Source organism: Python bivittatus, unplaced genomic scaffold, assembly GCF_059951505.1.
Source record: "Python bivittatus isolate LINGU-HERP-01145 unplaced genomic scaffold, Pbiv_v1 ctg000210_np1212, whole genome shotgun sequence".
Taxonomy (NCBI): domain Eukaryota; kingdom Metazoa; phylum Chordata; class Lepidosauria; order Squamata; family Pythonidae; genus Python; species Python bivittatus.
In genome coordinates, this window is record NW_028277053.1 from 10,948,534 (window position 1) to 11,073,205 (window position 124,672).

A 124,672-nucleotide genomic window follows, 5' to 3' on the forward strand; every position below is an offset into this window, starting at 1 on the left:
TGTTTTCTTTATTCCCCCTCAGTTTTAGTTAAAAATGTATGGCTAAGTTGTATCAGTGCATAGGTTGCTTTATTGAATAACATATAAAACAAAATTTAAAAGGCATACCTTGTGAGTCTTCCCTCAAAATTGGGTCAAAATTACTATTTTTTTTTAAAAAAATGCAAAAATACACAAGGGTTAGATCCAAACTAACAGTGCAATCCCAAGCAATTTTGTTCAGAAATGTTCACTTAATCCAGTCAGATCTGTCATGTGGGAAGCACAGTTAACATTTTTAGCTTTTAAGGAAGTTTTAAGGAAGTTAGTTTCTGTTAAAATCAGTGGGACCTTATTTTTTACAGAATTCAACAGCAGCTACATAGTACTAATGTCTTCTGGATCCAACTCTTGATTTCCTGGATGATACAAAAGTGGTCTAGCTTTTCAAAGTGTTTTTATAACCAATAGTTTAAATGCCATTCTGAATGAATTGCCAATTCATAGCCCTGTAGCGTCTCAGTCCACAGGCCAGATCACCACAAAAATGTTTGAATTAAATATTGCAGCTGAACGATCCTAACATTACGAGCAGATTTTGAAACTGAGGAGTGGGTAAAGCTGCCCAGGAAATCTCATTCATATACAACTGGCCCCACAAGCTGTTAATTATATCCTCCATTAATCTAACCCAGTTGAATAAATACCACATTTTCCCTTTTAAAAAATCGTACACTCAATCGCTATCTCTTATTTTAAAAGCCCCAAAGTAAGTTCCTTCTGGGGAATGATCCAGCAAGGAAGGGTAGGAGACCTGGATGCTTACAATTTCGCCAGACTTCAATTTAAAAAACCCTCCGACATTTACCGAGAAAAAATGAAATTCAGAATCGCCTGACCAATTCTTGGTACTTCCACCTTTCATCAGAATGACGGAGTTTCGCCTTTTAACATCTGTTTTGATCACATACACCATCAGCTGCAGCGTTTGGCCAGTTAGGTTTCCCAACGTCTCATGGTGCCTGAAGCACACGTTGGCATATAGGTAGTAAAAGCCATCATGATTGGCTATTAGTTTGCCATCACTGAAGGTCATATTCAGAACGTTGGCCCAGCCTTTGTCATGATGCCAACACGTAAGGTTCACTTTTCCGGTGCCTAAGAAGAAAAGAGAAGAAATAAAGAAAATATTTGCTTCCTCTTTAGGGATGAATAGCAAACAGAAGCATGGGAATATCTTGGCAGCCCTAAGTTGGAGCAAGTTTTGGAAATGATATCGGCCATCTTTTGATCGTTCTCTTTACCAAAAACATAAGCAAGGGATGGAAGAAAGTTGAGTGCCAGCTCTTAGCTCAGCCAAAACTTAGTTTGGCTGTGGATCACTTTATACCATTTCCAATAACCTGCATGGCCCCAGATCAGACATCAGCTGGGCATTTGGGAACAGAGTTCCCCAACTCTGTACCTGCAGTCATCTTTGGAAATCGTCAGGGAAAATATCATTAAATTGGAGAGGGCAAGAGAGGGCATGCAGGCAAGCAAAAACGGCCTCAACCCTTGATCATCCCCCTTGGCAGCTATCAGGTTCCCTCCCCATTATCACCAACTTTCTACACTTAAAAAACAGGTTTAATTAAAAATAAAATAAAATCAAAAGCTGGTATGTTGCAAAGCCAAGGGCCAACTTCCAGCTCCATTTTTTCCAAGAATGACTCTGAGCCCCAAAGGAAGGATGGCTGTGACCCAGAGCTTAATATAAAAGTGTGTCTACCTGTCCGGAAAAAGGACGAAGATAGGAAAAAGACTAAAAACTATGACAGGGAGCTTTCTAGTAAATTGAGGTTTCATAATTGGTTGTATCCCCAAAGCAGCCACTAACTGAAGGGGACTGCCCCATAGCAGTCAAAACCTGTTCTCGAGACCCTAAAGCTCAATTTCAGCCATCGTGCCACCTTCCCCCAAGAGAATGCACCTTTCCCCACTCTGTCTTCCAGATGCTGGGAAGCCAAGCTGGAACTCTGCTGCTCCCTTTCACAAGGTCAGAAAAGCCAGTCTGGGATCAGGATGCACAGCTCTTGCTGAGTTTTTGGGTGGGTTGGTGGGGGGGAGGTATTCAAGGACAAGGCTGAACTAAGCTGTCAAACTAGAAGCTTCCCAAATATAAAAGTTGCAATTGCTGACTTATTTATACCTTGGCTCAGATTCAGCACAGTAGTTCCTATCACTAGCTTACTTTACACCTCCAGTTGTATAGGCAAAGTACAACTTAGGGTTGATTCCCTCCTTTTCTCTTCCATCTGCTCAGTTCACCAGTCCAGAAACAAAGGCCTCCTAGAGGCCTTCAGTGGCAGAAGATAATTGTGATCCTTCAATTTAGAGAGCAAGCTCTAATGGTATGTGGAAATGACGTATTGGACTACCTTAGTTTAATGATACTTAAGATTTGTTGTTTATCCATCTGTATTTCAGTATCTGTGCCTGATTTTCTCTATAGCGCTTATTCCTAATATTGTTTTAAAATATGTAATAAGTATAATTTTTTAAAAATGTAATAATTATAATTTTAAAAAATATATATAATTGCCCAATTTGGACATCATAGTCAATGAAAGTAAAACAGCAAAATGTCTCGCTTCTAACTCTAAGCTGTATGGCAGTGTTGTCCAAACTTGGCCACTTTAAGATGAGTGGACTTCAACTCCCAGAATTCCCCAGCCAGCCATGCTGGCTGGGGAATTCTGGGAGTTGAAGTCCACTCATCTTAAAGTGGCCAAGTTTGGACAACACTGCTGTATGGTAAAGCGGTAAATGTTTAAAAATGAACTTACCAGCTGGAATATTGTGGCCATCAATTATAAGATGTGCAAATGGAGCTTTCTCAGGTTTGGTTTTCTTGGGTGAATCTGACGATGATGCTCCCATTGTTGCTATCGGAAAAACATCATGTTAAAATCAGCACTGAAATCTTCCCTGAGCTAAAGATTCCTAGCCAGAAAGTAGCACTTACATTTCTCCAATCTTGACTGGTCCTTTCCAACACTCAGTCGCTGGACCTCCTAAAAGGGGGAAAAAAATGCTCTTAGTACTAAGGAGTGTGATTGTAGGTAAACCTGATGCATGATCTACTCCAGGATAGATAAGATCTGCTTTCTAGATGGTTTGGGCTACAATTCCCATAATGCCTTAGGTGGAATTGCTGGGCATTGAAATCCTTAACATCTGGAAAGACAACGTTGCTTATGCCTCTTCAGTGGCTCTATTTAATGGCAAATGTTACCAAGTTCATGCCAAGCTGCAAATCACATTCAGTCACTGGTAAGTCTGGATTTTTAAATCCCAAGGTTTTATGCTCCCACAGTACTTCACATGTGCTTTGTAGTTACGAGCAGCTATGAGGACAAAAGTGCTTATGAGGAGCCTTACGTCAGAATCATCTGCCCCACTTCCCTCAACTTGTAGTGCAACCAGAAACCCACATGACTTTGCCTACACTGAGTTTAGAAGTTGTATTTCACAGGGCACAGAACTACGCAGCATCAAATTTTGCATCACGGTTTAGCAGAGATCTACACATTATGTCCAACAATCCCACTGAAATTTCATCCATGTGCCCAGTGACTTCCTCTTCTAGTTTCAAAACATTATAAGCCCACAGCTGTGGTGACATCATCATACTGAACAGGATCTGCATTTAGCCTTAGGTCCAAACACGCATCACCATCATCATGTTCTCCATGACTTCTGAAGCAGGGAAGATTCTCATTCTCATGGAAGATCCCTCAGGATCTAGAATGTAATTAATGAGGGACAGCAATTTCTGGAAGAGTACTTCTAAGAAAAAGAGGTCTATAACCCAAAGCATGAAAGAAGGAGTGACAATTTTGGGAGTGAGATTAAAGACACAATCTTTCTATGCCCTTCACCTTGTAATCTTCCAAATATATGTGGGTGTGCAGTTTTCAGTCCCTCATTGTCTAAGCACAACCCAGAGAGAATGCTGGGAAACACTGATGAGATTAATGCTAAGAAAAAGATCAAAATCATTATCTTGCAGGAAATCGACTGGTTTCTAGCTCTGCCAGTCAGGAAGGAAACTGAAAAGAAAGCATAAAGCTTTGAGAACATTCACTATCAAGCCACGGAAAATGGTCCAGTGAATTGAAAGCAACTACTAAAATAAATGTTGGCATTATAGCTAACGATGAAAAAATGACCACAAAATAAGCTTTATCAAGGTGCCTGCAAAATTCCAATCATAAAAAACTTCCAGTATTGAGATTCATTAATTCACAACACCTCACTGCAATTTTACTTTTGGGCTTAAGGTTTTTTTCTCTTTCCTTTTTAAGAGTAGGTCCAGAGGCAAAAAAGGATGGTTCTCCTCCATCTTACATAATGATGTAAAAGAGGTTATTCCTTTCAGCAGATATTTCTTAGTACTGCATAACAAGTTGCAGCTGTCAACACTCCTTTTTCTAAGCAATCAAGAATATTGGATTTCTAATCCCCTTCTTGGGATCTTGTCACCCTAGAGACAAACATGCAAAGGAAGGCATGTATGGCTTAAAACGCTGAGATGAGCTTCTTGTGAACCAGCTAAAAAGGTGGTTTGCACAAACTTCCACATACGCTTTTTGAAAGGGTATCTGAGGAGGCCCCTTGGGGAAACCTTTCAGAGCTACCCAGAGAGCATATTGATGCAACACAGTGCAGAATGAACCGCAATATCTCCTCATGTCCAGCAGCAATATGTGCATACAGTTGTATAGGTTGATAGCCCATGTTTCACAGTCCACAATGGGTGGACTGCAGGAAAATATTTCTGTCAGGATATGGCTACAATGTGCAATGACACCAACAAGAGCACCATGCAGCTCAATCTGTGACAGCTCTTCCATGTTCTATCAATATCTGGAAGAAACATTTGAGCTGCCCTGAAGACTCTTTGCAGTGTAGATGTTAGCCCTAATCCTAAACTACAAGGAGGTCATAGCTGAGGTGTCTTTACTGACTTCATGTCCTCTGACTATCCCAAAGGCCCTCAGGTTCTCATTGCTCTGTTGTTGTGGTTTTCAAATAAGGACATTTTCAGCTATCCCATTCTTTATCTACTGTCCTCCAAGGGGAGACTGAGGCAACTGGGTAGCTGTGAAGGAATGGTTGGATGAAGGCCGCGCTCGAGGAGATAAGCATTCCCTTAGCCCTCAATAGGAGCATGGGAAGTTTAAGAAGATGAGACTGGCACCACCCTAAGGAATTCACGGTGTTTTGGCTTGCTGGCTTGGGAAGTTTAGATTGAGTCTGGAGAGATTCTGTCTTGAAGTGGAAGCTAATAAATGCAACAGAACTGTATCTGCGCTGCCTCGGGGAGTTCTTTGGGCTGAACCTGAAGTAGCCTTGCCGAAATGACTGAGTGATTTTCAAGTATCCAAGCAGGTGTCATGCAGGGAAAGGTCAAAATGTGTTCTCTAGCACCTCACAGTGCAAGACAGTAAGCATGGGCTAAATTATAGGAGAATCCATATCTCACGTCCTATCAAAGTATCCACCTTATCTGCAATGGCAATTAGAACTCGTAACGCCAGTTACTAGAAATCTTAATTTTCCTTACAACAAGGAGATCACCTCTTTCCTTTCAAATCACCAAGTTTTAGATGTATCAAGGGTATTGGTGAAATGTCTATCTGTAGCTTAGTTTACAATTGACTGGCGCCTTCTTCACAGTTTTGATTGGTTTGGGCTTTCATGTAATCTTTATGTATGCACTGTTAACTGTTGTATATGTTTTAATGTTTGTTAGTTTGGTCTTGGATTGTAAATATATAAATAAATAAAAGCTGCATGTAAGGAATAACTTCCCAATATTATTACTGGGAACCTGATAGTGGAAAAATTACCAAGGGTTCCCCTTCACTGGATGGGTTCATCAAGGAGAGGCCAGACAAGGATGCTTTAATTTGGATTGCTGCACTGAGCAGGGCTGGATTTGATGGCCTTAACAGCTCCTTTCCCTAATTCTATCATTCCAAGATCTATTTGATGATATTTTTGCTTCATCTCCAGAAAGGGAGAGAGAGAAAAAGATAACTGGAGGTCACAAATGGGCCTTGGTGTCACACACTGACTTCATACCCTCAGTTAAGCCACAGATAAAGCCTACAAGACCAGAGATTCGCGGTCAGATTCTATAAGTACCACTAAAATCCCAACGTCAAGCATCCTTCTACAGCATGCGTAAATGTTTCTTTATGAAAAGCCATGCTGGAGGTACAACGGGTGAAATGTTTTGTTGCCAAACACAAGGACAAGTCTAAACCTGACCGAGCTCCCCTGAGCTGACAGCTCCTGGGATCGCTGCCAAGGCGAGGGTGAGTGGAAAGTGCTCCATCAACTGACCAACGTATCCGACACTCTCTTCTGCCAAAGTGATGGCAGACTACTCTGAGATGAATGTGGTTTGCAAAAGGCCTTCTAAGGTCTTGCACAAAAAGTCATCAAACCAGCAAAGGAAGAAAAACATAATTTGTTGACATTGTTTGAATAAATTTGAAGAGCTGGGGATTTTACGCACATTTGCCAAGAACTAAGAAGGAAAACTGTCACCGTAGCCTTCAGGTTTCAGTGGAAATAAGGCCCACTGACGTGAGCAGAGAACTAAACAGCCTGCCTGTGTGGTTGTTGGTCTATGCGTCACTGTAATTGGTACAAGCCAGGTGGCTCCACAAATCCATTTAAGAACTGGAAGAGACCCCCCTCCCAACTCGCTTTGAATTTGCTCTCCTTCAGAGGACTGCATAGAGGCCAGAACATCTTCCATTAGCTGTCTTCCAGTTCTACTGCTCCACTGAATTGCTTTTCTTTTCTTCGCCTCATGCTCGCTGAGAATTCTTCTCCCAATCTGTTTCCCTTGTAGCTGAAATTGACTAACCATAATTCCCATCCTATGGCTTCTAAGTTCGATTAAGGCAGTGTTGTCCAAATTTGGCCACTTTAAGATGAGTGGACTCCCAGAATTCTGGGAGTTGAAGTCCATTCATCTTAAAGTGGCCAAGTTTGGACAACACTGGATTAAGGGAACTGTCTATCTATCAACGACAGGTATCAACGTTGCTGCAAATAAGACCAACTCCCTATCTGCATTCAGTGGCTTTTAAACAGGGCACCCCCAAAAGGTTTGGGTTGCAAAGGCCACAGCGTAGCACAGCACAGACACAGTTTCCAGTTATGCAGGAATATCTGTGCTTGGAAAACAGCCACACCCTGCCAGTAGACCAGGCACTCACAAAACCAAGAGTATTTTTTTAAGACAGAAAGGCTGACATGGCCTATCACCAAGGTAACTGTGGCTAAATGTGCTTCTCTCCTCTCACTTATAAAGCCCCCACCCCACCCCCAGCATAGTTTATTAGATCCATTTGGGGGAAAGAGACTATGTTTCAATCACAGAAATCCAATTTTACCCTGTGTGGATCCACAAATAAATAAAATTCTACACGGCAGAAAGCTCTACTAAACATTCTTTCTTCAGCAAAATCCTGGCAGGATTTAAAAAAACAACTCTGAACTAGGGCAATTAAAACCTCTTGCCAGATTTTTTATTACCAGAACTGTGAGGATGTGAGAATCCCTCCACGGCAATAAAAAAGGAAATGAACCAAGAGATTTCCACACAAGGGTCTAGTACCCTGCCAAGCTTTAGGCACCCTTAGATCAGATCATAATTAGATTTAAATAGAGCTAAACAGGCAGTGATGCGTAAGAGAGCAAACCCTCTAAAGACTCCGGAATAGTTAGCTGAGTTAATGTCATAATGCCTGCCCAATATTTGGTGAGGTTTCATGTGAATTCAGCCTACTGTGGCCAATTTTTCAGGATCTGCTGTGATCAAGGACAGCCAATGTTGAAAAAGGCTAAATGGGCTTGTACTAGTCATGGTTGGCTCCCCAATAAATAATGATTCAGAAGACTATTATTTAAAGAACCAGCCATAAAATCCTCTCTTATGAATGAACAGACCTAACCCTTCAGAGGCAGTTAAAAGGAAATTAAAGAAGTCTCTGCCTTATCTACTTTGGGAATATATTGCCTTTGGAAGGAAAAATATATTGCCACAGGAAGGTTGCCACACTTCCTGTGACCCCATCTCTTTCTTCTCAAGAAACCTCATTAGAGACCCTGTGAGAATCGTGCTCGAAACAGGATGCTTTTGGTTAGAGGCAGATGCCAAGTTCTCTTCTGCCAATCTGGTAGCAAATTTTTCTAAAATGAATGTGGTTTGTGACTCTAAAGTATCAGACTTTCGGTTTGAGGCAGGTACCTAAGAGCTGAGAGGACTTCTTCTGAACACACGCAGAGAACATCTTCTTTTAAGCGATCCTGCCTTGAAATCTTCCCAACTGTATGATGCTTTTGTTGCAATGGTGCTTTCAAGGAAAATATGAAATGCCATGAAGATGCCACGAAGTTCCTTATCCAATGGATGGAGATTGAAGCAGTCTGCATATTGGCTGGCAAAACATAGTTTAGTAGTAGAACCACTATACAGCAGACACTACATGGGCTTCCAATAGATTTCCAAGTTCAATTCCAGGTACTGATTTTAACTTACAAAGGATATCTACAAGAATCTTTTGGTCAACCTGTTCATTTTGCTTGCAAGAGGATGCTCTGAGTATACTCACTAAAAGATAATGGGGGCAGAGGCACAAAAGCAGTGCTTCTCCATTGTTTCCTCAACAGAGTAAGCTTCCCCACCCAATACTCACCTAGCCTCTACTTTGGTTGTCACCACAAAAAACTGTTTAAAAGATTTGGAGATTAAGATCTGTGCTTTGTCTGCCATCTGTATGGCAGTGTGTGTGTTATCTTAATTTTGTATCTTTTTAATGAGTGTTCCAATGTGATTATATGCAAAGATCTAGCTCCCTTCAGAAGTCCATGATCTTGGGAAAGGTGGAAGGAAAGAGAAGAAGAGGACGACCAGCAGCAAATCGGATGGACTCAGTTATAGTAGTGATGGGTGCAGAGTTTGGGGACCTAAAGCACCAAGATCATGCTGGAGAAAGTCTATCTATGTGGTCACTAAGGCTTGAGAACAATTCAGTGGCACATAATCCATCAATCAATGATGTGGTTTTATGGTTTTCCTGCTTTATGGCTCAAGTTTGTGAACTGCCTGGAGATGGACAGTTATGGTGGTATACAAGGAATGGAAAATAAATCTAAAAAATAAGCCTGACAGACAAGCTTATATCCCTAAACAGCCTATTGTCTTATAAATACAGAAGAACAGCTAATGAATGGGTAGATAGTTCCAAAATTGTTCATAAAGAATATTAGAACTGAAGTTCAATGGACACACGAGAGAGTCAAGTGTTCTATTTCTTTCTGAATATTCAATATTCATAGTTTTCCAATATTCTGGAAAACAACTTGTAGAAAACACTGATTAGGGGACAGGGAGCTGAAATCAAACAGAAGCATGATCAATATATTCCTAGATTTTTTTTCATCTCCATAGTGATAATGATTCTGTATTAAGCCCAATGAAAGTATATATGAGCAACAGTTTGGAGCATTAGGTTTGGGATGAGAAAATGTGGGTTTAAATCCTTGTAGAGATATGAAGTTCTCTTGAGCATCATTTGGACAGAACCCTAAATCAGAATGGAGATGGGAGATCTGCAACCAACATGGTATGCATGATCCATGCCAGTGACCTCCTGTCCCCTCTTTACACCCCAACCAAATTTGAAAAAAAGTTTGGGAAAGAAGCCCTTGAAGGTCTTCATTGAATTTCAAGCCAAATTTCAACACAACTGGAACAGGTTGTAGCTGGGAAAGGAAGGGTAAGCGTTCTTCACCCAATGCATATTGAAACCCAAACCAGGGAGGGTTGTAATCCAGAGCAGGTCCCTAGGGCAATTTTCCATTTTAAATCAAAGCACCAACATTAAGCCCATTATATTCAAGATTCCTTAATCCATATCAGGGTGCTTCGATTCAGAATCACAAAATAACATTCCAACTTTCAAGTTCTTTAGAACTGATCATCAAGCAAGATGATAAATGGAATTTGAGTGACACATTGATTGATATATTGACTAATTGAGCTTTCATTATGGCTTTTTATGCCAACAGCATCCTTGGGAAGATGGTGCTAGGAATGTCGGGGGGGGGGGGTTTGTTAAAAAACCAAGATGGTATCTGCAACCTTGTGACCAAAGCATGTATTTTATTTGTATTAATGCATGTAAAAAAGGGAAGGGCTTCAATCACACAGTCATGACCACCAAGTTCACTTTTTTTTTTTTACCTCGCCTGACTGGTGGTGCAATTATCTCACCTGAACATCTGATACAAATCCATTTGCACATCTGCCCCTTCCACATTCCAACACATGAAATACATACCATTTTTAAATTTCTTTCTTCCTCCCCTTTTTCCCCCACTTTATTTACCACAGTGCTTCAAAGAAGGGGTGAGAGTTGAAAAATAATTAGCAAACCATAAACCACGGATCCAAAACACATCACTCCAAAGCGTTCATCATAAAATTAGCACTGCAGTACTTTAAAACCAACTAATATAGAACAATGTTCCAAGTTCCTACTACTTGATATGCACAGAGATCTACATCTATTTACTTAAGTTATGTGAAGTCATATTTACTTAAGTCACATGAAAAATGTAAGCCTACTTTAGATCTTAAATCTATATTAGCTGTTCATAATTTTAGTGCAAAATGTACTTTCTCCTTGCTGTTAATACTAACTCATAACTTGTGTAGGATGCTTTTGTCAGTCCTTTACAACAACCAACACTCTATGGCTTCATCCTTATTTTGAGGAGAGAATAGAGTATATTCTCCATTGATTCGCTCAGTTCACGAGACTCCACTCAAAAGAAGGAAATCCTTTATACTTTATTTCCAATGTGAGGCTTTTGTGTGATGGTAACTGCATAAAGGGTCTGGGGTAACGCTGAAACTTTCACAAAATTCCAAGCTTGATGCACCCCTGGAGTAGACTGACCTTTTGCATTACTCTCTGAAAAGCCTGCTTCATCCTTCGACATGATTCAGACAATAGCCTTGTCTCTTGGTTGGCCAAGGTGGTTTCTTGCAGATCTACATTCCCCTGAAGTCTCAAGAAGGACCTTAAACAGTGGGTATCCTCTTCAGAAATTCTGTGAGGGTCCATCTGGAATAAATTATTCAAAAACAGCTAACTCCTTTCAAGTCATACATGTTTAACCCCAAAGCCACAGAGAAACACTAGCCCAGGAAAAACAAAACCCCAAATCTCCCTTTAGGAAAGATCAGAGCTTTTAATGGTGAATAGGTCTAGCAGCAGCTATTAACAGTGTTGTCTTCAAATTGTCTCTTTCTCACATCTAAAGAAAGAGGAACCCTGGAAGTGATTTAGACCAGAACCACATTTCTAACATATCAATTGTTCCAGATAACTAGGATTGGAAAGAGCATTGCACCATCCTATGTGAAATCAACTAATGTGCTTCTTTTGCACTTACTATGCAGATCAGACTCAACCACACTAGTATTATTTACATTTGAGGAAAACACCATGTGAAGGAACAAGGGCAGGGAGGAATTGTAAGTTTGATTTTGCTGGTAAATCTCTCATAAGACATAGACACAGAAGTAGGTGTGGTGCAAAGCTTTAGGTAAATGGCTTTATTGATGGACTGATTGCATCTACACTTTGCATGAAGCTCTCAGAGATGGAGGGAGGGAGGAAGGAATGAGGGGGAAGAGGAAGGGAGATTGTCCCCACCTTCAGGCTTGCATTCCAAAATGACAGGAGAATGAGACAGTGGATGAGAAAGAAAAAGGAATCAATGGTGGAGAGGCCAAAAGATAGGAGGACTATAGATTAGAGATTGTGGTTTGCAGTGGCCAAATAAAGCCATACATTACAAACGGTTGTTAGAAAAATAAAGGTTAAGGAAATGGAAAACCAACTAGTGACTGGGCAGGGAGGATTTCAATAGGGACTAAAAACCATGAGATCCATAACAGTTTCTACCACAATAAACTGGTACTTCTAAGGCCATATAAATATGATTAACACATAAATAAATAAAGACATCCCCAGACCCTTTCTCGGTTTTACTTCAACATGCTTACCCCTCTGTAAATTGTATTCCCATCCCCTTGGAAAGAAAGAAAGAAAGAAAGAAAGAAAGAAAGAAAGAAAGAAAGAAAGAAAGAAAGAAAGAAAGAAAGAAAGAAAGAAAGAAAGAAAGAAAGAAAGAAAGACAGACAGACAGACACTATTGGAGTTGATGCCAGTGGAGGGAAAGAAGAAATAAAAAAAGTAAAGAAATTTTGAGCAAGGCTCAGCCAGGGCAAAGTGTGTCATGCAGTAATCTTCTTGGGAAATCCTTTCAACTCATCAGCAATGTATCTCCAGTTCTGTGGCTGAGCAGAATTCCAATCCACACCATCAGCCAGAAGCAAAGCCCAGTTCCAAACTGACAGGAGAAAAATTGGAGAAGGAAAAAGGAGGCCTACAGATGAGTAGACCTTCCACTCCCTGCTTATCAGGAGAGATTTTTCTCCAGCCAGACAAGTTTTCTTTCTCCAGAAGGTAAGTGATGCACTTGATCACAACCACAGCTTTCGATTGAAGAAGTTTATTACCGGGCTCCCTCCTGCAGAGGTAAAGTTATCGGATGGGTAGGTTATCTGATGCCTATTTAAGAAGTATTACGGGTTGCCACCCTAACAAAGAAGACCAGGAAACGATCTGGGATATATAGGTATGCTTCCGAGCGCATAAATTCTCTGAAATGCAGACAAACCAAAGGAAACTGGAAAGACACTGGGAAGCTTATCCAACATTTCGAAAGAGAAGAACTGAATGTGGCTGATTTTTAAGTCCAGTAAGAAATATCTGGCTTGTTCACATGCAGAACACACAACTTTCCAAGAAGTGAGCCGGCTGTGGTAAAACCAAAGCCCACAAGTATACTTGCTTTTGTCTAGACAGTTTATCAGTGAGTGAACTTGAATCCAGCAAAAAGTTGAATTAAAAACTGAAGAGCTTGTTTGCTGGATGTGCATCTTCCCAGGGGATTGTCCATTTAAATACTGCTCGTATGCAAAGAACCCAGGAGATAGCAGCACCTGGGTGAACCTGGCTGATCTCAGAAAGGCAACCAAGGTCAGGCTTGGTTTGTACTCGGGTGGAAGACAACCAGGAAATCAGAGGACTTTGAGCTAAACTGGGAAGTTGAAAAAATATCCTGGAAGAAGACAATAGCAAGCCACTTTTATGTTGCTCCCAAGAAAACATGTCCATATAGTCACTAGCAGTTAAATTCATCTTGAAGGAGAGTTACATTTTTAAAAAACATACAATTTACAATTGGCCAACTATAATCCTAAATTAGTGGCTAGTTTTGCTTCCATAAGTTGACACACTGGGCTATGCACAGTTCAAAAATAATTCAGAGGAAGTTCTTCAGAACCTCTGGGAGCTATTCATTAAGCAGCACAACTTTTTCAGGCTTCTGCAGGAGCCTGGGAAAAAAAGTCTATTTTAATGAATAGCAAAGAGGTGCTGTGCTCGGGAAAGATCCAAAGCACATTATTTAAATCTTTTTTCAAAGGATGCACAGCCCTATTAACTTATGCACTATGTTAAAATGTACTGATCTATGTTATTTTGTTATATATATTCCAGTTTTCTGTCCATTAGGACAGTCAAGGTGCGTAATAACAATAGAAAATAAAATAGTCGGGTAAAAAGGTCTTCCATCCTTTCTAAAAGCACAAGGAATGCTACTCCTCCCAAAGTTTGAGCTCAACCCCTTTCAACCTGCCTGATCAACAGACCTTGGAAAGATCCTAAGCTATTTAAGAGTTCAAAGGTTAAACCCAAAACCTTAGATTGTATCTGGAGATCAATTAGCATTCACTGCAGATCTTTTAACATGGGCATGATATGCTTGCTGCTACCTATTGCAACTAACATCCATAGAAGGTTCCAGATACTCTTCAAGGGCATCCCCATGTACAGTGTCAGGATGCAGTCAAGCTTTAGATAACTATTAGCAGCCCAACTGGCTAAGGAACTATTACAGCTGAGACATGAGGTACTATTTTTCTTGCTAGTGGAAATTCAAAGACACTGAGGGGTCAAGGCAGAGTTCCAGAATGAGGGACTATTCAGAACCCCAGAGCCTCACTTTCTACTTACCAACAGCTCCTCCATCTCGCCTGGTTTAATTTCAGCCACTTCTTGAACTGAGGCAATGGACAAGAAGTACATTTCCTTGCTAGATTGATTAACTGATTATGTGCCATCAAGTCAGTGTCAACTCTTAGTGACCACACATATAGATTTTCTCCATGATGATCTGTCCCTGACCTGGTCCTTCAGGGCTTCCAATAGTGCCATCACCACTGTATCTGAGTCCATCCACCTTGCTGCTTGTGGTCCTCTACTTCTCTTTCCTTCTACCTTTCCCAACATTAGAGCCTTGCTAGACTTGCCCCAACAGTTACCTTAGGAAGCAGGTGACTCAGAAACTGCCTTATAATGAGTGAGATTTGTCCATCTTGTCCAGCAGTAGGCAAAGTTTGAGAGGTGGGGGACAGAAGGTCAACCTCTGGATCCTCCAATGAGCCTCAGGGAATCAACCAGTGATGTCAGGATGTCACAGGAAGTGATACCCACATGACTGACATGTTGGACTAGGAATGGGGAGACCCAGTTCAGGTCCACCCTCAGCCACAGAAGCTCACTGGGTGACTTTGGGCCAATCATTCTTTCCCAGCCCACCCTACCTTACAGGTGTTGTTGTGGAGAAAAGTTGGGAGGAAGGAATGCCACACACACCACCTTTTGCTCTTGGAAGAAAGCCAACAAATAAATAAAAGTTAACCCTTCTTGTTGATTTGTTTGTTTCATGGTTTTGAGTGTAGAAGGAAAGTGGAAACCCTTGGGGAGACAAGCCTCTCCCATCTCTATCTTTAAAATTACCTCAACCACCCAAATAACCATTTGGGGGCATGGTGGGCCCATTCCCACCCTTAATCTTGAATACAAAGCCAGACCCATTGAGCCAAATGTTAGTGCTCAATGGGGCTGCCCAATTTCCATCCTTGGTTTGGGTTAATAAAAGAGAAGAAATGTACAGTGACCCAACTGGGATCACCACCCCCATGGAAAGAGCTGGAGATCAGCTTACTCAGATTGTTTTCCTGTCCACCTGTTCACCCCCATGTGAGTTTCTAGATCAACCCGGTTTTGTAGAGCCATGACATCCCTCTGCAGTTTAGCCCCAAACAAAGCCATGGCTGTTAAGTGTGCCCTCCCTTAACTCCCTTCCCATGGACTGGTTTGGCTATTCCTATGAACTGCTTAAACCTTTCCTGACCCCCTTAATGCCCTGCTCCCTGGCCCAAGATCTACTAAAATGATTCCCCAAAATCTTATTTTTTCCCTAGACAGGGAGGAATTGAAGCTAGGACCATGCAAACCATGTGCACCCTCCCATTCAGACCAACTCTCCTTTGTCTCAGGCTGGACTTGCTTAGATAGTGCCCTTCAAACATGCTTTATCTTGGCAACTATACCCCTCAATTAGTCTTCCCCTCTTTGATGATCACCAGAAGTTGACTTCAACTCCAATAATCAACCTTTGTCTCTGCTTCTTTGGCTTGACTTCGGAAAGTGAAAAGATGCGCTTGGATCCAGCTTTATTGCATCAACCAGATGCACGTTCCAACTAATTGTTCTGCATCTTTTTCAGTTCCTTGTTTTGATTATACGGGGCAACCAGGGCTGTACAAAATACTCTGTGTTTAGCCACGCCGCAAATATACAGAACGGAACTATGCTCGCTTTTTGCTGCTAGGAAAGTAAAGAAAGAAGATTGAAAGAAGAACAATCTACAATATAAGGCAATGCAAAATGAAATGAATTCTGTTCTTCCAGCGGGAAAACGCAAGAGCAATTTGAAGTATGCAGTGCTTATGCATACGAACAGCATTTAAAAAATGCATTTTTTCCCAGATTGATTTAACTCAGAAATAGTCACCTTGGTAGAATCCGCACAGGCTTCTGTGCTATTTATCATGCTGAGGGGGAAAGCCTGACCCTTTCATTTCATCTGGAACATTCACACAGGCATGTCTTTAACACATGAATGCCTGCATGACCAAGAAACTTTATTTTCTTTTTCAAAAATATCTGAACAAGAGAAACCTAATCTCAGCACTGCTTTCTGCTGGGGTGGGGGGAGGAAATAACAGCGAACATCAACTTTCAACTTCCTTTTAAGGTTTGGGGCTTTTGTTTAAAGCAGAGCCAAAACAGCAAGAAAGCCAATGCACAGGGTAATTTCCAAGAAAAAAGCAAAGTCTTTTTTCAACCCAAAATATAAACCACACTGGAGATTCCTCCCCCCAATTCTCCACCCCTAGCAATTCAAATCTAGTGTATACTGTATATTGCGCTGCCCACAATAAAACCATCTTCGTTCGCTAGAATGAGGCCTGCTTTTCCCAAAATGAAAGATTAAGACATTTCTCGCATCCCTTGACACACAGAAGCAACAATATTTATCTCTTTGCCAAATTTTTGGAGAGAAACACTTTGAACAGATGCCAGTCCTAACAAGTCAGTGATTTCCCCAAGTGAGTGTATCTCGATCTGAGGACGTCTCCCCCAAATCACATCTTCCATTCCTCAGTACACAAACTCCAACGCGCTGGACTCAAGCATAAATTTGTCAATTTCTCAGAGTGGGGATGGGGGAGCAGGCTGCCAAACTCTTTACACAGCCATGGAAATACAAAGCAACACGAATGGAGTTTCAGTCATTTGGGGAACAGCGTGGGGAGCGTGCGAATAATTGCCAGGTATCTCAACTACAATGGACAAGCTTGATCAAATTAGCGATTGACACAGTTGGCTCAGCAGCCCAGCCCAGAATGGGATCCTGCCTGGGGGGGGGGGAGAATGTCCCCCTCTTTAGAATCCCAGGGGGATGTGGTTTTGCTCCCCAAAAACCCACAGCACTGGCTTGCCATCCAGAACCTGAGTTTAGTACGCATCATTTCAGAACCAGCTATTTTTGCTTCCCAAAACCACCATAAAGTTACCCACGGTTCCATCAAACTCTCTCCACCTTGACATCCCTTAAAATCCATACCTTTCAATTGCATTGCTCAATCCAAACTATGCTGAACTTTCTAATCAAGTTATAAAACTGATCTATCTTAAAAAAGAGAGGAAAGAGAGGGGAAACACCCTTCACCTTCTTAAGTCCGTGTGGCTAAAATCCGTCCTCCTTTACCTTGTTTTCAAGTGGAGTAGAAAAAATTTACACCTTGGGACCGGATGCCTCCTGTCAACATCAGCATTCACCTGGCCAGGAAGATCACAAGAAAATCCACCATCTAATCACCCCATTGCCACATGCACACCTCGGTTACTTGGACAGAGTGCCCATTTCATTTCACAAATGCCTATAACGAGATTCCAACTTTTCTTTTCCTTTTCTTCCTAACCTGTGGGCGGGGGTGGGGGGGTGCGGGGGCACAGTTTACTAAACTTAGCTGTCTCTGGAGTGAGTTGAGTTCAAGTGGCATCCAAAAGAAAGCAGACATAGTGAGGGAACCGTGCCAGGGGGTGCCAATCCACCTTTTCCAGCCAGGGGTAACTCTCTCCCCAGCTGCCACTGGCTCCTCGCTGATCTCTAACGGGCACGCCCCGGTCTTGCAGACCAAGCACGGCCCAGCAGTCAGTCCAGGCGCTCTGCATCCCTGACCCTAATGAAGGTCGCCTTGGCTCGTGTGTTTGGAGCAAGTGCGGAATCCTGAAGGACTCGGGAAACAAAAGCCATCTCCCGCAGCCAGCGGGCCGCCAATCTGGCTCCAGCAGAGGCGAAGTGTGCAAGCAGAGGCGGGCTTCCGCGCCCGAGTGATGATCTCTGATTTAATCTGCCCCGATTTAAAAAGAACGGGGGGGGGGGACCTGCCAGAGGAGATCCACTTAGGGAAACGTAAAGGAATGGCGACCCTCGACCGAGCGCAGCACCAGGGAGCCCCCTGGGCAACCTGACCCCAGACTTTCGGGGTCAGCCGGGCCAGCCACCCGGCCCGGCCCCTCACCTGTGCTTTGAAGTAGAGGAACAAGGCCACGCTGCAGATCACCTGGCCGAGGCCCAGCAGGACCAGCGCGGCTAGGAGGGCTCTCGAGGCGGACGGGGAGTGGGGCGGAGTGGCCGTGCCGCCGGGCGCCTGCAGCAGCGGCGGCGCTGGCGGGGCGCACTCGTGCCCGGCGGCGCCGGCGCCCAGCTCCTCGGCGCCGCGCAAGTACTTGGAGTAGTCTCGGCTGGCGCGCCGCATCTCCGAGCGCTCCCGCGGACCTGCGCTCCCGAGGCTGAGCGGCCGAGGCGCTCTGGCCGGGCATATATCAACTCGGCCGGGCGCCGCGGCCAATGGGGTCCGTCCCCGGGCGACTCCGCCTTCTTCGAGCGCCAGGCGCCGCCCGCGGGCTGCGATCCCGAGCGCCAAGGCGAGGGAAGCGCGCCCCTGCGCCAGCTGCGCCAGCTGCGCCAGCTGCGCCGCCGCTTAGGAACCGGCCGGCGGAGAAAGGTGCCGCCGGGCGCGTTCGCCCAGCGCTCAAGCAGATCGGGGAGAGCCCTGGCAGCATCTGCGGGGAAGATGCCGGCTCGCTTGGTTGCAAGTTGGGGGGTCGCGAGAACCCAGCCGCTTTGGATAGGTTTTGGATGCCCAATGCGTGTCGTGTGAACGCCTGACTGGTGGCCCGTCTTTCAAAGGAGGTCTGCGTTTAATCAGGCTGAAAGTTATTTTTTTTAATAGAAAACAGAACCCTTCACGCTTTGTGACAATCTTGGAAAGACACAGGTAGCTTTTTCTCACTCTAACCTACCTCGTGAGGTGATTGTGCAGATGGAGGCTTTGCGCTCTGGAGAGGAAAGGCAAGAGAGAGCTTTAAATGTAATTCTACTCCTGCCAGGATACAACGGATGGTGCTCGGGGAGGAGCAAAATATTTCCCCTTTCTCTTCCCTTTCGTCTCTTGCTCCAGATACAAGACAATCGCGTCCTGACCGCTGTCCACCAAGTTTGCCTTTTGCCCAAATTTAAAGTGCAGCCAGGTTAACTTTGCAAAGGAAAAACTCCAGAGGCTCTAGTCACAAGGAAACTTCTTCAGATTAGTTGGGAGAGGAAAGAAAATGGGTCTGATTTTGGAGCCTCATCTGCCCCACTATCACTAGTGTACTAGTGCACCACTAGTGCACCACTAGTACACCACTATCACTAGTGTACTAGTGATCGAGAATCTTCAGAGCTGAAAAACTGGCTTCATCTTTTTTGTTACCGACCATATTTTTGTTACATATGTGGAATGTAAATGTTCCAACCAATGTAACTCTCAAGAAGTTTTTTCCACCTGATGTTACAGTCCAGAGCACTGAAAAAGTCTATCAAGTTCCATGAAGCATAGTGATAATCGACGTGCCTTTTTAAATAAGTTTATCACATAGATCTGGTGCTTAAGGGAGAAAGATGGTTGACTGGGCTGCATAATGTAGGAACACCGTCTTTGACTGAATCTAACATTCTGGATTCCCAGGATTGAAAGTCTATCCTTTCACAACTGGGTCAATGGAATGGGGTGAAAATAACATCACTTTCAAACAAAAGTGTTGTTGATTCCCCTCCGAATCATTCATGAGGACATCCAGTCAGTATCACAAGCTATTTCTAACTTTCCGTTGCTTTTTCACCACTTAATCCATTTCCTTTTGACATGCACAAAGCTTTAGGGGGAAAAGACAGAATAGGTGCGCACTGTAATTTGCTGCAGTGCCCTCTGTCTGAAAGCTCCTGAACTGACAGTATTATAATCCAAACCCAAGGGCTGGAGTTCATGATTCTGGGAGAATAAGAAGAGGGCTGAAAACTGCTGGAACTTCTAAAAAGTAGTAGTGTGGGTGATGGCAGCCGCAAACAGTTCTGGGCTGCTGAATCCCAGACTCCCACTTGAAGGCAGCAAATGGGATTTTCTGTGTCTTTTTGCTGCCACCTATTGATTGTCTAGAGCACTGTTGTCCAAACTTGGCCACTTTAAGATGAGTGGACTTCAACTCCCAGAATGGCTGTGCCCCATGCTGGTTGGGGAATTCTGGGAGTTGAAGTCCACTCATCTTAAAGTGGCCAAGTTTGGACAACACTGCTCTAGAGCTTTGCAGCCCAGGTATGATAGCCCTAAGCACCCAACTGATGGCATCTTCCTGACTTGGAAGATCTCAAAAAAGATGTGACACTCCATTATCTTAGCTTTCTCTTGTAATGCTGACTAGGAATTTGGGAAGTTCTAGTGTGACCTGTCTGTAGGATCCTAGATTGGGGAAAGATGCAAAATATGCTGGGATGATGCCTTTGTTATATCACAAGGATGAGCAGTACAACGCTCACAGCTCTGGCTAAATAACAGAGCTTTCATTTCATTTGTAGTGGAAGGTACACCATACTTTTGATTCGCTGAGGAATCATTTCTGTCTTGTCTCCCTCACAAGATGGAAGTTCTCTGTGTTAGGGAAGATGATGATTACGATAGAGGAGTTTATCTGGCATGTGCGGTTGGAACATAGAACACAAAAGCATGATCCAAGGAACACTTGAGACTGGACATGGCACACGCCAAATGGAATATCTTTGGAATAAATTAATTTAGATAAACCACAATGGGCCCTCAGTTAATTGCATGATCGAATGTGTAGGGGGTTGGTCCCGATGAAGAAATCAACTGCAATGAAACTGAAAAAGGATATTGCTAAATACATGGTTGGATATAACTCAATAAATGAAAGATAACTGTTAGAATGAATGGATATCTTGTGAACATCAGCATTTTATAACGATGCCGCTACTGCAGAAGCAACAAAGGAAGACATTGAGGAATTCTAACACAAATTGCAAGAGGTGTCAGATGCAACATCAAGGAAGGATACCTACTGGCTGTTTCTTCAGAAACCAGGTTGAGGTTTAAGACCGGGCTACCAATAAGGCTGTCTCCTCCAGAAGAAATTTACCTAACCTGTCTGATCCACTCATGAAGGGGTGTTCTGGCTAAGACTTCCTCCTCGGGTGGTGGTGGGGCAGAGACCTAGAAATATGCCCTTTCAATAGCCACCCTATCTCTGTGGAATACGCTGTCTCCTGAAATCCATCTGGTCTTCATATTCCTCTCCTTTTGCAGTGCAGCAAAGACCTGGTTCTTTAAAAGAACATTGGAAATTAAGAGCAGTCGTCTGCATAATTTCCACTGAAGATGGTCATAATGATGGTGCTTTGATTTTTTTTATTTGGATGTTGCCCTCACAGAATCTCTGGAGCTGGGCAGGATAGAAGCACTGGTAAAGGAAGAAATTAATTAAATTTTAGAATGCAAAATTTGCAGAAAAGAAAGAACCCAGAATCGCAGCAGTAATGTGGGTGAAAATCCTTGTCTATTGCAGAATCTGTTTCCAGAAACATAAGCCCATTCCCTGGAGATTACCAGATGGACTACACTGGACTCAAACTGGCGGCATGAGGGAAGAGGGAGAACTGCACCTATCCAGGACAGTTTCAGTGCAAACTGTAGAAGAGATCATGGATGATTTATCTCAAAGATATAGGTTACAGTTAAAGAGAGTATGTACACCAGCAACCTTTGATCTGGCGGACATGCACTCAAGATAGAAGATCAGTTTAAGGAGCAGAATCACTATGCTTCACTTAGGCGAAAAACACCCTCAAGAGGGATAAGAAGAGATAAGAGACCCTGTAAAACCTGAAGCTGAAAAACTATTCAGATTTTCAAAGAGGAAAAGATCTAAGTGACTTTCAGAGCAAGCTATTACAATAACCAGAAAAACTTTCACAGTGTTACAAAAGGCATTTATTCTGTCAAAAATAATTGAATGACACTACCTTCAACTAAAAGCATTTACTATGCTCTTTCTTTTCAGCAGACATGTTGGCTGCCTTGGAAACCCCTATGGCTTTGAATGTATTAGAGAGAGAGTTTGTAGAGGCAAAGCCAACCATTCACTTTTACTGACAATTTTAAAATGTACTAAAAGAAATACGGACAATAAACACGAATGGTGAAATAGAGGCTTGGCGTTTCCAATACTACAACATTGGTGGTGTCAGTTCTTAAGAAACATTCACCACATTTGTTATGATCTTAAAACAAAGCTAATTCTTCAGGTTTATGGGACTCCTCAGTGGATTTTAATGGACACTGTTGACCTTACGTTAGAGATAGATCGTGGAATAAATTTAAAAGCATGCTAGTTCCACATCCTTTGGTCATGCCCTTTCATAGCTTCATTGATTAATTTACTTATTGATATACAGGGTTTAAAGGCCACACTCCAATTTGCCAACCCTGGGTGGCATACAATTGCCCAATATGTACTTAGGATTAAAATCATATATCTAATTTTTAAAAAACGACGACTAGAAATATTCCTATGAACCTGAGAGTTGCAAATGAAAACATTCACAATAATCAAAGAACCCAATCTCACAACCGAGAGGCAACCACAGCAGTCTATTCCCATTGGCTTGGTAGAACAACCAGGTTTTCATCAACTTCCTTAAAGCCAGGAAAAAAAGGGGTTATTATACATCGGGGAGAACGTTGTTCCAGAAGAGGGGGATTGTGCTTATTTGGGTCCTGAAGGTAGCAATCTTTAATCAAGAAGTCACTTAGCAAATCCATTCTACTGGATCTTATTGAAGGAGTAGATGTTACTGGGAGAAGGTGGCCCCACAGATCCCCAGGTCCCAATCCATGAACAGCTTTAAAGGTGACAACCAGCATGTTGAATTGGACCCAGAAGCCAACTGGCAACAAGTGCAGGTTTTAGAAGAGAAGTATTACGTGAGTGCCTTGAGGTCATGGGGATCAGTGGGTATCAGCCTTCATGGCAGTGTGACTGCTTCTGAAGGCCATCTGCTGGAAACGAATGGCCTTCCTTGTGCAGCTGGTTGGCCACTGTGAGAACAGACTGCTGGATGAGATGGGCCAGGGGTAATCCAGCAAGGCACTTATGGTCAGCTGCAGCTTTAGAGTGTTGTTCAAGGACAGCCCCATTTAGAGTACATTGCAGCTGTCCAGTCAAGAGATGAGTGATAGTGGTAATGCCTGCCATTCAAGAGAAGGTCAGGATTGTGGCATAGGGTGGAGCTGTGCAAAGGTCCTTTTGGCCACAGCTGCCACCTGCTTCTCAAAGCAACTCTGCCCAGTGTAGTGCAACCCCCCCCACCACCACCACCACCATCAATCGAATCTTAATGGCAACAGCAGGCTTGCTGGGACTGAATTTCAACCTGTTCCTCTCCATCCAGGCCCAAGCAGCCTCCAAGGACCTGGACCTGGACTTACTGGTTGGATATCTTTACTATGGTGAACCAGGCTCTTGGCAGAAATATAAGTTTTAAAGATGTCAATGTGTGCTAAATTATATTCCCCAAATCTGGAATTTATCTGTTTAGGAAGAACTTTGGATTGACTGCACTTCGATCATTACCAAAAAGGTCATCCTGTGTTCCTGCATGATCAAGGTATCTCCCTGCCAAGTAAGGTCCCGAGAAGATGCTTGTGTACCAGATACCAAAGACAGGTTTAATGAAATGTGTCTGTTTCAATATCTGAGGTAGCTATTTACTGCCATAAAGGAAAAACTGGACATTATGATTCCCTTTGGTCAAGATTCAATTCATTGTTTCAAAATGAGGCAAAAGAATTAGCTATAGCAATTTAGCTTTATAAAGGTCGTTTTTTTTTCTTTCCTGTTTGTTTTACTTGTACACACATTTTGCTTTGTTTTTCTTTCTTTTTGATGTTGTATATTAAACCATAACAAATGCTAGCCATGAAAAGTGAAAGGAAGAGAGCAACAAGAAGGATATACATCAGCTAACCTAGATTTCCAACATCAAGCAAGAAAACCAAAGAAAGATGGCTAAACAAAAGATCAACATAGGAAAGAAAATAACATGCAAAGGAAAATGGACATTCTTTTTAAGTTCTAATAAATTACAGGAAAATTAGAATTAAGGCAGGGGAGATACATGGAAGATACAGACTAGTGAAGTCAAAGCAAAATACATTTAGAGAATGACAGAACCATCTGTAGAGAGAAAATACAGTGTGATACCAGTTCCGCTAGAGAAGGACAATGACAAATTTAAACAAGATCGTGAAGAACCTGGACATTTCAATAAAAATGAAGATTAAAATAGTAAAAGCAATTGCCTTTCTAATGGTAATATACAATTGTATATAACTGGGCTTTGAGAAAGATGGGAAATTCCTTCAAATGATGCATCTGGAGATGATTAGTAAGCTTTCCATAGACTGCAAGGTTCAATTTCGGTCTAAATAAAGATTAATTATTCCCTCAATGATTGGTCAGAAGATACTTTGGGCATGTATCTTTATCTTAAATCAAGACTATGATTTCCAGTATGTGTTCTTGGATATAAGTGCTCATGTTTCAGCTAATTGTCTTTGGAGCCATAGAAAGAAAGTCTTCTCACAAGAAGCAGCCAGATATGTTTTCATTACTTGGAACTGATGATTAATTAGTTAATGAGAAAAGATAGCCTTCAGTACCAAGAAATTATAATTTCTCTGCACATCTGGAGTTGATTTCAATATTTAAAATAATTTGAATTGGGTAAGAACCAACCAAGGACAGGAAGGCCTGGCGCAATATGGTTCATGGGGTCACGAAGAGTCGGACACGACTTAACGACTAAACAACAACAACAACAAGAACAAGAACCATCAAAATTGTTTGCTCAAAACAACAGTTGGCAATTTTTAATTTGACCAGCCTGACAAATATCTAACCTTCCTGAGGATCAGAACAGAAGAGCAGACAAGAAAGGACAGACATAACGTTGACCCCAACTTCAACAACTGACAGGCCAAACGTGGTCTTTTTACCATGTCTATCATTTACTTTTGTCATTCTTCTGTGTAAGGCAGCCTTCTATAGAACAAATTTGTACGAGCATCTAGTTTAAATTTGTAACTTTCTGTTGCCATTTTCCATGGATGGGTCCAGGTATCTAATTTGTTGACCCGATTACCGCAAATCATCTGTTTCAATGAACCTGAACATACCTAGATCTTTGCAAGGCCACCTTTATATCTTGAGAGCAAGCCCTGCTAAACTAGTTGGACTTGCTATCAAATAAAAATAGAACATCTCCTTTCATATGAGCTGGTGACTTCATGGACAAGTCCATGTTTTTTTCTTGACGATAATCATGGACATCCACAGGGAAAGGGTCAAAAATATCAAGATAGTGGCCACAACCATGTGGTCAAAACCCTGCCCCTTTTTACATGTGTTGTTTTGGTCACATGGTTGAGGACCCCATTTTTTTGATCCATCCCTACCTGTGAACAGCTCTGGAGGCAAGTGAAATTAAAGCAATGTACATTTCCAGAATGGCAGAAACATTTGTAGAGAGAGAATACAGTGTGGTACCAACTCTGCTAGAGAAAGTAATTTGCCACTGTTTTCCAAGATGCTTTCAACTTTCCAGTCTAGCTTGCTACCTTAAAAGTGCCAGGTGGTTCTCCAATCTGTGCACTGAGCAGGTTTAATCCTGCTTAGCTTCCAAGCGTGTATGTCATTGAAAGACAGGGCATTCAGTCCTAAACTGCAGCCTGGTTCTGTGTATGTTTACCCAGAGGGAAAAGCTCACTTTGTTGATCCCCTATTACTTTCCTATAAAAATGCACAAGTGAACATGGAAAGAAATGGCTGCAAATGTGCCCACCACCAATTTGGAAAAATAGTGTTTTAAGTAAGCAATGCTGGAATACATCAAGTCTCTTCCTGTCTATGTACTACTGATGGCACGATTCCACAGTATTACTGCAGTCACTTTTTTGCAAAAATAAAATAAAAAGCCACTAAAAGAAAGAAGCAGGCGTTTCTTGAAAACAGCCAGATTTTCATTCTCCTTGGTACGCGAGGAAAGGCCTTTCCAGTTTGTGTTACAAACCAGTAACCACAAAGGAAACCTCAGAAAGGGCAACCCTGTCTTCGGGGGAGAAGGTCGGCTATGATGTGTAGAATAGGTCCTCTTTTCCCCACAGGGCATCCAGTACAACCCACATGGGATACTGATGACAGAAGCAAACTCCAGATCGGTCTTTAGCTGTGTAAACTCCCACTGTGTTCTATACTTTGCAACCATTTTGACTTCTTACATGATTATTGCTGCAAAACAAAGCTAAGAGAACTCTTTGTCCTCTCTCTGCTAAATGAAAGGAAATGCTTCACCAAGATCCCCCAAACCAGAAAGGAATATTACCTTCCTTTTTAAAATATTTTTTTAATTAAAAGTTTGTTTTAAAGTCTACATTCACCTTAGTTTATCCTACCACAGATATCCATGCCACCCAAATCTCAAATCATGGTCTTCTAAATCCAATAGCCTTCTATTTCTTAACAACACCCACTCTTTCATTCAAACTAAACAGCAAGCAGCAAAATATAGTTTCAAATCTGGTAAGACCAATCCTCCTCTTTCCTTCACATCTTGTAGTACCTTATACTTAACTCATGGTTTTTTCCCCTTGCCATACAAATTTCGATATGTTTAACAGTACATCAGTTGTCAAAACAGGTATTGTCTGAAACAAAAATAACATCCTGGGTAAAACATTCATCTTAATCACAGAAATTCTCCCCAACAGTGACAATTGTACTTTGTCCCATCTTGACATTTCTTTTTTAACTTCATTCCATGTTTTAACATAAATATTTTGAAATAACATGCAGTTTGTATTTGTCATAGTTATGCCCAAATATTTTACTTTCTTCTCGATCCTGAAACCCGTTTTATTCATCAGTTCTGTTTGGTCTTATATCTTCATATTTTTTGTTAACATATTTGTCTTATAATCTTAAAGCCTGCTAACGCCCCAAATTCTTTTAATTTACTCATTAAAAGTTCAGTTCCCTTTAAAGGGCCTGCCAAAATCAAAACCAGGTCATCCGTGGAAGCTCTTAACTTGTATGACTCTTTTTTAATCTTTATATACATGATCCTCTCGTCTTGCTTTCTATCCCTATTTAATATTTCAAGAACTGAAATAAGCAAAAAAGGAGATAGTGGGCAACCTTGTCTTGTTCCTTTTTGTATCTCACATGATTTAGTTAAATCTCCATTAACGATTATTTGTGCTGCCTGTTAAATATAAATCAGTTTCATCCATTTTATAAAATTCTCCCCAAAATTCATATCTTTCAAAACCTTAAACAAACAAACAAGCAAACATCCAGCTCAAATTGTCAAAAGCCTTCTCTGCATCTAAAAAGAGCAACATGGCTTGGTTTTTGGTCTGTTGTTCCAAATATTCCAAAATATCCAACACAGTTCTCACATTATCTTTCGACTGTCTTTTAGGTAAAAACCCACATTGATGAATAAACTCATGAATAAACTCTTGCAAAATTATTTTCAAACTTTCAGCTAAACTCATTGTAAACAACTTATGGTCATTATTCAATAATGATATTGGTCTGTAATTTCTTATTGAAGTCACATCTTGTCCCTCTTTAGGTATTAATGTTATACTGGCCTCTTTCCTCCCTGTAGAATAGAATTCATTGTACTTTGTAATGGTTGTATAAGTTCATCCTCAAAACACTTATAATACCAACTTGGTAGTCCATCTGGCCCAGCCATCTTTCCTGGTTTACTCTTTTTAATGGCTTCTGAGATTTCCCTTGTCATTATGGGTCCATTCTTAATTTGTTTTTGTTCATCTGTAATCTTGGCAAATTTTGTTTTCTAAGGTATTCATCTATTTTCTCCAAGGGGATATCAAGTCCTTTATATAGACTAGAATAATATTGATAAAATGTTTTTGGTAGAAACACGTTGTCCATTAATAGTGTCTCCCTCCTGTAATTTCAACGTCATTTTCTTTCCTCTTTCTCTTCACAATTTATAAGCCAGCCATTTCCCTTCCAACATTTTTAGCTGGCTCATCTACAAGAACACTATATGTGTGTGTGGCTATTTCTCCAAGCACCAAAACGTGTGATCGACCTGTGCTGGTTGAGGAAGAGATTTCTTGATCTATCAAACACAGCCATGGGGAAGTTAGGAAGTTTTAGGGCTTTGGGATTGAAAAGGGGGAGGGGGGTTAACAAATCAGGGCAAACATTGCTACCCTGAAACTGCTGCTTAGATGTTGAGGAACACTGTCAGTTGTCTATTAACAGTCCATTGTTGTTCAATTTTTATGGTTGTCTTGCTTAATGTAATTAGGCTTGCAATCTTTATATTTTGCTTTGTTGTACGTGTGAGTCATTTGACTATATAAACGTATTGATTGTTTTATTTGTTACAGGGAAAGACTAACTTATGCACTAGATACACCAATTAAAAAGCTGCCCATGGGATCTTTCCTTGAAATGGAAACAGAAGCTATGGAGAGTGTGTTTTGTCACGACCCTGGCGGGGGGGGGCTTTCTTTCTCCAAAACGCTGCTGGTTCCCTAATGAAAGGTATATGTATCATTCGGTTTGGAGTACTCCTATAAAAAAATCGCATGGGGAGCAGTAGCGTTTGAGTGAGTACCAATTAATGAGTGAAATAAACTGTCTTTATAATCAAATGCTTTCACAAGTGCCCTTTCTTAGTCAGTCATGTTACCAAGTACCAAGTAAAACGTCTAGCAGTGGCCCATCCCACCTGTTCAGTCCTCCAAGCCAATGAGTTGGAGGCTAGAGAAGCCAGACTCTCCATTACAGAGCTCATTCCCAGAGCCCAGGCAGCTCCAAAGGGGTCTTCTAACTCACCTCAATCGGGCTACTTTCAGACTCACCTGGAAACACGACTCCCCGTGGAAGTCAGCAAAGCCCTTTACTCCTAACTCTGAAAGCATTCACACATGCTTTCAAGCAATACTATTTGGGAGCATTGCCTGCATGCTGAAAGGGGCAGGGACAGTGTTTTCCAGAGTCTGCAGCTCTGGTCTATGCAAGGAAGAGCCCCAAGTCGCTTGCACATACTCCTCAACTTTCCCCTGGATTTAGGCTTGTTCCCTGAAGATGGTGGATTCCTTGGTTATTCTCCCCCCACTTTGTTTTCTTGCGAAAGAGCATGAGAGAGCTTATCTTCTCCCAGGTTATTTGGCTGAGAATCAGGACTGACAGGAAGGTGGAGCGAAGAGGTGGGATGCTAGGTGAGATGATGGAGAACATGGATATTACAGGTGGCCAGAATGATTGGCAGTCTTTGTGCACTGCTGGTTCTCCCACCCCACTGCCATTTTTCCCTTTAACTTCTATGCCCACTACTTCCTCTCTAACCAATGGGGAAGGTGTAGTGATGTCATGAAGATGTCAGGTCATGTCTGTCTTGCCAGAACTCTCCTGAGTAAGGTTCATGAGATGTCTTCTCTTCCAAGTTCTATATTCATTTCATTGGACTGGCACTATGATCTGGGATTCTATGAGATAATCCACATATAAGCTCCCCTGCCAGCAGGAGAACAAAAAATTATAGTGGTGTACATTTTTGAGTTGGGGCTTACATTCCTTTCCTAAAGTTTGGGTAAGTTGGCCATCTCCACTGTCACCCATCACCACTACTGGTCAAAAAGATTAGCGTCATTTTCAGTGTCCTACCAGTCCCAAAGAAGAGGACCATCATTTCCAGTTTCCCTCACACACCCGAGAATGAAAAGAAAAATGCTTTAAAAAATAGTGGCCCAATCTGAGTTGGCACCACCATGGATGGAGTCAAGACAGCTGACTCAGCCTTTTCTGCCTTCCAGCTACTCCGTCTCCAGTGTGGCTAAAAAGCAAAAAGGAGGTCACTGTAAGCTAGAGTGACTTCTTTTTGCTAAACCGATTTAGAACTTCATCTCTGCTCATACAGCTTAAACACATCCATGGGAGGCTAGGACTTTGCTCCTTGCATGAATCCTGAGCCTCCCTTGACCCATTTAAATGGGTCATGCAAAGAAGACTATCATTTCCCAGGCACCACATGCCTTTAGATGTTCATGCTCTTTTAGATACCAAAATGCTGCTTTATCTACTATTTGGGATGAGGATTAATGGTGGTGTGTTATGCCACCCGCTGCTATTATGATCAACCCTACTGGAATGAAAATTAAAAGAAACTGGGTCAGCTAAATAGGATGAAGATGAGGGACTGACTCATGAGGATGTGTTTGGGTTATAGAAAATATTTAGATATAAAGTTGGTCAGTCGAACATTAGGAAACTACATGTGACAAACATAAAAGGAATGGAGCAAAGCCTATTGTGTCAGTCAATGTCTCGACAGATGTTGGCTGGATGCAGGTTAATCATCTCTTTATCTTATGATTAATACCAAGATAAATAGGTTTTTAACTGGTATCATTTTCAAAAGAATATGTCTGTAGTAAGGAAAAAAAATAGTCCACATGGACAAATTGAACATGACTGTGTCATGGTAGAAGAAGGTCACCCAGTCATCATGAAAATGTCTCACAATGCCTTCTCAAAGACTGTAGTTCTAAGAAGAGGTGCTCAACTGGACTTACTTCTGAGGAGGCACTGGAACCTCCCTTTCTTTACATCCCCTTCCTTATGGTGATGAAAACTATGGCGCTGGGTGCTCGCAGTAAAATGCTAGTGCAGAAAATATTCAGGGAAGTGGGGAGCTCAGCTGGTTTTGCGCTTTCTAAAAGAGATGCTTTTTTAGCCTCTTTGGTTCTTTGGGAATAGTTGGCTTATAAATAAAGTAAATAAATAAATAAATGCATATACAAAACCAACTTCCTGGGATATTGAAACCAAGGGAAAATTTGCTTAAATGAGATGGAGAAAGAGGAAGGAACGGAAAGGAACAGTCATGTGACTAAACAGCTTTAGGCAAATCTCTGAATAATAAAAGGAAAGCTGAAGTTAAATATTAGGAAACTCAAGGGCTTCAAACCTGGATCTGACCTATCCAGTTCTGAGATGGAGAACTTTTATTGTAGAGCAACTTTGGTTGGTGGCTATAGGAAAGACAAGGTAACTGGCCATTACTATAGAAGTCATTTTAAAAAACAAGAATCCCAGGCCGTGGCAAAAATGTGAGAGCTTTTTTGGAATCAACAGTAATCCCCTTACAGACACCGTGCATCTCACATACAACAAATAAAATTATCCAGGGATGCCAGCTCAACCCACAGGCTTCTAAGTGACAAGAATTTTCAGAAGGCATTTTATTCTTCTTCAGAAACTTGCTAAATAAATAAATAAATATCACAACAGTGACGAGAATGCACCACTGCCTTCCCCACAAAGTTCCGAAAAGATGCTCCCATCACTTTCTGAGGCCATTTCTCCAACTGATAAAAATCAAAGAGCCAATCAGTGTTCTTTGTCCCTTTCGCTCATGGGGTTTGACAGTATCTATTCAAATCTAAAGTTCAACAGCGTCTGCTGCCCGGAAGACCACCCACATTTTCATCAATGCAAAAACATGCACTACTTTGATCCTATCCTCATCTTCAAAGTGCAGTAATTCACCTGCATCCTGATCTGACCGTTGTTCTCCGTACAACTACAGCAGTTGTAGTTTTCTGCAATGGAAGATGCATAGATGCATCATTAATGAGACCTTTCCCCAAAAGAGCAAGTATCACTGAACCTTACAGCATGTTGTTTAACTTCACTACATCTCACTGGTTGATTAAAAATATATTGACTTATCTATGACCTTTCCTTAATCCGCTTTTTTTCCAGTGTGGAAAGGCAGAGGAGTTGTAGAAATTAAGATGTGGACCAGCCCTAGAACATTAATATGTCCTTTGTTGTTAGGAACCTCCAGAGCAACTGAAGATAGATTAGACATGAATATCATAGGCTGGAGTGCAACAGTCAGCACTGACTCATTTTTCATCCTACAGCACTTCCACACCACAACCAATTTCACTCCTGTATTCATAGCCGACTCTATTCATTTCTGCAGACTATTAATTTCTGCAGACTTCTGAGAACAAGAGTGGAAACTGCTGCAGGAACTTCACGCAAAAAGCAAAGAAAGAAAGGAAACAAGATCAAAACAAAACAAAAACAACACTGGGTAGCTAGTGCTATGTACCCTGGGCTTCCACCTCTGAAGAGAAAGCAGAAATTGACAACATTCTTGTCAATTTCAAACCTGCTTCTTTTGTCTGCTCTGCTTAGGGGGAGCTCAAAACCTTCAAAGCAGCCCTTCTCTTACAAGTCTTTAAACTCAACAGCCAAGAAGAGATCTTAAGCAAAAGGTCTTTTTACCTAGGAAACAGACCCTCAGGGTTTGCTAAATAAATAAATGCCCCTTTGGATTTCATCTCTGCCAGTTATAAAATGGTTCAGTTCTCCAACACTGCTGAAGTCAGTGGAAAACCAAGATCCAAACCTGGTTTATCTTATCCACCTTATCTGATAGATATTAAGTGGAACAGTAATAATACCACTGATTACAAGCAGGAAACCTGAAGGGACTTTCATACCACCACTGTTTTCATTCTCTAAACCCTGCCCTGATGATCTACAACTATCTTTACCACTGCTAATATCACAGCACTGAGAACAAGAAGTGAAGATCAGTGTCACAGGTGTTGCAGCAATAAAAATGTCTCCTCATACAAACTCCACCCCAAAGGGGAAGAAAGAAAAGAAAGAAAATTTTTAAAGTTCAAGCAGCCTAGCTTTTTGCAGTCTTCTGCCAAAGAAAAGGGAGAAACTGACAGAATCTTGTCAATTTCACTCTGCTGGCTTCTCTTGGGCTCTGAGGGGAAGCACAAAGCGGTCAAATGAGCAGTCCCATTACAGGACCTACTATCTCTGCAGGGAGGAGCAAGGGGTGAAGAGCAACAAGTGAGATAGGGTGAAAATAAAATTCCTCCATGAGGAAATATCTGGATCCAAGCTCAACTCTGGTACTTCCAGACAAAACCACTCTCAGATTGTCATTGGAGCTGAACTGAATTGGCTAGCTGCTGAAGAGAGACAATAGCAGAAATGTACAGGGGTGGAAGTACTCTTAATCTTAATTAATGTTAATGAATTCATTCAATTAATCTTAATTGCGTAGCCTTACTCTCCTTGAGATGATAGGATGAACAGAGATATTTTTAAAACTCTCATTACAAGTCCAATCCTTCACCCTCCATATTGTCTTTAAAGGCTTCCCTCTTTCTGGTAAACATGTCTTTCTCAAGTCTCTGCAAGAATCTCCTATGAGACAATTTGTGAGATTCTTGTCTGAGTAAGAACCAAACCCAGATCTTCTTCCTCAAGGTTCAGCATTGACACCTAATTAATTCTAAGTATGCTTGTCCAAAGTTCACATTTTGGCTGGGATGGGGTTGCTGAAGCTCAGTCCTGGGTTCAACCATCTCTAATTAAGCAACAAAACCTTTTTCCCCCATGAGAGCCTTGAGAACTACAACAACTATGTTGGATAAAAAAGACCCATGTCTGATTCCGTGCAAGACCACAAGGTGCACACACACCACCCAGCTAACAATGCCAGAATTAAATATCATTTCTATTTTCAGGAGTAAAAGCCACCCAGACCTTTAGTTTTCTTTCTCTTCTCTCTCACTCACTCCCCAACAAAGTTCTCGTGTATCTAGGGTGGAAGGGGCAATTCATTTTGAGGTTCACTCTTTAGCAAAAGCTCATTGGTAACTGAATGATTTGGCAAGCCATTCTGTGCAGCAAGTGATAGGATGTAAAAGGGTTTGTGAAGTTCATGAACCACCTCACCACAGTTATCTTGAACACAAACTCAGTGATTAGTCAATAGCTTAAGAAAACAAGGTTGGCTAGCTTGTCTCCACACTATTTACCACAGTCTCAGGGCAGGGAGAGAGGAAACCTATGGCTTTGCCAAATCCATGATGCCAGAGTATTGAAATCTACAGCCTGTGCTAGATAGGTATCTGTTGTTCACTTTGGAATCAGCTCTCTGTATTTTGCGCATATGCAACTATTCTGTTTTTATGCTGTCACTAAGGGACCTAGCTTAAATAAGCCCTATTTTTAAATCTCTGTATCCCACCATGACATCTGGCAACATCCTGCAGACTGGGGAAATGCCCTTCCCACAAGAGTTTGAGCCACAAGTGATGGTCAGACACTGAAGCGAGAGGATGTCTTTTTTATGTCTGTGCGGGTCAGTCTTTCAACACGGAGGAAGACCAAGACAAATAAACCACATGGAACATACCATAAAATGTCTCCAGGACACAGTAAAGCTTCAAGTTTCCTTCTGACTTCATGCTGAGTCTCCCTCCCATCTTCAACATCTTCAACACTAATTCAATTATGAGTTTCTGGCTCCTTCCCTTCCCCCTCTTCTGAAACAGACTTTGGAGACAGAATTCTCTATGTAGGCAAAGAAAGGGTGAAAATTGCAGTGCAAGGAGATCAAGTGTTGCCCCTTTCCTACTTACACAGTACATCCTCACCATGCCCCTCAAATGCAAATTCGTTTTTCTTAAGCCTTGAGAATCCATATTCTCATTGAAAGGAGGTTTCCTGGCACTGTATTGCCTCTAATTTCTAGATGAAATATTCCACTTAACAACGGAACTCGTCTAGAAGGATTTAAAAAAAACCAAAGGACAGTACAGAAATATTTTGAACACACAGATGAGTAAGTATGGTGTATCTTGCAGTTTGAAGCTGTTGCAACCCAACACTTGCACTCTATGTTCCTATGTTATCTTTCTTAAGTCTGTCACATGGCCTGGGAATAACAGTGAGCTTGGCTTTCCTGCCCTGTTCTGGGGTGAGGTATGATGGTCTCCTTGTGCGTAAGCAAGTGGTTTTACTCCTTAATTGCAAAGGGGAAGTGGTCAACTAATCCTTGCTGTCCCAGCAAGAACCATGGTAAAATAACTTGGAAGAAAACAAGGAAAGAGCAAAAAGTTGCATGTGACATTAAAAATGATATTTTACTCCCTCCCAATATTCTTAGAACAATTCATAACATGTTCCTGAAAAAAAGAACACACACAGGATTTTCAAATAGATTTGTCATCTTCTGTCACTGTGGGCCTCTAAGAACTTCTTGTTTTCTTTGACATCATTTTGCATGACTGAAAATTTTGCACTGAAGAAGAGGATGTGGGTTTGGGATTCTGAGTGAGGGATGGCTGTCAGCCCTCAAAATTACTGCAAAGGGTCTCTAACAGTGGATCATGTGCAATTAATGGTCAAATGAACATTTTCTCTTGCCTTCCATTTGAGAATATAAAGATCCCTGGATTACATGATTCATCACAGATCAGAGATTTAATCTCCTGATTTTTAAAATTTTTTGTCTAGAATAATGGTGTTCGGACAAGGGGTGTTAAATCTCAGGTCTTGGTCTAAACATAGAACAAATGATAAGAGAATGTGGATGAATTGTTTGAAATGCACAGGATTTCGTCCAGGATTCACTAGGCATCACAGCTATTGAGCAGAACTCCAAACGCAGAAGCTTTTACATCAACAGAGCACCCAGGTTATAAACAACATTTATAAACTGTTTATAAACCCCAAAGGTTAGCTAATTCAAAGCCAAACAAACTGCATTAGGGCTGAACCCATCAAAGCAAGAAACACCCCCTTCAATCAAGCAACAACACTTTTCAGTTAGAAATAAAATGTTCCCATTTTAACTCTAAGTTCATACTCTCTCTCCAATCAAACTCAAATTTTCAGGGGGCTTATATCTTAGCACTGCTGAGCCCCTTTTTTAAAGGGGACAAATGAACAGGGAGAACAAACGGGTTTGGCAGGGAGGCACTTTTTAACCATGTGTGTTCATCAAAGGGACATGGAGACAGAAGGAACTGTTCTCATGGCATGCAGGGGATGGGCCAAAACTGTTCACCTTCCAGCCTATCAGGAGAGAGAGGGATTTCCTTAATTGGTCACAGAAAGAACTCGTGGAGGGACAACAGTACTAAGAAGAGACAGAGGCATGTGACGCAAAGGCCTAAGACTGACAAGATATACTCTGCAGCTTCATAATAGATTTAAGAGTCTCACCACTGATGGTTCTGGACTCCTGGATGAAGAGAAGTTGCCACAAGGCTCAGGAAATGAAGAAGAGGACACTTCAGGCTCTGCAAAGGAAGGATGTCTTCTTCTGCCCCAAAGAGTAGGAAGCAACAGGTGGGGGTGATTTGAGGCTTCCAAATGAGAGGAATTGAAGCAGCAATCAGTTGGCCAGGCAGTCTGCCAAGAGAAATGTGTTGTTTCCTGGGCATATATTTGGGGTGTGTTGGAAGAATTCACAAGACTTTTTAAGTTCCCTGACAAATAGTCCATTCTACTGATGCAAGTGCGAAGAAATGACACAATCAGACATAATTAAAGACACTGTGAGGGACTGTGAAGTGCTGGTCAAGTGGGTGAAGAAACTGGGGCCCAGATGGTGTTTTCTTCGCTCCTTTCTTTTGGTGGAGGTGGCACAGGAAATGAGGAACTGGCTAGACAGATGGGGCCAATGGGAAAGATTTGCATTCTTTGATAAAGGGGTGAGTTTTCAAGATGAGGGGCTCTTGGAAATATTGGGGTTGCACCTCACAAGACCTAGAAAAAATAAGTTTAGAGGATATCTTACAAACTACAAGCCTTAAGTCAGGAGGGTATATATGATTTAGGAGACATTACTGAAATCTAGCAGGGTAAAATTCCTGATTGGAATATAAGAACTGAAGATTATAACTTACTCAAAAGGAATAGACCTGATAAAAGGAATTATATCTGAAAGAACTATAGATATCAATAGAAGAGAATATATGTAGCTCAGGGTTGAACTGTGGAGTTCTTGGGGTTCTCTGAGCTTGGTTGTTTTCCTGAAAATGTTTCATTACCCAGCCAGTAATATGCTACCTAGCCGGCTAATGAAACGTTTGCAAGAAAACAACCAAGCTCAGAGAATCCCAAGGACTCCACAACTATAGATATGTATTGAGATTCAGGAATTTGATCATGAAGGCCCAGTCAAGAGCATTTGGGTAAGAATATAAAGAAGAGGAACTAATAAAGATGCTATTGTGTGGTGTGTGATAGACCACCATGCCAAGCAGATTTGGATAATACCCTTTTGAAACAGATTACAGAACTTTACAGGGAGGACACTGTCAGGCCCAGCCCAATAACAACGATACAACAGTCCAGTCTAGTACAGTTCCTTTATTTGCTTACACCTTATAGACAGAATCTTGCCAAACTAAATCTATACTAGAGCAACTAGTGGATATACCCTGGGAGAATCTAGGGAGTGGCTATCCTGAATCTTTTAGTCTTCTCACGCTCCCCCTGCTGACTGTGCTGCCTCTTGTTCCCTTTCCCCTCCTCGAATGTACCCCCTCCTTCCTGATAGCCTTGATCTCCCACATCACTCTCCTCCTTGTAGATACATACCATCACAGACACACACAGAAATAATGTAAGACTGAGCCACTGAGAGTCTTTTAGGACTGAAGCAGTTTCCAAAATTTATCAATAAATGAATGAATGAACGAATTACTTGGACATCTGTTGGAAAACCAATTCAGCCAAGTCTGGAAGATGTAGAAGCAATGGAAACTTTGAGAGGAAGCTATCACATCATCTTCATTGGAAGTTGAAATGTTCTATGTGAGTAAGAGCTCCTGAGAGCAGGAATCTCACCTGAGTAATGATTAGTGAAGCAAATTTGTAACAAATTTTGAAGCAAATGAGATTTATTTCAAGGAAATACATTATAGGAAAGCCTAGCACCTAGCTAGTTATATCCTACCAGGAGAAGAGTCAAAAAGCATGTGCTTTGTGTGTATGTGCCTGGGAAGAAAGGTAGAAGGAAGTGACTTTAATTAGCAATCCCTCTAATGGTGGATTATAGGATATAATCAGGCAAAGCGTCAGAATGATATGCAAAGAGGGCACACAGACTAAATCTTCTATCTTTACCTTTCTGTAACCTTGTGATCAGTGGGTCATGAGGGGGTGACTAATCAGTGCCAATGATCTCATACTTCCAACAATTTTGTGGTTGAAGATTCAGAAGATAAATTGGAGCACAATCATATACATGCATAAGATTTCAGCAGGGCCAAATTCAACAAGGTTAGAGAAAAACTAGATGGAATCCCACGAACAGAGATCCTCAGGACAAAAGAATTGGGGACAATTGGGAACTTTTTCAAAAATAAGATATTGGAAGTACAATTGCCCATCGCTTCAAGAAGAAAAAATGTGGGACAGATCAAGAAACGATGTTAATACAAGGGAACTTTTGATAGAGCTAAGACTTAAAAGGGACATGTGTAGGAAATAGAAGACATTGTAGTCATCAAGGTGGCACTAGCAAGTCACTAATATCTGTACAAAGAAAGTTAGAAAGGCTAAAGAACCTACGAAAGTGGGGCTCCGAAGAGAAGGCAAAAACAGCAAAGACTATGCCAAAGGGAATAGGAAGAAGTGAGTGTGCAAGGAGAAGATGATAAGATAGAGGACAGAGAGAGGTTAGAATTCCTCAAGTCTTACTTTGCTCCAGTGGGCTAGACTATGCTGTCATCAGATGGATCCAAAGCTGGTTGAACAGTGGTACCCAGTGAGTGTATGTCAATGGCTGGAAGGAAGTGGTGAGTGGCAGGATTCTGTTCCAGACCCTCTATTGTACTGTTCAACATAATTTTAAATGACTTGGATAAGAGGTTAAAAAATGATATACACAAACATGGGGGTAATAGCAAACATCTTACAGAACAGTATCAGGATTCAAGAGGGTCTTGACAAGCTAGAACAAGGGGCACAATTAATTTCAATAAAGACAAATGTGAAGTCCTACATGTGAGTAGGAAATGTCTAAGTCATGAATACAGAAATGCAGGAGGAGAGAGAGAGAGTCACCCTACTGGGCAGTAGTACATGCTAAAAGGGTCTGTGTGTCTTGTGGCTGACACAAGCTAACAGTGCAATTCAGCTACAAAAAAGCAAATGTTAACCCTAGGCTGCATCACAGAACTACAATGTGAACATTGAGATGTCACTGTTTCTGTCTATTCTGTGCTGGTTCAGACCATGCCTAGAATATTGTGTTCGATTCTGGGGCATTGACAAACTGGAGTATGTCCAGAAAAGAAGAACCAGGATGTTAAGCAGCCTGGGACAAAAGCTGATGAGGAACATTGGAGGTATTGTATATGTTTAGCCTAGAGAAGAGAAAGCTGCAGGGAGAAAAGATAGCTGTCTTCAAGTATCTCAACAGTTCTCATGTACAAGAGTGACAGAACAGTTAAGAGATTGTTTTAGAAGGCCAGACATAAAGTAATGGATTTACATTTCAAGGAAGTAGATTTGAGTTGGATATCAAAGAAAAATTCCCTATGGTAAATCCAGTTCAACAGTGGATCAATCTGCTTCAGGGACTCTCCTTTACTGGAGGTATTAATAAGACCCGGATAGCCTTCTGTCAAGGAGGCTGTAGTAGTAGATTCCTACACTGGGCATGACTAGACAATCTCCAAGATCTCTTCAACCTTTACATTTTGTAATTCTATTATTCTGATTATGATTCTATGCCATCAAGTCAGTGTTGACTCTCAGCAATCATACAGATAGATTTTCTCCATGACAATCTACCCCTAACTTGGTTGTTCAGGTCTTCCAATGGTGCACTCATTGCCATCATAATAAGTCTATCCACCTTGCTGCTGGTCGTCCTCTTCTTCTCTTTCCTTCCATTTTTCCCAGCATTAGAGCCTTCTGTAAAGAGCTAGGTCTTCACATAATGTATCCGAAGTAGAGTCTGCTCATTTGTGCTTCAAGTGAGAACTCCAGGTTGACTTGTTTGATGATCATTTTTTTTTTCTTGACTATCTACTTCCAGATGTGCAGAATTCCTTTACAATGGCAATAAATTAAATGGCTGATATTCAAGGATTAGCCTGTGAAAGGAGAGACACTTGTAAAAGTGGAAGAAGAAAAAAACTATTGCATTAAGTGTGCAATCCTATACCCATTTACATGGGAGTAAGTTTCATTGGATTCACTGGGTTCTGCCTCTTAACAGAACTGCACTGTCATAGAGGAAGTAAGGGAAAATCAAGATTTGTTTTCATAAATGCAAGGATGTTTCATGTATTTTATCTTCCTAGGGAATGAAAAAGTTCCCAGACTCAAAAATTAACAAAGTCTGAGAAATAACATATTCTCAGGCTTGTACGTAGGTGGGCAAACTTATAATGTATTTGTTATTTTAAAAGGATTTTTTTTAGCACTGTGAGAAATTGCATTGAAAGATCTTACAGGGCAGGTCCATATGGATAATAATTTTATTCTTTAACATGCTGTATTTCATATGGTACCATAGAAGACTATATATTTTTGAACTTATCTGAGAAGTGGCAAAATGTCCTTCGCTTTTTCTGTAGATTTCATTCATTTGTTCATTTGAGATGGTCCTATTCTTAACAATTACTTGTGGCTTCCATAGATAGTCATAAGTCTGTCTTATGGAAATTCTTATGGTTAGCTACATCAGCCAGAAATATGACAATTCAGACTAAACTTTACAGAAGTTGTAAGACTCTGCTTTTTCTGGACAAGATAATTTCAAGAAGGAGTCTATGGTTCATAATTTGATGGTTCTTCAGGATCCAGCCTTGTCACAGTACCCTTTGCCCATCTTTAGGGGTACTTGATCTGGGCCTTAAAACTCTGTGAAACCACTAGATGGCAATAAACAGATTGAGAAAACGCTTGCTCTTTGCTGCCACCAACTGAGTTCTGCAAAGCAAATCTGGCACCCTACTCACTTTAAGCCGATACGCCCAGTGGGGCTATTTTCTGGAAAGATTAGACCCAGCTCTATACCAGGCTAGTTTTGAAGGGACTTCCAGTAGATGGAATGCTCACATAAATACAATAGGATGCCAATATTAGAACAGTCGCCTGTTTACCCTATGTTTCTGCTTGCTTTGGTTTCTTAAAAAAGACCAGGGTACTTAGTGGATAGGGGGACGCGGTGGCGCAGCGGCTTAATGACGCTGAAAGTTGCCGGCCAGAAATGGTCGACACTTCAGCGGTTTGAGTCCAGCCTTCGCGTTAAACTGGGTGAGCTCCTGTTTCCCCTCCAGTTCCTGTCAACCCAACAGGTCGAAAACTCACGTGAGTAGACAAATGGGGACTCTCACTCCGGTGGGAGGAAAAATGCTGGCGGTGCCTTGCAAAAAGGAGTTGGGAGCAATTGCCGGTAAGCGCAAAAAACCGTGCGCGTCCGAAAAGGGTGCGAAGCAACGGAAACCCGCCTCCTGCGTTCGCCAGCTGGGCTCTGCCCTAGGAAGGAGGCTCTGGCAAACCACTTCCGAAAAACAATTGCCTTGAAAACTGCAAGGACTTGTCCAAGCAGTCACTGCAGGGTCAGCAATGACTGAGTGCAGACAAAAAAACACAACAACTTAGTGGATAATTTCTACTCTCCCAGCATTCTGATATCTAATGAAAAGGCTCTTCTGTGTATCTTCCCACCAGTAGGTCTAAGATTAGGGCAAACATGTTAAGGAGCATTTTCTGTGGGTGCAATGCAGCCATGGAATTCCATCCTGTTAGTGCAATTAGAACACCAGCAACTGCATAAACTTGAAAATATAGTTTAATTTGGCTCTACATATGCCACTGGGAGAGATTTCTTACAGCTTTAACTTGATTCTGTATTTAACTGCATGTTTTGCTGTTGAGCAAACACTCAAGAGCCAATTCAAATGTTACAGCCCATACATATTCATTAGCAAAAGACAACTGCATGTGGAAATATTCCACATGGAAATTATAGTATTTGTAAGCTGTTCACCACAGAGACTTTCAAAGTCAGTGCTGTAGACATCTGAGGACAATCGACATTAGCAGAGCCTCACCACCAAATCAGATATATTACTGTTTGGTAAGCAATTTACCAAACATTCTAACTTCCAGCTAAGCTGCACACTGAAATTAATTTTTTTGATGGCTTTTGTATGAAGCCCATTATGTTTGAATCAGCCATCGCCAACAGGGAAGATTGAGAACCATGGTGATGCAATTTGGTGAGGGCCAGCAGGATTCAAATGTGACTTTATTCTAAAACTGTCGGAGTATATTTGTGATCCCAATTCAGGAAATTTGAAGGCAACTTATTTTGTGTTACAATACTAGTGATGTCCCTAGTGAACTCACAATGCTGCCTTGTACTGTTTTCAGATAGTTCTCCTACTGCTAACCTGGTTAATATATAGTTCTGAGACATTTGTTCAAATGGTTTGTATTATGCACTTGTATTAGATACCATGATGAGAGCTGGTTTGGTGTAGCAGTTAAGGCATCAGGCTAGAAACCAGGAGACTGTGAGTTCTCGTCCCGCCTTAGGTACAAAGCCAGTTGGGTGACCTTGGGCCAGTCACTCTCTCTCAGCCCTAGGAAGGAGGAGGCAATGGCAAATCAATTCTGAAATCTTGCCAAGAAAACTGCAGGGATTTGTCCAGGCAGTCGCCAGGAGTCAAAAACTGACTGGAAGGCATGCATAAATAAATAAATACATAAATAAGATAAGATAAGATAAGATAAGATAAGATAAGATAAGATAAGATAAGATAAGATAAGATAAGATAAGATAAGATACCATGATACATTTTGGCTGAATATTAATATTATGGGTTTATTTTTTTTTATACCACTATACCCTACAAAAACTCCCAACAGTTTATAACTTTCAAAATTGAGTTGTCAATAAAATGAATTTGTAATACTAATAAGAAGCCATCAATCTATGCCAATATATGCAATCAAATGATAGTCCTTACAGATTACAAGTGCCAGTCCTGCATCCCTCTTCCATCCTTGTCACTGGGCTATTTCTGAAGACAAATGCATCAGTCTTCTAGAAGACCAATGGACCAGCCTGAGTTAACTGGGCAGAAGACCTCCACACCAAGGACTTCTCACTCAGACAATTTGAAAGGTGGCTAAACCCACCATCTTAGGCACCCAGCCATGCTCGCCCAAGATTATAAGGAGAGCAGTTGGTGATTTCTCCTGCCAATTGGTGACACTGGGTTGGAGGGGAAACAAACAAACAAACAAAGCCAGGGGAACTTACTAATGATTATCCTCAAATTATCCTGAAGTAAAGCTGCCAGGACAGGACCACTCACAAGCCTTAAAACAGAGCAAGAGGAGAGGTTGGCCATCAGAGCATTGCAAATATGCCAACGTATTTTTTGCCAACTTGTATTAACATGTCCATGAGGAAGACCCTAAAGAATGTTAAAACACCATTAGTATCATCTTGCAAGGTAGTCAGAGTGGAGGGGATGGGGGGAAAAATCCAGAAATGTGACCATGTGTTTTAGTTGGAGATCTGGATCTTGAAGTTGTTCTTCAAGCAGAGTCAGCAGTCTGCGTGCAGTAGCTTGTGTAGGTGATATTAGTGTCAATATTACATTAGGTATTCAAGGACAAAAAGGAAACTTTTGGTCATCTCATCTCTGAATACACAAAGGCCATTTGTCCCAATATGTCTTCCCATAAGTGATTCTCACAGTTTGCTGGCAAACTAGACATAAAATCTAATGAACATAGATATTTAAGGTCTCCTTGCCACAGATCTTGGAAGCATCCGTATGTGTGGTTATGTGTGTATGGGTATAGGTGTAAATATTACACACATGTATGGGTACATGATTGCTTCTAGTATTTAATAACAGCTCATTTAATGCTATAATGAAATTGAGAGAAAAGAAGATGGATTGTAAAATGTTAAGTAACTTCCTTCCTTAATCTGGCATATCAGTTTATGTCTTAAGATATTATTGTATTTTTACATTTGCAAAATTATTCACAAGACAGTAACTTTAAATCTATGCCATTTGATACCCAGCCATTGTTTAGAAATAGATCTTTGTCAGTAAAGTGTCATTTAATAATTAAGTCTGATTCTTACACGCTCAGCCGTGATTCTGCAGATGGAGTGCAATTTGACAGGAGAGAATTAAAGCCCACAGTAGGGAGAGAGATGTGCAGATGACAGCACAGGAAGAAAAAGACGTACATCAAAAGTTGTATAAATCAATTAAATCTCAGAGGGCACATCATTTTTGTGAGTCTTCAAGTTTATGTACATTTTTCTGAGCTTTTTCTTTCTTTTCTTTGCAACTATTTGCTGCCAGAAGTGCATATCCAAGTCCTTGATGTAACAATGCCACATTCTGCTTGTTATCCCAGTTTTTGTCCACCCATAGTTTTGTTGTAGCATAAACCCAAATTCACAGTCTACCACCATGACCCTCTGATCATACCTGGTTCTCCCATGATACATCCATTCAGACTACCTAGTAAGGCTGTACAAAGTTTCAAAGGGGAGTTTAGCTACAGGACAATTTCCACCTTGATTTGCTTTGTGTTCCTTCTAAGAAGTCTTCTATGCAGTTCACTAAAAGCATAGAAAGAAGATTTTTCACACATACAGAAACCTCTTCCAGCTACAGGACCTGCCAGGGAATTGAAACATTGATTTTACTCTGATTACAGTTTGGTCTGGCTCTCCTATAATAATAAACATCTGTCCATGCCATTAAATCATGCTTTGGGAGGAGGGTGGGCTGGCTGGCCACTGCAATTTAGATATACAATATGATGTTTCTGGGCAATAATATTACTGGATTGTAATTGTTTACACTTGCGCATCACACAGGCAGAAGTCTTAACTTTTAGTAATGTCCTAAATTCCATGCAGAAGAGTCAGACGTAGGACTGGTTGTAAGGGGGAAAGATCCCTTTCTGGTGGAAATATTTTCAACAGTGAAAAACACCAACCACAGTGGCATGGGGGAGGGTAGAGGAAACCATCATTAAGCAAACAATCCAGTATTATGGCAACTGATTACATTACAGGCTTTTTTTTTTTTTTTTTTACTTACACACATATTTTCTACAGCTGGAGTTTTTCCAGGAAGTGGGATGGACACATTGCAAATGCAATGTTCTCCAAAGAATTGCTTTTTAAAAATTGTATGATTCCAAAACAGTGTTTACACAGAAATGGCAGAAATGAGAAATTCAATGCAGGCCTGAATGTTTGCTTACTGTCAACATGGCTTAGCTATGAACATTTCAAACAAATATATAAATTTTGAGATTTATATACAAGTAGTCCCCAGTTTAAGAATGAGTTCTGTTCCCAAGGTCTGTCCTTAAGTCAAATGTGTATGTAAGTCAGAACAGTATTATTGTATAATACCGTATAAGTAGTATTGTGTAATTAACTTGAACCATTGTGTAGTTAACTCGAATCATTGTGTATTTAACTCAAATTTTGCTACAATAGGCTCCATTCTTAACTATGGGTCGTCCTTAAACTGGGCATTCTTAATCCGGGGACTACCCGTATTGAGAAAGATAAGCAGTGCTAACCTACTATTCCTGAAGCTTATTGTAACTGCTGAAGAATAATTATTAGATATGAATGATGTTTTTAATCTTCCCAGTGGGACAAAAGAAGGAAAAGCTGAGTGAAAGACTTTGGCTTTGTCTTCTGTTTAGTAAGGCCAGGCTTCAAAATAAATGCCTTTTAAATACTGGGGGCAGGAGAATTTGGGGGAGGGTTAGTTTGCCAGTAGAGGTTTCACCACCACCCCTTTTGGGAGGTATATCAATTTCAGAAGAGATAAGTAAAATCAAACGTTATTTCTAGAAAAAAAAACTATAGCAATTATTTTTCACTTTGGATATCAAAATGTCAACATTCTTGTTGAAGGGATATATACAGTGCTGCTCAAATCACAAGAAAACAAGAGTTTTAAAAAGGAATTACAAAAGAAAATGAATGATTCAAACAGACCACAAGATGTGTGCTATAGATAAAAAAGAACTCACTGTAAAGAGGTTGGAGTGGGATTTCAAAATTATTATTCCTAATTACAAAAGATTATTTCTTCATGAACTGAGATGTGCAAGGAAGACTGAAATGTGTACAATTAATGAGCTTGCACAGAGAAATAAAAGACAGAGCCAAAGACATTTTAGCATAGTACTGAGAAACAAACATTCAGAAAAGCATAGTGCAACTCCAGGCTAGAACATGTTAACCTGTTCCTTTTCTTGAAGCAAAGGCCCTTTGATTTCTTTTATCCAAACTTCCTTTTCTTCTGGAAATGGCATCCTTTAACCTGAAGCTCTGGGGGACTATGTTAATGCCCTCTTCTCTCGCCCTCATTCCAGCAACTTCTAGAACTGGAACAGGACTCCCCATTTCCCCATCTCCATCACAGAAGGAAGGACTTAGTTAATCTGCCTTTGTATAACCTAAAGCCATGCCTCACTTGGAGCGAATGTTGATCGACCGTCTAGTGTAAGGCTGCCAGTCTGCAGGGCTGTGAATGCAGGCTGTATTTACAACACCAACATTTTAGAACCTAAAAAGAGGCCAAAGGAAATGGATGATGAGTGCTTTTGTGTTGGCAATAAGAAATTATTAAATTATACAACTCATTTAAAAAATCACCTTTTTATATTTGAACAAGTATTTTCTTACTGGGAGTCCTAACTGGAGGCCTAAATAGAAATGTAAAATACGTATAGATGTTTAACCATGCATCTTCTGTAAATAAGCATATTCACCTGAATGGTGTAGATGTTCTATATGCAAAAATAGTTTTGTTCAATAGCTAAACGTTACTGAACATGGTTCTTGAGTCTTCCTTCCTTCCTGTAATTAAAATATAATAATTAAAAGGTGTTTGATCTCAATGGGATTGTATCCAAGATACCCTTCTTAGCACCTTATGAGATACAAAATTCTGCCTCTGTGCCCTCTTTCCAGAATCTAACAGATTAGGAGCATTAAGAACAGGAACAAATCATTTTTCCATTTTCTTCCCGCATGGAACATAGAACTGAAAATACATGCTAAGGCTGCATGGGCCATATTCAGGTTTTGCCAGCTAGTAATTATTCAAGTATTGCCATATTTAAGATTGTCAGCTAGTAAGAAAACAGTTTAGAAGCTGCACGCAAAGAGCTGAAAGGTTTCAAAGAAATGTGATGGTCTGGGGGAAAATAATTATACGAAGCACTTACAATGAACTCTCTTATTTATTCAAAGGACTTTACCTATGTTATCTTTATAATTCTTTAATAACCCAGTAAATTACAGAAATATCACTTGCAATGATTTTGAAGAGGTTAACAGAAGTGATATTCATATTCAGGTAACAATTTCTTTCAGACTCCATGAAAGATGATAGAGATATCCTTTGGGGGTCAAATGAATTTGATCCATTTCTTTCACAGGCACTTCCTGAGGCCAAGAGGTCAGACCTGGACATTTAGTAATAGCTTTGCAACTTCTTTATTTCAGACTCCTTCCACTTCCTCTCACGGCAGAGGAGAGGTACTAACCCCAGAATGCTGTGCTTACAGTGTCGGAGACAGCACTGGATGTAATTCTAAATCGTTATCCCATTCAAATTAAGAAGTTCAGCTCAGATGCCTATGATAAGATTGATTTGCTGACAGAGGAACTCTACCAGTGATTAATCACTAGCAGGGGCAGGAGGGACAGAAAAGGCATGGGCTCTATTCCCAATGAGTCCAGTGGAAATTTGAAGGAGCCTGTGCAGAAAGCAGTGAGAGTTGCATTGTGAAGTCACATATGTTGCTGTCTCTTTGCCGGTCCTGCAGGCAATTTTTAAGCAGGGCAAAATCTCCGATCCTCTGCAATGAAGGAAGAGGCCCTCTTATGCTGCTTCAGAAGCCTTTTTTTATTATCTGTGTCTTCTGCTTCAATCCTTCCTCCTTCAGCCTCTGACTGGTCTCAGCACCTCCCTTTAAGCACTCCTTGAATGTTTGAAGCAACCACAGCTGAAGAGAGATTGTTTCCCTTCTGACTCTCAGCAGATGGAAAATCATCCTTGTGATTCGAACACCATAAAAAGCAGGGAGCAGCCTATTGCCATTGACACACCATTTTTATAAAACAGAGAGACCATCCTTAGCTGCAGGGGGTCATATCTAAATGGCCACCATGGACTGAACTACACACAAGTTTGTTTGTTCAACTTTTTCCAGCGTACTTGCTGCCCTGAGGTCTTTGTCAAACCACTTAAGCAGTGGTCAGTCTTCCCGAAATTTGGGCCACTGCTAAGACAGATGGAGGAGACATTTCAGGAATTTGTTAAAGCATGAACACAACAGCCACCACCTAAGTCAACAATCACAGTTAGATCAGGATTACATAAGGATATTTTCATTGTTAAACCATTCCATCATTTCCCTGCTACATCTTTAATCACCACTTGTCACGTTAACAGGGACAGAGAGGGAGGCTTCTTTTCTGCTCATGAACACAAAATGGAAACTGTGATGCAATTGTTGATTGCCAGCTAGTAAGAAAACAGTTTAGAAGCTACACACCGAACCGCTGAAAGATTTCAAAGAAATATGATGGTTTGGGGGAAAATAATTATACGAAGCATTTACAATGAACTCTCTTATTTATTCAAAGGACTTTACCTATGTTATCTTTATAATTCTTTAATAACCCAATAAAGTAAGGGAATATTGCTTGCAATGATTTTGAAGAGGTTAACAGAAGTGACATTTAACTGGAAACTTTACATTCTCTCTTTTTCCTAGCTGCACACATGTTTGGGGGCATCATCAGCTACCAATTCAATCAATAAACTTATTGATGGCTCCCGTTGCCATCCTTTCAGTTTATTTATTCTGAAATTTGTAATGCCTCTGATACCTTTCAGCATCCTCAATCTCTATTTTTCAAATGAACCACATTTAGCCTTATTCCCACAATACATTTAACCCAGTTAGCCACTAACTCAGACAGATCTCATTAGTGGCCACACAGAATTGGGTCAAAAGTAGTCATCTGGGAAATGAGTCCCCACCTATTTTCTTTGGGAAGGGTCTAAGGAGCCTTTGCACCAAACACCAGCAAGATGTTATGACAACGTAAGTCACTTTCTCCTCACTGACTAGGCACCCAGCAGGAGGTATGACTTGGCTATTCCAGCCAGTTAATGGGAAGTATTTCCTTGCTGTTTGACCTTGTTTTTTCAGCCCTTCTTTCGCTTCAGCTCTTTTTCTTGGAAGACAAATTATGTATAGTGGGACAATTGACTGGGTTTAGCTAGGCCCACAACAATATTAACTGAATTGAGTTAGTTTAACCCTATGGATGTTTGGATCTGCTTGGAGTTAAATTGAACACTTGAGTGTGCACAGAGAGGGTCAAGTGGCTTGGTTTTGGTCTTCTTACAGTACAATAACTTCCTTATTGATCCAGTTTAAAAATGTTGTGGGAATAGGCCCCAAAAATGAAAAACACTGATCCATGGAATGGTGCATTTGTGGATCACCTTTGCATCTGTTCCCAATCAAGCTGATTACCATGGTGCGGAATGTACTGTAAGTCTTGGAAACCGAATAAAATAGTGGGTATTTTTTTTCTCAATAGAATGTATCTCCTAGGGGATCAAATGTTTTTTAAAAAAATTATCTGTCCAATTTTAAGCAACTTTGCAAAAAAAAAAAAAAAAACACTAAACCAAATAAACAGGATCTAATACAGCACTGTCTGGTTTGGATGAGCAAAACCCAAAGGTGTGGTAGACACTGGAAATTTCTGATGACTCAGTGGGAATAAAAAGTTGCAAATGAAAGGATTGGCCCACACAACATCCGTTTTCTAGAATTCTTAGGCCTGAAAATAAGACCTTGAGTAATCTGGGTTAATTTGAAGGAAATATTAACAAGCATGATGATAAACTTCAATCTTTGTCTTGCAATGTGTGTTTTAGATCCTCAGAGGAAGCTGGCATTATTCCTCACCTTACAGATGTGCATGTGGGTTGCCATGAATAAAAAAATGCAGAAGGAAAGGTAAAATGGGGGAAGAAGGAACTGAACTGCCCCCGTAGTTGGCATTTATTTTATTTCAGCCCTGCCTTATTTCACACACCTCAGAGCAGAAATTAAAACACAATAGAAAAACAGCTTCTTAGATATTACTTTAGCAGAGCTGCAGTTGAAAAAAAAATTCTGTAACTTGGTGAGTTAGGTCTAAAGGATAAGAACACCAAGTCCATGCAAACTGAAGGGCGCATCAAAAGTGTGGCTGTTGATCAGAATGAACGCTGAGGTCCAAGTGCATTTTCCAGAGATGGTGCTATCATAGAGCACAGAGCATGCTACCAGGGGTGAGAAAAGGGGTGGGCCTTTGACTGCATGGGGATGGGCACCATCTTGAGTTTTATGGGCCCACCCAGAAACATTTCAGTACTCAGTTGGGGTTATGCAGGGACAGTCAATTCTTTGGGTTTTCTCCTCACCCCAACTCTTTAACCCCCCCAAATACAAAAAGGTGAGTAGTCCAGCAACAAAAATGAACCGTGAAGATACCAGTACCCATATCAGCAGTATACTTCGAAGGAAGGAAGGAAGGAAGGAAGGAAGGAAGGAAGGAAGGAAGGAAGGAAGGAAGGAAGGAAGGAAGGAAGGAAGGGTCAACTGCTTTTCAAAGCTCTGCCTAGTCTTCCCCAGAACCTTATTAGGCATTTTAACAATATTGGAAACATTTATTTATTTATTTATTTATTTATTTATTTATTTGGCCACCTAACTCACTCATGGTGACTCTGGGCAGCTTACAGGAATAAAAATCCCAAATACAAAACTCCACCTCCCCCCTGGTGACAACAATACATTTGCACTAGCCATTTGATGGGCTCCAGGTCGACTTGGGATCCCCAGGCCCACTGGCAAAACCATCTCTTCAGGGTCTTGTGGAAGAGCATCAAGGAGGGGGCCAATCTTATCTCTATGGGGATGATATTCCACAGGGAGGGTGCCACTACGGAGAAGGCCCTTCTCTCAGTCCCACTAGATGGACTTCCTTAACAGGAGGGACCCGTAACATACCCTGCCTCCCCGATCTGGGGGGTCGGGCAGATGAAACTGGGAAAAGGTGGTCCTTCAAATAATCTGGCCCCAAGCCATGTAGGGCTTTAAAGGTGGCAACCAGCACCTTGAATTGGACCCAGAAGCAAATCAGCAGTCAATGCAGCTCCCGCAAGAGAGGTGAAACGTGTGCAAATCTAGGCTAGTCCTTTATGATATCAGTTCTGGGCTTGGTGAACCACAGCTTGCCATAAAATTCATACCGAACCTGAACCTGAAATTGTCTTGTAAGCAATAGGGACAAGGTAGAACGGATTCCCAGGAAGGTTTCGCCCAGACCATTTCTCAAACTTGAAGATTAGCAAGCCAAGATATGAGGACACATCACTTTGGTAAGTTCATTTATTGCAGATACTAGAAAAACCATCACAGAGCAAAAAACCACGCCTGCCAACCGTAAGCTTCAAGTCAATATGGATGCTTGTTCAAACCCTTCTCTTTTTGTTGCCTACGCACCGCAGTGGGCTAAGCATTAGTCATTTCTCAATGGTGGGGCAGTTGACATCAATGATGTGATGGCTGACATCTGTAATGGCCTACGGATAGCCTTCGGATGTCCCAGGGTGTGATCAAGAAAGGCAAGATGGCAGCCCTGGTGATGCAATTGAAGCCCCACCTGCTTTTTATGTGCGTCGTCTGATCTCAGGCTCTTTGCATACGACCTTGGTCCTTCTAGCCCTTGCATCAATCCAAAGATTTGCAGTCGAATCCAAAGTTTAGCTTGACCAGATTTTCTTAAAATACACCATTCACTGAATTACAGCAACTCGAAAGACAGGGAACATTTTTCTACAGGCTTTTAACATTCTGATTTCTAGTCAGCTGAAAAGATTTTCAACTGCTTAATCTCACTACTGTTAATCACCTTGCAATATCAAGGTTTCCATGCACAATTAATTACTCAATTAGTTTTATATATCTTAATCAAATCATATTCCTTAATCCACTTGGGTTCTTTCTTATTATAATTAATGGCTATCATTAAATTAAACCACTTTTTACCTTCAAGTTTCTCTTTTATTAAATGCAAATTTAGTTCTAGCTTGTAAATACAGAGCAATAAAGTTAGTAAAGCTTCAAGCCAAGAATGGTACTTTTTATTTTATAATAATTATATACTCTTGGTAGTCCTTGCATAGAAAGCAAATTGGTGTAGTGGTTAAGGCATTAGGCTAGAAACCAGGAGACTGTGAGTTCTAGTTCTGTCTTAGGGACGAAGCCAGCTGGGGGACCTTGAGCCAGTCCCTCTCTCTCAGCCCCAGGAAGGAGGAGGCAAGGGCAAACCACTTCCGAAATCTTGCCAAGAAAACTGTGGGGACTAGTTCAGGCAGTTGCCAAGGGTCAAGACTGACTTGAAAGCACAAAAAATGGGGTCCAACTGGGAAGTTCTACTTTTAACTTACTTATGCAGTCCACTCCACCCTACCTGAAGTCTATAAGTTTACAAGTCTAGTCTCATTATTTTATTTGAATTGCACCTGACAACTGGTCCTCTTGAAATCTGACTGCATTAATCAGTTTTAAGAAGTGCAATAAATCTATTTTGTTAATCAACCTTGGCTGATTTTGAAAAATAAAATGAAGCAGAATCAGGATTCTTTAGTGCTTGGATGGGAGATCCAGGGTTGTAGGCTTTATTTTTATTGGGAAATAAGAATAAAAATACCCAAAGAAGGAAGTGGCAAGCCATTACTGTGTTGTTGTCAAGAAAATTATGTGGACTTCTCCATGAAGTCATAAGAACTTTTACTCAACTTGAAAATGATGTTATTTTCTTATTAGGAAGTCCAGCAAGGCTGAGCACAAATCAAGGGAGCCTTTACTTTACCCTTACGTGTTCACCAACAAAGCAAGTAGATCACAGTTCTGAGATTTCAGTTCTCCAAAAAAGTTCTGGAAGGTTTCAGAAGCTAATTAAAATCAGACTGAAGTTTCTGAAGGTAACTCACATGCACTGCAATACGATATGGAAGCATTCCTCCTCCTCCTCCTCCTCCTCCTCCTCCTCCTCCTCCTCCTCCTCCTCCTCCCAACTCCTGAGCCACTTTGGGCAGCTTATAATTTAAAAAAAAAAAAAAAAAGCAACACACATTTAAACAAAAAACAACAACAACAAAAAACCCATAACCAACTGGAAGACTACATCAGCATCACAAAAACCAAAGAGGCTCCTTGGCCATCCTGACCCAAGGCCTGGGAGGACAAACAGGTTTTTAACAATTCCCAGAAAGTAATTAAGGTGGGAGCAATATGGGTCTCTGGGGGACATCATTCCAAAGGGCAGGCACTGTAACAGAGACCACTCCCTTCCTGGGTCCCTCAAGAGGGCATTGTTTAATTGACATGACCCAGGTGCTCCTACCTGCCTGACCTCACTGGATGGGTGGTAACATTTAGAAACAGGCAGTCCCTCAAACAGCCAGGCCCTATGCCATGAAAATTAATTCAGTAAATGAGTTGAGTTTGATAATGACTTAAATCCACATACACCAACACAGTTGAGGGCATCAGGCTACATTCCTTCTACCTCAAAGTGGTCAATTACTTTTAGGAAAACTTTCTTTGTCTGGCTTTGGAAGACTGGAGAATCCTTTAAGATGTTACAGTTTAATGTGCAAAGGGGGAAAGACCCTGTTCAGAGAGTTGGGAGAATATGGCAACATGTAATACTGGGTGTTTTCTTGGGTGTTTTTCTGCTTCTGCTGCTGTCTTGTCCACATCCATCAGTGCCCACCCCAATTAATGACTATTTATTTGCTGCGGGTTTACCAGCCCAAAGAATAAAGCTGATTCATTCCATATGACTTTGCTTGGGGATCACATAGGAGAATCTTGTCTTTCTCCAAACAATTGGAGCCATATTGTTTGCAGCATGACTAAACTCTGGAATGACAAAAAGGACCTGGAGGTCTTTATTTCAGAAAGGTCAGATTCAAACTGTCCATCTTACCTTGGGAGAGTAAAGAGTTTTTCAAATGGCCCCGATTTTCCTGGATTCATCCCAAATCAGAGCACAGGTATAGCAAACCCCTAAATCTACTGAATCACGTCATTTGCATACAAAGTTGAAAAGTACCTATCAAAAAAGGACTTGCTGCATAGTTTGAGTGCCCCAAGGCCAAAAAAGTAGGATATAAACATCACCCTTATCATAAGTTGTGAATATATGAGTTGGAACACACTTTATGACAAGTTAAACTTCAGAAATATAGCAGGGATTGAATAATATTTTGAAAATCCACACAACAGAGCAATGAGAAAACATAGGAGAACAGTGAAGCCTATTCCATAGTGTCCATTGAATGGGGTGGGGGGGGAGGCATGTGTCAAAGAAGGCAAGATGAATTTCAAAGTACCCTCACCTTTGTACATGCATGTGATGTTGACACACATACAAAAGGGGGCAGGACTTTGATTGCACAGTTATAACCATCATCTTGTCATCTTGCAGACACTGCTGCATATTTAATAACTCACTGTCCAACACATTAGTAACAAAAAAGAGAAGATGGAACACGTTTTAAAATAATAAAAAAGCCTTCTCTATCAGACTAACATACAAATGTAGCCCTCTGAAGTTTGCTCACAAAGTTTCGGGAAACCGTGATGCAGAAACAACCTTAGTGGAACTCATTTCATTTAGGGATGATTGCAGACAAGGTCTTCTCTCCCACCCCAGGGGAGAGATTTCTCTTCAACTCTTCAATCCGTTTGTCACTCGAAGTCCTGCCATGAGGGAGGATGACGCATCTGCCTCAGGCACCATGACGGGGTCTAAATGGTTAGTTACATAATTTTTACTTTTTTCCATTTTAGAAACTTCTTATTCATTCCATCTGCTGAAAAGTCCCAAATTGCACCATGCACAAACGAGTCATTATTTTTACAATTTAGACTGCTGTCTTCACAACACCCTTGATTTTCCAGTGCTACTTTAAAGAGATGGACAGTCAAGAGCCAGAAGCCCAACTGCATGGTTTGAGTTTTGTGGTTGCTGTTATTTTTTAAAAAAATAAAAATGGAAATGGGAAGTGGGGGAGGTCTCTCTGAAGCGAACCTCTTCTATTTCCACCCTTAAAATGCTCTCCACACCCTCCATCAAAAGCCTAACATCTGGCCATTTTGCCACCGAATTTTGGTGGTAATTCCTGCTCCAATTCCTGTCCTTTAAAACTTCTCCCACTGGTCATAGAAGTAAGTTAGGGACCTCCGACCTTGTGAAATTTGTCATTGTGGCTTCTACATACATATATATGGAAAGGGAAGGGAAAGGGGATAGAATAAATCCAGCTTTTGAAAAAGATAAGTCAGCCTTCCTCTACCTTTCTGGTCTGGCCGGAGTAAAGCTTTTGCCCAACCAACCTGAGTCCAGCCAGAAAAGAAGCCTTTACCTGCCGTCTCATTTCTGCTCCACAAAGAACTGCTACTGATTTCATTTCGAGGGGGTTGAGGTGAACATTGCCATTGTTTGAGGTAGGTCAACTGAACTTTGGAGCCATTGGTTTCATCCACCGTCATCATTTGCTTGGCCATCTCCACCTCCTCAAAATCCAGCAGTACCAGAAAATACTATTCTTTATTTTTCACCCAGATGTTCATAAAAACATATTCATGACCTGGTCTACATTTCAGCTTAGGTATAAACAAGCATTCTGCTCACCACAGAAATGAATAAAGTGGAGTCAAAACCAATAATTATCAACATGTGCTCATTTCCCCTGGATGTCTTAAGGTAACAGGGTTTGTTTATGTTTTTTCAAGATCCTTAAATAATGGAAGTTTAAAATGAGAGCGAGAGAGAGAGAATGGGAAAAGAAAATTAGAAAGAAAACTCTTTTTCGTGGAAGATGGACTGAATGTTCTGAAAAAGAATTGCCCACACAGTCCAGCAAAGGACAAGGAGTGCAACCTCGCTTCTTGAGAAGGTGCCAGATGAACTGAGTGTCACAGAATGGAGGATGGCCATGGGATCGTGCCAGGCACCACACAGACAGAGTGTTTTTGGTGGTTAAGGGAAGTAGCTGAGAAGAGTCACCTCTGTCATTAACTCTCAAAACTATGCAGCTTGCAAAAGCCTCGGATTCGCATATCCGTTAAGCATTTTATAAAAAGTCCTTGAAAACAGCCGTGCTTTGTTCTTGAGTAACACGCACTCTCTGCCAATGACCGATTATCCCTCTCAGAGTTGACATTTAGTCAATTTTAGTCAAGCAGTGCAATGACATAGCTCAGCATAGCAGGTCGTAAGACACCTGTATGGTGGTTTTACACTTGCTAAACTGTTCTTAACGTCTATATCCAGTGTTCTTACATGAGAAAGTGCACCCAGATGGAACCAGCTGGCCTGTTTTGAAGACCAATATTTACTATGTAAAAATAAAAAGATAATTACCTACTGAACATAGGAGTATTCCTCTCTTGAATGGTTTCTGAGACATCAAACTGTTGGGTTGCATGCGCAATACATGAGCAGGTTTGACTCTTTCTGACTCTAGTCTCCTGCTTGCCTTCAACATGTTTCTACCCAAATTCCAAGCTCATCCTGGGTCCCTTCATCCAGATGTACTCCAGTCCTGAGATTCATTGAGCAACTCCTTGAGAGCAGAATTCTTAGTGGTAGTTCCATTCTGAAGTTGTGATTTGCCCGGGCCTTTTAATAAAGGAGTACGTTAATATATGAAATGCAGTCAGCATAGATTTTTTTTAATGAATCGGTGTTCTGTTTTGCTTGTTTTAGGGTTTTGTTTTTTTAAAAAGCATATTGTGATTTTAATGTATGGTAAATCCATCTAGGAAAATTTGGTTTTGATAAATGGCATACACATTTTGACATATTTAAAAATAAATGATACAATAATTCTGTTCCAGAGGGTTCTTCAACAATCTATAGCCAACTTGGAGAATGTGGGAGGGTGAGGGATTGCTAGCTGAAACCCATTGTTGGGGATAGTCTTGTGTTTCTAATCAGCCAACTGCTCCATCCATTAGTTTTGGGGCGATGATGGTGTGTTTCTGCTTCCTCTCCTCATTATTTTTCTTCAAGATAATTTAATCCATTTTTTTAGATAATTTTGCTGCCATCCTTCTAACGACTAAGACTCAGAAGCAGACCATGGTCAGAATCCTGCTGTGGGAAAGATTTCTTATCATCATCCTCTACCTGTGGGCACAGAAACTACATTTCACTTCCAACTGAAACAAGATTATTTCGAACAATCTTCTTTTCCATCCCTCGGCCATTTATCCCTGTACTGATTAAATTCTTCTCCTTTGTTTGCAGAGCTGCTAGGTCCTGAATTTGTAAATGTATAGTTCACATTTAACCTCTGCTGTTTCCCCCCACCCCACAAAAGAGGGTTATGCATGTTTTAACACATGCCATACAGCCCCTTGTAGGCCTTTTGTACTATTACACCATTGCAGTCATAAAGTTGCTATGTCTAAGACCTTTTGAACAATCTACCTTCCTCCTGTCCTCTGTACAGCAACTTGTCAGAAGGGATTTTTTTTTTTTTGCGAAACTATTAGCCTATGGGAGTAAATCAACCTGAGAGCAATCTGACAGTTGTAAAAACAAAGGGCCGTTGGAGACCAGCCAGCCCACTTAGAAGAGGGAGCCAAGTAGTTTGTTACATACGATAGGAGGGAAAATGAAACACAAGAGGGCTTGAACATTGTTTCTCTATATGCAGCTTCTTCTTGAACCACAGCAGCCGGCCAACCTTTTTTATTATGGCTTCCTTCAGGTAATTAACTGGGTTTCTTTGAATCTTGTTTAAGGGGTTCTCTCCAGCCTGTGGGGTGAAGCCAGACATAGATGTATGCAGAGATGCATTGCTGTAAATGTTGGCATAGACAGACACCCCCAAATTAATCTGCTCATTTCAATGCACGTTTGCAATACCTGTATAATAGAAGAATAGATTGCCTGGAAACATTCATAATTACAAAGCAAGAGATATGGACAAAATGGATTCCACATGAAGGGAAGGGAATTCCACTGGGTTCCAGTTCAAAGCACCAAGAATTTGTCTGTCTTCATTCTAGGGGATGGTCTTTCATTAGAATTCTGTTTAATGTGTAGCTCAGACGTTAGCAAAATAACGTCAATACTCCTTAATAGTTATGATTCTTTCCCCAGCTTTGGACTGGAGTGTCCATTGATACTGGGGAAGATGACAATCCGTAGCGAGTGCAATCCAGCAGAGAAACAATTTGGATCCAGTTTGTGCCCATCTGAATCTGTGGGCGCATTGTTGTTGCTAATCCACTTATCCTAGAAACATTCAAAAGTTCTGCTGTTAAGAGAGGGAGGCTATGCAAACATTGTAGGAGTGACAGAACTGAATAGCATAATTCACCCTGAAGTGTAGCTAAAAATACTTTATATTACCACTGAATGCACTTGGAAATTGAGCAAAGAAGGGGAGTTATGTCTGAGACAAAGAGGGAAGAGGCCCCTGCAGGCAGCCAACCATAGACAAAAACCTCTGATTCCTATGTTTAGCAGGTGTATATATTGGTGTCTGAATACATGCAGGTGGGAATGAGAAACAAAAAATAGGAGAGGGTGTGTCTCACAGTCCAAACTGTGCACTGGCCATTTTGGATCATTTCATTTTAGAAGAGGAGACCACTACCTACCCAACTGGCTGAGGATACTGACCAATGTGATAGAACTTATCTCCAACACCTTCTGAAAATCTGGAAAAACTATTGGAGGGGAGGAGAAGAAGCACTTTCAAAAAGGACAACCACCTATAGGATGAGCTAGGCTGTGGGATCAAGGTAGCTGTGAAACATCATTCTCTTGATGCTTTAAAGAGAAATCTAGATAACATCTGAGTGGGAAACATTTTATCTGGTCAAATCCAGATGCCATGGCACTTCCTCAGATAATTATGGTGATCAATCATGTGAGCTTTTAGAGTTGCCTCTTGAGTTAAGAGAAGGCTGTTGAGAGATGGGAATTGACCTTATTGCCACAGGAGGACCAGGCTTAAATTTAGTTATGAATTGGATCCCTTGGACTTATTGTATATATGTTGTATAATAAAGCAGAAATGTTGGGCACTCTGACATTTTACTTATTCACACCAGCCTCAGCTCTGGCTCAGAGCATCTGAATGATAACTTGCTTCAGTTGCTTTTTAGAGAAAAAGCTGCTGTGTTGGTGTACCTTGGTGTTCAGTGGGCAAATCCTGCAGCTGCTTTGGTGAACCACATAGCCAGTCATGCTTTCCCTGTTGTTTCAAGAATGAGATAGTAGTAGGAACACAAAAATATTGAGAAATGTTAGCTGGCCAAGTCATTACTATGGAAACTTAAATCCACAAGGGATGGTACACACTGGTTTTGAAGAGCAGACTGAGAAAAAAGAGAGAGAGAGAAGAAAGAAGAAAAGAAAAAACCTCTATGGAAAATTAACTGAAAGAGAGGTTAATTAGAACTGATACGGAATTTGGGCCCAAGTGAATGAGACAGAACTTAATCACAACTTAATTCAGCAAGTATATTCTAGGACTAAATCAAACAATCTTTTCCACACAACCCCCCCCCCCCCCATGCAGTTATCAGCTTCGATTTCTCAAAGGCATTACACATTAAACTGTGCAGGCTTTCAAAATCCTTTGCAAGATGAATTCTGGACCTTGTACAAATATGGATGCAGCATCTTTCAGCTATTTCTTAAAGCCACCTATATTTTTCAGACTATTCCATGAATCTAAAAAAAAAAAAAATGCTATTAACTAATTGAAGTTCATCCAATGTTGAAAGTAGCTACAACTTTTTTTAATGTTCACACATAAACGTGAAAAGGGTTGGGCTGCTTTAAGGCAAAGCAGTAGAGACGGTCCAATATACTTTTTCTGGATTATTTTTGAAGCTTTTCTGTTAGATATGAACAGCATCATTCCTCAGTTGGATTTTACCCTCCAACATAACTTTTTGTGATTGTTTAGGCTAAAACATGGCCTTTTTCAACATTTGCCAGGGAGCCTTGTTTTTCAACATCAGCTTGTCCCTGGGTACAGGAAGAATTAAGAGAAAGCTTATTTCCCCCCTCATTTTTCTTCCCCCTTCAAATATTAAGGACCAAATAAGTATTCCTATATTGTTTTTGCTCCCTGCTCAACCCCTGAATTTTTAGGCTGACTTAAGGCTACCCAATACTACAAGCCAGGTTTTTCCCAGAAGCCTGACAAGTGAGGCCAACATTTAACCAAAGTAAATTGGCCATTATTAAGTTTGTAGAAGTGTGAGAATTGTCTATATCCAGATGACCATCTTTCTTTAATCTCTGAAAGTCATTCCATCAATTGGATCTCCTCCTTTGAAGAAGACAATTCAGTTCCACCCATGCAGATCTGTTCAACAAGAGGGAAGATCAGAGGAGATTTATAGAGGCCTTTGATTATTTAATACTTTTAACTTTTAGGACTTCTCTGCTCTAGCACATTGTATGGGCATCACTGTCCTAACCTGAGTATAAATTTTATTATCATCACAGATCTGACAGTGACATCCACATTCTTTGAAAAAGGTGTTTCAGTAACATCAATTTGTTGCAAACATCTAAAATGACTGGAAGCTTTATGGTACAACTTTATGGCCTCTGGAATAGTGTCTCAGACCATCTTCTGCCTTGGAGAGAAGGTAATTGTCTTTAAGCTTCAACCCGTTTGTCTTTCCATCCAATGTGTATTATGGCAATGGTTTTGTGAACTGGTGCTCCTGACACTTTTTCAGCGTTCTAGATATATCCTTTAGCTGTAAAAGATTGAGGTTTCGGTAAACATTCTTTTAACATGCAAGAAGTCTCTTAAAGATGTTGAAAAACTGGACACTTTCAAATAATAATAATAAAAAACTGATTGGAAAAGTCAGCTTTGGTCCACTCTTAAACTAGGCGCTTTTCTTCAAGTTAAAAATAATAGATTTGCTCAGAAGAATGTTAAGGAGTTACTTTTACCAGAAATGGTTCTCACAAATGTTGAGGTCACTGCAATAAAAATTATTATTTTTATTAGTTGCACAGGAAGTGAGTATTCTATCCAAAATAATACAGAAATAATTGTGTGGTTAAAGGCAGGGACTTCATAAATCACTTTGTAAAGTGAAAAAAAAAAGGGACATGGATAATAAAAGTAACTTTTGAGATACCTAAGCAATTTGGATTCCCTCATTGCCAACCAAAGAGAGAGGGGAAATTGTAGTAGTATTGCTGTAGTGCTTTGTTTCAATGTTGGTACTAGGAGGATGGTCTACCATCTTCTTCTGGTGTATTATCAGTTATCTGGTGGTCAGTGATTCCATTCACAATCTAAGGGCTAATGGCTCCAAAGTCTTTAAATGTATTATTATCAGGAAGACTAAGTAGCTTGTCATGTTTTTTATAAGAGTTTTGAGATCTGAGTTAGATTTCCATTTAGACTGAGATATTTTTTGCGGGGTGGACTCCCCAGCTTGGTTCTTATTCCAACTTGCAGGAGAAAAGAAGGTATGTGGCCTCTTCATATACCTGCTGCTACGGGAAGAACCCAGTTGCAAAGGTGACACTATCTTGGATCAAACCTTTAGTTGGCTATAAAAAGAACTAAACTGCATTAAGAACACTGAGCTTGACCACATGATGTTATAGTCAACTCACATTTCTCACCACTTCATTCTGCCTATCTTTGCTGTCATCTTGGCAATGAAACTATGATCAACCACATTAAAGATATTTGCATTTATTTAAACTTACTAAGATAATCCTGCTAATCTAGCGGATCTGCCCACATAAACAGCCTGTCAAAGGTTTTCAGTGAGATTCAAGGCATCTGGCTCCACATCCTGTTATGATGCTCATCCAAGACTGGGGAAATTGGTGCAGCATGTTTTAGTTCAAACAGCTGCACCCAATGGAAGATAGATCCAAGGAGGGAAAATTAGAAGAAATTGGAATGATTTGGGATACCTTGGGAATAGTGAACTTGAATTCCTATTCTTGTTAATCAGTTGTTTCAAAACTGTGAGCCTAACGTTTTGATCTTCAAATCAAAGCAATAGTGATATGAAGAATACAACTTGTTACTTATGTTATATATTACATATGGCACATAAACATGGACATACTTTTTCCTTCTTACTGTTATTTTATGCTTTTCCACTTAAGATTTCTCCTCCAGGAGCTCCTTTGTTTTTTCATCTACAACTGACCAACTCTTTTAGCAACTGCTGTTCTAATTTAGAATATAGCTAGAGCGGTATTTAGGCTTTCTATCTAAACATAGTTTCCAAATACAAGTTTTCTTTTTTAAAGATAAGCACCAGTCTCCTGAAAGCCTTCTTCGAATTGCTCTATTGGTTTGTTTGTTTTTATTTCTGTCTCCAATAGCAGAGAATATGTATAGCTCCGGGTCAAACTGGTGGGTTTTTGGTGTTCTTTGAGCTTGGTTGATTTTATGCAGATGATTTGTTACCAGACTAGGTAACAAAATGTGAGAGTCAAGTAGGTAGGTAGGTAGGTAGGTAGATAGATAGATAGATTGATAGATAGATAGATAGATAGATAGATATAGATAGATAGATAGATAGATAGATAGATAGATAGATAGATAGATAGATAGATAGATAGATAAATAAAGACAGGTGAGCAGGTCCAGACTTAAACTCAACTTCTTTTAATTGCTTTTCATCCTTATCTATTTATCCATCCATCCATCCTCTGGTGCTGTTTCCTCCTTCTCTGGCAAATCCAAAAATGCTAGGGAATTCCTGAAAGCTTGGCATTCTGACAAACCAGCCATCAAGAGGTCCATAAAGATAAGCCCCATCTACATTCCATTTAAAAATTAAAGCCAAAAGTCAAAAAAGGGAAAAAAAGCCCTGAACATATCCTCCCCGGCGACTAGCATCCAGTTAAGCAGGAAACAACACCAGATGAACTATCAGGGAAGAATCAATACCCTAATCAAGGAACTATCAAGGGAGAAACCACAGCACAACCAAGACAGGCCAGGCAAGCTGCATCTCAAAGCACTGATGGCAAAACCAGAAATAAAATACATAATAAAACAATATATTAAAATATTTAAATGCTTCAATAAAACATATCCACCCAAAGCTTGAGTAGGGAACTGGGGGAAAAGATTCGACCTGGGAGACCTGGGCAAAGATGTGAGTTTTCCATGCTCTCCTAAAAGGCATAGGAAGAACTTCTCACGGATCACTTGATCAGCAACAGGGAAGTGTTTCTCACTGTATTCTTCTGAGATACTTTTCCACTTCCTAGTGTAGCCTAAAGATTTCCCACGTTCTTCCCTCTGCTACTCAGTCGGACCTTGCTTAACTTTCTGAAGATCAGCCACTCAGATCTGTGTTGCCAACCGCTATGACTTTGCAGTTGCATGTAAATGGAAATATTGCAAGACTCTGCTTGGTCTTCAAATCATCCAAATAAAATATGTAATAAGCACTGGAATTTTTGAAATATTATTGCTGAGAAAATTGCTGCATGTGCAATGTATTTATATTAAAGTTTAGGGACATTCAATGAACTGACAAAACCTTTTTACAACAGACATAATTAACACAAGAAAGACAAGCCACGCTAATGCTGGCTAGTAGAATTTTAAAGGGACAAATGAAAGTATGCAAGGTTATTATCAATGATGCATACAAGGCATATCTTTGAGCAATGATGGGGAAGGTCCTTAATGTTCCTTCAGAACACCTTCACCCACCCTCCCACCCCATATTTCTGAGAATGTACTGTTACAAAGCTAATTACCAGCCTAAGGGCTGGGTACAATTCCAATCACATTTTTTTTTTCAAATTAACTTTTTGGAGATGACTATCTCCTAAGTAGCACATTTGTATTGATTTTACATGTGCAATAGCTCAGCGGTTTGTAAAAATTAAAATATAAATCACCAACGCCTTCATTATTTTTAACCTGACAAGATTCAGATGATGCAAGAGAGGTATGTGTTACTGTGTTTTCTACTCCATTTACAAAAATTCCAGTAAAAATCATTTCCAAATATGATTTTACATCGTATATGACATTTAAACCTTACTAACTTTACTTTATACCATCACTCCCCTCTGAAGTATGTGTCAGAGCTATTGGAAAAACATTCTGGAAAAAGGTTTTCCCCCAAAACTCTTACTATTCTATCAGATAACTCGGATGAAACAGTGTTATGTTTTTAACCTTCTCTAGAGAATCTGGCTGGCTCTTAGAAACAGAAGGCTGAACTTCACAGACCTGGGTGTGATCCAGCAAAGCAGTTACTTTGCTTCATGTTTATTAAGACAAGTGTCCTTGACCTGAATCCAGATATGGACACTTGATTATGGATCTTATTTTGAGCAAGCACATCTTCACTTACTTAAGACTTTTAGAAGTAGGGCCAGCCAGACAGTTAGTAAAAGGTTGGGAAGGAACCCAACAGTATTCATTTGGGATATAAAACCTTAGAAACTCTCAGAAAAGAATACCTCAGCTTATTGGTCCACTAACATTTTCTTCCCCCACATGAATAAAGCATTAGTCAGAATCCAGCTAAGAATTTCTAATTCTAGAATCTGTCTTTTCAAAGAACTTGTTTTCAGAAGCTGTCTTGGATCCTAAGAGTGAAATTAAGAATTGATGAGAGAACAATCCTCTCTAGAGACCTGGGTCAATATTTTCTAACATGTGGGAAGTGATCAGGAAGGACTCCTGATCCTCTAGAGAACAGCATCAAAAGTGCAGTTGGTTTTTGGGATCCTGTTATTGCTCTCTTTTGTCTTTTAATTTTTTTAGTTTTCACCATAGCAACAAGACTTGCCCTTTGCCCATCCACAAGATTGATGTTTATTGATACTTCCAGCCGCATGGATTATAATTTTACTGGTTTTAATCCTACCTTGGATATTTTACATTAAAGGATTGTTTTGCTCTTAATTATTGTAATAATTATTGTAATTTGTTGAGAGTCTCACAAATGCACTGGTATAAATATGACGGATTGGATAAGCTGGTCTGTTGGGAGATAGATAGAAGATTGCCCAAAGATTTGGAATCTCTAAATTTTGCATGGCATGGTAACAAGACTAAAGAGCAAGAATTCATAATATTGGGCCAATACTGTTAAGTGATGTTACAGAAATACTTAAATTTAATATTTAAATTTAATGGATTTGCGTCTGCAGTTTTTTGTAACTATTTTGCAGTATTTTACAAAATGTCCAAAATGGCAAGAATGCCCGTCTAAGAGTTCCATGCATTCCAACATTCAGACACGTATTTTGATATTCCTGGATGGACAGGTAAATTCCACATTCTGTACTAGCCAAGTAAGAAAAGCAGAACCAAGCAATTCAAGGCATGTTAACTACACCATGCATGAGGCTTGCTTTCATTTAAGAGACAAATTTTGAACCACACAGATATCTGCTTATATACAATTTATTTTAAGGTACTGTTAAAACAACAAGTTTAGTGCAACTTGAAATTCACATCTCATATCTAACTCCATCCATTTTCTAACAACCAACTCTCATCATTACAGAGAAAGATCTTCATGTCAACTTTCATTCACTACACACACACGCACGCACACATGCACACGCACAAACTCGCCCAAGAGCAATTCAGAATATTATACAGTCCCTAAACAGAAAGCTCTGCTATACAGAGGAAACCTGAAACACGTATAGCAAACAACGTATGACCAACATTCAGACACGTATTTTGATATTCCTGGATGGACAGGTAAATTCCACATTCTGTACTAACCAAGTAAGAAAAGCAGAACCAAGCAATTCAAGGCATGTTAACTACAGCACACAGTGGTTTCACAGCTTCAACCATTAACTTTTGAGCCTGCTGTTAAGACTGGAATAGGGCACATCATTCAACCTTTTTCTGCCTCTGGAACCTCTACCAATTCTTCCTTTGCAACACCAATCTCAATGAAGAATCCTGGAAAAGCTCCTTCATCTTCACAGACTTAGCCCACCTCCCACCTGCCATTCCCTCCCTCTTCATTTGCGAGAGTTTTTTTAACATGCTGGCTTCTGCTTCCTGTGCAGCATGCAGAGTTTTATCCCTACTAGAAGCAAACAGAAAAAAGTTCCTGTTTTCTAGAGTGCAACAATCAACCTACAGCACTGTTCTCCAGCTTCAAAGGTTCAAATATTGAGTGCTTTTCCCTCAAAGAATGATGCACTGATATGGTCTCAGGGAAACATATCTTCCTCTTTTCTACTCACACCGGTAGACACTATTTCAGCTTGATCCACATTACAAAGTGGAGGAATTCCATCAATCTGGAATCCTATCTCCAAAATTACTTTGTAATGCTGATATGTCTTACGCCAATGTTTCCTGTCTGCTGTGTTTTCAATCTATTTTGACAGAATGCAGTTGCATAAAGAAAAAAAAGAGAGATCTATAAAGATGCAACATTGGTCTTGGGACAATATTTTGAAGACACAACATTAAATATGTTCCTGACATCACCCTATAAACCAGAGCCACAATGACTGAAAGACTGAACTTTTTAGCTACTGGTCTAAACTATTTTATTCCTTTGTGGCTATTTGTTTTATGAAGAGAGTATTTTACAGAATGGAAGAAAAATGTATTCTGGAGGGACTATATATTTTGGCATCTAAAGTATTAAAATATTATAGTGATGCAGAACATCAATCTACAGCACACGTTTTCAGATACAACCAATATGAGAATTTAATATTGAGAATTACGGTCTTCAACCACCCTTCATTTGGGAATAAAGAGTATTCTCTTTCATTGGTCCAAGTAATGAAATCCACACTTTGATCCCTACCCCTACCCCTACCTGAATTCCAATCTAATTTGGTCCTCTTCATCCTGATCAGCAGGGCTTGGTTGAAGCTCATGGAAACAGCAAAGAAACGAGTGATTACATCTGTGGGCCCCAGTGTCCTCAGAGAAAAAGACAGTAGCTAACTAACACTGGACTCACGGAACACCAAGTTTTCCCCTGGAGCTTGTTCCAAGGAAAGAGGCAGGGAAAAATTGCAAGGACAAAACACAGGGACAAAGACATGAACTAGACTGAGATGATACGCAACTCCTGTCCTAGTTTGGCTGGAATCCTTATTAAACATACATCACAGAAAGCAAATTCTTCTCACCACTGCAAAAGACTGGACAGAGCAGAGCTGTATGTTCATGAGCACAGACCATGTGGAGATACTCTTTCCAATTATACACACTGGATAAAAAGCATACAACATTTCACAAAGCACTTGACAGTACAGTTATATTTACTTTCAGCCTAATGCTTCTCACAATGCAAATAACATTACATTTGCTAGTTAACACACATTTTCTTCTTCTTTTTTTCCCAGAAGGATTCAGGAGCTGAAGCGAGCAGAAACTTTTCTGGCCATTCAGACATGCTCCTGAAGCCACCCAAATAGTGTTTTGCTTTCTAGAGTTCTCTCCCCATCAGCAGACTTCTCCATGGCTTCACAGTATTTCAGGACTGCCTGGAAGAGGTCTCCTACTTTCCACCCTTTCTCCTGTAATGTCTTTGAAAGCTAGAAGCAAAGGAAAAGGAAAAAAAAGGGGGGGGGGGATTAAGAAATCAGATTAATATCTGATAGCTGACCATACCAGTGCCCAAGTTTAGGATAAGCCTCGCCCTATACGCAGAAAAGAAAATTACAGAAGGAAGCTGGAGAGCATCATCTCCCGTATTTGGACTTCTTTGTTCTAGTCTTTCCCTCTCCCAAGAAAATGTCTTCATTGTCTTTAAGACTTAGCAAGTGCAACCACTGTATTAATTAGACATCAGAAAAGTTTCTATTTTTTCACATGTAAAAATAAGGTACTCCCAAAACCAGATATTTTTCTTCCCAATCGCTTCCTTAAATGGGCTTTTCAGAGAGACATTTCCAAGAGTTCTAATGGCCATGATTGTGTGAGTAGTAGGCAACTGCTTTTTTTTTAAAGACTTTGTGCACAAATCAATTCATTGGTAACAGTCCTGAATAAACTGGCATTCAACGGTTGCCCAAATGAGTACAGTACTAAAATATCTCCCTTTCCATCGTTCCATGACATAAAGTGTGGTTGCTTTGGTAAATGTACTCTATTGTCAGTGGAAACCACTGACTCCAGAGTGGCACATTTAGGAAGCGTAAAGATCCACAACACAGAAATTAAAATTTCCAACTACAAGCCAAGCTTATGTAGTTCAAACACTTTTCTTCTCAAAGGGTCTGAGGAAGCTTTTTCCTTGTCTAGCAGCTTGAACAAAAACACATGTGTATGATAGGGAGGGGAAAGTTGTTTGTTATCTGGAATGAAAACTGGAATTTTGAAACATCTGAAGGTTTCTTTTGACCCAACACATCGTAGTTTATTGTTCCTGTGTCCTTTTCTGAAGAGTAACAAAAATGTTTTTCCTCAGATGTCAATGGCGCGACACTGGTGGGTTTTTGAGAATCTCATTGCATCAAGTTTACTTCTAGCCCTAAATGCTAACTCCATGCATCTTAAATTTATTTCCCAAATATGCAAGTAACCTACTTCCAATGCAAGTGTGATAACTGAATACCCTTCCAAGCAAAATAGTGAAAAGGTAAATAAATATATTTTTTTTAAAAACTGAGCATCTGGAACAAGAAAGCATACTAGTCTTCTTGCTAATCAGCACTGCTTCTATGTTGGGGAACAGTCCGATATACAAGTTCCCATTAGTTGTGAGAACTAAGTCAGTATCACAGCATGTTGCACACAGAAGTCAGACACTTTTCCTCAATCCTTATTTATAATCTAGAATAACTGGTTTGATTTCGTTAAGGCTGCTGGTGGATGGTCATGGAACAGGGGTTTTCTCTGGATTGTTCTGTCTCAGTGACTTATCCCCAGGCCCTGGATGCCAATGTCCCAGTCCTGTCCTAGAAGGACCTTCCAAATCCTTCCCCAATGAACAAAGCTCATGACCTAGCAACCAGATTCCCATTTTGTCGCGGTAGAGCTCCAGAAATTTTCTTCAAGCCAAACTCAACTCCCGCTGAAAAGATACATCCATGTTCTTTTTCTTGGGAACACAATGTAAGTGTTTGGCATTGCCTTCTTTGTGGATGCTTTTTTGACTTCCCAGGCTGGCCTGGAGCCCAAATGGTCTCCCATTCAAGTATGAGCCAGGCCTGATCTGTTCAGCTTCTGAACCTGAGCCAGATCTGCCACTTGCTGTAGACCCAGTGCCTTGAAGAGCTTTTTAAAAAAAGGTTTAAAAGAGTCACTTGTTGAAATGGGCGGTTATAGAAATCAAATAAATAAAATAAAAAGCTGAACATTAAGCAGACAGAACTTTTCTTAATGTCAAGGCATCCCCCTGGCAAAAGTTAAATTGTAAGCAATTGAACTTACCACTCAACTGATAAAGACGTAGAGCCCAGGCCAAGAAAAGAGTTAGCAATGTGGTCTGGAGACAGATTTGCCTATGCATTCTGACTAAATTAAAAACAGCAAGGGACACATTTTATTTATTTATTTATTTATTAAAAGATTTATATGGCTGCCCATCTTGTAGCACACAACTCTGGGCGGCTAACAACAGCGATAAGAACACAAACAAAAAAATCAATACAAAAAGAAAACACCAGGTGGCCATAACTATACCCATTCATCTCTTCAATCCCCGGATTTCAACCTTACTGTCCCAGTGCCTGGGGAGAAAGCCAGCTCTTCACCAATTTATGCAAGGTTAAGAGGGTGGGAGTCTGCAGATATCAAGGGGGAGGGTGTTCCACAGGGCAGGGTCTTCTATGAAAAAGACACACTCTCTAGGCCCCACTAGATGGCAACATTTAAGGGAAGGGACCTGGGGGATACCCACTCTACCTGATCTAGTGGAATGGGTAGATACTGTCAGGGAGAGGGGCTCCCGTAGATAGTCTGGTCCTGTGCCATGTAGGGCCTTAAAAGTGATATCCACCTTGAATTGTACCCAGAAACTGAGAGCCAGTGCAGCTTGCACACAATGGTGCTAAATGGGCAAACCAAGAGGCGCCCAATACTGGGCAAGATGCTGCATTTTGAACCAACTGAAACTTCTGGGTGGTCTTCAAAGGCAGCCCCACGTAGAGTGCATGGCAGTAGTCCAACCGGGAAGTGACCAAGGCAGGAGTGATTGGGAGCAAGGCCTTCCAGTCCAGGAATGGTCGCAATTAGTACACAAGATGTAGCTATGTAAAGGCCCCCCTTAGCCAGGACTGCTGCCACTTACTCATCCAACAGGAGCTGCGAGTCCAGGAGAACCCCCAAATTGCACACCAGCTCTGTCAGGGGAAGTGCTACCCCATCAAGAGTCAACATGTCACTGGACCAGGGGGGCCAAAACCACAAAGTCACTCCATCTTAGTAGGGTTCAGCCACAGCCTGTTCCTCCCCATCCAGGCCCTCACAGCCTCCAGGCACTGGGCCAGCATCAAGATGGCATCACCCATCTGGCTAAGGGTGGAGATGTACAGCTGGGTACCATCAGCATACTGATGATACTGCATCCTGTGCCGATGGATAACCTCCCCCAGCAGTTTTATGTAGATGTTAAAAAAGATGTTTAGATGTTAAAAAGCAGATTTATATAGATGTTAGAAAGACCTGAGCCCTGAGGCACCCCACATTGTAGGGACCTAGGGCTGGACCTCCCCCCCAACACCAACTGGTACCAGCCACCAAGGAAGAAGGAGAACCACTGCAAAACAGTGCCTCCCACTCCCAATCCCTGCTGCTCAGCCCAGAAGGATACCATGGTCGATGGTACTGAATGCCACCAAGAGATCCAGGAAGGCCGAGACAGTTGCACCACCTCCGTCCCGAGCTCTCCACAGGTCATCCACAAGTGTGTCCAGTGCCATCTCTGTACTATACCTCAGCATGAACCCAGACTGAAAAGGGTCCAGATAACCTTATTCATCCTGGATCCTCTGCAACTGAAAGTCAACTACCCTCTCAACAACCTTCCGCACAATGGGAAGGCTGGAGACTGGATAAAGTCTGCCTGTTATCCAGGCAATCGGGTCCAAGGATGGCCTTTTGAGAAGGGGGCACACCACCACCTCTTTCAAGGCTGGCGGAAGCACCTCCTCCCTCAACCATCGTTTGGGCCCAACTACCTGCCACCTCCCAGGAGGTCTTGACCAGCCAGGAGGAGCATGGATCCAGAACACAGGTGGCCAAGCTCACAGCTGCAAGATGACTTCATAGCACCCAGAATTCAATTCAAATTTTTGCCTTCAAGTCAGTTTTTGACTCCTGGCGACTGCCCCACTTCTTCCTAGGGCTGAGAGAAGTGCCTGGTCCAAGATCACTCAGAACTGCTTCACAATTTCACAAAAGTTTCAGCAGGTCTCTGACTCACCTACGAATTAGTCAACATATTTTACTTCGATGTGACATTTTAAAAGGCTGAATACTATAGTAGCTGCACATGATTCTGTAAAAATACTTGAAGTTGCTAAATAAAGACTGCCTAAAGGGATAGCCAAAATGGCTTCTAATGAGTTGCATTCGGAACAGACCAACTTGGTGGACAATAACATTGCTTAATTATGGACTGTGAGTTCATACATATCTAGATGTGGCAGTCCATAATTGTGGGTGGAATATGATCTGTACAAACAAGCAAGTACCTGGAAGGAAAGTTTTTTTCTGAAAAGACCACAAAGCTCAGATCACAATGAGGTCATTATCTGCTTCAGGATGAACTCAATGAAAGGATCATATTGCAGAATCAATCTCTTCCAAAATATCTTCATATTGTGGAAGATAGGAAGCATTTTACCATTCAGTACAAAGAAAATGTAAGCAGATTCAAAGTCACATATATCTGAATAGCTTTAAACACTGTTTGATATTTCCAAGCAGATTGGTGAAGATGAACATCTTCATCTGACAATCATCAAGCCTTCAACTATTTTTTTTTGCTCTAGAATTATACAAAGATGCACAGTCTATCATCTTCAGGTTCTGTTGTATGGTACCTATTTATACAAATGTAAGTAGAAATAATAAAAATTATTCCATTATGGGTTCTCGATACTGATGGATTTCTTAAACACTGAACACTAAAACAGGAGGCTAAGCTGTGCTTCAGGGAGATCTCTCACTGAAAAGGTAACAGACACCAGAATTAAGTGTAGCTGATGTGACAGAAAACATAGCAGAAATAAATATGCTACAAGAATTGTTGTCTAGAATGTAAGCAACAGGAATAAGAATACAATGAAGTTGAAGGAAACATTCAAATCAACCAAGCCGTTTTTAGTGCAAAAGGCAAATTAGCCATGCCATCACCTGTTACCTAAAGGAAATTAGGGAAGAACCTTTTTAAAAAAATACCCCAGGAAATGCATTATGACTGTACAGCTTTGCTTACCAATGAAAAAAGTGATATTGAAAATTTGCAATTTGGCAAACTGAAATATGAAAGTTAAGGGGGACATCAGGATGATAAAGACAAAATCAGTCGTATCGCTCTATTATAGACTTGTGAGCATTTCTAGATTCAGACTCAACACAGATGCCAAAATGAGTTCTTTATAGTTTTATGTTCATATTCCACCCAGAGGAAAATGGGCTGGACGGCCAAGAATAAATTGTGTGTGGGTGGATGTGTGTAGGTAGGTAGACAGACAGACAGGCAGGCAGACAGGCAGGATAGTTGGAACTTTTCCTAACAGAGTATAATATAAGTATTAATATTATTAATCAGATGCAATATAGCAGTTATATTTAGTTGTTTGTTTGTTTGTCAAATTTATATGGCTGCCCATCTCACGAAAAAGTGACTCTGGGCAGCATGCCATAAAATATGTCCCAAACGAAAAAGAAACTCCTAAAAAAATATGCAAACCACCACCAACAGGGCTGCGTAATGCTCCAGGATCTATCTCCACAGGGCTTCAGAGCATGAGATCTGCCATTAAGATCTGTGAAGCTGATCAGTAATAGGGTTTTCTGGTGGCTCTGGCCAAGGAAAGTGTCTCCCCCAATCTGTATGGCTGAATCAAAGGCTGGGTTCACACAAGATGATAAATAAGGCTGGACGGTTTTGGTTCAGCATGGTACGAGGCCCACGTTTCATTAGTTACAGCATCGTATTAAGCTATAATATGGTTTATTTGGGCATGCAGAAGTTCTCTGTTCTGTGAACATAGAAACTGCTCAGTTAGCAGAGATTTATGATCTAGCAGTATTGTGCAAACCCAGCCAATTAATGCTCATCAATAATTCTTCATCACATTTGAGTGAGACATTGCATTTAAGAGTTTGCTCAGGATCAATACTCTTCAACGTTTTTGTTAGTGACTTGGATAAAGATCTCCAAATCTGAAAACTGTACAAAATTGGGCAGGATAGCTATGACTCCAGAAGCAGAAACAAAAATCAAAATGATTTTGATATGCTACAGAAACAGAGTAAAAATAACAAAATGAAATTTAACAGAGCCAAATACAAAGTTCTTCCTTTAGGAAAAGGAATTCAATTGCAAAAATATAGGATGGGGGAGATCCGGCTTGGTTAAAAAAAGGTGCAAAGGGATTAACTACTGGAAATGTAGTTAATCACAAGCAGAACTGAGTTAGAAGCATGATGTGGCTGCAAGAAACCAAGTTTAGTTTTAAACTACGTTAAAAGAAGTACAATTTCCAAACCATTGTAAGTAATAGCTCTTTTCCTCTTCTGTGTTAGTCAGATTCCATCTCAAGCACTATATCCTATTCTTGCTACTACACTAAAAAGAACTCAGACAAGCTGGAATAGTTAAAAAGAGACATCAAGGATGATCAAGGGCTTAAAAACCTGGGTAGCTTTGAGAAAGATGACTGAAGCGTGATAGCATTTTTCAAATGCCTATAGGGGGTGTCTCAACTCTGTTGTCCCAGCATGTAAGACACAGAATAACAGCTTAAGTTACACAAAGGCAGACTCTGGTTGACAATTAGGAAAGTCGTGCTCTTGGCAAGAAGAGTTCGATAATGGAACTAACTCCTAGGTAAATGTGAGCAGTGGGCTGGAGTCAGTGGCTAATATGGCCCTTTCCAACTTTATAATGCCATCTGTTGTTTTTAAGAAGGCTTTATTTGTAGGAAGGGACCAAACCAAACCCCTGATCAGCGATCCACGTTTCAGATGGACAGCTATCCAACCTCTGTTGGAAGACCTCAAGTGAAGGGATATAAACCACTTCATAAGGCAGTCTGTTCCACAGCCTGACAGCTCTGTCAGGAAATTCCTCTTAATGTGTAATTGGAATGTTCCTCCCTGCAGTTTCAACCCATTGGTTCTGCCCTCCAGAGCATCAGAGAACAAGTCCTTTTCCTCCTCCACAAGACAACCCTGGAGGTAACTGAATACCACTATCACATCTCCCCTCAGCCTTTTCTTCTGCAGGCCAAACATATGCAGTTCCTTTAACCTCATAGGTCTTGATTTCCAGTCCCTTCACCACCTTGCCCCCCCCCCCCCATGAACTCACTCCATTTTGTCAATGTCCTTTTTAGACTCTGCTGCCCCAAACTGGACACAGTGTTCACAGTGGGACCTCACTGATGCAGAGTGGAGTAGGATGAATACTTCTTGTGCTATTAGCTGTATGTTCCTCTTAATACACCCCAAAGTAGCATTTGCCTGATAAGTAATATATCACACCATTGGCTCATGGTCAACTTGTGATCTACTAGAAGACTTCTATCCTTTTCACATGTACTACTGCCAAGCCAAGTCACTTCCATCCTGTGCTTTTCATTTCCCCCCCAGCTGTAGGACTTCACATTTCTTCTTGTTTTTCTGTACCTTATGCATTTTCAATTTACAAATGTTATTTATGATATTTTAAACTGATTTCTGACTGATAATGGAACTGGATGCTTAGATTATAAAGTGCCATGGGAAGACTGTATTTCTTAAATGTGGCTATGACGTATGGTAAATAAATAAATGTGAGCTACAGTTCTACTGCTGTCATTCAAACTGTCCAACTTGGTTATAAAATGGGAAAAGGTTCGACTCTTTGGCACTTGGAAGTGATAAGGCAGAAACAGAAACTCTCCTGCATGCCATATTTGCTTTGAAATTATTTGTGTAGCCCATTTGTAGTCTGTTAGCCAGATTAAAGCTTTGACTGAGGATTCAAAAATTAAGCCATCTTTTATTCTTCCAGCATTACCTATCTGAGGGTTCTTCAGGAGATATGGAAGCTGTCAAATTGTCTGAATGGAGCAAGAAAGCTCCATCCAGACGGTACTCATTTGTAATTAATTCACAGCTCATCAATATTGGTGTCTATTAAAATGTTACTCTTTTCTTTTTAAAAAAAAAAAAAACAAGACCGAAAATTAGATGTATTCAGCTTACAGATGGGTATCTACTAAGGGGGGCAAAGGAGGGCAAATGATGTCATGTGCATGATTTCATCATACAAATGCTATGACTCATGTATTTGTGTCAGATGTTATGATGCAAGTTTATAACCACCATTTGTGTGATGGCATGATATACATCATTTTGAGGTCTCCACAGTTTCTTACAGAAGCTGCTGAGCACACGGCTTCTAAGTGTCTAGCGTCATACCCTTTCATAAAAGGTGAAGTGCTTTTCAGTTTGGAAGTCAACATACAGACATTTGGCGGTTCTATATAAAGCCCTTTTTATATATCCCTAGCCATGCGTTTAAAGTAAAAGAAAAGGAAAGTATTTAAATTCTAAAACATGAGCCTGCAAGTTTCCAGAATCACTGAATTTAGCAGCTCTGACTGTCTGGAGACAAAACTGAGTTCTGCTGGATATAATTTTTTTTTTTAAATTAACTTCTGCAACTTCTACAATAACATGTTGCTTGCTTTTATGAAGGTGAGAGTCAATGTCTCTTCTGTAAGAGGCTTCTTGCAAATAAAAGCTTAAAGAGTCTAGATCAGCAAGTGTATGTATCAGATGCTTGAGGCAGAAGTAGAAATATATACTAAGGAAGATGATGAGTTCTTCCCCTGCACCATTCCTAAAGCTGCTTACTCCTGTCATTGGACGTTGCTTCCAAATATGCATCCAATTCACTGCTGATCTCCAACAGGGCCTGAATTATATTTCTACGAAAATTATTGTTTATAGCCGAGTGGATTCACTGTTTTCCAGAGAAAGGGGAAATTTCTGATTTTTATTGCCAAATAATTTCCAGCTAATTCAGGTGAACATACAGATGCATGCAAAGTTTGGGCACCCTTAATCAAATTGTGTATTTTAATGAATCCCGAGGTGAACAGAAGATAATGCAACCTCTACACAGAGCAAAGTTAAACACTACATCTTTCCACAAATTTGAATGCATGCTTACTATTTATGTTGCTTACTGGTTTTTTACAGTTTCAGAATAAAAAGCTCAAGAAATTCAGACAACTTTCCAGTCAGTTCTTTGTCACACCCCTTTAGCAAAAGTAACAGCTTCCAAACATTTCTTGAATTCAGCTAAGAAGCTTTCTCTTCTTCCTTTTGGGATTTTTTCCCCCACTCTTCCTTGCACAATTTTCCATCACAGAAATATTCACAGCTCTCCTTGCACGTCCTGCACGCTTGAGATGTTACCACAAATTTTCAATATTATTCAACTGGGGCCTGTAAAGGCAACAATCCAAAGGATACTTCAAAATAAACTGTGAAGGACTTACAAAGGAAAGACAGATGAAAATTTTAGAACGGCTTTCACAGGTCCCAGCCATGAATATTACTGAAAATCTGTTGGGGGATCTTAAACATGTAGCAAGAATATTTCTAAGAATTCTGCAAGGAAAAATGGGGGGAAATTCCAAATGCAAGAGGAGAAGCTGGCTAGGAGAACATTTAGAATCTGCTATTTCTGCCAAAGGAGGTGTTTCAAATTAGTGAATGAAAAGGTGTCCAAACTTTTGTACCTGTCCCATTCACTGTTCTTTTATTTTTAATCTTTAAACCTGTGCACGTAAATAGTAAATATGCAATTACGTTTGTTAATTTTGTTCCACACAGAGATTGTGTCAACTGCTGTTCACTTGATTGATTGATTATGTGCCATCAAGTCAGTGTTGACTCTTAGCAACCAGATAGATAGATTTTCTCCATGACAGTCTGTCCCTAACCTGGTCTTTTAGGTCTTCCAACAGTGCACCCATCACCACTGTAACTGAGTTCATCCACCTTGCTGCTGGCCATCCTCTTCTTCTATTTCCTTCCACCTTTCCCAGCATTAGAGCCTTCTCCAGAGAGCTGGGTCTTCACATAATGGCCCAAAGAAGGGTAATTTGAGCCTGGTCATTTGTGCCTCGAGTGAGAACTCTGGGTTGATTTGTTCAATGATCCATCAGTTTGTTTTCTTGGCTGACTGTCCAATTAGGGATTCAATAAAATACACAGTTTGACCAAAACCTTTGCATCGTGCTGTACATCTTTTTTCAGGGTCCTTATTCAATCGTATGAAAATTAAGAGATTATACTGTGGGAAAAATTATCCCAAATTGTCATTTCATTTAGCAAAAATGTACAGGCATTTTAGTTATATCACTAGAGAAGGCATTGTTATCCTGGACCAGGCTAGCAAACTCAGAAGTGTAACACTATGTATTTGTAGGGTTTTTTAAATTCCTCACATTTCTTAACAAACAAAAGCAAAGTAACAATTAAAATTAAATTCAGAAAAGCAGAGAGACAGTCCACCTCTGTTGTTAAATAATTTGTTAGAAAGATGAACACGTCTTGCATATTCCCCTTCATGTGCTAGGAAATTGGAAGCTTCCACTTTTGGTTTGGAAATGACCACAATTCTCTGTTATATTCAAACATGGGTCTATTTTAACTAACCACAATTAGAAAAAGCCACATTACCCATGTTTGTACATAATGGAGAAAGGCAGATGGCTCACCTAAAACTGAGGTTCTTCTAATAATCATCTGCACAGAAGCATGTTCCTCTCCTCTTACACATGGCAGAGGAGGAAGGAAAACAAGCAAGCCCAAGGTGGTATAAAATTGTTTGGAAGATGAAGCTTGCACAACTTAATTGTCTTCTTGTTTGCTATCTGACCACTGTGAATCCAGTAAGTGAGAATGAAAAGTAGGGGGAAGAAGGGAAGAGAAGATGCAAAGTCATTGTAGGGAAGGAACAATGTTTCAAAATAAACATGTTTTAACTATATTTGAATAAAAATGATGATGTGGTTTACAATTACAGGGACACTCTTACCAAACAAGTCTATAATGCATCACCCCTGACTGCCTCTAACCCTACTTAGATGATTCTGCAGCAAGGCCAGATGTGAAATTGACGGAAACGACTTCATACATGGTTAGAACTGTAAAGGTATTCCCACTCTTGTCATTATCTATGAAGCGATAAGCCAGTGGTTTTCAAACTGTATTTCCTGGAATGTACTATTGCAACATTAACATTTGGTTCACATTTGGTTTCTAAAACGTATTTATTAATGGGTTCCTCACGAATTTTTCACATTGAGAAGGGTTTCTCAAGTATTTCAAGTTTGAAGACCACTGCAGTAAGTCCAAGTGAATTATTGCCATCACAATTTCTATTGAGTCTACATTTTTGTTACTCACAAGAACAAACTCTACTGGAGTGTCATCATGAAAACGAAGCTCAGCTACATCTGCTTCTGAAGCACTAAGCCACTGCAGCGTCATTCTCAGCTGGGAATCCACCATGCATGGTCCTATATCAACATTTACGATTACCAAGGCTTTTGGGGGACTTCTCAACTCTATGACAAGCAAATGAAAATGAAAAATCAATTGATTAGCCACACATTTTAGCCAACTAATTATGCAAATCATTCTGCAAATAGAACAATTGTTGCTAATGTAGGATATGAAACAGTGCTGAGCAGTGAGGGTAGGCCTATTTGCTAATTACATCCAATAATACAAAGTGGTAAAAACAAGAATAAATTGAGAAGCTTGAAAAAGATCTTTCCAAATCGGATGAAAGGGAAATTGGCCAGCAAGGGTAGGTCAGTTATAAGTAAATGCAAAGTGATACATATTGGGTACAAAATCCTAGCTTCATAGACACAATCAACTATAATAGCTAAAGGAACTGAAGAGAGTTCCTTTAGCTATTATAGAACTGAGCAAAGATGTTTGATCCAGCTTTGAAAAAAAAATTGGGGTTCAAAAATACAACTGGCAGTGTTATAATATTCTCAAACAAATATGTATGTCTGAGCCTCCACTGGCAATAAAAGGCACAACTGTGGTCTCTGTGTCCCAAAATCACTTTAAAGAGGTCTGGACATTCCAGGTGGAAACACTATCCCAAGAATGGTTGAGTGACCTCTTCAATCCCCCTGGTACATTGGGAGACCTGCATTTTCTGTCAACAGCTGCAGCTAATCCAAATCTTGAGCTAGAAAGTCCTCAAGATCTTGTTTGACTTCAGACAAAGCACTTTCCTATGGGAGCATTTGCAGTACTTAACTGAAGCCTACCTATATCTGAGACCATATTTAATATTTAAAATACCATAGCTACCCTTCCAGAAAGTCACCCACCACCACCATTGATTGGACCAGCACCAATCTAAAGATGGGAAATGTAATTTTGCAGGCTTTGGCTTGATACAATGCATCAATAAGTTGGGTTTTCACATATTAAATGGAGATAGAGGGGGGAATTCAGGTTTTGCTCAGGCTCAAAAACAAGCACAGTGGATTACACAGCCCTCTCTTGAGGACTTTTCAATTCTCTAAAAGATTTTATAGAGGTCAATGTTCCAGATAGAGATCATCTACCTCTGACTTTGTCCCTTCATTTAGATGACAAAATGGAGCTAGCAGATACCCCTTGCCTTATGTACGCAGAGACAGTTCTATGTTTGGGCTGCATAAGATGGTCAACTAAAATGAGCAAATACTTAGAAGAGCTTTTGAACTCCACTCATTTGAACATCTCTACCTGATGAAACTACCCTTAAGCATTATACATTTGTGATCCAGTCCTGCAAACAGATTTTAGGCCAACCTCAACCTAAAAAACTTAAAATAACCAACACATGTCAAAGCTTTGGTTTGATAAGGACTACTGAAAGCAAAAAACAAACAAACAAACAAAAACTAGTGGTTGTCTAGTTAAGTTAAGGACTATAGTTATAGTTAAGGACTATTTAAGTTATAGTTAAGGACTATAGACAAGACCACTTATATCCTCTTGAATCAAGGGTTCTCCTTCAGAAGAAGCATTATAAAAGGCTACTAAAAAGAGAGGTGGTGCATGAAACTTGGACCCAGCTATTAACAGCTACCTGGGCTAAAACCTCCCTGAAATTTTGGCATTTAGTTGTGGGAGGACTGAAAGCTCACTCCTCTCCCCTGGAGTGTTAAATTGTCAGCCCCATTATGTAGACCAGACCAAGAAATCAACTCCACAGCTACAACTATTTTCATTAAGATTGACTATAATAACAGAATCTTGCAAGTTTGATTGTGCTTTACTCCCCCCCCACACACACACTCACTCATGTGAATTAGGGAGGTGTCTGCCTGAGTCATTTTCACATTCCTTCTGCTTGTTTTGAACTTAACCCATGTTTTTTCCCTTGGTAACGGATCTGGCCTATCTCCACCCAGGTCATCCTCCTTACTCTCTACGTATATCTCAGCCACAAAAGGTCATTTTCAATCTTTATATGGAATTCACAAGATGTTGACATTTTCAGGAAAGCGACTCTGCTGGAGTGGCCTCCAGTTTCAGCTATTGAAGTACATAAATGAATTAGGCAATTACAATCTGGAAAACCCCAGGTTTGGATTCGATTCCCCCTGAATTGATAGGAACCCATTCCAAATGATGGGCTCCCATGTCTGTTTCACTTTAACTTATATTGATAATACACTCTCCATCTCTAGAGACTGGGGCACAACCTTAATTGTTCCTCTCTGGTGAGCCTGCTTAGCATAATTAGTACTTTCTATGCTAGACACCTTTATTGGAGCTCCTGGACTGGCTGGGATCTCCTTGCAGAGGAACAGGCAGGGTTTCAGGCAGGCTCTGGTCAGATCAAGGACTTGCATTTGGTTGAAAAATATACCCATAATCAAGTTTGACTTTGACCCAGAAGCACTAATCCCTCTTACTTGAGAAAGGAAAGCTCCTTTGAGGAAGACAAAGAGAGACTGCCCTGTTTTACCTTGCATGCATGCCAGCCAGCCTAATGCTTAAACCATTTTTCTGTGACGGTTCACAAGACACAAGACAGATTTTTATTTTATCAAAAAATATGCAGATTAAACTTTGGGATTCTCACTTTGCTGGAAAAATGAAGAATGGGGGAGAAAAGGATTCTAAAAGTGGTTGGGTTTTCAAAGTAATTCATTATCTAGGTGTAAACTCTCCTTATTGTATAGAAAATTAAGGGAACTGTCTTATTTTCCATCAATTAGGAAAAGGTTCAACTGTTGGCTTTGGTGACTCTCAATTTAGCAGGAAGCGATTGTTCTGTTAAAAAAAATGTGCCTACTAATGTCCATGAGATGGAGCTAGTCCTTTTATATTCATTTACGAAATCTGAAGCAGAGTAACTGGAGCCCAGGCCTCTAGACACAACCTCAGTTCGTGGTCAATCGCAGCTGAGAATATTAAATAACGCGTGCAGGTCATTTTCAAACAGATTACGAGCACTGTTCTCACCCAGGACTTACAAAAACTGGCACGGGGTAGCTTCCAATCCAGACTTTCATCATGCACTCACACTATGCCATTCATTACATGTTAGGGGGTTCCCTCAAATATGTGGCTTCCCCTTCGTAACCTTCTTGCATTTTCCACTTCTGCCTTTTTCTTTATCACAGAAATTCTGCTAAACGAGAAGAGATGAAACAGCTGCACAGTCTACAAAAGCTATTTGCATAGAAGACCCCTGGGCAGACTTAACCTGTATCAGTTCCAATATAATTCACACCTCCTCTTCAACCTTACCTTCAATGGAATCTTTAAGCTCTTCCTCTTTATCTTCGACGCCATCGCTAGAAAAAAGGGAGTACAGTTAGAATGGGTGATAATATGAATGTGTTCTGTGATGAACAGGCAGGGATGAACATTCAAGGAAAAACTGTATGAACTGACAAAGGTTTTAAGGATTTACTGTGAAAAAGAAAGCATTGCTTCTCACACCATTTCCTACTACACTGCTTGCAAATTTCCTGGGTAAAATCATTAAATTATGTCCATCTTTTTAAAAACAAATATTACATGATTTTAAGAAGAACATGTTGTTTCAACATTTCATTGGATATTAACGTCTTTGATAAAATGTTGATAAAACATTTCTACTTGACAGCAGAGGCAGAGGAAAAAGATACAGTCGCACTTCAGTAAAAATCAGAAATATTGTAGGAAGCAAGCTCTTATTCTTGGGAAGAAATAATTGGCAGGAGCAAGAAGAGCAAGCAGGACATGCAGAAAGGAGATTGGATTTTTGTTCTTCTTTCTGCAGAGACATTCACACTGTAGCACAGTCAAATGGACCCATTCTGTATGGATTGGTTAAGGAACAGCACAATTAAGTGAAAAGCATGTATATAGTGAATCACACTTCAAATGCACCAGATTGTTTTTACTGAAAAGTGTCAACATTCATGCATTAAAATATAAGAGGCCATCCTGTTGTTGAGTCTTGGTTTGACCAACCTGTCTGATGTTGGAAAGGATAAATTCTCCTCATACAAATCTCCTTCTAAACCAAGACTGCTCCAGCTACTGCTGTTACCATTACTGTCAGGAAAGAAGAGAACAGGGCTGAACTAGAAAAAATCAAAAGTTAGCTCCAACCAGAACCTTCATTTACTATTGTGTTGTTTTATACGGATTATGGAGGCGCTGTGCTACTTTCAGGAGGTGTCCAAGGACAACAGGCAAGAGCGACCTTCAGAAGAATAAAAAGCCAGTTCACAGAGTACTTCTCTCCCACTGTCAAATCTGTGAGGGTCTGTCTTAAGGATACAATCCAGGACCCTCAGCCTAGAGGCTAGGCATCAGAGAAGATAGAGATGGCAGATCATGCATGAAGATAAGAAAAGGAGGTGGTGTCAAGATCTGGGAAGGACGCTTGTCGTAAAAAAAAAAAAATAGTCAAGTAGCTGAGTCTCCAGACCTACCTACTATCTTTATTTTCTCAAAGGGCCTCTAAATCTGGTCTCTCTTTATGTCTAGAGGCATTCTAGGAGGAATAAAAGGTGAATCTTTGGTAACATGGCACTCTACTGCCCAACACCATCTGATCAGAAGTTTATAAAAAAATAAAAGAGAATGACAAAGGATTGCTTCTGCTTGATAAGGTGGGAAACAGAGAAAGTAAACAATTAGAAACCATCAGGAAACCAGGGAGGGGAGGGTGATGTACAGGGGAAAAATAGGTACTGCAAGAGATGTATCTGGGAGCTACTAAAATGTACTTCCACACGCTTTACAGAATCTCTGACCAAATTCTTCTGTAGCCCTTTTCTAAACAGCCTCAGGAGCATAAAGAAAATAATACCCTTCAGCTGAGAACAATCTGAATTTCCTAAAATTTCTTTTCATGTGAATGTTGAAGAAAATTACTTGGAAAAGTAATTTCAAAGATCATTGTGTTGAGAGAGAAGCTGTTTTCGTGAACATCTAAAAGTATCCTTCTAAGGTTTCTTGTTACTTTGGGTCTTTTGAACTAGGTAATCCATGGATTGAAAACGGGATTCTGCACATCCCCACTTCTGAATTATAGCATCCTTGTGAATCGTTCTATAGTATCAATGGTCTAGAACCACACTGTGGTCCAAACTGTGTTTCCTGGAACCCCAAGGTTCCGTGAGAATCATCCAGGGATTCTCTGTGACGGTTTCTGTTTATATTGAATGATATGTATTACTGCAACATTAATTGTAACACTTTGTTCAAATAAAATGTATTACATGAAACTTATTTATTAATGGGTTTTGCACTGATTTTTCACACTGAAAAGGGTTCCTTGGGTATCTCAAGTTCAAAGACCACTGGTCTAGAACTTAAATGATTTTTTAATATTACCACATAAGCAGTATTTTATTTAAACAAAGAGCAGATCTTTTTAAGGAAAAGAAATCAAATATATATTCAGTTAAAAAGTATCTAATTGTGATCTAACAGTAGTTAGATAACAGTGTGATCGAATAACAGTGGTTCTTTGAGGGACCCACTGTCTTCTGTAGTTTTGGCCCACCTTATACGTTTAGGCAGAGGTGGCATGCCTCAGGTCCTATCAATTAAACAGTGTCATCTCATGGGATCCAGGAAGCGGGCCTTCTGTGTTGCACCACAGTGCAGCCCCAGAGGTTTATATGGCCCCCATCATTATCTGACTCAAATTTGTTCCCCAGGCCTTTGGCCAGGTGGTGGGTGTTGGTCTGCTAGTGTCCAAACATATTTTTTCCCCAGATGTTTGTTCCTGTTTGGTTATATCTTATTATTTTATGCTGCATACCACCCAGAGTTGGGATGGCGTTGAGCAGCTTATAAATGTAATAAATAAATAGCAGTTAGGAGACATTAAAAACTGGAATTCAAAACATGAAAATTACAGACTCCTTTTACAACATAAGAAGTAGTAGTAGTAGCTGATAAGGTTGTTGTTGCTTCTAATACTTTAAAGACCTTAATTCCTAGAAAGCAATTCATAATTAAATAATATAATTTCCTACGCAGCTGAAGATGAAAGAAACAGAAGTCTTTTACTGAGAAAATGGCATACAGTGGTACCTCTAGTTACGAACGCCCCTCCTTACAAATTTTTTGAGATACGACCAGCTCCGGCCCCAAAAATTTACCTCGACTTGCGAACTCGCCTCGACTTACGAACCGGATCCGCGGCCATTTTCCGCCGGTGCCACGTGGTCCGCGGCCATTTTTCCGCTGGTGCCACGTGGTCCGTGGCCATTTTCCACCCGTTCCACGTGGTCCGCGGCCGTTTTTCCGCCCGACGCGTGGTCCGCGGACGCCCGAACGGATTAACGGTAATTACATTGAACCTTATGGGAAAATTTGCCTCGTGTTGCGACCAATTCGAGTTGCAACCAGAGTCACGGAACGGATTAAATTCGTAACTCGAGGTTCCACTGTACTATCGGCCATTAAAGAGAAGTGTGTTATTCTCTTATCTGCCAAATATACCTGAATTTAAAATCAGCCATTTTTTAAAATAACAATGTTGGAAAGAGAGGACACATTTTTTGCTGAGTTTTCTAAATTGTTGTCAGCTGCCCAGAGTCACTTGTTTGAAATGGGCGGTCATATAAATTGAATGAATAAATGAATGAATAAAATTCACAGTATGAAAGAGAAGCTGCGTTAATCTCACCCCCAACCATAATTAACAGGGTGAAGTCTATAAAGGTGTCTGAAAGCGCAAGCCTATTTGTAGGCAAATGGTCTTGCGCAATTAGCCCCAAACACTTGAGGTCGTTCCCAACTTTTGATTCCTAGTAGCCCTTCCCTCTCTCCAGGATAAAACTAATTTGAATCCAAGACAGGCTGTGCTTGCCATCCAAATGAAAACAATCAATTAGTAGCTCTCTCCAATGCACTTGGATTACAGCTAATACATGATGGCTTTAATAGAGGGACACCTTCCCACGTACAGTTCCAACAATTATGTACCTAAGAAAAAACCCTAATTAAATAATTACACTTAAATCATCAGGTGAAAAGCTGGGCCCCTTATCCAGTTTATAACTCCAAATATCGAACCACTAGAAAGCTATGTTTCCTTCCTTCCTTCCTTCCTTCCTCCCTCCCTCCCTCCCTCTTCAAACAAATGTTTCTCAGCATGGCTTGCAACACACGAGAAATCACATTTAAAAATAAACCATTTTTTAAAATTGGCTATAATCAAGTGCATTATAGTCGCATCAACTTTTTCACTGCAATCAGATGGCAAATCATATAGAATAAGAGAAAAGTGATACACCGACACTAACTCAGCCCCTCCTTCCTCCGTCCACAGTGTGAATAGACAATTACCTCTAAACTAACAAACTAGTATGAACGATAGCTCCGACAGGACTGTGAGTTAAAACCAAACTGATTTGTAATCTGGTTTGGACAGTTTGCAGAAACCAGTTTTGGGGTCAAATTGTCACATAAGATAAACACCCTGAGTAAAGGACCAAGCACAGTCATGTAATTTACTGTACATACTCGCGGATAAGCCCATCCGCAGATAAGCAGACTCTCGAATTTTTAACCAAAATACCATGAAAAATGTGCCACCCATGGATAAGCCGGCGCTCAAAATTTTTGTATGTTTTAACTTTCACAAGTGGCTTATCCACGGTTGGCACATTTTGTGTGGTATTTTGGTTAAAAATTCGAGAGTCTGCTTATCCGCAGATTGGTTTATCTGTGAGTATATATAGGATGTACTTTAAAAAAGCCATATTTACTCATAGATAAGCCAAACCTAATTTTGGGGGTCTATTTTGGCACCTAAAATTCTTGGCTTCTCCATGAATATATACGATACTTTATTGGCCTGGAACAGAATATGTAATTTCCCTTTTTTTAATAGGTCATTAGTCCTCTGGATAGTAGGCAAAAGAATATTCATTTTTTTGGATACAAACTGAATCACTTCAAAAGCTTTAAGCTCAGCAATAATGTTAATTCTGTTTTGTAATAAAGGCTTCACATTTACGGAGCAATGTGGCAGCAGGGCTGAGCCCACAGGATCCAAGATTTTGTCCCAGAAACCCTCTGGAAATGCACACCCTAGTTCTGCCATTTGTCTTAGTGTACAGCTTAAGAGTTCTTGCTGCCACCACCTTACTAGCGTCTTCCCCACTAACTCTGGTGTGCATGAAAGCTCCCATACCCAGTCCTACTTTCTGGCAGTTTAAAAGGAAGAAAGGGAGAAAAAAATGAAATAAATTCTATGGAGCTACTTGTTGACCCGAAAGTGTTGAGGTATATTCTAGGGACATCAGCTTCATCTTCTTTCTTTTCTTTCTGGGAGATAGACCAATCTTACAAGAGATAAATAGAATAAAACTTTATTAAAGAAAGAGCAAGGGTGAGAAAAAACATAAGAATCCCTTCTTGACTTTAAATATTCACAAGGAATATATTCTGTGGCAAAGGAGATAAAAATACAGATTTCTTCAAATCTCTGACTTAAAAGGATCTCCCACAGAAAAATGTAAAGGGAAATATAAAGTTCAGACAAACTACAAGATAATGCTTATTGATTTATTTATTCTAAGTACATAGGTTAACAATCGCCTAGGATAACATTATGTCTGAAGCTGAACCCCCCCCCCTTCCATCCATGAACTTTTTCCAGCTTTTTGTAAATTGCAACCTTTTCTTCAAAGGTTCAAAAATGCTGTTCCTTAGCCTTGATACTCAGCTTCTTCTTTCTCCATTCTGAGAACTGCCTCTAGTTTTGAAAAGAAAAAAAAGTCCTTCCATTTGAAAAGGACTCTCCTTCTGCAATATACTAAATATAAAAAGAGTCTGAAGCAAGCACATTATCAATACACAAACTAAACTTTTCCTTACAGAATGTACTGAAAAGCTTAAAGAAAACGGAAAAGCCATACGGCCAATAAACAATACAGGGAGTCCAATGGTCGGATACTTCATGCTGACAAACTTTCCACACAAACCCAGGTTACATTTATTTGAAAACATGTACTTTTCCTATCTCAACAAAAAACTCAAAGCATGGTACAGCAATAAAATGGTAAAACCGTATCTAAAACTTATGACCAACTCTATTTAAAACAGCAATCATGGAACAGAACAATGATCATAACGCATCCAGAAAACAGTATTGAACTGACAGAAAATGGAAGGTGGAATTTATCTGAAGAGCCACAGTGCAGCCCTCTTACTGAAGCTAAGTAATGTCTCAATGCATGCCTTCCTGAATTATATTACATAAAAAGACACAATATAAATGCATTAAAGCATGTTGGGTTTTTTGTTTTTTTTTAAAGAAAGCATGAATATGCAATGAACGAGCCCAAACAAACAGCATCTGAATGCAGGGAAAGAAATATTCATTCATTTGTTTTGTAATGCTTTAATGATACGGAACAAATAGGTTAGACCCCTTAGATGTAGTTCATGGAAGACCAAAGGCAAGAAGAAAGAGAATAGTATCTGCAACAGTGGATAAGTCTACTTCATTTAGGTAGCTGCATCTGTGCAGCTCTTAAGTTGCTATAAAATAAAGAATCTACACAGAATGTCTCAGTGCAGTTACTTCTCCCATTCAGGATGGATGTTCTTTCTGAACTGTATATCAAAGTTCAGAAATAATGTTCTTTCTGAACTGTATATCAAAGTGCATGTCAAAGTTATGCCTTCTCCTAACTTTGTGAAATATGGAACATACTCTTGTCAGTTGCTACTACCCACTCAACATGCTCTGTGTGGTTTATAAAGTTGAAACTGCAAAACCACGGAAACTTAAGCATCATACAGATCAGCTTCCCTCTATAATACAACTAGATAATCAAATAAAGCCAACAGCAGTCAAACAATAGCCACAGAAGAAAACTGAAACACTATTTCATCAAAAACTCTCAAAGTCTTTGACCTGAGGATCTGAGTTCCCCTTAGCATCAATCTTGCTAGCAATTTTTACTGACATCGCTCAGGTTACCCCTGGCTTTTAGGGACAGCTCAACATCACAATTGTCCCATGAGCATATTGCAAAGCCATGTAAATGTAATGCCTATCTTGAAAACTAAAAAATTGCCCCAGCTTTTGAAGTAATTGTGATTTGCAAAGTCAAATTGAAAACTCTACGGCGAAGTATGCTGTGTCATGATAACTGGTTATACATGTCTTACATTTGTGCACAATATTAGCATATGCAAACATTGCACTGTTGCCAAAGAACTATTTTCCAGAAACTATGTGTAGCAATAGAAATGGTATTACAAAGGTTACTGGGGAGTGCTATCAGCATAGGATTTGAAAATTGAGCCTATATAATGAGACCTCCCCACTCTCAGCACTAGAGATTTGGGTTGGTTTCTTATAACCAATTTGCATTAACCTGTTGCTACACATGCTTCTGAATTATACAGATCATCAACTATTTACAGTGCTTTAAGTATGATACAATCACTTCCATCCAAATAATTTGAAGGAAAACCTGACACCCAGTTGTAGACAATGGTTTTAATTCATTATATACAGAAGTCAAAATACTGGGCTTAATTAACAAATGTTCTACAAAAAACAACTTGATCCTCATTCCCATGCTGAACCAACCAAGGTAGAAACTCACTAAGAACTTGCTTTTATATATAATAAAGAGATAAATACCTTATCTCCCAACTAAACCATTTGACATTTAAAAACACGTTTTTTCTCAAGCTACAATTAAATTCAACAGTGAACCTTAACAATGCAAGAAGGGTGGGTAAGCCATGTCATTAAGACTGTAAATTAAAAATTAATTCTGGAGAAGTTCTGTCTATGTGGTCACTAAGAGTTGACAGTGATTTGGCGGCGCATAATCAGCCAATATTAGAAATATTAGTTACCTATCGCTGAGGTGGAGAAAGCTGCTGTTCTCATCTGGATGTTCATCATCAAAACTCAGGTTGGACCAGCTGCCAGTGCTGTCATCTCCAGTGCTGAGACTCATCTGCTGGCTGACGGCGGACTCGGCAGAATTAAGCCCCTCTATTTCCATGGCACTAAATAAATTTTAAAAGGGTAGAATCACTATTTGTCACGGCACTTCACATACCTTCTTCTTACCTTCCCTCGCTGTTGACCACACGTGGAACATATTCCAAAGGTGTCCTCAAATTCCAATGGCTGTTTCAGAAAGATGAAACAAGCATCATGACATCAACATCACCCCTTACATACATTTTGAGATGTCAAAACACATGGACAAAAGGGATGGATTGCAGTGCTTATTCCTTAGTTATTCACCTTCCCTTGCTGTCAGCCTTCCCCGGTAGACCAGACAGGAAACATGACCAGATGAGCTAATTCTACTTTATTGTAAGGCTACATTAACAGAAGCTTGCAAGTCTCAAAGTGCAATTCTCCCGTTGTCCCCTTTACAGCCCGGTAACTTAGGGAGGGTCCCTCCTGAGTCTCTTGCTCTGCCCATATGCAGCTGTGGGCTATGCTCTCTCCCTGTCTCCCAAGGTCATTCCCATATACCATTACACTTGCCCACTGCACGGAAAACAGGATGTGTTAGTTCATGTCCAAACCTAGAGTGTAATAAGGTTTCTTCCTTTTTTCTCTTTTCTTTAAGGATCCTTCACAAACATTTTTCTATAATCTATTTCAGCAGTGGTGCCTGCTCTTTTGGGGGGGGGGGGGGGGCGTCGGTTCCACAACAGCAATTCTTCTCTAAGCCCTTTTCTACAAACTACTAGGGACTGCCTTAAATTGATTATTTCCAACTGCTCATCCACAAACTACTGATAGGTTCACAGAATATAATGCCGTAGAAGCCACATCTGAGGATGTGGGCAGGGTTTGTTCTTTTCCACTAAACAACCAAAGGCAGCTTATATAAGGATTATAAAGAAGAACTTCCAGGTAGAGTAAATTCAAGAAAAGGTGGTGGTTCTGTTGATTAGGTTTTCTCTTCTTAAAACACATTCTTCCCCTAAGATAGCTTTGCTCAAAATCATCCGTGCAAATTAAAGCCCTCTCCTTCAGCAGGGCCAGAGACCAACCATCATTTTCTACTACACAGCAATGCAATCTCATTCCAAAATGGGACTCCGACTATAGAGACCACAATCTAATAGTGGATTTAGTAAACCGCTACATTAGATACTCTCAGATTAAAAATTAAACTCCCTCATTTTTAAAACTCTAAGAGACCCTTCTGAATAAATAGGCTTCAGAGTGTGCAGTAAAACATTCATGCAGAGTACAGTAATACCTCGGTTCATGAACGCTTCTGTTCACGAACAATTCAGTTCACGAACAGCACCGTTTGCAAAATTTTCCTTCCGTTCGTGGACTCCACATCGGGTGACAAACACGACCCGTGGCCATCTTCCCTGCTCTGACACGTGGCTTCCTGTAGGCGAGGGGGACTCTCCCTCCAAACAATAACCGCCTCCCCACCCGCCTTCCTGTCCTCCACGCCAGAAGTCAAGTCAAGCAAGGTTAGTGTTCTCTCTCTTCATACCGTACTGTACTGTACTTTGTTTCATATTTCTGTGGTTTAAAAAAAAATACATACGGCTCAGAATGGATTAACCTTATTTACATTGAACCTTAGGGGAAAATTTGATTCGGTTGGCGACCAAAATCGGTTGGCGACCACATTCATAGGAGTCAGAACGGATTAACCTTATTTACATTGAACCTTATGGGGAAATTTGATTCAGTTCGCGATCAATTCGGTTCTCAACCAGAATCGTGGAACGAATTAAGTTCGTGAACTGAGGTATCACTGTACATTTGAAAAGTGTTGATCTCACTGTGCACTCTGAGTTATAAAAACAAATTCTGGCATCTAAAAACCTCTAAGGTTCTGAAGAAAAGCCTGTATTAAAAAGAAAGGGGGAAATCTGAAAATTACAATCTAAGTGGTTTTTTAAAAATTTACTTTTTAAAAAAAATTCTTTTAAGACTACAATCCCATACTACACAAGGAATAAATGCTAATTAATTCAACACAATTAAAACCTGAGGCAGCATGGGTAGGATCACACACTGAACATTTGCTTGGCAAAAACATTTTTGCCAGCCATAATGCATGCAAGTCTAAGCTAGTCAGATAAGATGGCGGGCCCAAAGCCCCTAAAAGGTTGGCTAACCCCAAACAGATCATCTTTGTATTTATATAGATTACACATTTTGTATCTTTTGACCAATGTATTATTAGCGCCTCCTTTGGAATGACCGCAAGTGAGATCTGTTCTATCAATGGCCAGAGGGAACCACATGTTTCTCCCCCAATTCTCCTACAGATCCTACTGCTTCTATAGGATCTTTGGCAGCAACTGCTGTGCGTTCCTGCACTCCTATCTGATCCCTTCCCGTTCTGTCACGTTAGCTCTTGACAACGTTTTTATAAAGCATGACACACAATTGGTGGATCTGAGCAAATTCCACCAGGTGCACAATAAGCAACTCCCTATTCCAATTCGGGAGGGCTGAAAGAGTGTTTTCTAAATTTCATTATCATTTGTTACTGTTAGGGGAGGTTCCAATACCTCAACGCCAAGAAACAGCTGGAAGACGCACAGGTTTGTTTATTCTTTAACTAGCTACTTTCCTTGTATATATACACATAACACAGGATAATTTTGATCCACATATAGTAGTATCATGTTCAATTCATCAGTTTAATAAGAGCAGACAGAATGATGCTCAAATTAGGGTGGTTTTCAGAGTATCTCTAAATGAGAAAAAATCCTGGGTTTAATCTGATCTCTCTCAAAAGGCTGCCTTTTCTAGGCTCATATGGCATGAACTGTTACTACATTGTGGCTCTATCTGTATATAATGAAGGGGGTTAGAGATTTGCAAGAATTATCAAAAGAAAGATTGGTTCATCAAAGGGCCTCCCTCCGCCCCAAAGTGCTCCAGGAACAAAGGCTGCATGAGAGATATGAATAGGCTCCACATATAAACATCTGTAGTAGTTTAATAAGGGTAATTTAAACATAAAGGCATATTTTCCTTTTATCAGCTAACAGAATTTTGTTCTCCAGTTGGCTGCAGTCAGAAAACCATTTTGCACAAGTATCAGAAAATTTATCAAGCCCACTCACTTTTCTTCCAGAAAGGTCACGTTCTCCTTTTATAAGAACACCAACACAACTTTATTACCATAGCTGAACTACAAATCAAAACATTTCTAATTGAGGCTTAGTTTATAATTTAATCTTGAATTTGGAAGCAGGGTCAAAGAAATAGCATTAAACATCATTCATAAACAATAGTGAAATTATCTCCCAAAATCTACTAGTTCTGTTTTCATTTTCTTCTACAAACATAACCCATAAAGATTACCCAATCTAATATTGCAAACTTCTAATTATTTTTTATTTCAATACTATTACATTGGGCGTCTTTGTTTTGAATCTCTATGTTTGGCTCTTCTGTCTCCTTCATTTTATATATGAAATGGAGTTAATGCGGAAAAAAATGCTCACCTTTTTCAGAACTGGGATTAGATTTTAACCATTTTTCCAAGAAAAAATCAACGTTACCTTATGTTGATAGCCGGAGCAATGTTTGTCATGCAGGAGGTCATAATTTCTGTAGTAAGACTTTCAGCAAAACTGATTCCATCTTGACCAATTCCACTATCAGCAGTCAAACTGGTGTTACTGAGCTGTCTCCTTGCTCGGTCAAAAGTGGTAGGAGCAACGTTTTCAGCAAATATTACCTTCTCGTCCATATCAACATGAATTTTGGGAATATCCAAATGAAGCACATGAGATTTAGGGAAAGTGATATTTACACTCCCATCTGAAGCCTGTCGAATTTTAGAAGGAAGTTCTTGTCCAGCCAGCTGCAGAGATGAACTTCCAACACAGTGATGATGTTCTTTCATACTGCAGTATTTGCATGCAGCTATAGAAAATGGAGCCAGTTTTTCTGTATAGGTTAATCTCTCTCCATTTGTCCAGCCTTCAGGAGCTTGCAAAGTAGCTGATTCTAAGCTCACTTCTAAAGTATCATCTACTATCTTCTTAGCGTATTGGTCTATGGCTTGTAAAATGTTATCTTGGTAGGTACAATCTGTTAAACTGTCAGTGCTGTGATACAACTTCTGCTTGCAACAGGAAGAAGAAAGTCTTTTGGTCAATGTTGTTTTAAAATCTGTGACTTTATCAACCCTTGATCGTTTGTACAAACAAGAATCAGTTAAAGATTTTGGTAAGCTCGTTGCAGACGTGAATTTCCTTCTGGCATCAGATGTTATGCTACAAGCAAGAGATTCTGAGAAATCTAGTAATTTTGTATTCTCAGTTCCATGTAAGTGACATTTGTTCCTACAGGGCTGCTTTACAAGATGATGAATGATACTGTTTTTCTGTTTCTTTAGGTCCATGTCCTGGTTTGCTGAGTCAAACAGTTCAAACTTATTGTTTAACTTGGAGCTTGTCTCAGGAGCTCTCTTTCTACTGTACTTCACTTGGAGTTTCCTGACTGCTTGCTGGATACCAGACTTTATAGATTTGTAAGCAAGACTACTGGCAAAATTATCCATTATTAGCTCACTGTGACCACCTTCTTGCTTCAGAATCCGAATGATGTGATCGGCATATTCATCAGTTACACTTTCACAGCTTGGATATTTGGAGTTAAGACCTGAAGCTTCTGAATTCAGGGGCACAGGGAGAGTAGAACAGTCTTGTTCTCTAGAACACTGGTCTGCCAAAGGCAGTATTTTGTCTTTTGACCAATATTCATGATAATTTCTTTTAAGATGAAAGCAATCACCCTCATAATTAACTTGACTAAGCCTCAGAAGTTTACAATGTCTTGATTTTACCCTTTTCTTAGCTTCTCTGATGACTTTTCCAGCCATTTCACCAGCATAAAGCCACAATGAGTGTATGTTTTTTTCTGGAACATTAACAAATGTGGTGTACCCTCTTCTTTTGTTTTCCATACTTACTTGAAAGTATTTATTATTCTCTGTCTGAATAGCTTTATCTTCTAAATGTGAAGCAGCCATTTCTGTTGCCATAGAGATTATATGAGTAGCAAGATGATCAGCATAATCTATTGTTGCTCCTGATGGCTTAATTTGCTCTGTCAAGGTTTCAGAATGTTCTTCAACTTCATTGTTTTCGACTTCTTCTGAGAGAGACCGCATTAATTTCAGCATAAACTCTTCCTTTTCTAAGTTTTCACATCCATGAGTATATATTCCATCTGTTTCTGATACATAAGGAGTAGAAGGGGGTGTAGCAGGTGCAAACTCCTTTGCTAATTCACCTTTAAGTTTCTTTGTTAACTTCCTTAAGTTCCACTCAGAACTCGCCTGCGAAGGTATTAAAGGTGTTGATGGCGGTGTTTCTGGTATGACAAGATTTCTGTCTCTGACATTCAATTTATCTTCCAGCTGAAGTGCATCTTCACACTTAGGGACCACCGAAGAATTATTTATATCCAAAAAAGGCATTTCATGACCAAACAAAGAACACCCTGCGGCTTTATACGTGCTCTGTTTTTCAAGTAAATTACCAATAGGTATTGCTGAACAGTCTTCTGCATCTGGAAATTGTTCAGCAGGTTTGACAAATGACACCACAGAGCATGGAGGGAATGTACATGTAGATGGCCTGCAAGCCACTTGGCTCTTTTTTTCCTGAACACAATCTTTGGATCCCAACAGCAAGCATCTATTAGAATAAACTGGAGTGACATGAAATTTAGATGTATTGTTTAGAGGCATCTGCTGTTGCCCCACAATAACTGGAATATTCTTCTTTTTTTCTCCTTGTTTTACTGCACTATGCAATTCCTTCTTATTGCTTCTTATATTAGTTCCCAACCCAACACAGTATGCTAATTTCTCACTCGTAGCAGAACATGCAGATTTCGTTTGATCTACAGACTGCTTTATTATTCGTTTTGCCAAATAATTAGCAAACATATTCTTACATGAGTCTTCACCAATGCACTGCAAGTACGGTGTTTTCTTTGTTTTTAGCATGTCGGTGTACTGCTCTGCAGTTTTAGAAACCTTGGAAGAAGTTACTGCTTCGTATGCTTCAGACACGATCATATCTACCATCTTTCCAGAAAAGTTACTGATGCTTGATATTTCTGAAATCTTATTGGCATCAGGATGGTTGGGTGGATTACATTCATTATCTGGAGTGAAATCTGTTGTCAGGTAAATATTTCTAACTGATATTTCACTTTGATTCTTTTTTGCTGCATAACATACTTCTGTGGATTCTTTGTAGAACGTGAGCCTGCTATCTGTTGCCAAGTGACTCTTTACCTTTGCTTCGTTCCATAAAATCTGATGCTGAGAAAGGAGGCTTCCAGCTAAGGGCACTGGAATTGAACTTGCAATGCCTGATGTATAGAACAAGGCTCTATTAATGGTATGTTCCTTTCTGAATTCCCAAATGGGATTCAAGGCTACAGGCACTTTATCACAAAGCTCAGAAGAAGTACTGGATGTCTGGGTTAACGCCACCATCCTTTCCGGGCTTACGTACTTTACATTGTCCATTGAAATGCTAATTGCAGCTTGTGATGTAAATGTCACATCAACCTGTGATAACTCAATAAAAGCATCCTGAATAACTGATTCAGACAAGTCTTTGGCATATGACGACACAATGTTATCATTGTACTGGAAGGAACAGTGATGAGATGCCGTTGGAGTTGATGGATGTGAAAACTGACAAACTTCCATTATCCCCTCAAATATCAGCTCCTCAGCAAGGTTTGCTGCAAATTTTGTAACGGTGTTTGTAAATATTTGTTGCTTTACAGAGTACAGTTCTTTCAAAGCTCCTGTTACTGCTTCGCTCACCAAAAACCCTGCTAAACCATTAATAGCTTTCTTCTTCAGTGAAAAGGCCTGCTGCCTCCCAATCTCGTAGAAAGCCATCTGAAAGACTGAAGAAGTCAATTTAGCAGCCAAGTGACAAAGTGCATTAGTACATGAAGAAACGCCTTTCTGAAGATCTTTAAACGCACTGCCAAAACTCTTTTCAACAAGCTCTGAAGCAAATTTCTGGATGTGATCTTTAATCATCACTGACTTGTGTTTGGATTTATCTTTCTTATTAAGTCCTTTTCTAGACATTTCTCTTTTGATTTTTGCTGTCTGATCTTTTTCTTCTTTTGGGACAATCCTACTGTGGTTAATCATTTCCTGTGTGCATCTACATAAGGATGTTGGTCTGGAATTACAAACAGAACCCAGAATTTCAAAGGAAATGTTATTTGCAAAATCTGAGTATGTGTGATAAACAAGATTGTGATTTTGGTTAAAGGCATCTCGATTAATTCGACAGAGGCATTCTGTTGAAAAGCAACTGCCTAATGGACTGAATGCAGAAGACCTGATAGGGCTGAACAAGACTCCGCTATCATCAGCTGAATTTTTTATTAGACGGGGAGAATCTGGAACATCCAACAGATTGTTATATGGAGATTCTGGTTTGCGAGGAGTTGGCTTCCTTACATTGGCTGGAAGAACAGGACAGTCAAATTTGAATTTTTGAGGATTCATTGAAGTTGTTGTGGAGCATGACTTCTTAAAAGAAACAACATTTTTCTGTGATGTGTGTCTTACAATGGGATCCCTAGAAACTTTAGAACCATTTTCCGAAGTTTGTTCATGTTCATCGAACTGGTCAAAACTATCAAAAAATTCACTGACTTCAGAATCTGAATCTTCTATCCCATCTTTCCCTACTGGGATTTTGGGGAGCTGAAGCTTTGCCTTCAAGCTTTTTTGATACCCTTCTTCGTCTAAGAAAATGACAGGGCTTGGACTAGAACAGTCTGACTCTGATGATTCAGCAGGAGAGGAAGAAAATAAGGTTTTATGCAAAAAATTAACACTGCGATCAGAAGAATTATGTGACCTGAAAAAACTTCTCTGTATCCAAGGATCAGAAATGGAAGTGGAGACTGAATTTCTTACAGAAGATGACAATTCTTCAAGTTCTAGGATGTTAACAAGGGAGATGGATGACTTGACAGATGGCTTCCGATACAGAGAATTAATGAAGGACTTTTGATCATTAGATTTGAAATGATGAGCATAGATGGGCTTTGGAGCAGCATCTTGACTCTTCTCAGATGTAATGTGCTCTATACAAAGGGGAAAAAAGAAAGAAAATAAAGAGAAGGCATTTCTGTAAGTCATCCCGAAGAAGGTCTATCTATGCGGTTGCTTTGAGTTGACACCAGCTTGATGACATATACTGACTCAAAATCAATCAATACAAGGCAACTAGCAGAAACAGGAAACAGTGTAAAAATTTTTTGGTTACTGGATTTATCATATGAAGTTACCATGTTCACTTAACAGCACGTTCCACTAGGCTGAATAGGGTTAATTCCGAAGTAAATGTCTGTACGATTACACCCTTGGAAATCAATATGTTAGTGAAATTCTTCCAGATCATATTAAGGAAAATATTGTAAAGCCTTGGCAAATCACACCTCTAAAATTTAAGTTTTTCAAGTCATACATTTTGGGAAATCCTGGCTATATAAGAATTCTTCCATACTAGTGTTCCCCCAACTTCCAAACATCTTCCTCCAAAAGTAATGTTTTATTGACTTCATTTGTTTAGCCAGTGTCAACAGCAGTATGATGGAAGTAGCATTCCTCTTTTCTCCCTTCCTATCATTTTAGTGCACTGCTAGTCAACCAACTGATCAACCAAGAGTTGATCACTTCCTTCTCTCTCTCCCTCCCTCCCTCCTTCCCTCCCTCCCTCTCTCCCTCCTTCCCTCTCTCTCTCTCTCTCTCCATGTTTGAATCATTCTTGATTGCTGGTGACTGCCTGGACAAGCCCCTGATGAAGATTTTCAGAAGTGGTTTGCCCTTGACTTCTTCTTCTTAGAGTTGAGAAACAGGGACTGACCCAAAGACCCTCAGCTGGTTTTGTGCCTAAGGCAGGACTTGGACTCACAGCCACCCACTTTCTAGCCTTTAACCTCTTCACCAAACTGGCTCTCCTTATTGCTTTTACTGACATGAAGTAGAAATAAACCTGAAATAAGAGAGTTGGCAAGGGAGTCTTTGGGGCCCTGGAAGAGTTGGAGAGATTATTTCCAACTTTTGGGCTGACCTACAAAATGATTCAATTTCTCTGAAATTTAGGAAGAACTAGCCTATTTCCAATAAACCTGGGGACAATCTACCCCCTATATGTTTTTTTAAAAATTGATTATGTACCATCAAGTCGTTTTCAACTGCTAGAGACCACATAGATATGATGATGATGATCTAACCCTAACCTGGTCTTTCAGGTCTTCCAACAGTCTCCCTATATCTAGTATATACCAAATTAATTGTATGCATATGTATATTTTGTTTGCTTGTTACTGGAAAAGGGAATGATAACGATGGACCGACAATTTAGTTTCTACATCAAGCACATCTCATATGCAATCAAAATCAATTGTTTTATGAAAAAAAGATTGAAAATAAGTTCATAACGAGGAGTATAAGCAAATATGCTAAATGATTATTTATTAAAATAGTTGATAAAACATGGCACTTTTTAAACAGAAATAAGTCTTCATAAAAGGAATGGCACTTTATGAGCCTAAGAAGAACCCAAAATAATTAATAAAACAGGATTTTCATGTGTCCCCTTTCCTCAGTCTTTGACAAATTGATGCTTTAGTTTTTACTGTTTTTACTTTTACAGACATTCCACTCTTACTGGAACACATGGGACATCTGAAAATAATGGGACATTAGGGAAATTATAGAAAACTGGCTGTATTCTGAAAAATATGAAAACAAATAACTCTCCAATCAGAATTTCTCATAACTATTGTTGCCCAAGGAACGTGCATCTGTGATCCACAGCATTTTCATTTGGTAGAAAAACCCAATACTTTTAGCTAAGTACATCTCATCCCCGCCAAATCACAGTGGTTCTGTTTTTCCTCAATGCAAGATACTCAAAGAATACAAACCTGAAAATATTTCTCATTATATTAAGATAAAAAATGGTACAGACATCTGTAAAGGCAAAGGCATTTATATTTTTATAATATTTGCATTCTGTGCCAATTTTTAAAAAGTATGTTCTCCATACTGTGGTGTACGTGTGGTTTAAAAAGTGGTCAATTCTCCTTTCTGAATATAGTGAGCACTGATTGTTTAAATGCCTGTAATGTTTGCAAGGTCAATATGGTGGCATTAATTCGCCAAAAGATATGTCTCTCTCGAAGAGCTATTCTTGAATAACTCACATTATCTGAGACATTTAGAGGGACAGTCTCAGAGCTATGCTGATACCAAGAAAAAGAGCGGCTTTATGTCTTACTTCTACGGTTGGCAGAACAAAAGAAAATTGAAACAACAATCTATTTCAGTAATTATATACAGTACAATCTCTGGTGATTGTGCATAGGCTGCTATGCTTGTCTGTGTGCTATAACTGTGAGCTTTGTGTCGATATTAATTCACAATATATGATCTTTGCATTGTTGTAATAGTACAACTGCTACAATTATGCTAGAAGCATTCAATGGCACACTATTTTGTTTTAAAAGCCTGAAGAGTCAATTACGTGCCACATTCTACATAATTGTGACTTGTTTTCTACTTTATAAGTACAAAATGACTTACATCTAATTGTACTGTTTACAGGAAAATAGAATGTCTCAAGTAAGGCATGATTATTTTTATAGTAAATTGTGTTATGCTTAGTAACTTCTGGCTTCTAGATATTTGTATGCCTTTAATGGGGTATATCTGATCCCAATACTAGTCTGCTAGAAACAATTCTTTCTATTGATACGGGGCTGGACACAGCAACACCGAAATGCAAAAATATATTACATACAAAAATATATTATATGCAAGAATATTTCTGCAAAATAAAAGTTAATTACAGCATGCAATTCATTTAAACATATATTGCGAAACCCAAAATACTGAAGAAGTTACAATACTCCAGGAGCACTAACCAGAATGGGTCATCTTTGCTGGCTCATCTTCATCTAAATGCTCTAAAGCCGTAACAAAATCATCTTCAATTGATGACACCGACTGGTTAGTGTCATCATTCTCTGTATGGGTTGAGTCCAACACATGTTTTTGCAATGAGTACATTTCCTCAGTACACCTTATTGCAGCACTGTACTTGCTCAGCAGAGTGAATACAGTATCAACTCTGAGCCTTGGAAATGAAGAAGACAGTCGCATCACACACAGTATTCGTGAAGGACAATTCTTGTGAAAAGAGAAGAAAAAAATAGGTCATTCATCAACATCTACCTGTTTTCTCTAAGGCAGTGTTTCTCAACCTTATCAACTTTTTGATGTGTGGACTTCAATTCCCAGAATTCTCCAGCCAGCATGAGTGAGAGAGTGAGTGAATGAATGAGTGTGTGGGTTTGTTTTCCAAGCAAGCATCTACTGTAATTTTTATGCTGTCACCGTCACCTTTTTTCCTAATAAATTTTCAGTCAGAGCTTAGACATACTTATTTCCATGGCTGTTTCTTTCTAGTTCCGACTTGTTGCTACAGAATTTTGATATTACTTATGCAAAACAAACCTTCTATCCTTTAAAGCACAGAGTAGTACATATGAATGTACCGATTAATGCTTCAGATTCTTTTCATCCAGAACACTAGGTCACCTTAACAGATCTTTGAATGAAAAGCAGACTAATAGCTACATATAAGATTCTCTTACCCTTTGTCTGAAGTCATCACTAGTCTCTGCTGGTTTGCATATATCCTTTAGAAAAAGAACCTCCTGTTCGTGCAAACTGCACAAGTGGAATGATTTCAGAACATCTGGAAGCTCCACAGAGTTGGTTGCCAATTCCTAAACCAAACAGAGCACACTTGAGAACAATACACTTGTGTAGGGAAATGATCAGCAAATTCTACCAATGAGCTTTTCATCCAGACAGTGGACCTTTTCTTCGTAGTATGAACACAAAAATAATGTACAACAAAACAAATTAACACCACAATAACATAACTTAAGATACGGCTGTATACAAACATAGCTGCCCCAAATCCTCATGAAGTGTAATAGGTTTACTTATGGATGAGCACGCATTAGATTATGCTTTTTAAACATAACAGAACGGGCAAGCAAACAGAAGCAGTAAAGCTATCTATGCCAAAAGGCCTCAACCAAAAAGTGTTTGGAAAAACATAAGCAATATAATGTCCACATAAGAGTAGGAAACAAAGGCCAAGTGCATTTCATTTGAGTAACCCAGTCAAAGAGGCCCTCTTCTGGATTCTTGTTTTTAAAACTCAATTTTTACTGTTTACAGTTAGGTATTACTTGAAATCGAGCCCAAATGAAACATAAGTTGCCTTTAAAAAAACATAATTTTGAACATTTATGTGGAATTTCTTTCTATCTGCTCTACATGGCTGACATTCAGATTCTTTCAGAATGACCATCCACACAGATTATCCTTCATGCACATGGAGGTTATTGTCTAAACTCATTGTTCTTTCAGGCAAAAATCATAAAATCATAAAATCACAGTAAGTAATATTATAAATGTCCAGTTATGTTTGTTTGTTAGACACTGGAATGTCTAATTACCTCTGATCATTTTTCAACCAATGCAATCTTAATCTTCAAGGGCAATTCAGCAGAACTCTTCCACCACTGGGTTTTTCAAAGCTGGTATATGATTCGGTCTTTAAGTATTTTGGTCTATAAAAACTCTTAGCAAAATTGAGTTCGTCTCACATTAATAGGCTAGTCTGTTCCAATTTTTGTTTGCATCAGTTTTCAGGATCTGTCTACCAATGCAGAAGTCCATTTTTGTCAACTGGAAACCCCACACCAAAGTAAATAGCAGAAGAACTGCCAATCATTGTTTCTAATTTTGCAGTAGAATAGCAGGTTGAGAAATCATCTGCAAGGTATAAAGCCTGTTTGATCAGCCTTCGTACATAAAAAAGCCATTCGTAGTAAAGATCAGGATGGCTAATAGAAGGTTGGTATCATCATTTTTTCTCCCAGAGTTATTGGAGGGGTGTGGGTGAGGGTTGAATAAGGAGAAGAAGAAAGTCTTCTCAACACACACAACCCATCACTTTAGGTCACTGAATGTCCATATATCCTGACTACTGGCCTGTTCTGCTAATCAGTTATCTTTCTGGAATATCTTTTAATTTCTATGTAAAAAAAAGTGATTGAGAATGCCACTGATATCAGAACAACCCACAATGAAATATTAAATAGATGCAGCCTTCTTACTCAGATACCATACCTTAGAGGCAATAGCTGTATCGTTAGCAAAACAGAGAAATGTGACCTATAATAGAAATACATATATAAAGAGAGGTCATATAAATAGGGAAAGAAATACATTGCAGGTTTTGAGTGTATTATACTTCATGCTTTAACAGAAGAAGGTAGATGACTGTTCAGTGCTAGTTAGTTCCATTTTGAACATCTTCCAGGATTTTTAGAGTGGAAGCCATATCTTGTGTGTGTGGTGTGTGTGTGTGTGTTTTAAATACATAACAGGACTGTAGATAGGAGCAAACTATTAAATATCATCCTGCGAAATGCACATGGGTATGCTGAACATACAGGAAGGTTATGCGAAGACTTGCATCCTTTCTCAATCCCAGCAGGAATTTGTTACAAACCTTTTAAATAACTGAGAAGAAATGTTTGGGAATGAAGTTTAAGAAGCTTATGCTGTATTTTGGTCAAGAATGTTACCTTTATCCCAACAGGGAAGAATCAGACCAGAGAGTTGGGCTGTTGTCTAATTAAGCAACAACATAAATACAAATAATTCAGAAATTGTTTTATATTACAACGTATGGCTTAGTTTAACATCAAAATAAGTATTCAGTCTAAAAAGTGCAATAAATTCAGTGTCTCTCTATAACTGAATTATATGAAAACTCTCATGAACTGTATGAAAACAGCCTGAGTATCCATTGCTAATACCTTTTCTCTAATGCTTAAGGAGCAAGTTTATATGAAAATAATAATAATAGTAATAGTAATAATAATAGTAGTAGTAGTAGTAGTATGCCGGCTGGGTGACTTTGGGCCAGTCACTCTCTCTCAGCCCCCAATGTCAGGCTCAGGTGACAATCTGGCAGATCAATTCCTGTTACAACCAACAGATCAACATTTGGCCTGCGACCAATCATCATCATCATCATCATCATCATCATCATCATCATCATCATCATCTTGCATGCCACCAGACTCTCAATGACTCTGGGCTGCTCCCAACAACCAAACAAAGAAATTACACTAAAATCAACAACACATAAAAAATAAAGGTAAAAGATGGTAAGTGTGATGAAGTGAGGGCTCTCATTCTTCCTCACCGAAGGGACAGGTGAAGAGCACAATGAAGTGTATAATTAATATCATTATGAATTTAAACACACATGTCTGCACAGAAAGCCAAACCTCATTGAAATTTTCTTGTTCTTCTGTCAGCTCTTCTGTCGATATTGTGCATAGTTGTTTTTGACTTTGCAACAAGGCCATCATAGGAGAGAGGGAAGATTCACTGAAGTTCTGTTTTTAAAAAAGGAACAGAAACAAATAAGTGAATTGGAAATAAAACTATTATGACTGAAGGAGATCAGCCTCATTCCAGGGGATGTCCACAGCAAAGGTCACCTGCTTCAAAATGGCACACACCACCGGGCGATCAAAGCCCCACCCCCTTTTACATGCATGCAGTGTGTGATACACATGAAAAGGGGCAGTAATTACATGCAGGTAATCCGACTAATTCTTAAAGCCAACCTAGAGCAAATTACAAACAATTTGCTACTAGATTCTGTATTAAAAAATGGATTCACAAAGTTATAGAAAAGTTGCTTCTTTGTTCATCTGAGCAGGAAATATCTGATCAAATGGACTAAGCAATAACTTCTCTTTGTGAACAAACAACCCGTTAGAACTCAGCATGCTTATGTAGTCCTAGATTTCCAGTCTTCCTGGAAACTGAAATCTGAAACATAAACTTTTCCCTATATTGGGCGGGTCTGTATCCTGAAACGTCCTACTGCTGAGAACTGGCACACAGAATATGGAATGCTAAAATAAATAGAGCAAAGAAGTGCATGTTTAAAAGCAACAGCAGTAACATTTCTCTGCAACTTTCTATTTTTTTTTAACTCAGAATTCTGTAGAAACCATTATTTTGCCTAGGAGCCTTAAGATGCCTCCTGATGCTCAAACTAAATTAAGGGGAAGAATCAGCTTTTTAAAACCTCCCGGAAGGCTAGGAGACTGGGGGCTTGCTGTATCTCAAGACAGGTGTTCCACAGGATTTGATTTGAAGGATTTATTTAATTCAATTTTTTCTTATAACTGCCCATTCCAGCAGACACTGGATGAGTGTACCAAAGAAGGACTGAGACAAGAACTTGTATCTCTAGGAAGACAATGAGTTCATATTCAACCCAGAAAAAAAAATGATGTTGAGATTGTCATATGGCCAAATTGTTTCCAAATGTCCATAGAGGAAGTATCTGCCTGGCTCTGAATTGACTTGGTCAAGAACTACAAAGAGAGTTCTCAATAGGAGGAGGGCCTCCACCTGTATCAAATGAAGACATGCCTCTATAAAGTCAAAGGTTGGACGCACAGCTTCTCTGAACGCCCAAGAGCATGCAAGAAGCAGCAACAACAACTCTTGATGGGAAGAGGATATGAGGAGCAACTGCAGAGATAGACAACATGAATTCCTGATAATCAGAGGTTGGTGACTGTAAAAACATAAAGACCCTCAGAATGGTAGACAACCCACAAGGAGGAGGCAAAAGACAAAACTGCTCTCCCATCCAAAATCCTTAGGAGAAACATGTCCAATGAATCTTTCCTAAGGCAGCAAAAACAGGATACACAAAGCAAATAAAGACTAAGCACAGTCCACAGAAGATTTAATTACAAGAGTGCTAGAAGACTGTTTAGGAAAATAAATCCAGAACAAATTGCCAATCAGCAACAGACCTACTTGGTTATTGAAAGTTGCTGTCAGTTATGTATATTGCTACTTTCCAGCACAAAACTATCTGTCTCTCAAGCATGCTTTAAAACTGATTTAAACTTTATTTAAAAACCCACTGAATCCAACTTTAAACTTACTTTTTCAAGGCCAACCTTACACACCGTGGGGCTTACTAAACCTTATACAGCAGTCTTCTTGCCAAATTGAAATATTTTTTCTTAATGAAATAAAGAAAAAAGAAAGCCCCTGTCGTACTTAAAAACAGTAAAAAAGCAGGCAAGGCGAAACAACATTCTTAAGAACAGGGTTGTACCTTTTTCATTGCTCCTCTAGGGTTCTTGTGACAGCTTTGGACCCTGATATGACCATCCATTTTTTAATGTTTATTTTCACTGGCGAATTCAACAATCTCTACAATAAAAAAGAGTTATGCTCTTTAATAAATCTACTATTGTTTACAATTCACAATTTCATGTTGATAAAAATAGCCAAAAAAAAAAAAAGTAAAATGCTAACAGGAAAAGGAAATTCTTATGAACCACATACCAGGTTGGCTTGTTTCACTGTCAACAAATAAACTTACTGGATTCATAAACAAATAACTTATTGGAATACAAAAAAGGGGTATTTGGGGCTGTATGCAGAGGATGACCAGCAGCAATGTGGATGGACTCAGATTCAGTGGCATCAGATGCATGAAGGATCAGGTCAGGGACAGAGGACCCTGGAGAAGATCTATGTGGCCGCTAAGAGTCAACATTGGCTTGATGGCACATAATCGATCGATAATCAACGGACAAGGCAGGGAATTGGGTTCAGCCTACAGAGTCGCCCAGAGTGAGTAGGCCCAACATTTTTAGACCTTTCTTTTAAAAAATGCAATTTGACAGGTTTAAGAGAATTGGTACATTAAGCTACTCATTGCACCCCATAAACTTCCTATTCCCTCAAAATCTGGCACTTTTTCCAGATTTGGGAAGTATGATGTGCAAAATGAGTGCTTCTGAAAAATGTATGCATTTTTTCCCTTAACCTCCCTTCAAGCCCTCAAGAATGCAAAAAGACAGAGGAGAAAAAAGAAAAGGGCTCATCTATTCCGGTAACTTCTTCTGTCCATTTGTCCATTTTTACTTGTAAGCCACCTAGAGTCACTTATACAGTGAGATGGACGGCATATGCATTTGATTAATAAAATAAAATAAATCAATAAAAGAGAAAGATGACGCGGTTTCTCTTTATCAGGAGAAGGCATGTTCCTGCATAGAGTCTGAAGGTGTCTATTGATAAAGGAAACAAAAACATAATATAAAAAGATCATCTGAAAAATTAAAATACCCTAAAGTAAAATAGTTAAGGAAGAAAATAAAAATGGACCCACCTGAGATTCTATTTTCACTACAAATCTGAGAGGTTTTATTCAGTTCAAGATAACATCTCAAGGCTTCTGCCTCAAAGCCCCCCTGCCACTCCAGCATGCAGTCATAAAAACCAATGATGCTTACACAAATGCAAATGCTTTGTTGCCATCAGTATCCAAAACTCTCTTGTTGAAGATCCATACTGTGAGACAGCCCTCAGGTTTCTTGTGCTTTAGCAGCGGGAGGTGGAGTTTTCCTTCACCATTGTCCATGAGAGCCTTCTAGGCAGCAATCTGTCTTCTACATACTACAGTCTTGAGAGTAGGAAGAACTTTACCCTTGGCTTCATGTGGTGCTAGGAGGTACAAGGAGCAACAAAATCAGAAATCCAAGAAAGTATTACTTTTATCACGCCAAGTATTTTTTAACAGTCAACACCTTCCACTTCTTTAATCTTTCATCAGTGAGACAAAATGTATTGCATCTACTGGAAATTAGAAACTGGGTAAATTATGGCATATTTCAGGCATATTAGGCTGTCCTTCCCACAACTCCCAGCCAGCATCTAGAAGGTACCAGGATGGGAAAGTCTCAACTAAATATTTTTCAAGTATTTTCTCATGGTAATATAGGATATATTGTTTTAGGAAAATGAATACGCAGGGCAATCCCTTGATCTGAAAGTAGCGAATTAGCATTCAAGGTGATTTTTGTAGAGACCAGGACAACATCATGGCCTCTACAAAATGATCATGACAACATCTAAGATCAAGTGTTACTTTCACTGTATTAAGTGCAAAATGTATTTAATACAACGCATTAGTTGTATTAAAAGAAAAGGAGAAAAAGAAAGCATGCCATCCAGTTTTCTTTAAATCTGACACTTTTACAAGAACCCAATTTCTTTCAAACATCCACATCCTATTAAAAAGCAAACGATGACATATTTTCTGGACTTCAGAATATTTAACTATCGTTTAATCAGTTTTCATTCATTTTAATTAATATGCGCAGCAAAGTATACTACAAGGTAACAATGAATGAATTCGTTATTACACATCAAAAGAAACCTGTCCAGAGAATTATTTCAGAAGATTCTTCTTCCCTGTCATCTAATGTATAATGCTTTCTCCCACTTTCCAGTAGTTTTCCGTTCCCATGAAATAGAATCATATACCAGAAAAGATAGGCCGGTGACCTACAATCTTCTGATGCAACATTTCTAAACCCCTTTGCTATGTAAGGTATGCAGAACAAAACAATTAAAAAGGAGACTATTCTCAAAATACTTTTCTCAGTAACAACAAATAAATAAGTAGAAAAATTGTTACTAAGGGGCAACATGTAATAAGGCTATTTATTGCTCAGGAAAATGGAGATAACGTCCTTAAAGATAGCCCCAAGGAAGCAAATACTAGTTTTAAGACAGTATAATTTGTATAAAAGGAATCACTAGAAAACCTTTCCTTCGGTAAGTGTATTCTTGATTGAAACCTTGTTTTTATTTAGTAGAACAAAGCTACCCATCTCAAATATGGCAATAACGATAACAAAAAGAATTAAAATAACTGAATTGGCTTTACTAAATGTCATCAGAAACTAGAAACACCAGTTGGAACATAAATTGCTGTAATTGTATTTCTCCTGCTCATTGGCCATAGAGAAGCAACAAGAGTTGCATAAATCTCTAGCTAATCTAGGAAATGGTTGCTATTGTCTGGAATAGATTGCAGCCAAATTCTCAGAAAGCAATTTTGTGGCCTTAAGAGACAGACCATTTCAAGGTCACTTCTACAGGACTGTTATTCCTCCTGCAGAGCAAAGCTGGGCGCTAGAAACTTACATCCAACTCTTAGTACCCATGAAACAAGGTAGAAAACAGAACTATTGTTAGGTGAAGGTAACTTCTGGGCAAGCTGGTGAACAGACAAAAAGTGGAAGGTGTAAAGACCTATCATGCTAAGGCCAAAGTAAGGTCACAATATAAATTTATATAGTATCAAATTTATCTATACAATTCAGTTCAAGGCAAAAAAAAAACCTTTTACAACTAAAAAAAATGCAATTATATTTTCCTACTATATAGCTGAAGTCAAAATCCAGTCTCAACTACATTCTAACACATCCTTATCAAGGATTTTGTGTGTGTGTGTGTGTGTGTGCATGTGTGTCTTTGAGTCAGTGTTGACTTTTGGCCACTGCCTGGTCTAGTTCCTGCAGTTTTCTTGGCAAGATTTTTTCAGAAGTGGTTTGCCATTGCCTCCTTCCTTGGGCTGAGAGAGAGTGACTGGCCCAAGGTCACCCAGCTGGCTTTGTGCCAAAGGTGAGACTAGAACTCATCGTCTCCTGGTTTCTAGCCTGGTGCGTTAATCACTGCACCAAACTGGCTTTCATTTATCAAGGTATTACTCAGAAGAAAAGGAAAGGAAGAGAAAGTAATCAGTAATGAACAGGGAAAGGAATTCAGCAGAAGGACCGGAGCTTATGTTCACAAGCTATTTAATAATAATGCTACTTTCTAGGAAGGAGAGTGATATATTTTTCAAAGATATATTTCTCAAAGACAAGGATTACAAGTATTTTTACTGGATCACATCCAAGTCCCCCTGTACTGAAGAAAAACATTAATATAGATTGGCCAAATCAATCAGGAGGAACATACAATTACAGTTCATATCAGCAATATTACTTAATGCATTTTATAGCAGCCTCTAGTCAACATTTTCTGGATGGCTTACAAGATAAGGGGTTAAAATCATAAAAGATTCACACCCCAACCTTACTTTAGGTTTATCCTTTATATTAGCATTGATTATTGGTTGGAATAAGGCAAAAGTGAGCTTGATTTGAAGGACATTTTACATTAATTTTATTTTATTCTCTATACCTGTAGCTTATAGCTACTTCTGGCATTATACCTAAAAGTATACTTCAAATATTTCATACAGGAAACAAGCTCAGAGATCCATGAATTACAACTGCAGTGCTCTGGAAGTGATTCTCTAGGTCCACATGTTTACTCTTTAAGAGTAATCCTCACTCCATTGAATACCTGAATTCCCCGACATTCCAGAAGAAGTCATGGCAACCTACTTCCACATGGTGGCCAAGAAAGTTATACTGACTTGTTTACCGAGATGAGCTTGACTTGAAGGAAACTTCATCTTCCTTTATCATTTATTGTCACTGTATCATTTATCTAATCCTAAATGATGCTATACTCAAATTCTTCTTTCCTGGAGTAGAATAAACCCACTGCTTTTTAAAGCTAAATCAGTTTCTCAAATGTTATATAGCTCTCAGGCATGCATATACAACCATCTAAAGTCCTTAGGACCATCCAGTCCAGATTCTTAATCTGGATGGGCCGATTCCTTTGGATTCTAGGGGTGGTTCCTCTGGATTTTAAGGCCCATTTATGCCAACTCTATTCCTGGCACAAGCCTCACTTTTTCAGGAATTCCCTGACTGCCACAATACATTTTTCTCCTTCTCCTTCCTCCTGGAAAATTGGGAACTCGCGCGATTTACATCAGTGTGGTTTCTCAAGTCATGGCCTCATAGCCCTGGGGCTTCTAAAAGCAAGACACAGCTCTTCAGGTGGAGGAGGGTATATTTGGCCCCAAGATTGGAAGTGTATAAATAGCAAAGCTAATTGTTGCTAAGCTTCTTGCCATTCTTTCATCGGTTGTCTTTTTGGGTTACTTTTATGCATTTGTTCAAGTTCTCAGTAGTGCATAAATGGAAGGCCTCTTGTGCCAGCAAATTATTTCCTCGGCATCACCTGTCCATCACATAGTAGAGTTTTTTCTTTAGCCTGTTGTCATGTCTTGCCCTCTACAATATTGGAGAGATGATATCATAATATCCCTTTTGCAGAACAGATCTGTCCCTGTGCTTCAGAGGAAGCTGAGTGCTCCTTCAAAGCCCTGCAAAATGTTCCCTTTATAGTTTTGTTTTTATTAATGTATAATTTCATTTTGTTCTTTTTAGCCTTTTTATTGCATCTAGGTTTTATTTCTTGTTATATTTTATTCATCACTGACCAACAGATGATCTTATTTATATGCATTCACACTCACATAAATGCATGTAAACGTATACCACTTAATAGCTCAATAGTTCATAGGCAGAACTTCAGTATTCTATGCTTAAAGTGTTTTTCCTCATTTTCATTCGATTACCTAGGCTCTATTCCTGTGCTCACTGCATTGTAGTGAATTGCTATATGCATGTTTATTGATGTTTCGGAAACATTCTAGATTTCAGGCATTTCACCGTTTTTCCAGATAAAGTTTATGTTTTCTCTTCCAACGCCATGGCTTCTTGGGGCTTGTTCTTCTATTCTTTTAAGAAACTGGCTATTTACAGTGGTACCTCGGTTCATGAACTTAATTTGTTCCACGACTCTGGGCGTGAACTGAATTGGTCGTGAACCAAATCAAATTTCCCCATAAGGTTCAATGTAAATACAGTTAATCCGTTCTGACCCCTACAAATGTGGTCGCCAACCAATTTTGGTTGCCAACCAAATCAAATTTTCCCATAAGGTTCAATGTAAATATGGTTAATCCGTTCTGAACCATATGTATTTTTTTTTAAACCACAAAAATATGAAACAAAGTACAGTACAGTATGAAGAGAGGGAACACTAACCTTGCTTGAGGCGACTTCTGGCGTGGAGGACAGGAAGGCGGGTGGGGAGGCGGTTATTGTTTAGAGGGAGAGTCCCCCTCGCCTACAGGAAGCCACGACCACGTGTCACAGCAGGGAAGATGGCCGCGGATCCTGTTTGTCACCTGATGCGGAGTTCGTGAACGGAAGCAAAATTTTGCGAACGGTGCTGTTCATGACCCGAATTGGTCATGAACAGAAGCGTTCGTGACCCGAGGTATTACTGTAATTTGTTGGTCAGTGACCATAATAAAAATTATCTATAATTATATATAAATGTAGAAAAAATGTTGCCAAAACTCTAATGATATTCCACAGAATATTTAAAATAAAAATAGAATTTTAGGAAAAACAGAATGTTAAAATGTAGCCTTTCTATCCAGCAATGATAATGAGTAGATGTTGCTGTTACTTAAGTACTGTTTTAATCTTATGCAAAACAGGACTATAATTACATGTGTTTAGTTCGTGCCAATCTATTGTAATAATTACTCCAGCTCTTCCTTTCTGTTTCTCTATATGCTGGCTTGGGGAATTCTGGGAACTGAAATCCATACATCTTAAAGTTACAGAGTGCTTTAAGTGAAGTTTAAGGTCAGCCTAGACCAGTGTTTCCCAACCTCAGCCACTTGAAGATGTGTGGATTTCAAAAGCCTAGACAAAAATATGCAATGAATGTTCCTTAAAGATTCAAAATAGCCTAATCAATGATAAAAATCTCCTAGTACTTTTCTGCTCAATTGGTCAGGACATACAACTGGTTTTTTCCAATTTTCTTAGAAATTCTAAATATTTAGAACAAAGCTAATATGAAAAGAAAAATCTCCTCCTGAACCATTTATATCACAGAGTTCTTTTCCTGATTAGTCTAACCTTAATCTATATATTAATATAGCAATGACTAGGCGGCCAGTAGGAATGCTTATTTTCTGATAAGAGGCCAACAAACATCCATCATTTTGGTCTTGAAAAGAAATTAGAGAAAACCACACATCTCATTGCTGAGTTCTAATCCTGAAGAATCTCCCCAGAGGCTCTTTGAACGGTAAGGTATGGCTGAGTAATAAATTACAAGAAAACATGTAATACCATCTTTTTAAATTGGGTATGGAAATGGTCAGGAGGCCGGTACAGATGGCAAAATGCTGCAGAAAAGATTGTCTAATACTAGTTAATCATCTTCTAGCATTAAGTGAAGTTTCTGCAACATTTTCAAAGACAACCTTACACGCAATACATTGCACAATCTAACTAGGTGGTTCTAACAGGTCAAACAAAACTGTCTCTTGCCAAAAAACCTAATTATTAAAAAAAAAAAAAAACAGATTGAATCAGATACATTATTTGTGTCTCCCCTGACAATACAAGATCCAACTGCACACAACTTCAGGAGGAGGAGAAGTTTCCTTTGGAACATGCATATCACTTAGTTAGCAAACAAACAACTCATTAACAGGACTAAATTATAGTTTATCTGCCTCATCCACCCAGTTACCACGCCCAAGCACTGGTATAAAACATGTGCTGTCTCACTCTTTTAAACAGAGGAGTTTTCAACCATCATCAATATATATGGTACTTTTGTATTATAAAACAAATGAGTGCTATGAATCTGACCTTTGAAAGCTATAATCCGTACATACTCACCTGATTTGCAATAGACTGCACTAAAAGTTTCTACAACTGAGTCCAATCCTTCATAAAACCTTTTCAGAGCAGAGGGACCAAACACACTCTGATTCTTCAGACACAACTTATCCTAACCCGCAATCTACACCATTCTGAACAGGGACACCAATGACAGTCTTCCTGTTCGGAAATACCTAGTTATATCAGACTGTATGATCTTATGGGAAAGGAATATAAGCTAGTGGTTTCCATTTTCCTAATACTTTAAAAATACAATTAATTCCATGAAGTTCTCACATTTCCTAGAGAGACAAAATTAGACTACCTATTTATGCTTACTTCCTGAGTAAAGAGTCTGCCCAATATGAGTAATGTGGATGGTATTATTACATGCCATAAAACATGTTCTTCTGATAACCTGATGCTATGGAAAAGATGAGATCTGAAACTAAGACCAAGTTAACAACCCATTTGTCCAGGTAATCACTGAAATGCATTATGCAAACAACATGATTCAAATATAAAAAGACAACATCGCTTATCATTCAAAGTCATATGAACTTTGACCCACAAAAGACAATTTGACTCTGACGAAGATCTCAGATTGTGGGTATGTTGTGACAGTTAAGAAACAGAGTTCCATGAAAGCCTTAGATGGCCTACATAGTGAACCTATCATCTGCAATATCAGGATAATCATTCAACCCAATCTTACTGAGTGCAAGGATATCTGAGAGGATTACAACATGATAATCATCAGCATGAGCTTGCAGAAAGCTCATGAATATTCGTATTTTGCTTTTTTGTGACTATTCCTAGGACGCAAGCAGATTATCATTGGCATGGAGATCATTTTTCAAATACACTCAGCGCTCAGCCAACATCTTCATTATTTTAAAATTAAAGCAAGTTTTTAAAAATGTCAGTGAGCTGTCTTACATCTACATTCCCAGAGAAGAGGATTGCCAAGTCAATTTTAGAAGTAAACAATTCCTGTCTATCTTCGCTCTGTGCAATCTGCCTGCCTGTCTGTCTGGCATAGCATGTCCCTTAGGTTCCCCTTGGGAGTGGGGAAACATTGCATTTAATCAAACCATTTTGGCCTATTTTTATTCAGGCTAAAGTTGTGTCTGTCGCCTTCCTCAGCAGCACGCTGTTTCCTGAAACCTGAAACCTGGAGATTATGCCTCGCATCGCCCTTGGGCCCCGGAAAAAGAACTGCACGATGTTGCAATGGACTGGACCTTAACAGGTGCTGCTAATACCCCTATGCCACCATCAAGTTCAGAAGATGCATGTATCCCTTGCCAAGAAAACTACTAAGACAGGGCAGGTGTTGATGACGTCCTGAAGTTGCAAGTGGCACTCTTCATTTTGGAACTGTTTGGCCTCTGCACAGTGAAATCCATTTCAGCTGTTCAGAACTTACTTCAAATGCGTTTGGTCCCTCTGCTGATCATCTGCAAGGAGAGAAAGGTCTATGTTTGGGGATGGAACCGGTGGATTTCAGATTTGGCAAAAAAATGGGACAGCCGCTTGGAGCAGCCATCAAAAACTAGAAATTACAGGCGGCCTACACTTGGGTGGGGCTAGCACTATTCTGCACTCCCCATCACTTCTGTATCCACTCCTTTAATGGTTCCAGATGGGGTGGCAAGATGGTGGCAGGTGAATATACCTTAAGCCCCAAATATTCTCTGCTAGAGTAGAGAGGTAATGAGCCCTGGGAGACTTTCTTTTGCAAGGAGAGGAGGGACAAGATTTATATCCCCCACTCCACTCATCTGAATGACAGTCTCTGCATTGAATTCAATGGTCTTCCAATGCTGCCAAGAATCCTGCCCCACTCTGCCCTACGGAAACATGCTCATTGGGTTGTTAACTTAATAACTGGGCTCTCCTTGCTAGGATGCAGCTGGGACACCTTTCCATCCTGTCCTGTTCCCTGGAAAAGTTCTTCACACGTTAATTCCTCTTACTGAAGTAAAAGCTACAGCCATTTACACCAACAAGATGTTGATTATTTAACTGTACAAATATGCGTTGTCCAGGATGGAAAGGGTACTTGGGGGTTTAGGTGACTTACTCCCATATGACCCTAGTCCAGGAGCTACTTTCTGCGCACTACATCAATTTGGGAAGTTTCTCATACCGTACCTTTAAAAGGACACTTATTTTAAAAACTCATAACAATGATTATGAGACCTCTCTTCCTAGGTCTGGGGATGGTACAGATTGAACTAGCCATATATGACATTTCAGCCAAACTGGAGTTGGTTTTTAATGCCACTACCACAACCTCTTTTTGGTTCAAGTTTTAGAAATCCGTAAGGCTTTCAATTTGTTAACTATAATAAGCTTTTATGCCAACCAGAGTGGCAAAATTGAACAGAACACTCCATGCATTCAGATGCCATACCAAACAGCAAACATCACCAGCTCTTGGGACTGGATTTAGTGAAGTTCCCAAACAGCTGGTTTCAGGACATGTGGAACACAATTCTTACAGGGAGCCCTAGTAATTATTCTTGTAGTACTAAGTAGGTAGTATACTGCATGCTGGTGTAAACTGCAGGAGAAAAACAAAGCACAGGATTTCAGAAGTCAGAGTTTTGAGTTCTAAAAAGAGGGAACAAGAAATTGAATGATAAGAACTTCCATCAGTGGAGCTTGTGAAGATGCAGAGCACTCTGAAGCCCTACTGGGGGGGCGGGGGGGGATGAAGAGAAAATGGGTTAGCTAGGCTAAGCAGATCACACCACTTTTCTCAGTCTCCTTTCCTGGGCCCTTTAGAAAACCAATAAAAATGCCAGCACAGCCATAAAAATGGTTAGAAGGTAAAAGAATATTGATAAAAAGGATAAGAGATATTTAGAGGTGAGGAGGAGAGCAATAGGAAGCAAGAACAAGGGAAATAACAGGAACAGAACAGAAACATCAGACAGTAATCCTTATTCTAGCACACACTCTTTGTATTCTTAATAAAACCACCTTTATTACCTCATGTATACTTCAATTTGCATCAACCTATAAAAGGGGGTTGCATCAGTTTGCTATCAAGTCTCCGTACCGAAATAAACAAGGTGTGCTTCTATGGGTGGATGTTCTCCATTATTAAATGAAGTCATAAAGGAGAATTGTCACCTACACAATACATAAATAATAATCAAAACAATCAACCAACTATCTAAAACTGGGGCAACATACAAAACATTCTGTAGAATTATGGCATCACCACATGATGAAGTTTAAAAAGCCCCCATAAGGGGTCCATCTGAATCTGGTTCCAAAGACCATCGATGCTGGATAAGTCTTCCACAGGAAGGCTGTTCCAGAACAGGATAGCCATAAACCTTTCCTACTGGCCTCAGCTCCGCTGACTTCACAGAAATGGGGCATCCCATGCAACATTATCAGATGGTCATATCAGATGCTGATTCTGACTGATTGGGGGAGGTGGTCTTGAACTGAACAGACATTTGTCAATCAGCCTTGAGTTGTTTAGTACAGTAATAGACACAAAGGCATGGAAAACCTCTACAATGCATGTATGGGAATTGTATCAAAAATTCTCATGAAAAAATATGGATAGCTGGCAACCCCAGCCCTATACTGTTATAATGAGTACTTCTCATCTAAGTCTCAAGCATTCTCTCTTGATGATGCCAACAAGGAAGCAAAGGAACAGGCGATTCCGGGCAGGAGAATAAATGGAAAAGCTCTATATCCCTTCCTTCTAATACGCTGTCTGTATAAATCAAGATTCCTGCAGCACTTTTCAAAAATTCCTGCCATTTCATAGCAGAATGCAACAAAAACATAGACCTCAACTTACACAAGGAGATTCTTGTTTTATGTAATATATTTGGCTGACATTCCAGCTCTGTTGTTGTAAATAACCACTACAGCAATCTCGTAAAAAGAGGCAAAGTCCATAAATGAATCACCACCCTGAGTACTATTCTTCTGTGGAAACATGGAAAAGTCAATCAAATTAATAAATAAATAAAATCCAAAATAAGAAGTGCATTCGTTATTTCTTGCTTTTAAAACTAGTTGTACAGTTAGTGGTTTCATGAAACAGAATGTTCTCCACCAACAATAATACCTTTTAGTCATAACTGGTAGATAGAAACTATGTAATACAATGGTCTGATTTACAGCCCTCATAATAAGTTTTTCTGACAAAATAAATCAGCTTGAGCAAACAGAATATTATAATATAACCTGATTCACACAAAACACCAAGCTAGAATCTGGTTTCTTTACTTATGGCTTTCCATGGTGCATGAACCATTATGATAGCAAATATAGTTAAGCAATTATCCTTAGCTAATTATGAAGAAAGCTAAGCAAGATTGGACCTGATTAATACATGGATGGCTATAGAATGAACTGGATTTTTTTTAAAAAGAAAAGGAAAGAAAAAAGGTAAATAGTTTCTGTATTTTTGCCTGCCCATGTCCACAAAGTCATCAGGAGTCAACCTTAATTTGACAGCGTCTTTATATGATGCGTCAACCCAGCTTCTATGGATTCCTTAATAAATCATCATTTTAAAAAAAATCTGTTATAATTTTAAAAAATCCTGGCCATTATTTGCATAATCAGAAGACTGTGTAACTGAGTACAGTTGTCCCCATTTCAGGCAAAAAGGCACCTTTTGTCACATTATGAGTTAGAAGTTCAAAACAATCATGTCTCCTGCCTGAAAACCTTGCATTAAACACAAGACTGCAATTGCTTGCTGATTAGAAAACCTCTGCTTAGTCTCTCTCCTCTGCTTAGTTATTTCGTTTCAACTTCTAGAACGAAACCCCAACACAAGTTTCCCATGGTGAGAGGCAACTAAAATATAATGTCCTTTCAAGCAAGAGCTGACAAAATAAAACGCGGCCTTGCCCAACCTTTCATTTTGCACTAAGCCACAATCTTGGTCTTCATACAATCTGCCTTTGCCACACAACTTGTAAGCCAAGAAGGATATGGAATTTCCATCTCAGGCACCAATATCTATTGGCAAACTCCTCACGTCATTTTTGCTCTTTCTCTTCTGAAGAAAATGAAGTTGGTCCTACAAAGTAAGGAAATCAACTCCTGTTTCCATCTACCTAGTCCAGCTGGTAATGAAGGCACATTTGCTGGAAAGGCATCAGGTAGTCAAAGGATCAAAGGATCTAGCAAGAAGCTGGCAGACCATCACTTCTGCCAATCCAGTCTAATTCAGCAGACATCTACTTAGTCAAACAATCTGAACTCCATTTTTCGGAGTTGCAACTACAGTGCAGAAACTAGTAATATTTGCCAGAATCTTAAACATATTGGTGCTGTATTAAAAAGTTACTTTCTGACCCAGTCAGCTCCCAGAACAGAAGAGGAAGATGATAGAATATATTACAATTGTTATGGTCCTTCCATTTAAAAAGCAAAATGTATTTATTGGCCCGAGATTAAAAATGTTGGGCCAAATGACCACCACCGCGCTCTTCCTTCATGTCTACCTAGGGTGGCCCCTGATCTACAGACGCAATGCCAATAATTGTCATTTCCTGCCCAGATGCTTCCTCCAGAGCATTCAACTGTCCTTCTGTCTTAGTTCCCTCTGATCACCTTGTAGAGGACACTGTGGTAGCATATGAAGTAGTTGTGGTGGCACATGAAGAATCAACATTTCTACTCTTTCTAAAGTCATCCCTCACACTATTTTGAGCACTAAAATATGGGAAAGGAACCAGGACAAAGAGAGAGAGAGACAGAGAGAGGGTATATGGCACTCCCTAACCCCGAAAACCAGAAGAGTCCAAGGGCTGTGTTGAATTCCCTCATTTTATCAGGAATTTTTATATTTACATTTCATATTTTGTCCCTAAAGACCAAGACAATGGGCACATTCCTCCTCACTTTATTCTCTGGGGTAGATTAAAATCAGAAATGGAAATTGCAACAAGCTTCAAGACCTTTGCACATGGCGATAGGTGATGAAAGAGGTAAAGAAATGCCTCGATCAAAATATGCCATCTGCAACAAGCTTTTATCAGATACTTTTGTGGAGCAAGCTAGCAGAGGCATGAAAGTCTGCTTATCCTTTTCTGCACTTTCAGAAGCAGCTGCAGGGGCCAAGAGCGGGGCTGAGGAGTCGGACATAACACCGCCTTCTTACACCTGTGGGGTCTTTTGACATCCTTGTGTATGTCCAAGACAACTTGGAACGATACCCAGAATTTCAATTGTAAAAAATAAAAATAAAATGAAACTCAAAGCATAAAAACACACCATCAAATCACTGAAATTATGCAACCTGTTTTACAACACAGGTAAGGCCTGCATGAAGAGGCAGGCACTGAAACATAAAAGATAGACATTTCCTGAACAGCGGGCAGTCAGCTTTGCAAACCCCGGAAAAAACTAGAGAAAAGGCCTATCGAGACAAATGTGCACCCAGCTCATTGCAAAAGGAGAAGCAGAACTTTCACTATTTCCCCCTTTCTTTGAAGTATTTACATACCACAGCAAATTACAAATAGCCAGGGCTTAAATCAACACGGAGGAAACCGATCTGCCCAGATTATTCAAATTGGAAGTCAAGGTGATGCTGTTGACCAACAAGTGGAACCTGCTTGTATTCAAATCAGTTCTGCTCCACCGAAAACCTCAGGCCTTTCTTCCACACAAGGTGATGGAAATATTTACTGACATTTAACTCTTCAAAAGCAGTAATATAAACAGTAGGATGATTATTATCTCCCCTGGGTTGTTAATAACAGCATAAAAGAATCTCCATCTCATTAGCATTTCATGGGAAGGAAATGGGTAGGAGAACCGGGTGGCACCTCCCCGTAAGGTGGGCACCCTGCAGCCTACCATCCAAGTCCTCTTTCTGCAGAGCTCCCTGCCACTGCCCCTTGCCCCCCCCCCCCGCCAGGGCCAAAGTTGCAGAAAAGCAGTTGTGAGATGGGGTACAGAAAAAAGTATAGGGCGAGCTCTGAAATAGGCATAGAGTTTTTTTTTTTTGAAATCCTAATTCAAGCCCCAAATTCGTGCACACCCACATTGTGGTTCCTCCACCACCAAAGTTAAGGGCACTTGCCTGCAGAAATAGTTGCCCAAGGCAGCAGTAGAGAACTGGGGGGGGGGCAGACTCTGGGAAGGGAAGCACTTGGGGGCCCTTGCCCAGAGGCAGCCCCCAGAGAGCCCTGGAGCCCCGTGAATGACTTGGGGACATCCCCACCATGGAACACCCAAAGACCCCTTAGGGTCCCCTTCCCCAGGCTCCACCCCAATTCAAAGGGGAGGGAGGGTGCTGCATGCAACCCCCAAAAGCCATGCAAAAGGGGTAATTCGAGAGGGGGCAGGGGACCCTCCATCCCCAATTCAGGGGGGCTCTGCTGCACGCAACCCCCAAAAGGGGGGAATTCGAGAGGGGGGCAGGAGGACCATCCATCCCCCATTTAAAAAGGGGGCCTCTGTTGTAGACACCCCCCGTGCAAAACGGGGAATTAGAGAAGGGGGGCAAGCGGGGGAGCCTTCCCTGCCACGCAGCCCCACCGGAGCAGCAGAGGGAGGGGAGCCAGCCAAGGCGGGGAGGGGATGCGTCTGGAGACCCTCTCCCAGCTGGAAACCGGGGCCAAGGGCGCGGAGCGGGAGGGGGAAGCACGCGGGGCGCCCCCCGACCACCTCGCCGCCGCCTTGGCGCCCCGGCGGCTCCCGGGCTGCCCGCGGCCTCGCCGCCCCGCGCATCCTACCCTGGAGGCAGGCGCTCGCTCGCTCGCCCGTCCGCCCGCCCGCCTGCCCGCTCCGTGGCTCCCCGCCGCCGCCGCCGCCGCCGCCGCCTCCTCGTCGGCGCTTCTCGCGAGAGCGGCGACTTCCTTGCGGGCAGCGAGGGAGGCTCCTCGGGAAGCCGCGGGGCGGCGGAGGGGCTCCCGGGCCGGGGGCGCGGCTGTGCGCCCCGCTTGGGCGCCGGAGGGCGCGGCTGGAGAGCAGGGCCCCCGTTGGGTTTGGGCCGCCAGAGCGCCCTGAGAACCGCTGCCTTTGCTCCCCACTTGGGGGGGGTCTCCAAACGCTAAAGCGGGCGCAGCTGGCTGGGCATGGGGGGGAGGACCCCCCGCCCTCCGCTTCGTCTTGGAAACCCCCAAAGCTTCCCCGGAGGGAGCGGTGGCGAGTTTTGCTCTCGCCGCGGAGACACCCTTGGAAACATCAGGAGAGGAGACGGGCGCTGCTTGGGGGGGGGGAATAAACCCCGGCTTTCCTGCACCCCAGCTCCCCTTGGCTGACACTCAGGCCTTGCCCCCCCCAAAGGCTGCTGCGGCTGCTGCTGCTACTTAGAGGAAGTGGTCTTCGGGGCGATGCAAGAGGCAGAGGATGTTTGTGCTGATAAGATGCAAAACGCACGAACCATTCCGGGCGTCCGCCTTGGGATGCGTGCTGCGGGTTTCCGGAATGAACTCGGCAGGTTTGAAAAAGCCCGAAGGACGGTGGTGGGAAAATGCTGCACGGGGTTACCGACTTAACAGAGTTTGCAGGTTTGGGCGAGGGCAGATGAACCAAATAAACCGTGTTCTTCCCCTGACCTATCTAAATAATAGAATGTTAATAGTCTTCATTCATGTTACACAAACATCAGTGTATTGGAATAATACGGTGTATTAAGATCTGTAACAACATAAAGGAAAAGAAAAGGAAAACCACGTTCCTACAACAGACTAAGCCAACAACCACCCAAAAGATGTGTAAAACTAGTTTAGTTTAGCATGTTGTGCAAATGAATCTGCTGCTTTTCACTCTGAGCGCAGCTCAGGTCTAAGAAACTCAAATTAATGTGGTTTGGGCCCTGGGTGGTCGTCTTCCTGCGATTCCATCGCATTGAGACTTTTGTAATCAAAGGACAAGGAAAAGCAGGCAGAAATATTTTGAAATAGGCTGTTATTGCCTTTTAAGCGTAAGAAAATGGAGCAAAGTGTCTTTCAGTTGGAAACGGGTACTTTCTTCGTACCCGTGAAATGGGTCCTGAAATGAATAGAACAAGGGGTGTTCCAAGGGCCTGGATTTGATTAGTATATGCTATACAGTATACTAATTATGTGAATTGTTCATTGTGCAATTTACTGTTCTGCAAATGAAACCAAAACAAGGCTGTGTCCTGCAGGGATACATGTTTCTAGTGTGAGTGCATTTCCAGTTTAGATTTGGAGGGCTGATGCTTGTGCAAATAGTGTGTGGCACGGAGAGTATATTGAAATAGATGCAGGTACTTTAGCCTTGCCACCAACATTAACACTTTGCTTGGCAGGAATTGACCTCAGGCAAAGTACACACTGATGTCCTAAAGTTGTATGTGAAGGTTCAGTTGGCTTCTCAGCAGCGGGGCTGGCCTGGAATTCTTTTCTCAACGAGTTTGTAGCATCTTCTGTCCATCTGAAGCCATGACAATCGCTTTTTTCTCTGTGTTTTTAATTTTAAGCATCCCCCTTCTGCTCTTGTCCTTCTGCTGGTTGGGTCTGCTGGATGCTTTTATTCTTTTCTTTCTCTTGCACTTTTACTGAAGGATCATGCTCTCTCAACAAAAAGAACACAGGGGTGTTTCAATCCATTAAATCAAACTTTCAAAAAACGTAAAAGACATCCTGGGAGTTTGTATGCATGTGTTTATTTCAGAAGGAAGATCAAGTGAGCGCTCTTGAAAGGAGGCGCTCCTCATAAAAGTACAATAAAGTCAACCATTGCTTTCAACAGCGTACAAAAATACACATCTCCATGACTTCCATACAATAATAAATAAGTAATCATGCATCCAATAATAAAAAGGCACAAAAACTGGTCACTTAGGAGTCATAAAATTACTATTAACAGAACCACCCAAATATTCTGTACACAGCAATGTAACAATATATCCCAAAGGTGCAAAACACATAAAACATCTTTCAAAATAGTATATGCAATAAATATCTCATTTTTCATATATATTAAAAAATAAACCTGTGCTGCTGTAAACAGTATGTAAACAAACAAAACTCGCTGTTTCTTAAAAAAAATTACAAGTAAATAAAATCCCAAACTTACAGCATTCTCTGCTCAGCAGATTTCATCATGGGTTCATATTTAAATTTTTTATTATTATTATTTTAAGAATACACAGAGATCACAGCCTGGGTGATCTGCAGAATATTCCAAAGCCTCTCTAATTTGAAGGCCCTTAGATTTGGATACAGTGCTTTGAAAACTGCTAATCATCAGTGGAAAATTCACACAATATTCGCAGTATGCAATGAAGCTATTTATCCCCACCTGGATGTAGACCTATTTGTCAATATCAGTAAACCTGTAAGAAATGAAAACAATGAAACCCATCTTTGCCGTAATTGCAGTACAACAAAGGAAAACATGATCACAATGATGGAGATCATTTAGATTGTTTCAGCTTCTGGGTTGACTCTGGATCTTGTCATGCTTAAAGTAAGTTCATTGCAATCAGTGGGGCATAGTGTATGTCTAAATTAACTCCCAACAATTTTATTGAACTGACTCTTAGCATAATTTATTGGGGTTCCTATATCTATTTAAAAATGAGGGGATCAGTGTAATCAACATTCTCTAAAGGGGAACAATATCAAGCACAAAAAAGTTAGCTTGTACTAAATCACACAAGTAGGGAACAAAATTATGACTCTTGCTGTTACGGCACCTTGGTTCTGAAACTCCTAGTTCTGGGGGGAAAAAATAAGGATTATATGAGTCCACAGCTGCAATCTTTCAAGCATTCGGTAAAACCCTGTTTCTTTGCCTAGGCATTTTAACAACCATTTCATTTGTGCAGATCTCGGTCAGTTTTAAAGTTCAATCTGTTTTTACCATTGTTTTAATGTCCTGAAGAAAAGTCCTAACTAAATGGTTTAAGAAGTAATTAAATGGTTCTCCATTGAAATTTAGACCCAACAGTTACTCGTCCCATTTTCTTGTCCCATAGGAAGCAACGTTCTTGAGTTCAGAAGTATTAAAGAACACTGCTGTGACTGCCTCCAACCAAAACCAGTTTTTCATGCATGCGTACGTATATAAGATTTATAATGCTTTTTCAGTAACATTGCTACCTGATATTCTGGGTGTTTCCAGATGAGCCAATTCTAGGTTCAGGGGCTAATTCCTCCTCTGAGTTCTAGCTTCATCGCTTGTGAATATCCAGGGGTTTTCATCATTGAAGAAACCCTCTGCCTGACTAGCATTTCAACATTTTGACCCATGACAGTATCACTGAGAGTAAAGTCAGA

At 40.1% G+C, this 124,672-nt stretch overlaps 2 protein-coding genes across 6 annotated transcripts in view; both read right to left on the bottom strand.

Annotated features, from left to right (window-relative positions):
- Positions 1-18,364, bottom strand: part of TNFSF11 (TNF superfamily member 11) — an 18,400-nt gene extending 36 nt beyond the window's left edge. Inside the window, exons 1-5 of the mRNA XM_088139581.1 lie at positions 18,128-18,364; positions 11,013-11,180; positions 2,987-3,035; positions 2,808-2,906; positions 1-1,137 (exon numbers count right to left, since the gene is read on the bottom strand). The exon at positions 1-1,137 is cut by the window's left edge and continues 36 nt beyond it. Of these exons, the coding sequence (XP_087995707.1) occupies positions 716-1,137; positions 2,808-2,906; positions 2,987-3,035; positions 11,013-11,180; positions 18,128-18,364 (975 nt within the window). The 3' untranslated portion in view covers positions 1-715. The remainder of the gene's footprint in view (positions 1,138-2,807; positions 2,907-2,986; positions 3,036-11,012; positions 11,181-18,127) is intronic.
- Positions 18,365-64,833: 46,469 nt separating this feature from the next.
- Positions 64,834-121,240, bottom strand: AKAP11 (A-kinase anchoring protein 11). Of its 5 annotated transcripts, none has more exons than XM_088139482.1 (13): positions 121,154-121,240; positions 107,253-107,463; positions 106,064-106,161; positions 104,196-104,306; positions 103,024-103,068; positions 101,469-101,603; positions 100,737-101,001; positions 93,299-97,889; positions 89,636-89,791; positions 82,754-82,837; positions 82,043-82,089; positions 78,671-78,831; positions 64,837-67,617 (listed from the first exon to the last, which is right to left on the bottom strand). In XM_088139482.1, the coding sequence occupies exons 3-13, from the start codon at positions 106,121-106,123 to the stop codon at positions 67,468-67,470; spliced, it is 5,805 nt and encodes a 1,934-aa protein (XP_087995608.1). In that variant the 5' UTR covers positions 106,124-106,161; positions 107,253-107,463; positions 121,154-121,240; the 3' UTR covers positions 64,837-67,467. The 5 variants fall into 5 exon arrangements, with proteins under 5 accessions (XP_087995611.1, XP_087995610.1, XP_087995608.1 ...); XM_007425832.4 differs by lacking the exon at positions 121,154-121,240 and adding an exon at positions 113,430-114,962; XM_088139483.1 differs by lacking the exon at positions 121,154-121,240 and adding an exon at positions 111,765-113,404.
- Between the last annotated feature and the right edge of the window lie 3,432 nt (positions 121,241-124,672).

What these genes read in the sequence shown, in the direction of transcription:
- AKAP11 (XM_088139482.1), bottom strand. Translation starts at nt 106,123, where the DNA reads ATGGATGGTCATATCAGGGTCCAAAGCTGTCACAAGAACCCTAGAGGA. An exon ending in GCTTAAAGATTCCATTGAAG is followed by an intron (nt 78,832 to 82,042) that starts GTAAGGTTGAAG and finishes TGCTTGTCATAG; the next exon opens with AGTTGAGAAGTCCCCCAAAA. An exon ending in CTCCAGTAGAGTTTGTTCTT is followed by an intron (nt 67,618 to 78,670) that starts GTGAGTAACAAA and finishes CTTTGCTTCTAG; the next exon opens with CTTTCAAAGACATTACAGGA.